Source organism: Sinohyriopsis cumingii, chromosome 5, assembly GCF_028554795.1.
Source record: "Sinohyriopsis cumingii isolate HCF-2022 chromosome 5, ASM2855479v2, whole genome shotgun sequence".
NCBI lineage: Eukaryota > Metazoa > Mollusca > Bivalvia > Unionida > Unionidae > Sinohyriopsis > Sinohyriopsis cumingii.
The window spans coordinates 155,229,510-155,373,688 of NC_142965.1; the positions used below are offsets into that span (position 1 = coordinate 155,229,510).

At 35.1% G+C, this 144,179-nt stretch overlaps 2 protein-coding genes and 1 long non-coding RNA gene across 4 annotated transcripts; 1 reads left to right on the forward strand and 2 right to left on the reverse strand.

The window, feature by feature from the left end:
* Window positions 1-877: 877 nt before the first annotated feature.
* LOC149800506 (uncharacterized) lies at window positions 878-17,027 on the reverse strand. The gene is made up of 2 exons (XM_089960133.1): window positions 9,958-17,027; window positions 878-9,922 (listed from the first exon to the last, which is right to left on the reverse strand). Exon 1 carries the CDS (start codon window positions 12,203-12,205, stop codon window positions 11,600-11,602), a length of 606 nt encoding a protein of 201 aa, XP_089816259.1. The 5' UTR covers window positions 12,206-17,027; the 3' UTR covers window positions 878-9,922; window positions 9,958-11,599.
* A 2,212-nt stretch (window positions 17,028-19,239) lies between these two features.
* LOC149800507 (kelch-like protein 26) lies at window positions 19,240-95,607 on the reverse strand. Of its 2 annotated transcripts, XM_089960134.1 has the most exons (4): window positions 92,298-95,607; window positions 46,655-46,726; window positions 41,680-41,827; window positions 19,240-21,273 (listed from the first exon to the last, which is right to left on the reverse strand). In XM_089960134.1, exons 1-4 carry the CDS (start codon window positions 92,330-92,332, stop codon window positions 19,642-19,644), a joined length of 1,887 nt encoding a protein of 628 aa, XP_089816260.1. In that variant the 5' UTR covers window positions 92,333-95,607; the 3' UTR covers window positions 19,240-19,641. The 2 variants fall into 2 exon arrangements, with proteins under 2 accessions (XP_089816260.1, XP_089816261.1); XM_089960135.1 differs by lacking the exons at window positions 46,655-46,726; window positions 92,298-95,607 and adding an exon at window positions 46,582-46,630.
* Window positions 95,608-96,852: 1,245 nt separating this feature from the next.
* Window positions 96,853-101,741, forward strand: LOC149800508 (uncharacterized). Its single transcript, XR_016421396.1, has 2 exons — window positions 96,853-96,986; window positions 99,821-101,741. It is a non-coding gene; the product is annotated as an uncharacterized LOC149800508 (long non-coding RNA).
* The last annotated feature ends 42,438 nt before the right edge of the window (window positions 101,742-144,179 follow it).

Sequence of the window (144,179 nt, forward strand, 5' to 3'; positions counted from 1 at the left end):
TTTGTGATACAATCTGTATGCACTGCAGATACATCAACAATATTAATTTGTGATACAATCTGTATGCACTTCAGATACATCAACAATATTAATTTGTGATACAATCTGTATGCACTTCAGTTACATCAACAATATTAATTTGTGATACAATCTGTATGCACTGCAGATACATCAACAATATTAATTTGTGATACAATCTGTATGCACTGCAGATATATCAACAATATTAATTTGTGATACAATCTGTATGCACTGCAGATACCTCAACAATATTATCGGCATAATTTCTGGCAAATTACTTAGGTGTAGTACTCACAGCAAAAGGAAATTTTATTTATGTGAAAAGTAATTAGCATATTAAGTTGTCTCGTTAACTTTGCCTAGCTTTTATGACGGTGAATAGTTCGTGATTAGCAATACGTTTTAAACTCCAAATAAACTGCTTGATGGGAAATGAGCAAATTGGTCGTTGCAAAAGGAGAAAATGAATTGGAAATGTCAAGGAAGATAAGCATGTAGAACTTTGGAATACGAAAATGAAAAGGACAAGTCAAGGGAGATAATGATGTAGAACTTTGGAATACGAAAATGAAATGGATAAGTCAAGGGAGATAAGCATGTAGGCCTTCATTATGAACACATCGGTATAACTAATACAAGTTGCACTTGACAAGTTATACAAAATCTGCAGCCCAAGAACACAAACGAATCAGTGAACACCGTCATGCATTCAATAAACATGATGGATCTGACAGAATTTTACATAACATCTTTGGATTATGAAGAGTCATCTGCAAACATTCATGATACATAATCAGGTCGCTGTTTTTCAATAAAATGTCTTTGACACATTTACAATACAGCACAAAAATATGCATCCAGCTTTATGTATTTATTTTGTCAAATGTTTTATGAATGAATAATGAAATGAATTTGATTACAGCTGCATTCCCTCTACAAACATTTTGTAAACTATTTTTAAAAAAGACTTTTCAAAAGCTCCCGTTTCAAATAATATTCTTACCACCAAAATCGACTCAGATGGTCCTATTTAACTTGTTTTGTTTAAAGACATTTGGTACTGTCAATTACTAATACTAATCATACTAAATATGGTGGATTTTGAGAACGAAGCAGAATGTTAATATATATTCCATCTGCCATTCCTTGACACACCACTTAAAATCAGGTACAGTCCATTTTCTACTCTTTGACCCAGGGGCCCCAAGTGGTCGAATGGTCTAAAGCGCTCCCCGTTATGGATCACTGCCATCTCACCTGTGCGTGGGTTCGAGTCTTGGAATCGGCCAATGTGGGTTTGTGACAAAGCTTGCCCGTAGCTTCTCGTGGGTTGGTGGTTATTTCCGGTGAAAAATGGCGTTAAACCTTACAACAACAACTCTTTGACCCACCATATAAAATCATATGCATTCAACCTTTAGTCCCCTGACAAACCATATAAAATCATATAAGTCCAGTCTCTATCCCTGACAACATATATACAATCAGATATTCCATTCTCTATCCCTGACAACCCATATAAAATCAGATACAACCCATTCACCATCCATAACAACCCATATAAAATCAGATAAAGCCCATTCTCTATCCCTGACACCCCATATAAAATCAGATAAAGCACATTCTCTATCCCTGACACCCCATATAAAATCAGATACAGTCCATTCACTGTTCCCTGACAACTTATATAAATCAGATACAGTCCATTCACCATCCCTGACACCCCATATAAAATCAGATACAGTCCATTCACCATCCCTGACACCCCATATAAAATCAGACACAACCCATTCACCATCCCTGACAATCCATATCAAATCAGATAAAGCCCATTTTCTATCCCTGACACCCCATATAAAATCAGATAAAGCCCATTCATCATCCCTGATACAGTCCATTCACCATCCCTGACACCCCATATAAAATCAGATACAGTCCATTCACCATGACTGAAAAACCCATATAAAATCAGATACAGTCCCATTCACCATCCCTGACAACCCATATAAAATCAGATACAGTCCATTCACTGTTCCCCGACAACCCATATAAAATCAGATACAGTTCATTCACTGTTCCCTGACAACCCATATAAATTCAGATACAGTCCATTCTCTATCCATGACAACCCATATAAAATCAGATACAGTCCATTCACCATGACTGACAACCCATATAAAATCAGATACAGTCCATTCTCTATCCCTGACACCCCATATAAAATCAGATACAGTCCATTCTCTATCCCTGACACCCTATATAAAATCAGATACAGTCCATTCTCTATCCCTGACACCCCATATAAAATCAGATACAGTCCATTCACTGTTCCCTGACACCCCATATAAAATCAGATACAGTCCATTTTCTATCCTGGACACCCCATATCAAATCAGATACAGTCCATTCTCTATCCCTCACTAACCATATAAAATTAGATACAGTACATATGCTGTCCCTTGACAAACCATATAAAATCAGAATTTATTCAAATTTTAAAAGTTCAGAAGATTTGACGTATGCTCAGTTGTTAAGTTATTCTTTCATGTTCTCCTCTTGTATATCATTGTACTGTTTTTCAATACCTCTCACTATTGAGGAATTGTCATGCAAACATTACTCATTAAATCAAACAGCAAAAGGATATGTTTGACTGCCACATGATGTCAGCCTGCCTGTCATGCATGGGGTTGTAATAAATGCTTTAATTATTGCACCAATTAACATGTAGTAAACACATTCCTTTATATAAAGCTGGGGAATCCTGATCAATAGGTACTCATTCTGTTTGGCTACTGGAAAGGTGTAATAAATTACAGGCCTAACTATCATAACTTAAAAGTTTAACCATTTCATTAAGGATTATTATTGTCAGAATACAACCTATGTGAATCATGTCACAGCTTCATTTCATGCTGATTATTCCTATTTTACCGTATCCTGATACAATTCTTTTGAAGGTTGAAGCCATGATTAAGTAATGTGCAGTCTCTTGGTCAAATTCATCAAAAGTCTGAAACCCATTTACCAAAATCTGGCAGAAACTGGACGAGAATATAGTTTCTAGATCTACTAAGGTAACAAGCTGAGACAATCAGATCCAGTGTAGCTCATTAATATCTACAGATCTCACTCTGGCATAATCATATCCAAGGTATTTCACTAATATATACAGATCTCACACTGGCATAATCATATCCAAGGTATTTCACTAATATCTACAGATCTCACTCTGGCATAATCATATCCAAGGTATTTCACTAATATCTACAGATCTCACTCTGGCATAATCATATCCAAGGTATTTCACTAATATCTACAGATCTCACTCTGGCATAATCATATCCATGGCATCTTATTAAATTCCACAGATCTCACTTTGAGACAATCAGCTCCAGTGTATCTCACTAATATCTACAGATCTGACATACCATAGAATCTGTCTATAATAATCCCAAGCTTCATTACCAAGGGAGTGCAAATTAAGACTGGAAATTGTCTACAATAATCCCAAGCTTCATTACCAAGGGAGTGCAAATTTAGACTGGATATTGTCTACAATAATCCCAAGCTTCATTACCAAGGGAGTGCAAATTCAGGCTGGAAACTGGTGTGGGTAAAAAGCCCAGCCAATCAGATAAAAATAAAATTACCTAATTCATATGTATAGATCTTGGTCATCATCTGATTAATAAAACATCCTGACAAATAGAAGACAATTTAACAAGTCCAATCTGATCCAAAGTGTAGATGCTATATGACTATTTAATGCTATATGACTATTTAACAAGACTGATTTGAAATGTAGTTGATATTGAGATGACAAGCTCAGCCAATCAGATGAAAGGTCACATCATTAATATGTGTAGATCACATTCATAATTAAACATGTTCTATATATTGGTGATATAAGTTTATTAACCAAGTTTGATGAAGCATAAATCGTATTGACAAGTGTGGCCAGTCAGATGGAAAAGGACATTAATATACACAGATCTTGCTTACAAATGTACTCATCAAAGCTTTGTTGATTTAAGGCTAATTACCAGCTTGTAGCAAAAGTGGATCAGACATAGTCTACATAGTAATACAAGCTCAGTAAATTGGATGAAAGATCATCTCCTTGTAGATCCCACTCATTATTAAAGTTGTCCAAGATCTTTATATAAGCATACATTCCAAGTCTGATCAAAACTGGATCATAAGTATGGCTTCCATAGTGGTACCATCAGATGCAAGATTACTTCATTGATATGCACAGATTTTACTCGACATCAAACTGAACCAAGATCTTGACGATAAAAACCCATATTTCAAATTTTTTAAAATCTGATTAATACTATGGTTTTCAGAGAGCTAAGGTGCTAAAGAAATCCGATCATCTCATTAATAATTAATGTATTAATTAATGTATTTTGCTCATTATCAAAACATCCATGGTCTTGAGGTCATAAGCATATGTTCCATGACTTCCTATATATATATATATATATATATATATATATATATATACAATGCTGTCGGGCTTTTCTGCACACCTAAGGTTTCTGTCACCAATACTGAAGCAAAATGCATACCGAATTTGACCAATTGACGAAAATAAAATACTGCAATGCTTATCATTTGAAAAGAGGCAATTGTCACCAGAAAATTCTGTTAAAAATAATATTAATTTTGGACACACTGGACTCGTGATATGTCGGCCTATCCTGCGTATCGCTTTGAAAAGATGTCATGTTTATTAATCAGGCTATGGAAATGGAATACATTACTTTGGACTGTTTCTGTCAGCATTCCAGAAAAGTAATTAGGTCAGGTTTATGGCTAGTTTTACAAAATTCAATGTAACAATGCCAATAAAAGGCAAGAGATATTAAGCAAACTAAACTGATCATGTAAAAAATTTAGCAAAGTTCAATATTTTATAAAAAAAAAGCTATTATGTTGAAGATAACCAACAACAAATAGGATGTAATGTGTTTACAATGTCTCATTTATGGGAAAACAATTTACTAAAGAATTTAGAAACTGACTATACGCTGGGGAATTTCTTGAGAATCCCTTTCTAGCGGCAAGTTCACATTTTGGATAGCAGACAATTTTGTACATGTGGGACAGCTTCTTGCAAAATTGGAAACTTGGATTAAAATGCAGTATTGTTTTAAGGTATACATTTCCATCTTTTTTACAATGTATTTATTTGTATAATTTTAAAACATACATACTAAGTAGGATTTTCTGGATTACAAGTTCAAGAAGGTCATGGAGTGGGTCTTCATGTTGACATTCAGAAATCAAATTTTCATACGCAATTAGGTTAGAAATGTAGGATATTTTTGTACACTTTATGAATATCACTTCCTTAATAAAAGGACGATCATTCTTTCTTGATACAAACTGGATATTCGACGAAAAACTACACATCATCCAATGATTACAGGAATGTCGTATCATTGCGCAGAATTACCTGAAGCACAGAATTGGCCAATAGGGTGGTATATATTGACTCCAGAATGTGAACAAGACCGACCAAATCAGATGCATTATTACCTCGTTAATATGCATAGATCTCACTAATTATTTAATCCATCCAAAATATTGATATATGCCCATAATTCCAGCCAGATCAAAATCAAACTCAGAAATACTGCCTCTAAAATCTTGATAAAGTCTGCAAATCAAAGGTAAAATCACATCATTAATGTGCATGGACATTATATAACAGAATTCATCCTGACCCTATAAGACTGCATATGACTGATCAAAATCGGATTATGGCTCCAAGAGTGCTAATGAGCTCTGCCAATCAAAGTGCCAATTATGACCTCATTAATATGTGGAATACATCAAAATTCAGTACATGATTAAAATTTACCTGATGTAAGCTTTACAGGTGTGCTGCTGTTTTGGGGTGTTCAATTGTATGGGTGGTCAAGGTTCAGCCTAGATACAGTACTAATATAACTGCTTTGATTTTGAAATGGATCCATTATAGAATTTAGGTAAGACAGGTTTTGAAATGGATACCTTTAAGAATTTAGGTAAGACAGGTTTTGAAATGGATATGTTAAAGAATTTAGGTAAGAGGTTTTGAAATGGATCCATTACACAATTTAGGTAAAACAGGTTTTAAGGTCCAGTACAATAATCATACTACTCATTTCGTACTAATATTGGAATGGCAGAAACACATGCACTATACTTTACTATGGCAATTATTTGTATAATCCTGTGAGGGCAAATTAATTTATAATTGTATGCACTACTTTACTATGGCAATTATTTGTATAATCCTGTGAGGGCAAATTAATTTATAACTGTATGCACTACTTTACCATGGCAATTATTTGTATAATCATGTGAGGGCTAATTAATTTGTAATTATATGCACTACTTGAATCAGCTTGTCAGTTCATTTACATTGCTATTATTGTAAATGATGATATACTGGACTTTGCTTTTTTATATGCAAAAAATTGTCTGCCCAATGATTCCATGAATCTCCTTTTTCTCCTCTGATTTTTGCATGTCACTTTGCATGTCAATTTACATCATTTTACATGTCAATTTATGTCATTTCGCAAAACATTTTACATTATCCTTCATTAAGAGAATGTAAGGATCCAGTGATGACATTATCTCATTTTACTATTAAATGCAAGGGAATGCAGCATTCAAATTTGATAATGATGCAATGAAAACATTAACTGATGCAGTACAATTGCAATGACAATTTTACAAATAACAGCTTTCAATATATTTCGATTATTAAAACATCAATGAGACATCTAATAATAGCCTGTACCTAAAAGTAAAAAAGCACATTTTAGTACCCGAGTTATGTAATGAGGTAAAACTTCAGCAAGAGGCGGCGTGATTTGAAGACACATTTTATACCCTGTTCACATGAAAGCTTTCACAACATGTCGAAACTGGAATAATCCTATCGTAATAATTGTTTCATTATGAGACTACACCATTCTTTATGATACTGTTATTCTGGTTCCAACTGTGACTTTAAACTGTATAGCCAATGAAAATAAAAAATTATTAAAATGTGAACATTGAATCAAATGAAAAGACTCCTACACGAGTCAACAATGTTCCTTTATGCATGCATATTCCATTCTAATAGGACACATGTCATGTGACATTAGTCTATTTCAACATGATTAAGCAGATTCACCCATCAAGTGTTGTGAAAAATATTTCACCAAATTAAAGATGATAACCACAAACCATCACAAGTGTAACTACTCTAGCACGATATGCATTTCAGACAAAAATGAATACATTATGATAGTGCTTAGTAACATCAATAAATGAAAGTGGAAACAACACAAGTGTAACTACTCTAGCATGCTATGCATTTCAGACAAAAATGAATACATTATGACAGTGCTTGGTAACATCATATGACATGTCATGTGACAGTGCTTGGTAACATCATGTGACATGTCATGTGACAGTGCTTGGTAACATCAATAAATGAAATTGGAATTTTGCTTGACATAATGCAATATGCAGGTTATTTCAAGAGCTACAAACTAATGAATTGCAAACAAGGTATGATGTACAGGTATCAAACAAATGCTTACCAAAAAAGCAACATATAAAGTTTGTATAGGGTATGAACAGTAGAAATAAGCCAAATATTAACAACATGCGTCATATACCATAATCCTGAACCTAACAATGATAACATTTTTTGGGAAATGTGACATTACTATTTAATTAAGGTATCTTCAGTAGAACTGGGTGCAGAAAACTTCTTAGTTGGGGTAAGATCATGCCTGACCTTTGACCTACATTGAAAGGTATGCATATACCTAACCTTTGACCTACACTGAAAGGTACGCATATACCTGACCTTTGACCTACATTGAAACATAAAAACATGCCTGACCTTTGACCTACAATGAAAGGAAAGAACATGCATGACCTATGACCTATACAGAAAGGTACGAGTATGCTTGACCTTTGACCTAGACTTAGTTGAGGTAAGAGTTAGCCTGACTTTTGACCAGCACTTAGTTAACAACACAACACATGCTTGACCTCTGATCTACATTTAGTTGGGTAAGTGCATGCCTGTCTTTTGATGAACACTTAGTTGGGGTAAGATCATGAATGACCTTGACCAACAGTGATAGCTAAAAACATTCCTAACCTTTAACTTGCAGTGAATGGTACGAGGACGCCTTACTTATGACCTACAATGAAAGGTAAGAGCATACTCAATCTTGGATGAACACTAGTTGGGGTAAGGGCATGTCTGACCATTGACCAACACTTAATTGGGGTAGGGCTTTTCTGACTATTGACCAACACTTATTTGGGGTAAGAGCATGTCTGACTATTGACCAACACTTAATTGGGGTGAGGGCATGTCTGACCATTGGCCATCACTTAACTGGGGTATGGGCATTTCTGACTATTGATCAACACTTATTTGGGGTAAGGGCATGTCTGACTATTGACCAACACTTAGCTGGGGTAAGGGCATGTCTGACTATTGACCAACACTTAACTGGGGTAAGGGCATGTCTGGCTATTGACCAACACTTAGTTGGGATAAGGGCATGTGCGACTATTGACCAACACTTAGTTGGGGTAAGGGCATGTCTGACCTTTGATCTACATTTAGTTGGGTATGACTATGCCTGATCATAGACCTATACTAAAAGGGTTTCTTTGTTCTATCAAGAGTCACCCATTTGCCAGGTGTGTTGAAAGCGTGATCATTAATGTCTAATATTGAGTATGGAAACCACTGCCTAATATTGAGTATAAAAACCACTGCCTAATACCGAGTATGGAAACCACTGCCTAATACTGAGTATGGACACCACAGCCTAATATTTACTACGGAAGCCATAGCCTAATTCTGAGTATGGAAACCACTGCCTCTTTTTGAAGTCAAAGTAGCCTGGGCCATATAATAATAAGAACAAAATTCTTAAATGTATGTGATGGTAAATATATATTAAACAAAACTGAGGTCATCAGGCAGACAAAAGGATCACACTGACATGTACATAGTGTAACTGCCCAATGCCTTGTGATATCAACATGACCGTAACAATCTAATTACGTTATCCAAATATTTCTTTTCAAGCTGTGAAATTTAGTAAGGGTATGTTGTTGTTATGTAAAATTTCCTTTGATTGCAGTGACCTTGATTTCCGCCTTTATATCTACAGCAAAATTACTATTCAGTCACAGTGACCTTGACTACTGCAGCTCAAAACCAACAGATGTTACTATTCAGTCAGTGACCTTGACTACTGCAGCTCAAAACCAACAGATGTCACTATTCAGTCAAAGTGACCTTGATCATTACAGTTTAAAACCAATACGCTTTTCACTATCCTGTAGAACAATGCATGGCATGAGAAAACATTCTGGTCAAAGAGAAAGAAGAATAACTCAAGCAATTATTAAAAAAGGAATTGTTAATAATGGATGGATGTTTACGGACCATACTGTAATAATATTCCTTACAGCAAACATACAGAAAAATCAATAGATGGTCAATGTCATAGGCTATGGGCAGATATTTTGAATATCGGGTCTTTACAAAAACTGAACTAGAATTTCTAATGTACAAATATATGTCATTACAACAATTTATTACCCCATATTCTCCGAACCTTTGATTACAAAAACAAAACTAAAGCTCAGACCCAGAAATCATATAACATACATGAAATGCTTCTGTCAGTGAAATTTTATATTCAAGAAAAAAATCTTTAAAATATCAAAGTAAAATTTCAAAGTGCCAGATTTGGTAAAGTGCCCAGATTTGGGAATCTGAGTAAAATTACAAAATGCCCAGATCTGGTAAAGTGCCCAGATGTGGGAACTTGAGTAAAATTACAATGTGCCCAGATTTGGGAACCTGAGTAAAATTACAATGTGCCTAGATTTGGGAACCTGGTCTCAAGTTAAGTTTGATATATACTCATACGCTGGGTCTAACTGCAAACAACACTGACTCTGATCAGCCACATCACAAAGTGCCAGCAGATTAGGGTCTATACTGCTTGTTCTACTGATTACTGCTAACAAACTACACAGACCAAGATTGGCTGGCAATTTATGTGATTTGTGTAGTTTGCAGCTGGGCTCAACTTGTAAGTATATACAGTACATAACCAATGTTCATACATTTGTTTAAAAGCTATTCATGTGAACAGGGTATTGGTCTCCAGAGGTATATGGTAGCTTGAGGTCATATTTCATGAGCTTGAGGCACAGTATATTCTTGGACTAGACTCAAATACAATACAAGGAAGAGCACCCTGACAACTTTTGCAAAACATTTAAGTGAAACAATGACTTAAAAGAAATGAACAAAGAAAGTGCTCACCTAGCATATAATTTCAACCACAGTAAGCAAATGTATGTATTTTTTCTTAAACATATATATGATTCTTCAGGGTGGTGTACCCAGATCTCATGGGTATGTTTGCTTGGAAACCTATGTACCCAGATCTCATGGGTATGTTTGCTTGGATACCTATGTACCCAGATCTGATGGGTATGTTTGCTTGGATACCTATGTACCCAGATCTGATGGGTATGTTTGCTTGGATACCTATGTACCCAGATCTCATGGGAATGTTTGCTTAGATACTTATGTACCCAGATCTCATGGGTATGTTTGCTTGGAAACCTATCTTTAAGCTTCTTTTAAATTCTTGCCACCTTACATACTAGCTTCAATGTCATGTCTGACTGCAAACAACATAAACTCTGATCTGCCATCACCTAATGCTCTTATAGATCAGGGTCTATGTTGTTTACTCTACTGATTACTCCAAACAAACTGCATAGACCCTGATTTGCCAGGGCTTTGCGCAATGACAGAGCTGGCTCAGTGCAGTTTGTGTTCTACTTTACATATGAGTTTATATGGTACTAACTACACATCTCTATGCCTTGTTGTGTTTCAAAATCAGAGCAAAATCGAATGGAAAGCACAGCTCACCCACAAGTCTTTTTTACCCCTCATTTATTTACTTTAAACGTTTTTATTTCTGTTCTCACTTTGAGGTAGATTTTCACTGCAGCTATTGCCTGATCTGATCAAACATGAATAAATTCTGAAACATACAAAGGTAAAATAAGTCAAATTACTAGTAAATCCTGGTGAGCATGATCTGACAATACTAGATATCAAAATACAAGTCCTGATACTAATTACCAAAGTACAAGTCTTGATACTAATAACTAAAGTGCAAGTCTTGATACTAATGACCAAAGTACAAGTCTTGATCCTAATAACCAAAGCACAGGTCTTGATACTAGATATCAAAGTACAAGTCTTGATACTAGATATCAAAGTACAAGTCTTGACAAATTTAATCAAAGTACAAGTCTTGATACTAGATATCAAAGTACAAGTCTTGACAATTGTAATCAATGAACATGTCTTGATTGTAATCCATGTACAAGTCCTAATATGTTGGTGGATGCTAAAACTACTGGTCAATTTTAAATTTTGGATTTGTTATTTAAATGTTGGGTGCCAACTCACAACTGTATAAAACTGTTGCACAGCGGAATTTTACAACTAGGGATTTGTCCATCTTTTTAGTGCTGTAATGTATTCCTGGCCATTTAGTGCTGTAATGTATTCCTGGCCATTTAGTGCTGTAATATATTCCCGGCCATTTGGTGCTGTAATGTATTTCTGGCCATTTAGTGCTGTAATGTATTCCTGGCCATTTAGTGCTGTAATGTATTTCTGGCCATTTAGTGCTGTAATGTATTCCTGGCCATTTAGTGCTGTAATATATTCCCGGCCATTTGGTGCTGTAATGTATTTCTGGCCATTTAGTGCTGTAATGTATTCCTGGCCATTTAGTGCTGTAATGTATTTCTGGCCATTTAGTGCTGTAATGTATTCCTGGCCATTTAGTGCTGTAATATATTCCCGACCATTTGGTGCTGTAATGTATTCCTGGCCATTTAGTGCTGTAATGTATTCCTGGCCATTTAGTGCTGTAATGTATTCCTGGCCATTTAGTGCTGTAATGTATTCCTGACCATTTAGTGCTGTAATATATTCCTGGCCATTTAGTGCTGTAATGTATTCCTGGTCATTTAGTGCTGTAATGTATTGCTGGTCATATAGTGCTGTAATGTATTCCTGGTCATTCCTTGTGCTACAATGCATTTTGATGAATCATATCTTTATGAAAGATTACAATAATCATTGTGTGATATATTTGGACATTTTTAAATTTATATTCATTCACTGTGTAATTCATTTGGACTTTTTTTATATTCATGTGCTCTCCAACCTTGTAAATAAAGGACTCCAATGTAGAAGGATCAGTTTTGCTGTAAGCCAATTATCACCATAGTTCTAACACTTCATTAACTGACACAAATTTAAGTACCTTACAAAATGACATTTAAAGGTAATAATAATAAACAAACTTTTGCATCTGTTCACACCATGTGAGCCTTATGGGGACAACTGCTATGCAGTTAAAAAGGTCATCTGCCAGTCATCATTTGCATCTGTTCACACCATGTGAGCCGTTTGTAGACAGCTGTTATACAGTTAAAAATGGTCATCTGCCAGTCATCATTTGCTATTACAAAAACCTGAATAAATTTATTACTTAATTTTTTGAACAGTGTAAAGGTTGTACATTCTGAGAAGTAATCCTAATTTTAGTGGAACCCCAAGAAAATGCATTAGTTATACTTAAATGCAGTATAGAGTTAGATATATAAAAAGGATCCCCAAGAAAATGCTGTATAGTGTTTCCTGAATACACCAGTCTTTCATATCAAAAACACTAATCTAATAACAGCATTAAGTAATGACAAAATGTTTTCACATTGGCCAAAAACAGGTCACCACAAGATATCCAGATGAGATCACTGTACAATATTTAGTTGATTACAAGTCAAATCCAACTGCAAAACTGTGCTGACCCCGATCTACCTTTGCATTTTGCATGTACCCTGAAATACCTTTGCATTATGCATGTACCCTGAAATACCTTGGCATTATGCATAGACCCTGATCTACCTTTGCATTATGCATAGACCCTGATCTACCTTTGCACAACAGAGACCCTAATCAATCTTTGCATTATGCATAGATCCCACTCTACCTTTGCATTATGCATAGACCCCTATCTACCTTTGCACAACACAGAGACTCTAATCTGACTTTGCATTATGCCTAGATCCCATTCTAAATTTGCATTATGCAAAGAGCAAGATTTACCTTTGCAAAATGCCTAGACCAAGATTTACCTTTGCAAAATGCCTAGACCAAGATCTACCTTTGCATAATGCACATATCCTGATCTACCTCTGCTTACTGCATAGACATATATCTACCTTTGCATAATGCATAGACCTAGTTCAAAATTTTTTGCATAATGCAAGGACTAAGATCTGCCTTTGAATACGGCACTTTTAGATCTGGGTCTATCTAGTTTGTACAGACTAATCAGTAGCACAAACAAGAGAGACCCTAATCCGACACTGCATAATGAACCGACAGATCAAGGTCTATGTTACATGTAGTTGGACTCAAGTTGTACAGAGGTAGAGAGGGTACAGTAAGGTGGAGATACCCAATTAAGGACTGACAGACACAAAGTATTTTGCTCCAAATGTGATGCCAGACCTTATAGTTAGTAATATTGGCATTCAAGAAATGTCAGCAAGTAAGAGGTCTTAGAGCGAGTTCCTGAAAACAGATGCCATCAAAATATATCATCTAATATATTACAGCCTTACTGTACTTGTAATTTCTCATACTTAACTATCTAATAGGCATAACCACCATTTTGGACAAAAATCACGTTTTGTGGTCTTTAGTAACTAAAATAATACTTACAGTGTGGTCATATTTTCAAATTCACCTGAAGACGTTACTGGAAAATGAATTATTTCAGAATCTAGAAACACTACATGATAAACTATTTTAGGATACTGTCAAGTAATATATAACTGACCCTCAATGCACATAAAATTAAAAAAAAGGCATGAATCAACATCAACATTAATATGTACAAACTGCCAGTCAGCAGAATTAAAAAGCTGTATCAAGAATTATAAAAGCTTTTATATGAACAATATACAGTCTTTACAATATCTTAGTTCTTAACAATTTCAGCAAATGACGTCTTAAAAACTTTAGTTCAATATCGATTTCAAACCATACCAAAATGTAGATTCTGAAATAGACAAAGACAATGGTGTAAAAATGGTGACATAATATTTTTTTATAAACAAGTAAAAAAGAAAATTGACTGAGATTTCTACTAAATAAGTGAGGAAATTGCTTAACAATAACATGAACTACAATCGTAAAATATATCACAGTCACATTTCATTCTCACTAGCGTCACCATCATTTAATACACATGTATGCTTCAAAAGCTTCATCCTTTAATACACGTGATTGCTTCAAAGAAGAAATGCAAGACCTTTTTACATGAAAGAATCAGCATTAGTTATCTCAACCTGATGGTAGCCTAATGGACTACAAGGGACAGTCTGCCTGGTCGACGAGGCATTACTTTGGAAAAAGTACCAAAAGTTAGCGGCCCAGCCAAACATATATTACAGCATTGCAGTAAAAAACATTACATTTTAAGCCTCCCCTTTTTCATGTATCGTTAATACGTTTTCTGTTTTCTTAAATAGTTTTAGAATTATGTTTTGAAATAACACAAAACAATTTATGATTTCATACAGTTGTCCACAAAGGTTACCTCAATTCAACACATTGTATCCCACATAAAGCATTCAGGTAGTCCATGGGTTCTAGGGACTAGGTTTGTCAGACTCAGCATTCAAATAGTCCACTGACTATGGAATCTAGACTTGTCAGACTTAGCATTCAAACAGTCAGTGGGTTCTGGGGACAAGGCTTGTCAGTCTCAACATTCAAGTAGTCCATGGGCTATGGGGACAAGGCATGTCAGACTCTGCATTCTAGTAGTCCACTAGGGTACCTCAATTCAACACACATAACCCAGACTCAGTAGCCGATGGACTCTGAGGACAAGACTTGTCAGATTCAGCATTCCAGTAGCCCATGGACTCTGCTGACAAGACTTGTCAGACTCAGCATTCCAGTAGCCCATGGACTCTGTTGACAAGACTTGTCAGACTCAGGATTCCAGTAGCCCATGGACTCTGGGGACAAGACTTGTCAGACACTGATCATCATCCATAAATGCACTGATAAAACCTTTACACAATGATATCTATCCTAAACATGAGTTCTTCAACAAATACTCTAACAAATGAGGTAATTTATGAAACAGCAAATCTGTTTTATTTCACTCATTGTTTATCTATCTGTAACAAGAAACGATACTAATTGGTGCTTGTAAAACACACATGCCGCACTGCCGAGTCCACAATGAGCTAAAATAATATTGCGGGGGGGGGGAGCTAAAAGTATAAAATTGTGCTTCAACTAATAACAAATAAACTGTTGTCATAACGACAAAACAAACTAATCAGGTCATCCACATACATGAGCAATAAATGCTAAATTTCATTTTTTTTTTCTAACTACAGTGTGTTTTACTTAATTATGCTAACAAGGATTTGGTCAAAAACTATGTCCAAACAGTTCAAATGTGTAAAATAAACAATAAGCAAACATTTATGTTATAGTAATGCCTAGAAATTTCAACTAGTTCAGTTACTTCTAACCATGATAAATTATGTCAAAAAATTAATTGATATAAGTGAAACAGTTTCTTTTTGACTTTTGTGCTCAAATGTTACATGCAGATCAAGTTTTCTTCAAAATTTTGGGGAAAAAACTCCCTTTCATATTTCCCTTTAATCTTACTTGATAATTAAACTTTCACTTGCCACCTACACAACCCAATTTGTTTAGGATAATAATATCTTCAAAAAACATCATTTTCTGTACATTAGATCAATATGAAGAAATGTATAAGGCTAAACATAAATTCAAAAGTTGTTTGTGCAGGGCAGAATGTGCTGTCTAACCTGACATAATGTAAACCCTACTGTAAATGACCTGCAAAACCTTTAACACCAAACTGTAATGGAAAACCTACTGATAATGACCTGCAAAACCTTGAACACCAAAGTGTAATGGAAAACCTACTGATAATGACCTGCAAAACCTTTAAACCAAACTGTAATGGAAAACCTACTGATAATGACCTGCAAAACCTTTAACACCAAACTGTAATGGAAAACCTACTGTAAATGACCTGCAAAACCTTGAACAGCAAACTATAATGTAAACCCTACTGTAAATGACCTTAACAACCTTGAACATCAAACTATAATTGAAAAGCTCCTGTTAATGACCTGCAAAACCTTGAACACAAAACTATAATGTAAATGCTACTATAAAGGACCTGCAAAACCTTGAACACCAAACTGTAATGGATAACCTACTGGTAATGACCTGCAAGACCTTGAACACCAAAGTGTAATGGAAAAGCTACTGTAAATGACCAGAAAAACTTTGAACACAAAATGTAATCATGTTTTGCTCAGTTTTGATAAATAAGAGTTGCATATCCAGGATAAGACTTCATCTTCTTTGTTTTTTAATTTCTTGAAGACTGAAGTAATAACTACTTTTAAGCTCTTAAACTGATGCATTTTAAGAGAGAACAGACTTGGAAAAACTCACTCAATCAAGCCCAGCTTTTACAAAACTTCTCAATCTTGAGTACATACTCATTATCTGTTTTCATGTCAAATTTCCTACAAAAATAATATGAATAGCCCTGTTTTTTTAAAGCAACTTTCCATAAATTTGCTGGTATCTTATGTAGCAATACCAGTCTGACTTGAGTTGATGAGTAAGTACCAAGCTGAGATGCAAAGTGAGGCCAAGCATATAGCCTTAGATGAGTAAGTACTCCAACTGAGATTTTTTGTTATATTGTGGCCAAGCATATAGCCTTAGATGAGTAAGTACTCCAACTGAGATTTTTTGTTATATTGTGGCCAAGCAAATAGCCTTAGATGAGTAAGTACTCCAACTGAGATTTTTTGTTATATTGTGGCCAAGCAAATAGCTGAGATGAGTAAGTACTCCAACTGAGATTTTTTGTTATATTGTGGCCAAGCATATAGCCTTAGATGAGTAAGTACTCCAACTGAGATTTTTTGTTATATTGTGGCCAAGCAAATAGCTGAGATGAGTAAGTACTCAAACAGAGATTTTTTGTTACATTGTGGCCAAGCAAATAGCTGAGATGAGTAAGTACTCAAACTGAGATTCTTTTAAATATTGGGGCCAAGCATAGAACCTTACACAGATATATTTATATACGTTTCACTGAAGGAAGAAACTAGTTTTGTGAATGCACATCAAATAGTTCTCCTATGCATTCATCATTTTCAAAGGCTGCCACTAGTTATGCAGATACAACAATGGTGGCATTCACTGCAATTAATGGGTCCTTATCTCAATACAATAAATCTATCTCTTTAAGTTTTCTTTTTTCAAGATATCATCCACTCTGGTTTGTTTTTTTTGCTAAAGAGTTACATAGCTTAGTAATCCTGCAACCCTAACAAGACTAATCTAAACAAAATACTTGTTTGAAATTTTGGCTTTGTGGCATCCGATTCGACACAAGCAACCTGCGATAACAGCAGGTGTTTTATGATAACAGCAGGTGTTTTATGATAACAGCGGGTGTTTTATAATAACACCACAACACATATTCAAATTTAAACCGATGACAGGCCACAAATATTTGAAAAGTAAAATTTCAGCATCAAACAAGTCCAATTCCGAACTGAAGAATGTAAGTATCATTGAAAAGGTTTCTGTTGTTTTTAAGACCATTAATATCAATACCCATCAAATTACTACTAACTTATATATCAAGTCCAACTTAAACAGTAAAATGAACAACACAGACCCTAATCTGCCAGTGCATTATGTGACAGAAGATCAAGGTTTATTTTTTTGCAGTTGGTCTTGACCTATAAGTGAGTATATATGGCAGACTTGAAGAGCTGAGATATGGGTAGTCAATTACTTAAAATGTACGTATCAAACTTCTGCTGACATTTCCACACTTGTGATTGGCACTAACATTATTAGAAATGTTCCCATCCCTTTTTCTTATATAAACAATTAAAACTGGAAAAGACATGCAACCAGTCCAGTGCAAACATCTGCTCTAAATCTAGACCTTTGGATGAATATCTGTGCAGAGTTTCACAGAAATTCTTCAAGAAGTTTGGGAGTAGGAATATATGGACTTGTCAGTGCATACAAAATACCCCACGTTTGTCAGTAAGCATGTGCTGTCAGAACCCATGTGCTTATAGTGTACCCTCCATCTGTCAGTAAGCAAGTGCTTATAGTGTACCCTCCATCTATCAGTAATCAAGTGCTTATAGTGTAGCCTGTCTATCAGTAATTTGTGCTTATAGTGTACCCTTCATGTGTCAGTAAGCAAGTGCTTATAGTATACCCTCCATCTGTCAGTAAGTAAGTGCTTATAGTGTACCAACCATCTGTCTGTAATCAAGTGCTTATAGTGTACCCTGCCAGTAATTTGTGCTTATAGTGTACCCTTCATGTGTCAGTAAGCAAGTGCTTATAGTATACCCTCCATCTGCCAGTAAGCAAGAGCTTACAGAGTGCCCTCTGTAAGATATGAAATAATAATAATAATAATAATAATAATAATAATACAAAAAATGGGGAGATAACTCTAAAAATACTAATCTGACAAAGCTGAAACTTAAGACACAAAGCGCTTCCTTGATACCAATGTATACCAAATTTCATATGTAATAAATAACCGGGCATGAGGTTACTTGATGGAAAGATGTATGGATGAGGCATGCATGGACAAAGTTTATAATATGAGCAGGAATAGCTCTTAAAATGCTAATTAGACAGACTCTATTGTTTTAGAGGATATGATGTCTAGTCATGATACAAAAACATATTTCATGAAGATATCTCAAAGGGTTCAGGAGTAAACAAAAGTATAACAGACAGACAGACAAATGGATAAGCAGACTCCAGTACCCTCCACCAAACTTTAGTTTCCTTGATGTAATTATCCACCCACTGAAGAGTTAACTATGTAAAAATATCTGGAGTGGACAGTAGGTCACTGTGATCAACTCTCAGAAGCAGTGGATGTTAAGCCTTAAAGATTCCATTAGGTTCAATACAAATTTGTTAAAAATATCTACACCTTAAAAACTAACAAATATTTATTTCTGTAACTTTCTGAGTATGTGTCAAAATTTTCTTATAACAGACTGTAAATGCATTTATAATGTGTGTTATACAATGTCATATTAAGGAAAGAACAGGGCATCCATACACTGTATGCACATGCTTATAAGTCAAAACTGCAATCGACAAAGACTTTGAGCTACATTCGCACAGTACACAAACAGACCAGGATCTATTTTATTTGTTCTATTGATTATTCCTAACAAAATGCATAAAACCAGATCTGCCAGTGCATTACAAAATGGCAGGTCTTGGTTTATCTTGTCTGCAACTGGCTCAGACTTATAAACAAGCGTATACGGTAAGTAAAAATCTAACAGGATTTATCAAAATCAACAATTTAAATATTTCCCTTACTTGTCCTTCAAAAAGAGCTTGCTAATTTTATCATCGTCAAAGTTAACGTACAGTTTCATACATATTGCCGAGGTCAAGCTCAACCTTTGTGGTGCTTTTGCGTATTTGGTCCATGTGTCTAGTTCAGGATTGTAGACCCAGATCTCATCCTCTGTTGCTCCATGGTATTCGTGGCCTAGTGATAGGATCTGATTATCAAAGTCGATGTAGTGACGCACTGATCTTCCACTCAGAGTTGAAGACAACATGGTCCACTGACTAGTTGAAAAACTGAAACATTCTATCGGAATTTGTCCATGAAGGGGAGTTCCCTGTCGTGGAATTCCACCAAGAACATAAATTTTCCCTTCAAATGTGATCATGTCATGAAGACGTCGGGCATAAAACATTCCTGGTTTCGTCTCATACCTACGTGTACTTGGATGATAACACAGGAATGTGTTCATTGCCTGTCGTTCATTTCCTGTTACCATGACACCACCAGTGAGGTAGATCTTGTCACAATGGGTGACAGCAGCTAACGAGTGGGTGGAAGATGGAAGAGGTGGTGCCTCCTCCCACATGTTGGTTCTGGTATTGTACACTTCCACGGAGTCTAGGATTGCAAACTGTTCTGTTGACCCACCAAACACATACAGATAATGACTGAAGGACAACATAGCAAAATCGAGGCGAAGACGACGCATTGGTCGTAGTTCATGACATACAAGATGACGAGGATCAAACCTGAAAAGCGAGCTCATAAGGGTACCACCCCCAAAATCAACAATCCTACAAATATATGCAAAATTATCCACAGTGGCTGTCCTGCAGTCCCGGCTTCCATTCACATCTGAGAACAAACGATAAAACATCCCTGAATTATTATCGTATGAGGTGATTTGAAATGGCATGTATGATGAGCCGTGATGAACCAGCACGAGACATGGGGAACTTCTGCGTACTGTTGAGGTAGTATCAATGGTCGGATGTCCATCTTTACAGTCCATATGATATTTAAAACCACTAGCCACATACTGAATCGCTCCAGGGCACCGTTTAATTATTTCACTATCTTGTACAGAGGCAAGCTCCAACTGAGACATCAGTGAGAACCGCACATGACGCAAAACACTTGGTCCATCAGCGGTAATTCGACATGGATTGAACCTGAACCACTTTTCTAAATACTGAAAAAGCTTGTACTCTGAGGCAACTCTCAGAGAATTTTGGGACAGGTGCTTGACAAGGATGTTAGAATCCATTTTCAAAAATGTCTGGGTTTGACAGAAATCATGGAAGCTATTTTGTATCATACGATCCCAATGTTCAAGAACATTATCAAGCGAATATGTATCAGCAATACTAAGAAAATCTTCCGAGTTGTCAAAGGTCATCAAGGATTTGATGTACATGCTACAGAGGTCAAGGGCACTTGACACCTGTAAGTGACTGGCAGTGTTGATAATTTCCGTGAGATTGTCGAGATGCAGCGCCATTTCACCACTGTAGATGAAATCGACGATGTGCTGAAGGCCGTCGGCTGTGACACCTTTCAGATCCACCGTGTCTTGCTTACTCTCAGCCATCACCCCACCAAACATAACTCGGAAGTAGTCACTAGTCGCCGCCAAGAGGGCTTTGTGGACCTGTAAAGGAAAAGAACAAAATCTCATTGTCTCTGAAGTCAATTGTGTTGTCAAGTAAAATTATTACAATTTTCATTTCAAGCAAATGTTAAAATTAAAGTAGATTATAATTAAATTATAAGAAAAATCATAATAAAATAAAGTGGCAGTGAACTTGTCAAATTTAAAGGAGACTAGAAATCAAAATTTTCCTTTTACGTATGTAATTCTCTACAGATTTTAATTCGACTGCAATGTTTATAAATTAAATATCATAAGTGGGTAGTGATTATATTGCGTGGAAGATACCACGATTCCGTAAATTGCTGAGTTTTGATGAGACGATAGATCACGTGGTACCGTGACGCTATACTAGCCAGTCCTCGAATACAAACATAAACATTGGCAAGCGAGGCAGACAGGAGAAGACCACATTTGGGTTGCACATTCAAAAGTTGAATCTGCAGTCTGATATAATAGTTTATGTACTGTACTGGTAAGTGCTAAAAGAAATTTGTTAGGCACAGGCCCTGGGCTGGTGACTTAAATAAACTAAAGTCCTGAATTAAATTCCACAAGCCCGGACAGTTCATACCTGTCAACTCTCAAGCCGGGAGATAAACCTCCCGATTTTGGGGGTATTTCCTCATCTACCTCCCAATCTCGTAATATCTCTTAATTTTTTGCAGCGAAGTCCTGATTATTACATTATGTCTGTCAATTTTCATTTGTCAGAAGAAAAAACCCCAACCCCAAACTATTTATAAATAGATATGACGTATGCAATCCATAGTCTAAACTGCCACACTGGAGACATCGTAGCGATACGACTAAAAAATTGTTAAAGCTACATTAAAAATTCAAATCACATGCACACACGTCTAAACCCGGCACTGGACGAAATAATTAATATCATACAACAGTTTTTTTCTTCTTTTTTTCTTCTTCAGTAAATAGAACGTGAAGATTAAACATTATTCAAGTAAATTTCCGATGTTTTTAAACAACTACAACAGTATTATAGTAAAAAAAAAAAAAAAAAAAAATTGTCACCAATTAGCTTAAATTAATGATCACTTTGAAATTTTCTCAGCAAACAAAATTGCATCTCCATTTCCGCCAAAGAAACTCGGCCAGTTAACACCTGACATTCCTCTACCGTATATGAAAAGTTTAATTACCATGATTAAATTACAAGGAATACAACAAAATATACCATGCAGTATATGTGGCCCTAAAGAACTAATTCTGAAAAAATATTTTATTCAGCAAACAGTGTTACATGCATTAAGACTTAAACCTAAGGAAATAAGGTGAGGCATAAAACGTGAGAAATACAGTTGCCACATGTACAGTAACTTGTGACTGCAGATTTGAACTATTAAAATGAAGTCCATGGTATCGTAAGTAACAACAAAATAGGCATCGTTTATTTGGTAATCAATTGCTGGTGCTTGCACATACACACACTGTCGAACATGGTTTCTTTGAAGTATGTCCGAAGGGCAGTCCTTTTCACAAGATCAATGCAAGGATAAGGATTATGTTCATTAGTCATACCGGCTTTATTGTTTGCGTACTTAAATCTCAACTTTAGCTATTTTGCAATTTAGCCAGAACTGACCAGAAAATGCAAAAGGGGCTTGTCATGGGGGAATAATAAGGCGTATCACAAGGAGAAAAGACACGTCAAATGGGCGGTCGCACATTGGGACAAGGGGTGGGGGGTCAATAGTCCCCCCCCCCAAGTTCTATTGTCAGACAGTTAATGTGAAACTTTGACCTCTTTTCTTTTAATCGCTGTTTTTTAAACTGCCCAAGGAATAGTTTTATATCAGTTCCAATTATTACAGATTACCGTTTATGCATACTACATGTATACAATGCATTTTTTTTTTAATTTTTAATTTTTATAAGATTACTGAAAATTGTGTTTTCTTGAAACACGACAGGTTTAGAATCTTATTTTTAGCAAAGCTTCCATTTGATTAAAATCAAATATAAATTTCACCTAGGACAGTGGTGATTTGATTTAGATTGTGCCATGTTAAGGCATGTATGTCAACATCTTGAAAATACATTTACTCATTTCACCAGCGCGATCAAAGTTTCCTCAGGCAAACAATTTTTGTTTCGACAAGCCTGACGGGCATCTCACTTTGAATACAGGATGGGCCGGAACTAAAACCAGAAGCCGCCCAGGGTGTCGGGCTATCAGATTTGTTTTTATCACTGCTGTTTTAGATAAAAGATATGTGGATTGATTGTTGCATTTTGTGGTCACTTACTCGTCCTTCTGCCTATTTTCATAACTCACAGGTTTAACACTTTTCCCAGGATTTAAAATGTCCAAAGGTATGTCTGGAACAGTGCAAGCTTTTAGTCTAGGCCTAGCATTTGCGTATCTTTGAGCTGCCATTTTTTCATGATCCTTCTCGTAACATTCCTTTGGGAAATTTAACGAGCACATAGTGCTGTATGGTGTTGCTTTGAAATCGACTCGTTTGTAATAATGTACCCATTCTTTCATTATGCCTTTATCTTTCGGAAAAGAGTTTTTTTTAATGTCTACAGGCTTTTCTTAATGTTCTATTACACCCGTAAGCAACGCAAAACGGTATTGTCTTTTACTCTGGCAACTTCCACTTGGGCTGCTGGAGTCGCTACTATGACGTCACATCCTGAAAGTAACCGAATAGGCGCAGAAATTTTGCATACGAGGTCACAGAAATTCAGCTCCTATAAGATAGGCCAATATTTAAATATTGGCATTAAGGTCGCAGATGATACTTTAGAATAAGGTTTTCTGCTATAGTACTTTTATTATTATTCTATATTTCCATTGGTTTCTGGTCTCCTGTAAAGGTTTTACAACAGAAATCTCACATTGTTTTGATACAAAAATCTGCAGTCTTATTATATAGTTTTGTTGATGATACTAAAATTGCTTAAACTTTTAAACGTCTCTTGTTCCCAATAATTGAAGTTAACTTCAGACCATGATGAACATTATTCTAATGGTGATTGACTAGTTACTTTTTATTTTTGCATCATTACAGTTTCTATGAAACCCATCTTGTATAAGAAGTTGCGAAGGTTAATGGTGATTTAACTGAATTTCATGCACAGTGAGTAAAAGGGATATTTTGCATCAGTGCATCCACATACTCAAATATAACAATTTTCACCTTCATAACTTCTCAGTGCCACTACATCAAAGAGGGATTCATGACGTATAACTTTTTAGTAGCACTGGGACACCAGGTGGCCAAGCGGTATTAGCAGGGTTCATACTGAACTCTCAATGATAAATTCAAAAACTTTTCCCAAACTTTCAAAGAGCACAAACATAGAGTTCCAAGACCTATTTTCGCTAACATTTTAACAAGCTATGTTATATGAGAAAACAACGAATGCAAAATACTACAATATTGTTTAATGATGAAATTCAAACTATAATTAATTTCCTAAAATTGCTTTATAATGATCTGGAAGATAGGTTAATATTCATTGTTATTTCAGAAATATGTAACTTATGCATCAGAAGGCTGGCAATGTCAGCTTCAAGACAGCCTTTTTGGCTTTAAGTTCTTCCACTTCATCCATGGCTAACTCCCGTTTTTTTCCTTTCTTGATTTTCTGCTCATGCTCCTCCTCTGCTTTTCTCTTGCCTAGATAGGCATGGTACTTATGTCTTGCAGAGGAGTTATATGTCATCATTTCATTGCTAATGATGGTTTCCAAAGGTCCACCTGCTTTTCTCATTTGTCAATGATCAGCCTTTGAGCTCTGAGGTTTCCTCTGCTGAGGTTCTCAAAAGATACCTGTTTCTTGACAGAAAATCCCCTCTATACTGTTCCCTGCCCATGTGACAGCAACAACATTTTCTGTAGAACATTCCAAAGTTCAACTTATTCCTTTCTTTTGGAAAGGACAGAATAAAACACTTCATCAAGGCTGTCATCTGTTCTATTGAAGCATTTCAAGGGATGATTGTCCAACTGAATAACTTCATCCACTAATTTTCCATACTGAGTCAATATTAAATCAATCGGAACACTATTTCTCTTCCTGTATCACACATAATTCTAAGGACCCTACAGAGTTTTACTTCTCCCTTTTCCTTATTTGACAATGTACAAAACATCGTTCATTTACATGTTTTGTCCATTTTTAGCAATTCCTTGTATATCTCTTGTTCAAGCCAGCTATCGGTGAAAGAGCAAAGACCTGGCATTTTTAAACACGAGGTGAAACAAAACTGAAGACGTATATCAACTGAAAAATTTGAATCCTCAAGCATGTGTTACCTTCACGCACTTTCTACATAGAGTGAGCGCTTGTTCAATGTAACCAAAATTCAACTGGTTGAACAGGCTTGTTAAAAAAAATTGTGAATTAGTGTAATGAACATTTTGATAGGATAAAGCTGATGGACTCGTCCAATCAAAATGAATGATTCATCAAAAGAAAGAAGCCAGGAAAACCGACTACATCCAAATCTAACGATCTTAGGCAATTTTATTTGTGATTATAATAATAATAACAATAACAATAATAATAATAATAATGAGGACTTTGTATAGTGCCTATTCTTTAGAAGCTCTAAGTGCTTTACAACATTAGATAACAACTAAAAACACATATAATGATATGATTACAAAAAAACAAACACCGTGAAATTAGAAAACAAAAACCTGCTAAAAATAGTTATGGTGCTGACTTCCTTTTGATGAAGAGTGCATGTGTTCTTTAAGTCGCCAACTTCGGATGGCAAAGCAAATGCTCGTTTGTTATTGCGGTGGCAATGAAACTGAACAGGTCATCACAAAAAAGAAACCAGGAAAACTTGACTATACATCCCTGTTTGTTTGTACCCTGCACCAATTTCAATAACGAAGACGTTTAATGTGATAAAAAAGGCAAAGAACTAAGTCAATTTATCATTGATTTATAATTTATATCTGACTGTGACCAGAATGGCACTAATACTGGCATCCCCTGCACATTTCATGCTTAATGGACTTTCCATACCAACATGGCGCCATATTGCGTACACTATGGACTACTTTATTTCCATCAGACAACATAATGATGTAATTCATCCTATTCGGTAACTGCTGGATTATTCCGTAAATTACCATAATGTTGAGAGTTTGGAATTATATCCATTTGCACACATGAACATAGAAATTAAACCGCTTGTTAAATCCAAGTGAAAGGCAAAGTTGTTGTTGTCATTCTTTTCCTTTGCTTGATCCGACATTGTAAATATCAAAAGCAGACAACATATGTATGTACATCTTTAGTCGTGCACACACCCCTTTGCTGAAAATGGACCAAGAACTGAAAATAGATCTTGAGCATGTCCATCTATTATACTGAAAACTTCCGTTAAACATGAAGTGGCACAGATGATGACGGTGTTAGGGCCACTCTACTCAGAGTCAAGTTAGAAGTTATAAATCAATGAATGAATTGACTAAGTTCCTTGCACTTTTTATCACATTAAAGGTTTCCATTATTGAAATTGTTAGGGGGGTACAAACAAACAGGTTGGTATAGTCAGACTTTACATCCGAATCTAACAACCTTGGTCAATTTTATTTGTGATTTTGGAAAGAAATTAAAAAAATTGAGTTTATTTCAATTTTCAAAGACATTTAAAAACCTCAGGGTATTCTGCTCGATTTTCCCAAACTTTCAAGGCTTTGAAAATGCTACCTCATTTTTCCTAAGCTCTCAAAAACCTTCAAAGACCGTACGAACCCTGATAAGGTGCATACTCGTAAAGATCATTCCCATTTCACACGTCAGCATGGGTTTGGGTCTCTGCTGCTTAGCCAACATGGGTACATGAGAAAGCTTGCTAGTACATGTAGCTTCCCATGGATGAGTGGTTTTTCCAGGAATTTTCCTGGGTGCTTCCTCCACCAAATATACTGACCACCATATGTAGCCTAACATGTGCTGAAAAATGGCATTAAACCCACAAAAACAACCTAAAGCCAAGTGGCACTACATCTACGGGAGTCATGACATCACAAGGATGTCAATATATTCAGCAAAATATCCTGGATTTTATAGCTGTACTTATAGGTTACTGCATGACCTGTGGTAGTGCAGTATCCATCTGAGAAAATGAGTTCAAATTTTCTCATACAAACGCAGTAACCTTTCTATTATATACTCATTTTCTTATTCTACCTAAGACTTACCGGTAATTACAAAAAGTTGCACTACACGAAACAAAGTAACCGAATTTTATGCTGTATTCCAACATAAAAACACAACTGTAGGTTCGTCAATACACAAAAACAACATTAATGCATACATAGCACAGCAATGGCAATCTTTGAACACAGCAACAGCAATCTTTAAAAAAGAATTGTAATTTTAAGTCTACTTCAGATTGAAATTTAGAGTCATATTGTGAATGAATGTGCATGGAGTTTGGTTCTATGTTGATCCAACTCATTTTTGCTTTTCTGATTATGAAGGACTGGATTAATGGGTCAATTCAGGGCAGAAAAGAGAACGAATTTCAGCTGAAAATGAAGGATACTTGAAATTCCAGTACAATTTCGGTGAGTATCAGGTTTTGCTGGACATGTCAGTTGGATCTGAAGAACTAAGCAAGTACATTGTGAGAAAATTCAGGATGCATAAATCTAAGTATATGTATTACAAATCTTATTACCAGCTAAAGAAGACTTATGTTTATTGCCTGTCACTTGCATTTCGCTGTTTGGAGGGCCTCCAGTTTCGACTTTTGTTATACAGTATGTCCTCTATCATGAGCCTAACACTGTATCAAAATAGTTACCAGAGGAAAACTGAAAAGCAGTTATTGTGTGACACTCCATTTACCCAGCTGATAATACTTTTTCGTCATCTTGGAGGTTCCGAAGCTGTTAGTTTCTTACCAAAGCCTTCAGTTGCATTTTTTTCTCGAATCTAGTACTTTGACAGACTTGCAAAACCAAGATATGAATATTCTCCTAAATAACTGTTCAATGATCTGAACAATACTTTCAATTACTGCGTCTCTCATTTTTCTTGCTGACATTGCGAATATCACATTCATTCATTTGCTTGTTTGAAAGTTCGTCCACATTGTATAGTTTATCATCTCCACTTTCAAATGGAGAAATCAGCTGTTTTAGTTCATTTAAAAATGTAATCAACCAAAACCTCAAGAGTCTACTACATGAGTGTACATGGTTTGTTTACAAAGTAGTTCATAATACACTATATTATCTTTATGCACACAGTCGTGCAATATGAAGGTGTTCAGTATCATAAAATACTGCACAATTTTGACAATTCAAAGTTAACAGAGACAAACCTCTTTATTGACTGTGTAATTAATACAACACAATATTTTCAGTACTATGATGCAAAAAAGACGGCTTGGTAGATCCATGTAATATGGTGGTATGTAATATTTTCAGCACTATGATGCAAATAAAGATGGCTTGGTAGATCCATGTATTATGGTGGCATGTAATATTTTCTTCCTCTGCATGACTATAGATATCACAAGAATTGTCTTCCCTGCTCTGCCATGACATAATAAACAAAGCATAAGGTATGTCGCTGTGACCTCTTTTTGCTCATGGTGACAGTATCCATCAGGTTTCTTCATTGTGCATACAAAAGTATCAGATAAACTGAGCTTAAAAAAACAACGCTGTTGAAAAAATATGTACGCATCTGCCTCTTCTTCACACATAAGACAAAAACTGCAAAGAGTAATCTATCCTGACAAAACACTGTTAATATTTTTATCCTTTTTCCAACCAGAAAACTAACCTGACAAAATGCTGTTAATGTTAAACCTTTTTCCAAACAGAAATCGAACCTGACAAAAGGCTGTTCATGTTACCCCTATTATGTAAATCATCATGATTAACCTTTTAATGTGTATATGTATGGGCTCACATTCCCAATGCCTATTTTATTTACATAATTTTCAATCATGTTACTTCAGTGATATGACCATTTTCAATCAAATACCAAGGAATTCCACTATAATGTTAAAGTTGGGGTCCATAACTGTTGACTGCATTATGTACCAACCAAGGTGTAGTGAGAATGAAAATTAAATGAATATGTGTATGTGTGTGCCTGTGTGTTAACAAGTCATCCTGCAAAATCATTTGAGTATTTTTGCCACAACGACATTGACCTTTGACCCTAAATCAGTGGGCCTCTTCCATACCCTAAGTTATCCTGCAAAATCTAATGATTTTTTATATATAGCCATAATGACATTGACATTTGCTCCTAAAATCAATATGCCTCATCCATTTCTTAAGTACAAGATACCACAAACTGTCATCAAGGTCTGTGGCCAAGAACTCGAATAGAGTTTTTCAAGAGAAACCACTTTCTTCTTTCAATCACAAAGTGACCTTGATCTTTGACCTTTTCACTCCAAGTGGACAGGCACCTTCTTTACTCCATGTGCAAGCCATCCAAAGTGTTTGATCCAGGTATGTTGTTGTTATTGTTACAGAGTTTAACAACATTTTTCAGCATGTGATAGGCTATATACGACAGCCAGTAGAAATGGTGTAGGAAGAACCCCTGGAAACCCTGGAAAGAACCAACAACCCATGTGAAACTACTGGGATCCAGGTATGTGATGTGGAACTAATGTTATTAAGCATTTTTCTTTTGGCCAGTAGCTTCTTGTGAGTCAGTGGTTCTTCCCGGGTTCTTCCTCCACCGTTAATACTGGCCGCCATGCATAGCCTATCGTGTGCTGAAAAATGGTGTTAAACCCTACAACAACAACAACATTTTTCTTTTGTCAGTCACAGTGATCTTGATGCTGGACCATGAAACTGAAAGGGTTCTTTATTATCCAAAGTGAAACTATCCAAAAGGTTTGATAACTGTACATACCAGAGAATTTTAGTTATTATGTAAGCTATTTTTGGTCTTTTGGCCACAGTGGCCTTGACATTTGACCCCAGAATTGATAGGATTCTTTCTTAACTCATGTGCAAGCTTTCCACAAAGTTTGTTATCTGAAGGTGGTGTACAACATGAGTTATTATGTAGAAAGCATATCTGTCTTCAGTCAGTGACCTTTGTAAGCCCCGATTAAAAGGATTATTCTTAAACCCAAGTAAAAGCCATCTAGAGAATTTAGAAGTTGTAGGTGGAAGACAGCTCAAGTTATGAAACTTGCTAATTGATGGACAGAAATTATAACATAATAAATTCAGCCTTATCGAGGTGTATACAATTGGAAGTTTTGACGCAACAGTGTTATATAGGCCACTGATTGTAGCTCGACATCCATCGTACAAAACTGTACATCTACTATTTCAGAATGCTTTGCAAAATTTGGTCAAAATCTGTTCATTGATGTTACAAAGCTACAAATTATAGTACTTATAAATCACAAACTTTGAAGAAGATACATTTAATAGTGTCTGGAATATTGGAATTGTATTATGCATTGTATGTATCTATGATAAGTAAAGAGGAATTTGAATATAAATGCTTATCACTCACAGCAAGTAGACCATGACATGTAAAATATCACTCACTTTAAGTAGGTCATGACATGTAATGTATCACTCACAGCAAGTAGGTCATGACTGTAATGTATCACTCACACCAAGTAGGTCATGACTGTAATGTATCAGTCAATGCAAGTAGGTCATGACATGTAATGTATCACTCACAGCAAGTAGGTCATGGCTGTAATGTATCAGTCAATGCAAGTAGGTCATGACATGTAATGTATCACTCACAGCAAGCAGATCATGACTGTAATGTATCAGTCAATGCAAGTAGGTCATGACATGTAGTATATCACTCACAGCAAGTAGGTCATGACATGTAATACATAACTCACAGCAAGCAGATCATGACTGTAATGTATCAGTCAATGCAAGTAGGTCATGACATGTAGTATATCACTCACAGCAAGTAGGTCATGACATGTAATACATCACTCACAGCAAGCAGATCATGACTGTAATGTATCAGTCAATGCAAGTAGGTCATGACATGTAGTATATCACTCACAGCAAGTAGGTCATGACATGTAATACATCACTCACAGCAAGCAGATCATGACTGTAATGTATCAGTCAATGCAAGTAGGTCATGACATGTAGTATATCACTCACAGCAAGTAGGTCATGACATGTAATACATCACTCACAGCAAGCAGATCATGACTGTAATGTATCAGTCAATGTAAGTAGGTCATGACATGTAATACATCACTCACAGCAAGCAGATCATGACTGGAATGTATCAGTCAATGCAACTAGGAAATGATATGTAGTATATCACTCACAGCAAGTAGGTCATCACATGTAATACATCACTCACAGCAAGTAGATCATGACTGTAATGTATCAGTCAATGCAAGTAGGTCATGACATGTAGTATATCACTCACAGCAAGTAGGTCATGACATGTAATACATCACTCACAGCAAGCAGATCATGACTGGAATGTATCAGTCAATGCAAGTAGGTCATGACATGTAATACATCACTCACAGCAAGCAGATCATGACTGGAATGTATCAGTCAATGCAAGTAGGTCATAACATGTAATACATCACTCACAGCAAGCATATCATGACATGTAATACATAACTCACAGCAAGCAGATCATGACTGTAATGTATCAGTCAATGCAAGTAGGTCATGACATGTAGTATATCACTCACAGCAAGTAGGTCATGACATGTAATACATCACTCACAGCAAGCAGATCATGACTGGAATGTATCAGTCAATGCAAGTAGGTCATGACATGTAATACATCACTCACAGCAAGCAGATCATGACTGGAATGTATCAGTCAATGCAAGTAGGTCATAACATGTAATACATCACTCACAGCAAGCATATCATGACATGTAATACATAACTCACAGCAAGCAGATCATGTCTAATGTATCAGTCAATGCAAGTAGGTCATGACATGTAATACATCACTCACAGCAAGCAGACCATGACTAATGTATCAGTCAATGCAAGTAGGTCATGACATGTAATACATCACTCACAGCAAGCAGATCATGACTGGAATGTATCAGTCAATGCAAGTAGGTCATAACATGTAATACATCACTCACAGCAAGCAGATCATGACTGTAATGTATCAGTCAATGCAAGTAGGTCATAACATGTAATACATCACTCACAGCAAGCAGATCATAACTGTAATGTATCAGTCAATGCAAGTAGGTCATGACATGTAATATATCACTCACAGCAAGCAGATCATAACTGTAATGTATCAGTCAATGTAAGTAGGTCATGACATGTAATACATCACTCACAGCAAGTAGGTCATGACTGTAATGTATCAGTCAATTTAAGTAGGTCATAACATGGAATACATCACTCACAGCAAGCAGATCATGACTGTATCAGTCAATGCAAGTAGGTCATGACATGTAATACATCACTCACAGCAAGCAGATCATGACTGTAATGTATCAGTCAATGCAAGTAGGTCATGACATGTAGTATATCACTCACAGCAAGCAGATCATGACTGTAATACATCACTCACAGCAAGCAGATCATGACTGTATCAGTCAATGCAAGCAGGTCATAACATGTAATACATCACTCACAGCAAGCAGATCATGACTGGAATGTATCAGTCAATGCAAGTAGGTCATGACATGTAATATATCACTCACAGCATGCAGATCATGACTGTAATGTATCAGTCAATGCAAGTAGGTCATGACATGTAGTATATCACTCACAGCAAGCAGATCATGACTGTAATACATCACTCACAGCAAGCAGGTCATGACTGTATCAGTCAATGCAAGTAGGTCATAACATGTAATACATCACTCACAGCAAGCAGATCATGACTGTAATGTATCAGTCAATGTAAGTAGGTCATGACATGTAATACATCACTCACAGCAAGCAGATCATGACTGGAATTATCAGTCAATGCAAGTAGGTCATGACATGTACTATATCACTCACAGCAAGCAGATCATGACTGTAATGTATCAGTCAATGTAAGTAGGTCATGACATGTAATACATCACTCACAGCAAGTAGGTCATGACTGTAATGTATCAGTCAATTTAAGTAGGCCATAACATGTAATACATCACTCACAGCAAACAGATCATGACTGTATCAGTCAATGCAAGTAGGTCATGACTGTAATACATCACTCACAGCAAGTAGATCATGACTGTATCAGTCAATGCAAGTAGGTCATAACATGTAATACATCACTCACAGCAAGCAGATCATGACTGTAATGTATCAGTCAATGTAAGTAGGTCATGACATGTAATACATCACTCACAGCAAGCAGATCATGACTGGAATGTATCAGTCAATGCAAGTAGGTCATGACATGTAATATATCACTCACAGCAAGCAGATCATAACTGTAATGTATCAGTCAATGTAAGTAGGTCATGACATGTAATACATCACTCACAGCAAGTAGGTCATGACTGTAATGTATCAGTCAATTTAAGTAGGTCATAACATGTAATACATCACTCACAGCAAGCAGATCATGACTGTATCAGTCAATGCAAGTAGGTCATGACATGTAATACATCACTCACAGCAAGCAGATCATGACTGTATCAGTCAATGTAAGTAGGTCATGACATGTAATACATCACTCACAGCAAGTAGGTCATGACTGTAATGTATCAGTCAATTTAAGTAGGTCATAACATGTAATACATCACTCACAGCAAGCAGATCATGACTGTATCAGTCAATGCAAGTAGGTCATGACATGTAATACATCACTCACAGCAAGCAGATCATAACTGGAATGTATCAGTCAATGCAAGTAGGTCATGACATGTAATATATCACTCACAGCATGCAGATCATGACTGTAATGTATCAGTCAATGCAAGTAAGTCATGACATGTAGTATATCACTCACAGCAAGCAGATCATGACTGTAATACATCACTCACAGCAAGCAGGTCATGACTGTATCAGTCAATGCAAGTAGGTCATAACATGTAATACATCACTCACAGCAAGCAGATCATGACTGTAATGTATCAGTCAATGTAAGTAGGTCATGACATGTAATACATCACTCACAGCAAGCAGATCATGACTGGAATTATCAGTCAATGCAAGTAGGTCATGACATGTACTATATCACTCACAGCAAGCAGATCATGACTGTAATGTATCAGTCAATGTAAGTAGGTCATGACATGTAATACATCACTCACAGCAAGTAGGTCATGACTGTAATGTATCAGTCAATTTAAGTAGGCCATAACATGTAATACATCACTCACAGCAAGCAGATCATGACTGTATCAGTCAATGCAAGTAGGTCATGACTGTAATACATCACTCACAGCAAGTAGATCATGACTGTATCAGTCAATGCAAGTAGGTCATAACATGTAATACATCACTCACAGCAAGCAGATCATGACTGTAATGTATCAGTCAATGTAAGTAGGTCATGACATGTAATACATCACTCACAGCAAGCAGATAATGACTGGAATGTATCAGTCAATGCAAGTAGGTCATGACATGTAATATATCACTCACAGCAAGCAGATCATAACTGTAATGTATCAGTCAATGTAAGTAGGTCATGACATGTAATACATCACTCACAGCAAGTAGGTCATGACTGTAATGTATCAGTCAATTTAAGTAGGTCATAACATGTAATACATCACTCACAGCAAGCAGATCATGACTGTATCAGTCAATGCAAGTAGGTCATGACATGTAATACATCACTCACAGCAAGCAGATCATAACTGGAATGTATCAGTCAATTTAAGTAGGTCATGACATGTAATACATCACTCACAGCAAGCAGATCATGACTGGAATGTATCAGTCAATTTAAGTAGGTCATAACATGTAATACATCATCACAGCAAGCAGATCATGACATGTAATACATCACTCACAGCAAGCAGATCATGACTGGAATGTATCAGTCAATGTAAGTAGGTCATGACATGTAATACATCACTCACAGCAAGCAGATCATGACTGGAATGTATCAGTCAATTTAAGTAGGTCATGACATGTAATACATCACTCACAGCAAGTAGGTCATGACTGTAATGTATCAGTCAATTTAAGTAGGCCATAACATGTAATACATCACTCACAGCAAACAGATCATGACTGTATCAGTCAATGCAAGTAGGTCATGACTGTAATACATCACTCACAGCAAGTAGATCATGACTGTATCAGTCAATGCAAGTAGGTCATAACATGTAATACATCACTCACAGCAAGCAGATCATGACTGTAATGTATCAGTCAATGTAAGTAGGTCATGACATGTAATACATCACTCACAGCAAGCAGATCATGACTGGAATGTATCAGTCAATGCAAGTAGGTCATGACATGTAATATATCACTCACAGCAAGCAGATCATAACTGTAATGTATCAGTCAATGTAAGTAGGTCATGACATGTAATACATCACTCACAGCAAGTAGGTCATGACTGTAATGTATCAGTCAATTTAAGTAGGTCATAACATGTAATACATCACTCACAGCAAGCAGATCATGACTGTATCAGTCAATGCAAGTAGGTCATGACATGTAATACATCACTCACAGCAAGCAGATCATGACTGTATCAGTCAATGTAAGTAGGTCATGACATGTAATACATCACTCACAGCAAGTAGGTCATGACTGTAATGTATCAGTCAATTTAAGTAGGTCATAACATGTAATACATCACTCACAGCAAGCAGATCATGACTGTATCAGTCAATGCAAGTAGGTCATGACATGTAATACATCACTCACAGCAAGCAGATCATAACTGGAATGTATCAGTCAATGCAAGTAGGTCATGACATGTAATATATCACTCACAGCATGCAGATCATGACTGTAATGTATCAGTCAATGCAAGTAAGTCATGACATGTAGTATATCACTCACAGCAAGCAGATCATGACTGTAATACATCACTCACAGCAAGCAGGTCATGACTGTATCAGTCAATGCAAGTAGGTCATAACATGTAATACATCACTCACAGCAAGCAGATCATGACTGTAATGTATCAGTCAATGTAAGTAGGTCATGACATGTAATACATCACTCACAGCAAGCAGATCATGACTGGAATTATCAGTCAATGCAAGTAGGTCATGACATGTACTATATCACTCACAGCAAGCAGATCATGACTGTAATGTATCAGTCAATGTAAGTAGGTCATGACATGTAATACATCACTCACAGCAAGTAGGTCATGACTGTAATGTATCAGTCAATTTAAGTAGGCCATAACATGTAATACATCACTCACAGCAAGCAGATCATGACTGTATCAGTCAATGCAAGTAGGTCATGACTGTAATACATCACTCACAGCAAGTAGATCATGACTGTATCAGTCAATGCAAGTAGGTCATAACATGTAATACATCACTCACAGCAAGCAGATCATGACTGTAATGTATCAGTCAATGTAAGTAGGTCATGACATGTAATACATCACTCACAGCAAGCAGATCATGACTGGAATGTATCAGTCAATGCAAGTAGGTCATGACATGTAATATATCACTCACAGCAAGCAGATCATAACTGTAATGTATCAGTCAATGTAAGTAGGTCATGACATGTAATACATCACTCACAGCAAGTAGGTCATGACTGTAATGTATCAGTCAATTTAAGTAGGTCATAACATGTAATACATCACTCACAGCAAGCAGATCATGACTGTATCAGTCAATGCAAGTAGGTCATGACATGTAATACATCACTCACAGCAAGCAGATCATAACTGGAATGTATCAGTCAATTTAAGTAGGTCATGACATGTAATACATCACTCACAGCAAGCAGATCATGACTGGAATGTATCAGTCAATTTAAGTAGGTCATAACATGTAATACATCACTCACAGCAAGCAGATCATGACATGTAATACATCACTCACAGCAAGCAGATCATGACTGGAATGTATCAGTCAATGTAAGTAGGTCATGACATGTAATACATCACTCACAGCAAGCAGATCATGACTGGAATGTATCAGTCAATTTAAGTAGGTCATAACATGTAATACATCACTCACAGCAAGTAGGTCATGACTATAATGTATCAGTCAATGTAAGTAGGTCATGACATGTAATACATCACTCACAGCAAGCAGATCATGACTGGAATGTATCAGTCAATTTAAGTAGGTCATAACATGTAATATATCACTCACAGCAAGCAGATCATGACTGTATCAGTCAATGCAAGCAGATCAGGGTGCTCACAAAATCAGACAGCCCGATGTGGCCCATCTAATTCAAGTTCGGATCCTTCCTGTATTCAAAGCGAGGTGCCCAGCAGGCTTGTTGAAAAAAAATAGTTTGATCGCGCTATGGAATGAGTAAATGTACTTTTGATGCTGCCATTCATGCCATAACACAGCACAATCCAAATCAGAATACCACTGTCCTACATGAAATTGAGATTGGATTTAAATCAAATGCAAGCTTTGCTAAAATGTGAATTTGTACACCCAAACACCCTGACATGGTCACGTTTCAAGAAAACACAATTTTCAGTAATATCACCCAAAAAAAACCCCAAACCCCCCCAAAAAAACAATTTAAAAAACCACGAAAAAAACTTTCTATGCCTGTTACATGTAGTATGTATAAACGGTAATCTGTAATGACTGGAACTGATATAAAAATATCCCTTGGGCAGTTTAAATAACGACAATCAGAGGAAAAGAGGTCAGGTATAAAATCAAAGTTTCACAAAAAACTGGTTGATAATAGCTAGAGAGTTGTGTTGAAGGTTGCAGTGGGTGAACCCATTGTGCTAATTTGCATAGGTAGGATCAGGAAGTAGAACAACCCATTATATGTAAATCAAAGAGATAATAGATGTGTGTAGAAGAACAAAAGTTATTACATATTATTGCCTTGAATGAGAATGTTTAAGCAGCTATGTATTATATTTTTCACAAGTTTGTGAACAGCGGCAAAGTTTCTTTGAAATCGGATATAAATGAGAATATAGAAAGCAAAGCATGATCATTTCAGTTATGGGAATAGTGTTCAAGTGTAATTCATTTTTATTAAATTTATATTTGAATTGTAGATATTGCAACATTGTGTGACAATATTAAAAGAGGGGAAATTTTCGGCTTGTGGAAATTGGAGTCAGGCATACCTGTCAACTTTTTAAAAGCCAAGTAAGGACAATAACAAATAAAATAGTGAAATTTGCACCTAAAATGGGGAGGTTTTACTCAGCATTTTTTAAGTGCCCATTTCAATAAATATTGACCAATATTCCAGGTCCAATAATAGTGAAATTCTCAAAGGATGTGCCAGCAGAAACTTATTTTGGGGGTGTGTGTGGAACATGTTGTGGTCAGCAATGAAATTTTATGGATGTAGGCCAAAACATGTTTAAAGGTGAAATTGGGGGAGGCGACAATTGCCCCCACCCTTGCCCCAATGGGATGTGCCATTTCTCCCTGTGACATGCTTTATTTTCCCCCAGGACAAGCACCCCACTTCATATTCTGGTCAGCTCTGGCTAAACTGCATAACAGCTAAAGGTTAGATTGAAGTACACAAGCATAAGGCAGTGTAACCAATCAACAGTTAATCCTTATAATTCCATTTATTTTCTGATAAGGAGTGCCCTTCGGACATACTTTAAAGAAACTGTATTCTACAGTGTGTTTATAAGCACCAGCAATTGATTGGCAAATAAACGATGCCCTATTTTGTTGTAACTTACAATGCAAAGGTGACAAGTTACCATACATGTGGCAACTGTTTTTCCCACATTTTATATCCCACCCTATCTCCTTAGGTTTACTGGCCAAGTTTGATTGGTGGAAATGGAGCTGTGAGTTTGTTTGCAGAGAAGATTACACAGCCTTCAAAGTGATCATTCATGGGACTGAAACTAACTGGTGACAATTTTTAAAATTTATGTGAATAAAGTTTAATCTTAATATTCTATTTACTAAAGAAAATAAACTTTGTAGTGTGATATTAATTATTTCGTCACAACAGTATTCACAAGGGATAAAATAGAATATGGCATCTGCGGATTGCATAGGATACCTCTACTAATGTATGTTGTTTTCCTTCTGAAAAATGAAATTGACAGACATAATGTAATAATCAGGCATTCTCTGTGAAAAATTGGGAGATATTATGAGATCGGGAGGTAGATGTGGAAATACCCCCAAAATCGTGAGGTTTTTCTCCCATCTTGAGAGTTGACAGATATCAACTGTCCAGGCTTGTGGAATTTCAGTCAGGCCTCGTGAGTTTATTTAAATCACCAGCCTGGGGCCTGTGCATAAAAAAAATTTCTTTGAGTACAGGATCATGACATGTAATATAACACTCACTGCAAATAGGTCAGGCATGTAATATATTAGCCACTGCAAGCAGGTCATGACATGTAATATATATCACTCACTGTAAGAATATCAAGACATTATGTAAACTCTGTAGACAATGACACAGTTTCTATAATTTAATCTCTGACACAAAAGATTTTCTCTGGAGTCGAGGGAGTCATAATGAATTCCTAGGAAGTCAAACACGATTTCTCTGGAGTCGAGGGAGTCATAATGAATTCCTAGGAAGTCAAACACGATTTCTCTCACTGGTCAAAAATTAGTTTGCTTGAAATGTACAACAAGTATTTCATCTACATGAGGGCAAAACATTGTTTTGGCTTGCAACATATGTTAATGGTCAGTGTCACAGAATAAGGCAAGAAAATAATTCGGTTCTGCATTAAATGATGACAATGTATATTTGACTTTATCGAGGTGTACAATGTTAACTACAGTAGCTTGTTTTTATTACCCTGACATATAGTTACTGAATGAGTACATATCTTTGTAGGTCGCTCGTAGCATGATGCCCGTTTTTCTTGACTTGCACTGTACTTTACCCTTGGATCTTGAATGTCTTGTTTTTTTTTTAAATGTAGTATAAATAGTACAGTTTTACTACAAACGGTACATCTTCGCTTGGATCTTGTCATGAGTGTCGGTTTGGAACCACAAAACTACAGCCATAGGGGTAACTGACAACTGTTAAAATAATTTTGATTCCCTTGTATATTTATGATTTTCAGTGTGTTCGTAACATACTTATTTTATTATTATCATAATACTGATAAAGCTTCAATAGCTAAAACAACCAAGTTTAACAGACAATTCACTGTTAGAATTTATTCCTTTTCATGTGTAGGACTCGGAGTAGAAAGTCACACGTAGAGTGTGGGTTTAATGTATTTTTGTTTGTTTGTATAAACCATTATGGACATTGATATAAGGTAATGGACTATAGGCATTTGTTGAGTGGATATGTATATGTATCCATTTCATATACATATATTTGAGTATATTTTTAGTATTTTGTGTGATAGCATATTTCGTATTTTACGCTATTAGTTTCATCTATTTGTAGCTGAAACTGGTGGAGGAGGAAGTGTAGGTGAACCAGACTGAAACTGGTGGAGGAGGAGTTGTAGTTGAACCACACTGGAACTGGTGGGAGGTGGAGTTGCGCCAGACTGGAACTGGTGGGAGGCATTGTTGCACCAAACAAACTGGTGGGGGGTGTTGTTGCGCCAGACAGGAACTGGTGGTAGGTGTTGTTGCGCCAAACTGAAACTGGTGTTAGGTGTTGTTGAGCCAGACTGAAACTGGTGGAGGGTGTAGTTGAGCCAGACCAAACCTGGTGGAGGGTGAAGTTGAGCCAGTATGAATCTGGGAAGTTGATCCAAAGTGGAAATGTGATATTTTGTGTTTTTCTTATTCAAAGTGGGAAGTTGAACCAGAGTGCACCTGGCATGGGTCGCAACTATTGATATTTTGTTTTGTTTCATTTTATATAGCATATCAGCTATATGAACCGTCGTCATCATTATCATTGGTAATTTCAGCACTGTGTCGTCATCATCTCAATCCTCATCATTATCATTAGATATATATATAGATATTTCATTCTATTGTGAATGTGTGTGTAGGGTGTGTGCGAGAGTAGAGTACTGCATAGATTGTTTCATTTATTGTTTTTGTGCCATCATCTTGTCATACAACACACAAGTCTCGTCATTCACACACATTGTGTTTGTGTTATTCATTTAGTCCAAAGCCCACTCGGTTTCAATTCTGTTATAGTCAGTGTGAAATGAAATTTATTGAAGACCTTTGGGTTGTTAACATATACAACTCTATGCCCTTGGTACAACATTGCGTAAACACAAATCCAACTGGTGCTTCACATCAATGTTGAAGGACTGACATGAAGGACTTTCATAATAGAAAAGTTAATCAAAGCATAGAATCAGTGTACATTTAGAAATTAAATTGTTTATCCATTTAGATGACAGTAATTTTACCTCAAAGACCCTCCCCTCAGCTGAGACTTTAAAATCAGTGAGTTCATTCTTCTGACGGAGTGCATTGAGCTTCTTGATGACGGAATCTCCATAGCCATCAGCCTGCACTCCCTGAGCTTCACTCATTGTCTCATGGCAGTTGCTTGGACTACAAAATAAGATTTAGAATCTAAAATTATAAATCCTAGAGCTTCTGAGAGACCAATTTCTTTTAAACGCCAAAAAGAGAGTCCTTGTCTCTCAAAAACACATGTAAAACTGATTTAACAGGACTTACCAATGTTTGAATATTGCAACACTAATAACAGCAAGTCTCTTTACAACTTGTCAAGCCTCATTATACCCAACTCTTAATTATAAGGTGTTGGGGTGAAGATGGGTGATGTGAAGACAAGAGTCACATGAAGGGACTGATGCTCTACTGGCTGAAAAGAAATCCAGAAATTTAAGATGTTCCTTTGTATGATATTCCAATCAGGAGGAGTAGCAATTACAAGATGGCAGTCTCAATGGATATCAGATTGACTACAATTAATTTTGGACCAACTAGACATCAGAAGAAGTATCTGAGTAAACCACATGTTGATATGACCATCCATTCAAAAGGACTAGCAGAAACAAGATTTCTAAGATGACCAATCTGGCAGCGATATTGGATATCATTTAGGACCAAGAAGAGCATGGAATGAATGTGTAAGTTTCACAGCCATTCTCCTAGTATTTGAGAAAGAGTAAAGATAAACTTGTACTTATGAATGGATGGACAAGAGATGAAGGGCAAGAGACCATCCCATAAGCTCTGGATGTCACTGTTATGGTTTAATTGTTATCGATTCACTGGTATGTCATTGTTATTGATTCATTGTTATTTCACTGTTATGGATTCACTGGTGTGTCATTGTTATGGATTCACTGTTACGGATTCATTGTTGTGCAATGAGACTGGTTAATGAGTATAAAAGAACTGAAATTGGTAATGACATTTTCAGTTTTTAAGTTTGCTATATATGTCTGTGCCAATGTTTGTTCTATAAAAATTAAACACATACTTTATATATTTTAAAGATTTTTTCCATAAATTAACATATATTAATTTAAGCTGGTAATGTATTATTAAAGCCTGTAGTTTTGTGCACACCCAGAGTTCCATTTCATAAAGAATACACATAAAGCATTTTCTTCTGTTAACTGACATGTCTCAATATTGCTACAACTTCGATGTCTTGATATTGCTACAACTTCTATGTCTTCATATTGCTACAACCTGGATGTCTTCATATTGCTACAACTTGAATGTCTCAACAATAATACAACTTGGATGTCCTGAATACTGTATTACCACAACTTGGATATCTCAATATTGCTACAATTTGGATGTCTTGATATTGCTACAATTTGGATGTCTTGATATTGCTACAATTTGGATGTCTTGATATTGCTACAACTTGGATGCCTCAACAATAATACAACTTGGATGTCTTAACATTATTACAATTTGGATGTCTCAATATTAATATAATTTAGATGTCTCAATATTGCTACAACTGACATCTCTTGACATTGCTAAAACTGCATAATATACATTACATAACATGACAAAAAACCATAGCTAACAACTAATCTGTTATAGCAGGGTTTACATGTATTGCCAAATTCATACTCACTGAAGTATTCCACATATACATAATCTTTCATAAATAATACTTTACATGGGGGGGGGGAAATTCTACGAGGGAAGAAATTTGATTTTTTTAAATTTTAGCTGCATATATTGGCTATGTGTCAAGGAAATGAAAGCAAAGTAGCATTCCCAAGGACACACCAAGGTACCAACTGTGGCTCAGCTGTCCTTGGTGGGTACAGAACCAGTGACCTTTAATTATGAGTCATTGACCCTGAATTGCAAGTCAGATACTCCACCAACTGAGTTACGGTGGTTATGATTAGGGAATGAGTCATGCTCCACCAACTGAGCTACAGTGGCTATGATTAGGGAATGAATCATGCTCCACCAACTGAGCTATAGTAGATCTGATTAGGGAATGAGTCATGCTGCACCAACTGAGCTACAGTGGCTATGATTTGGGAATGAGTCATGCTACACCAACTGAGCTACAGTGGCTATGATTAGGGAATGAGTCATGCTCCACCAACTGAGCTACAGTGGCTATGGGTAAGCATTTGGGTAGCGAGCTACAAAAAAAAGAACCTTAAACAAAACAAAAAAACATGCAAGCTAATTTCTTTGAATAGTTTTTGCTGTGTTCTTTTGTGTGGTATACCGCTTTGTAGTTTGTTAATGTGGTTGAGTGAATAAAGTGTGATACCACATCATTTTTTCATTTTATTCGTTATCAGATTAATTAGGATCAAACTAAACTTTCGCTGTTAATGACGGGACCATAATTTGCACTGTTAAGTGAAATGCACAAAATCGGATGAATTCTTGTTATAGAAATGCACCTTTCCTCGGCAGAAATTGACTTCATCTTCTCATGGTAATATTTTATGACTGTGTTTACAATGGCCACTGCTTTGATTCTAAAGAACATCTGCTAAGTCAAGTCTTTATTAGGGAATTGCGTAAACAAACACTGACTATTGATAACTGAAACTTGCTAGCCCATCAGACTATTAACATTATGAAAGTTACTAGTCCGACAGGAAATCTGCTAGCCTCAGGCTAGTGGACTATTGATGATTTTGAGCCCTGTGTACATATGAAATCCAGCTAAAGATAGATAATCACTACAATTTATAGCAATGAAAAAACTTACAAAACTTAGACAAAATCATGTACTAGGAGTTATATATATATATATATATATATATATATATATATATATATATATATATATATATATATATATATAATATATATGTAATTGTACACATGAAAGTTTTGGTTAATTTGTAAACAGAAAATTGTGATCTAAAAATTATATTGTGTAAAACTAGGGAGTATGATGAGTTTTCCAAGCCAGTCATAGTTTTTTTCATTCACATATATTCCATGTATGCAAGCATATCATCAAACATCCTTCTAAATGTTAAAAGCAGGAACCAACAACCCAAAGGCAAAGTGCAGTTTCCAAAGACCCAAAAAGTTATGGATAAACTAGAACATGTGCAGAAAATGTTAGTTTTGCTTTGGTGATAAAAATGCACATACAAGGACCTATGTGTAAGGTTATGCATAAAGCAAACAAAAACAACTGATTAAAGGGTATGCATAAAGGTAACAAAAACGACTGGTTAAAGGGGATGCATAAAGGCAACAAAAATTACTGATTTAAGGGGATGCATAAAGGCAACAAAAACGACTGACTTAAGGGGATGCATAAAGGCAACAAAAACGACTGACTTAAGGGGATGCATAAAGGCAACAAAAATGACTGACCTAAGGGGATGCATAAAGGCAACAAAAACGACTGATTTAAGGGAATGCATAAAGGCAACACAAATGACTGATTTAAGGGGATGCATAAAGGCAACAAAAACGACTGATTTAAGGGGATGCATAAAGGCAACAAAAACGACTGATTTAAAGGAATGCATAAAAGCAACAAAAACAACTGCTTTAAGGGTAGACTAAGGAGCTGATTAATGACATTAATGAGTGTAACTGTGCTAGAGAAGTGTACACTGAAACTGTAAGTCATAGTCCAACTTCCAAACAATGCATAATTTAGGCAGCTTGCAACACATACTTTCAATTATTTTGTACTAACCTTTGTGTCCAGACTGACTGCAAGTCAAATACCTTTTCTATTTATATATTGTCTCAAATCCTTCAAAGAAAAATCCTCCAGTTTGCCTAGCAGCTGTTGAACTTTGATTTGAGCTGCTGACACATGTCAACATTATCCAACAATAAAATGTGCTCTACGACTGCCACTAATGTCACATAATTATGAAGTGGGGAGAAACACTTAGTCTAATTCACCTATTATATTCTCATCTTTATTTCATGAGGGTCTTCTTTGTTTTCTCCATAGTATTAATGTGACTGTCTTTTTTAATAATCGAGTCATGTAGACTTATCTTCATTGTGAGATTATTCATTGTTCTCAAATCTAAACCTGATTCAAAACTTCAACTATTACATCCACATCTTTATCCCATGATTTATCTTTGTCTCCATATTATTAATGTGGCTGTTTAAGTTCATTTTTATAATCGAGTCGTCTAGACTTCTCGTTCTTGTGAGATTATTCATTGTTCTCAAATCTGAACCTGATCTATCTCTGACCTTGATAAAAAAAATGTCTAATTAATATTAACAATACAATTACTGTTTACATTCACATCAGTGCCGTTACAATAAACTGTTTTGAGCAGCTAAAAGCAAAATGATGTTTGCTAAACAAACTAAGTAGTGAAACCGGGACACAGCTCAAATGTGAAGTCTACAAAACAAATTGTGATTTAAAGATATGTGGGTATCAATGCAAGTCCCTCCCTCGATCATGTGGTAAACAAATGACGAAAAGGGAGCTCCAACAAGTGGTTGTGTTGTTGGACAATCACACATGCAGTTTATAAATACGGTTCAGCCAAAAAACAAAGCATTCTTGTTGCAAGACGTGCAAGAGGCGAATTTGACATAAATGAAAATAAATCAATATTGAACCTGTATATAAAATTATTATTCTTTATAGATACGTAGTATTATCGGTCTACTGCCCTACTGCCCTATTTTTCCTTTGCGCACATTGATTTGGCAGTCTGAACCGTGATGTAGGTCAAGCTATTTTAGGTCATTAGAAGGCTGTTATTAAGTCTGTCCGAGCGTATATTCTAAACCGTGTAGCATTTTCTGAGTATAAACATAGTGAATGCACATGACTTAAAAACAAAGTCATGAAGCTGAACTCTTTCTGCATTTTTTTTAGCTCTTACCTTATAAATTACATACAGCCTGATTTGTTTGAGACGGTCATGCTCCGAAATATAGACTATATACTTTTCTTACCTTACTGCAGTAAAGAGCTCCTCTGATCCACTACTCATCCCTGCTGAAGATCTACTTGAGGACGCGGAATCACTGTAGAAAAAAAAAAGCAGTTAAAACATCAATCAATACGAAAAATAAATAAATAAAATTAACTATGTTTAATATTTTCAATACTAGTGCTGATTAATATTGTCAGTCATGCAAGACTAACATTTTTTCGGATATAAGGAACAAATCTTTAAAAAAAATGTTGCAGATACGAGGAAAATCCACATAATCGTCGAGTTTCCCCTCAAATTGTGTTAATCTCCCTCTTTGAAAAATCCCTCACAATTTGGGGAACAATTAGCATGTACAATGGTAGTAAGAATAACTCTGTTATAATTGCTCTCGAAATTTCTTTCTCCCCAGTCACTTGAACTTTGTTTTTCGGGATATATACTACCACTGATAAATTACGGCTGTACCATATGTGGAAACACATCCAATTATAATCTGTCCAGAATTGATAAACTCGAGAAAAGGGCAGCCCGAATAAAACTGAAACTTCCCATTATGTCATCCTCGATATTTTTTGTTTTCCTGTCTGCAATGGCTACCTATACAAAAACGTATTCTTTAATTTAAAGGAATCATGAACTATACGTCTTTAAACGATCTTTCTCCAGATTATGTCGCTACCTAACCAAAAAAGGATCATCAAATACTGAGTGTAATCTCTGATCGACGACTAACAAAGATCTCCAGATTTCGTGGTCGAAAACCAATCATTACAAAAGCTCATTTACTGTATCAACACCTACTGTATGGAATTCCTTACCAATAACGATACGTAATTCAAATTCCCTTGCTTCTTTTAAACTATCATTAAATAAGTTTTTTCTTGACCAGCTCGAATGACATATTAAAAGCTCTGACTAGAAAACTTAAAATTATATCCATAAATAATGTGTACAGATCTTATTCGATATATGTAATACGTACGACTTATGCTGAAATGTATGTACCTGTGTATAGCATATTGTTCATATGTGTATGTTTCCCAGTATAGTCACCCATAGTCATTCGTGTTCAGTATGTATGAATGAGTGTGCCACGATACCTGATTATGTGCATGATCTTGTATTTTTTGTTAAAACAAAATTTGAAACATAGCCAATTACAAAAACTGAGGACCACATGGCAGATAGGTCAGTCAAGACCAAATGTGTTATCCTCGTTAGAGAAAGTTGTTTGTTATTATTATTATTATTATTATTATTATTATGTCCTATAATCCTTGTTTGCTAGATGTAGCTGACTCATAAGATGCATATCTTTACGATTAAATCAAATTTGTATTTTCTATATTTTTATTTGAATGTTTTCAAGGTCGGCGATATTTTTCCAGGTCTTCTTTCCAGACTCCTTCCTTAAACTGGCAACTGAGGATATTGACGCAAATATATTGGTCATCAATGATATAAATGAGGTCATATTGACCATCAATAATATAAGTGAAGTGATAGTGACCATCAATGATATAAATACAGTACATTTTTTTTTTGCGGTAGTCCAGTTCTCTTGTAGAGACTTCTTGAAAATGGCAGTCACTGATATAAATGCAGTCTATATAAATTCGATGTATTTTATATGTTACCTGTTCAGTTGTGCTGTGCCATAGTTGGGAAAATATTCCCTGTCATTTAATTCTCATGTATGTTCACATAAAGTTCACTAATTGCGGTGTATCGTGGAATGAAAACGTAAATGGGAAAGTGTATACTGGCCTAAATAGAATACAATTTTTTTTTCGAAGTCAGAAATTCGCGAAAAATTAAAAATTCGGAAATGTCTCTATAAAGGGTATAATATATCTTTACTGTTAAAAGATTAGTGATAATATTTACTAGTCAGTTGTACTTTATACGCATTGGAATAAATATTCTAATTAGCCATTTAATTATATGCCTTGGAATAAATATTCTTTTAAACACCAGCATGTATTGCTAGCAATAGTAAACTCAGACTACTATCAATATGTATTTGTGGCGTTAATCATATATTTCCAACAAGAAGAAAAGTAAAGAGTGGAATTGTCTCTGTGTACACCCCGTGTTTAACATACTAAAATTCATATTGTTGTTATGGGTTGAACGCCATTTATCAGCAAATGACAGGCCATATATGGTGGCCAGTATAATTGGTGGAGGAAGAACCCGGAAAAAGCCCGGGAGGAACCATCGACCCACGGGAGCTACTGGCAAGCTTCTTACAAATCCACATAGGCCGACCCCAAGACTCGAAACTACCGCGGACAGACGTGAATGATATTAATCGGTAAAGGCGGGCGCATTAAAACACACGGCCACCAGTGGCCACTACAATTAATGGAAAATGCTGACTGAGCCAATTTATTGTTTTAATTCGTCTAGGTCTGAGAGTTCATGGAATAAATAAGATGTCTTATGAAGGTAACCGTTATCATTAAATGGATGGCGGATTAACACAAAGTCAATATGGATTAATGAAATATTGGTTTAAATTTATCGCAGCCAGTCAAGTTTTCCAGTTCTATAATAGACTAAATTAATGCTTTTTATTTTCTTTCACCAAAATGTGTTAATACATTCAATACGCCAATAGAGGATGTGTTAGATACACTGAATCCTCGCAAAATGGCCACCTCTGTTCTGCAATCATCTTTGAAAGACGACCACTTGCTCGTATTATTTCTATCATTTGCTATATATCCGCTTTTTGCACATACATTTTGATTGGCTCTCCCCGTCTACCCCACCGTCCGTTCGTTATTCAGTTATCTTTGTAACTCCATCTTTTGGAAGGAAGGGTTGGCGTGAAAGATCACATTTTCATATTAATGTGGACACTTGTAAACTCCATGTTCAAATGTTTCCAACTAACAGCTGGTCGCTTAAATAAGGTGCCAATTTATTTTCCGCATTCTACGCAATATATATTTAGATAGCTAACAAGAATTCATTTACTAAAGCCAAAATGATATACAAACCATACAAATTACCTTTTAATGGCGACTGAATAATCTCTCTCTCTCTCTCTCTCTCTCTCTCTCTCTCTCTCTCTCTCTCTCTCTCTCTCCCCGTATATACTTTCAAAATTGAACTGCTTCCTATTCTTTATAGGCACATTTTATGTGGGGAACAAATTGGTAAAGACAACCAACGTGCTCATTTAATAGTAATCTCTATTGACCTCTATTGTTACAATGTACGTGTGGTTGTTATTGTTACAATGTATATGTGGTTGTTATTGTTACAACGTACGTGGGGTTGTTATTGTTACAATGTACGTGTGGTTGTTATTGTTACAATGTACGTGGGGTTGTTATTGTTACAATGTACGTGTGGTTGTTATTGTTACAATGTACGTGGATTGTTATTGTTACAATGTACGTGTAGTTGTTATTGTTACAATGTACGTGTGGTTGTTATTGTTACAATGTATATGTGGTTGTTATTGTTACAACGTACGTGGGGTTGTTATTGTTACAATGTACGTGTGGTTGTTATTGTTACAATGTACGTGGGGTTGTTATTGTTACAATGTACGTGTGGTTGTTATTGTTACAATGTACGTGGATTGTTATTGTTACAATGTACGTGTGGTTGTTATTATTACAATGTACGTGTGGTTGTTATTGTTACAATGTATATGTGGTTGTTATTGTTACAACGTACGTGGGGTTGTTATTGTTACAATGTACGTGTGGTTGTTATTGTTACAATGTACGTGGGGTTGTTATTGTTACAACGTACGTGTGGATGTTATTGTTACAACGTACGTGGGGTTGTTATTGTTACAATGTACGTGTGGTTGTTATTGTTACAATGTACGTGTGGTTGTCATTGTTACAATGTACGTGTGGTTGTTATTGTCACAATGTACGTGGGGTTGTTATTGTTACAATGTACGTGTGGTTGTTATTGTCACAATGTACGTGTGGTTGTTATTGTTACAATGTACGTGTGGTTGTTATTGTTGCAATGTACGTGGGGTTGTTATTGTTAAAGTGTACGTGTGGTTGTTATTGTTACAATGTACGTGTGTGTGGTTGTTATTGTTACAATGTACGTGTGGTTGTTATTGTTACAATGTACGTGTGGTTGTTATTGTTACAATGTACGTGTGGTTGTTATTGTTACAATATACGTGTGGTTGTTATTGTTACAATGTACGTGTGGTTGTTATTGTTACAATGTACGTGGGGTTGTTATTGTTTGCTTCTTGATTGAAGCTCTTGTTCAAAAAGGTGTCTCTCTTCCAACCTGATTAAAGTAATCATTTGTAAGTATCATAAAAGGTGTGTCTATTCCTACCTGATTAAAGTTATAGTACTCTCTCTCTCTCTCTCTCTCTCTCTCTCTATCTCTCTCTCTCAGGGCCCCGAGTGGCCGAGTGGTCTAAAGCGCTGTCCGTCACTGATCACTGCCATCTCACCTCTGTCTGCGTGGGTTCGAGTCCAAGGCTCGGCAAAGGTGGATATGTGAGAAAGCTTGCCGGTAGCTTCTCGTGGGTCGGTGGTTCTTTCCGGGGTTTTCCCGGTTCTTCCTCCACCATTAATACTGGCCGCCATGTATAGCCTATCTTGTGCTGAAAAATGGCGTTAAACCCTATAACAACAACAACAACAACTCTCTCTCTCTCTCTCTCTCTCTCTCTCTCTTACTATCTCTCTCTCTCAGGGCCCCGAGTGGCCGAGTGGTCTAAAGTGCTCTCCGTTACGGATCACTGCCATCTCACTTCTGTCTGCGTGGGTTCGAGTCTCGGGTTCAGCCAATGTGGGTATGTGAGAAAGCTTGCCAGTAGCTTCTCGTGGGTCGATGGTTCTTTCAGGGGTTTTCCCGGGTTCTTCCTCCACTATTAATACTGGCCGCCATGTATAGCCTATTGTGTGCTGAAAAATGGCGTTAAACCCCACAACAACAAAATCTCTCTCTCTCTCTCTCTCTCTCTCTCTCTCTCTCTCTCTCTCTCGGATAAAATGTTACAGTTTGAATGATATGACGAACAAACTTTTGGGATAGAAAATGATTATAATTTATAAATTTCGCAACACCATAATTTCTCATTTTGTACACTCAGTTGCTATCAAGAGTCATAGATCGACACCATATGTACGCTGATAATACTCAAATTACAAATAGCTGCCCAACTGATGACGAGGCTATCATTCAAGGCGTACAGATGTGCATTTCTGATGTGAAGTCATGGATGATATCTAAAAAGCTGCAGACGAATGATGATAGAACTGAAACCATTCCGATCACCACGCAAAGACTTTCTCATTCATATAATTTATCTCAGACAATAAGTATCTGCGATACCAACATGAAATTTACACAGTTGGTACGAAAGCTAGATGTCACTTTCGACAGTACGCTCTCATTAGACTGACATGTAATCAACATATGTCAGACATATAGTTGGAACTGAGACGCATCAGCTCCATTCGAAGTTTTCTTTCGGTTGATGCAGTTATACCGAGAGATAATTTCTATTCCACGAGATCATATATCTTAGAATGCAATAAAAATACTTATTTTACGGGAAATATCAAGATTAACATTTCACGTCCGTTTCACTTTTATTATGTCATGCTCTTTTTCGTCGTCACGGTCTCTCTTGATTGATTAGAACATCACTTGGCCATTTTTGTCAGAAGTGGTTGCAGGAATACACGTTAATTTGATAGGTTTGACAGCAAAGACCGACGATATTTCAACTGTTACTTTGCTTCCTTCCGCCGCCATGATCTTCCATGTGAACAATAATATTTCAGACCATAGTTCACAATGTCGACAATTTACTTCCGATGTATCTGTCTCGACTCAACGGAAAGGACCGAGGATATTCTGAGAGTCTCACGATAGCACGGATGTCTAAATACTCGTTCGAGGGTTACATTCCCTCGGTAGGTTAAAAATACAATCATATTACGATAAATTTTGAGGTAAGACGTCACCTGGAGAAGTCTGCTTTCTTTGTCTAACTTTTTGACACATAATCGTTTTGGTTGTTTCTTGTTTTTGTATTTGTCTTTTTGCAAAGCTTGTAGTTTTGTAGATGATGCGTCAGAAAAAGAATGATATTATTTACTTTTATTGATGGAAAACATGTCATAAGGATAAAATCACAAGCATTACGGATATAAACAAAATGCACAAAACATAGAATGTACTTCTGAAGGTGTGTAAATAATGACCTTCCAAAGAAATATGGACGAATGAGAATCCAAATAAAGTGAACAATAGTCATTTAAAGGAATGTAGAATAAGATTCTAAAACTTGACACCAATTACTGAAATAATAGATAATGAACGCTTACACGAACCGTATGATTTTTACTTTAGTTTGGCTCCTTTCCCTTTAGTCTTGATGGTGTAATATAATTGAATTTGAGTAATGAAACTTCAGCGAGCACATAATGATGCAGAATCTGCATTTGTCCAAAGCAGATTACCGTGAACTTGTGTGGTTCAGTGGATTCCATCCCACCCATTTAAAAAAGACCATCTACAAATTTATGTTTTAATTAGAATAAAGACATACGCATATCTAAAGAGCTGAACATTACGTGTTGACTGATAAATACAGACAACCCTGAATCATTCCTGACTCAAACTGACACATACAAATACATAATAAATTGATAAATACAGTCAACACCTTCAGTTACCTGATACAACTGACTCAAACAAATACATAACAAATTAATAAATATAGGTAACACCGTATGATACCAGACACTAGCTGACACATTCAAATACATGAGAAACTAAACGTCACAAATAGTGTAAAACTGATAAATACAGGCAACCCTGTATCCGATGTGTGTACCCATTACTATAAAACAATATTTGGGATATATCAAATACCTTTGAGCAATCGAAGTGCTTTTGGTAATACACACACACACACACACACACACACACACACACACACATATATATATATATATATATATATATATATATATATATATATATATATATATATATATATATATATATCACTGCAGAAGGATGTACAATGTTTGAAGCTCTGACCCATGAGGATGTTATCAACGACACGTGATAATGTGTTTACATGTCTGACCATTTGTTCGCGAATATTTCCATGGACTCCTCTGAATTTGAAATATATTTTTCAACCTTAAAATATCATCTAAAAACTGAAGAAAAAAATTCACAGTTTAAAGATGATTTTAAAAATTGTCATCAATATGCAAATGGTTTTGTTTTAAGAGTACGAAAGTAAATAACGTTTGGAATTTCTAATTCAAATAAAATGGTTTTATTTTAAGAGTACGAAAGTAAATAATTTTTGGAATTCCGGTTTCAATAACATGGTTTTGTTTTATCAGTACGAATGTAAATAACGTTTGGAATTTCTAATTCAAATAAAAAGGTTTTGTTTTAAGAGTACGAAAGTAAATAACATTTGGAATTTCTGTTTCAAACAACATGGTTTTGTTTTAACAGCACGGAAGTAAATAACGTTTGGAATTTCTGTTTCAAATAATATGGTTTTGTTTAAAGAGTACGAAAATAAATAACATTTGGAGTTTCTATTTCAAATAATATGGTTTTGTTTTAACAGTACGAAAGTAAATAACGTTTGGAATTTCTGTTTCCAAAAATATGGTTTTGTTTTAGCAGTACGAATGTAAATACTGTTTGGAATTTCTGTTTCAAAGAACATGGTTTTGTTTTGACAGTACGAAAGTAAATAACGTTTGAAATTTCTATTTCAAATAATATGGTTTTGTTTTAACAGTGCGAAAGTAAATAACGTATGCAGTTTCTGTTTCAAATAATATGGTTTTGTTTAAAGAGTACGAAAGTAAATAAAATTTGGAATTTCTGTTTCAAATAACATGGTTTATTTTAAGAGTACGAATGTAAATAACGTTTGGAATTCCGGTTTCAAATAAGATGGTTTTGTTTTAACAGTAAGAAAGTAAATAACGTTTGGAATTTCTGTTTCAAATAACATGGTTTTGTTTTAACAGTACGAAAGTAAATAACGTTTGGAATATCTATTTCAAATGAAATGGTTTTGTTTTAACAGTACGAAAGTAAATAACGTTTCGAATTTCTGTTTTAAATAATATATATATATTTTTTTTAAGAGTACCAATGTAAATAACGTTTGGAATATCTGTTTCAAATAATATTGTTTTGTTTAAAGAGTACAAAAGTAAACAACGTTTGGAATTTGTGATTCAAATAATATGGTTTTGTCTTAAGAGTATCGAAGTAAATAACGTTTGGAATTACTGTTTCAAATAACATGGTTTTGTTTTAACAGTACGGAAGTAAATAACACTTGGAGTTTCTATTTCAAATAACAATTTTTTGTCTTAAGAGTACGGAAGTAAATAACGTTTGGAATTTCTGTTTCAAATAACTTGGTTTTGTTTTAACGTTACGGAAGCAAATAACGTTTGGAGTTTCTATTTCAAATGACATGGTTTTGTTTTAAGAGTACGGAAGTAAATAACGTTTGGAATTTCTATTTCAGATAATATGGTTCTGTTTCAAGAGTACGAAAGTAAATAACGTATGGAATTTCTGTTTGAAAATAACATGGTTTTGTTTTAACAGTACGAATGTAAATAACCTTTGGAACTTCTGTTTCAAATACTAAGGTTTTGTTTTAAGAGTACGAATGTAAATAACGTTTGGAATTTCTGTATCAAATAATACGGTCTTGTTTTAAGAGTACAAATGTAAATAGCGTTTGGAATTTCTGTTTCAAAAAATATGGTTTTGTTTTAGCAGTACGAATGTAAATACTGTTTGGAGTTTCTGTTTCAAAAATTATGGTTTTGTTTTAACAGTACGAAAGTAAATAACGTTTGCAATTTCTATTTCAAATAATATGGTTTTGTTTTAACAGTACGAAAGTAAATAACGTTTGGAAATTGTGATTCGAATAACATGGTTTTATTTTAAGTGTACGAAAGTAAATAAGGTTTGGAATTCCGGTTTCAAATAAGATGGTTTTGTTTAAACAGCACGAAAGTAAATAAAGTTTGGAATTTCTGTTTCAAATAACATGGTTTTGTTTTAACAGTACGAAAGCAAATAACGTTTGGTATTTCTATTTGAAATAATATGGTTTTGTTTTAACAGTACGAAAGTAAATAACGTTTGCAGTTTCTGTTTCAAATAATATGGTTTTGTTTTAAGAGTACGAAAGTAAATAAAGTTTGGAATTTCTGTTTTAAATAACACGGTTTTGTTTAACGAGTACGACAGTAAATAACGCTTGGAATTTCTGTTTCAAATAAAATGGTTTTTTCTTAAAAGTACGGAAGTAAATAACGTTTGGCGTTTTTATTTCAAATATCATGGTTTTGTCTTAAGTGTACGGAAGTAAGTAACGTTTGGAATTTCTGTTTCAAATAACAAGGTTTTGTTTTAACAGTACGGAAGTAAATAACGTTTGTAATTCCGGTTTCAAATGACATGGTTTTGTTAGAAGGTTACGAAAGTAAATAACGTTTGGATTTTCTGTTTCAAATAATATGGTTTTGTTTTGGCAGTACGAATATCAATACTGTTTGGAATTTCTATTTCAAATACTATGGTTTTGTTTTAAGAGTACGAAAGTAAATAACGTTTGGAATTTCGGTTTAAAAAAAATATGGTTTTGTTTTAGCAGTACGAATGTAAATACTGTTTAAAATTTCTGTTTCAAATAATATGGTTTTGTTTTAAGAGTACGGAAGTAAATAACGTTTGGAATTCAGGTTTCAGATAACATGGTTTTGTTTTAAGTGTACGGAAGTAAATAACGTTTGGAATTTCTGTTTCAAATAATATGGTTTTGTTTTAACAGTACGAATTTAAATAGCGTTTGGAATTTCTGTTTCAAATAACATGGTTTTGTTTTAAGGGTACGAAAGTAAATAACGTTTGTAGTTTCTGTTTCAAATAATATGGTTTTGTTTTAAGAGTACGAAAGTAAATAACGTTTGGAATTTCTGTTTCAAATAATATTGTTTTGTTATAAGAGTACGAAAGTAAATAACGTTTGGAATTTCTGTTTCAAGTAATATGGTTTTGTTATAAGGGTATGAAAGTAAATAACGTTTGGAATTTCTGTTTCAAATAATATGGTTTTGTTTTAAGAGTACGAAAGTAAATAACATTTGGAGTTTGTCTTTCAAATAATATTGTTTTGTTTAAAGAGTTCGAAAGTAAAGAACGTTTGGAATTTCTGTTTCAAATATTATCGTTTTGTTTAAAGATTACGAAAGTAAATAACGTTTGGAATGTCTGTTTGAAATAATATTGTTTTGTTTTAAGAGTTCGAAAGCAAATGACGTTTGGAGTTTCTGTTTCAAATAATATGGTTTTGTTTTAACAGGACGAAAGTAAATAACGTTGGTAATTTCTGTTTCAAATAATATGGTTTTGTTTTAAGAGTACGAATGTAAATAACGTTTGGAATTTCTGTTTCAAATAACATGGTTTTCTTTAAAGAGTACGAAAGTAAACAACGTTTGTAATTTCTGTTTCAAATAACATGGATTTGTTTTAACAGTGCGAATGTAAATAACGTTTGGAATTTCTGTTTCAAATAATATGGTTTTGTTTTAAGAGTACGAAAGTAAATAACGTTTGGAATTTCTGTTTCAAATGACATGGTTTTGTTTTAACAGTACGAATGTAAATACTGTTTAAAATTTCTGTTTCAAATAATATGGTTTTGTTTTAAGAGTACGGAAGTAAATAACGTTTGGAATTCAGGTTTCAAATAATATGGTTTTGTTTGTAGAGTACGAAAGTAAATAGTGTTTGGAATTTCTGTTTCAAATAATATGGTTTTGTTTTAACAGTAAGAAAGTAAATAACGTTTGGAGTTTCTGTATCAAATAATATGGTTTTGTTTTAAGAGTACGAAAGGAAATAAAAAATTGGAATTTCGGTTTCAAATAAGATGGTTTTGTTTAAACAGTACGAAGGTAAATAACGATTGGAATTTCTGTTTCAAATAATATGGTTTTGTTTTAACAGTAAGAAAGTAAATAAAGTTTGGAATTTCTGTTTCAAATAACATGGTTTTGTTTTAACAGTACGAAAGTAAATAACGTCTGGAATTTCTATCTGAAATAATATGGTTTTGTTTTAACAGTACGAAAGTAAATAACGTTTGGAGTTTCTGTTTCAAATAATATGGTTTTGTTTTAAGAGTACGAAAGTAAGTAACGTTCGGAATTTCTGTTTTAAATAACATGGTTTTGTTTAAAGAGTACGAATGTAAATAACGTTTGGAATATCTGTTTCAAATAATATGGTTTTATTTAAAAAGTACGAAAGTAAATAACGCTTGGAATTTCTGTTATAAATAATATGGTTTTTTTCTTAAAAGTACGGAAGTAAATAACGTTTGGAATTTCTGTTTCAAATAACATGGTTTTGTCTTAAGAGTACGGAAGTAAATAACGTTTGGAATTTCTCTTTCAAATAACATGGTTTTGTTTTAACAGCACCCAAGAAAATAACGTTTGGAATTCCGATTTCAAATGACATGGTTTTGTTTTAGCAGTACGAATATCAATACTGTTTGGAATTTCTGTTTCAAATACTATGGTTTTGTTTTAAGAGTACGAAAGTAAATAACGTTCGGAATTTCGGTTTAAAAAAATATGGTTTTGTTTTAGCAGTACGAATGTAAATACTGTTTAAAATTTCTGTTTCAAATAATATGGTTTTGTTTTAAGAGTACGGAAGTAAATAACGTGTGGAATTCCGGTTTCAAATAATATGGTTTTATTTTAAGAGTACGGAAGTAAACAACGTTTGGAATTTCTGTTTCAAATAAATGAATCTGTTTTAACAGTACGAATGTAAAGAGCGTTTGGAATTTCTGTTTCAAACAACATTGTTTTGTTTTAAGGGTACGAATGTAAATAACGTTTGCAGTTTCTGTTTCAAATAATTTTGTTTTGTTTTAAGAGTACGAAAGTAAATAACGTTTGGAATTTCTGTTTCAAGTAATAGGTTTTGTTTAAAGAGTACGAAAGTATATTTTGGTCTGGAATGTCTGTTTGAAAATAATATTGTTTTGTTTAAAGACTTCGAAAATAAATGACGTTTGGAGTTTCTGTTTCAAATGATATGTTTTTTTGTTATCAGGACGAAAGTAAATAACGTTGGGAATTTCTGTTTCAAATAATATGGTTTTGTTTTAAGAGTACGAATGTAAATAGCGGTTGGAATTTCTGTTTCAAAAAATATGGTTTTGTTTTAGCACTACGAATGTAAATACTGTTTGGAATTTCTGTTTCAAATATCATGGTTTTGTTTTAACAGTACGAAAGTAAATAACGTTTGAAATTTCTATTTCAAATAATATGGTTTTGTTTTAACAGTACGAAACTAAATAACGTTTGGAATTTGTGATCCAAATAACATGGTTTTGTTTTAAGAGTACGAAAGTAAAAAACGTTTGTAATTCCGGTTTCAAATAAGATGGTTTTGTTTTAACAGTACCAAAGTAAATAACGTTTGCAATTTCTGTTTCAAATAACATGGTTTTGTTTAAAGAGTACGAAAGTAAATAACGTTTGGAATTTCTGTTTCAAATAACATGGTTTTGTTTTAACGGTACGAAAGTAAAGAAAGTTTTTAATTTCAGTTTCAAATAATATGGTTTTGTTTTAACAGTACGAAAGTAACTAATGTTCGGAATTTCTGTTTTAAATAATATGGTTTTGGTTTAAGAGTACGAAAGGAAATAACGTTTGGAATTTCGGTTTAAAAAAATATGGTGTTGTTTTAGCAGTACGAATGTAAATACTGTTTGGAATTTCTGTTTCAAATAATATGGTTTTGTTTCAAGTGTACGGAAGCAAATAACTTTGGAATTCAGGTTTCAAATAATATGGTTTTGTTTTTAGAGTACGAAAGTAAATACTGTTTGGAATTTCTGTTTCAAATAATATGGTTTTGTTTTAACAGTAGGATTGTAAATAGCGTTTGGAATTTCTGTTTTAAATAACATGGTTTTGTTTTTAGGGTACGAATGCAAATAACATTTGGAGTTTCTGTTTCAAATAATATGGTTTTCTTTTAAGATTACGAAAGTAAATAACGTTTGGAATTCCGGTTTCAAATAATATCGTTTTGTTTTAATAGTACGAAAGTAAATAACGTTTAGCATTTCTATTTCAAATAATATGATTTTGTTTAAAGAGTACGAATGTAAATAACGTTTGGAATTTCTGTTTCAAATAATATGGTTTTTTAACAGTGCGAAAGTAAATAACGTTTGGAATTTCTACTTCAAATAAAATGGGTTTTTTTAAAGAGTACGTAAGTAAATAACGTTTGGAATTTTTGTTTCAAATAATATGGTTTTGTTTTAACAGTACGAAAGTAAATAATGTTTGGAATTTCTCTTTCAAATAATATGGTTTTGTTTAAAGTGTACGAAAGTAAATAACGTTTGGAATTTCTGTTTCAAATAATATGGTTTTGTTTTAACAGTACGAAAGGAAATAACGTTTGGAATTTCTGTTTCAAATAATATGGTTTTGTTTTAAGAGTACGAAAGTAAATAACGTTTATAGTTTCTGTTTCAAATAGTATGGTTTTGTTTTAACAGTACGAATGTAGATAACGTTTGGAATTTCGGTTTAAAAAATATGATTTTGTTTTAGCAGTACGAATGTAAATACTGTTTGGAATTTCTGTTTGAAATAATATGGTTTTGTTTTAAGAGTACAATTGTAAATAGCGTTTAGAATTTCAGTTTAAAAAATATGGTTTTGTCAAATATCTTATGAATATTAATTTTATTTGATTATAACGTAATCCATAAATGATTTACATTTCTAGATTCAAATAATAAACAATTTATTTTTGGTGATTCAATATTAAATCGGATAAAACTAGTGTAAGGTAGTTAATTCGTTCATATTGCAAAGTGGAAATGTGTCAGTATTTTGTACCGTAGACAAACATATCCTATTGTAAAGTGGAAATGTGTCAGTATTTTGTACCGTAGACAAACATATCCTATTGCAAAGTGGAAATGTGTCAGTATTTTGTACCGTAAACAAACATATCCTATTGTAAAGTGGAAATGTGTCAGTATTTTGTGCTGTAGACAAACATATCCTATTGCAAAGTGGAAATGTGTCAGTATTTTGTACCGTAGACAAACATATCCTATTGCAAAGTGGAAATGTGTCAGTATTTTGTACCGTAGACAAACATATCCTATTGTAAAGTGGAAATGTGTCAGTATTTTGTACCGTAGACAAACATATCCTATTGTAAAGTGGAAATGTGTCAGTATTTTGTACCGTAGACAAACATATCCTATTGTAAAGTGGAAATGTGTCAGTATTTTGTACCGTAGACAAACATATCCTATTGCAAAGTGGAAATGTGTCAGTATTTTGTACTGTAGACAAACATATCCTATTGTAAAGTGGAAATGTGTCAGTATTTTGTACTGTAGACAAACATATCCTATTGCAAAGTGGAAATGTGTCAGTATTTTGTACTGTAGACAAACATATCCTATTTGTCCTTACGTATTTATTTCGTGTCTTGAGTTTCTTGTGAAAATGATAGGAAGCAAAGCAACTAAAGGAAATGGTAATAATAGTGAAAAAATGAAGTGAATGTACTGATACTACTTAGATATATAGTTGAAATGGCAGTTAAATATCTCTACGAGTTACACATTAGGAGTGCTATAAAAATGTTATAGACCGTCGGGACAAAAAAATCAATGTAGACCTATTATTCAAATGTTAGAGACCGTCAGGTCTAAAACTCGATGTTGACGTAAGATACAAAATGTTATAGACCGTCGGGGCAAAGATCAATGTATATGTGTTATACAAATATTAGAGACCGTCAGTTCTAAAACTCAATGTACGTATATCATAAAAATGTTATAGACCGCCAGGTCAAGAAAAATTCAATGTAGTAAAGACAAGGGCAGTTTGTATTGGGGGATTATCGAAACCAAATATAACATTACGAAGAGTTTAGATTGTGATCAAGACCCTTTAAAAATTTTAGGCGAAATTTTCCACATTTAATATGTGATATTTTGGATTTAAATTCGCATGAGAAAACGAAAACATTAGAAGCAACATTTAGTAGACGGCAAAGGAAAAAAAATAACTCTGCATGGAAAAATTTCTAGAATTAAGTCTCTAGCTTTGTCTAAATCTATACATCTATTTCAATCTTTGCCTGATCCACCATAACCTTTCACAGAAAAATTTGGTTAACTGTTTTTTAAAAAAAAATTTATTTGGGATTCAGGGCCAGATCGTAATTAAAGACACGCGATTTTTTCAGGTTGCAAGCGTGGAGGTCTGAACATAGTTAACATTAAAGATTTTATTACAGCATTGAATAGATCATTACCGAGAAAAGCTATTGAAACAAAAGTATTTAAAAAAGTCCTTATCATGCATAGATTAAAAAAAAATATATTTACTTTTGGATCATATGTTAATTACTTACTGTTTCAAACTCTTACCAACGATTTCTGGAAATACGTGCTTGTAGCATTGCAAGAATTTACTAAGAAGATGAAAATTTATATAAAAAGTTTTAATTTTCACCGTTATGGTGTAATTTAAGCATGTTCGGGTCACAACAGTTTTTCATTAACGATTGACACGAAAGTGGCATCTATAATATATTAGACATAGTTACCTTGACACGAAAGTGGCATCCACGATATATTCGACATAGTTGCCTTGACACGAAAGTGGCATCCATGATATATTAGACATAGTTGCCTTGACACGAAAGTGGCATCCATGATATATTAGACATAGTTGCCTCGACACGAAAGTGGCATCCGTGATATATTAGACATAGTTGCCTTGACACGAAAGTGGCATCCATGATATATTAGACATAGTTGCCTTGACACGAAAGTGGCATCCATGATATATTAGACATAGTTGCATTGGCACGAAAATGGCATCCATGATATATTAGACATAGTTGCCTTGACTGTTCCTTCTATGATGGTATAAAAACATTCATGGACTGAAAACATCATTTTTGGATCATATATCAGTGATAAGGTAAATTCACCCATATTGAAAAGATTTAATTGGAAATCAAAAGGTGACAATTCAAGTATATAAGAAACATTCTGCAGTACTTTGATGAGGTGGAAACTGATGAGAAAGAAAAAGCAATTCTACACAAGAAATGGAATAGAGAGGTTGATATACATTCCGATAGAATAATTCATTATTTTAACCTGCTCGATCACATTGATGATATGAAATTGAAGGATTCTCATTTTTAAATATTGCATACGAATTCATTTTTACACCAAGCTCGAATAATGAATGACAATAACAACACTTGTTTTGTGAATAGGATGAGGAGTCAATTAACATTGATTCTATGAATCATTTCATGGAAGTTCACAGTTTTCTTTGTTGTTGTTTTCTTAAATAAAACTTATGTATCTAAACATTTTGACTTTTTATTATGATCAACATTGTCATTATCATAGCCATCATAATTTTCTCCTTCACCTTCAGTAAGATTAGTTATTTGTCCTACTGTGAGGATGAGGTAGCTGGGAGGGTGTGTAATTACACTTGCACGCACATATAATGTGAGAGGTCATGTCTGTTAAACGTGTAGCGTAGTTGGAAACTCGTTTTCGACGACTAAAGGAAGCCATCTGGAAGTATGAAAAGGGTTTGGTGACAACTGGAGTGTCAGCAAAGACTAGGGGTAGACCATGCGTTCTACAGCTGAGCTGGCCATTTGCTGGCAAGGTTTGGGTGAAGGAAGCAAAGAACACTACTAGGTTGGACTGAATCGAACTGTGGGAGGGGCTACAGTATTTCTGGCATTGTTATTTCGATGATACCCGTAAGTTCATTTTACCGTTCATATATACATACACATTTCTTGTCGGTGAACAAGTGGTTCGTCGAGTACAACACTATCGAATGAATCTGAATGTGCACTTCTAGACTCGCTTTAACCCATCTATATTTTTTTATGCTGTATTTGTATTTGGCAGCCGACGTGCAGTCCCACCTTATTGATTATTATTGTGCAATTGTCTGTTATCTGCAAATCATGTATGCATTAAGGGATTTCCTCACAGGACTCGGTGGGTGTTTAGAACCTTGACACACTATGCCACGCCAACGTACTACAACTTCTAATCTAGACGTCCATGGAGGATATATTTGGATTTATGTTTCCAATAGACAGCCATGCTTATGACAGAACATGTTTCCGGTTTCATTCGTCATTGAAATTCAGATACTCTAGCGGTACATTCTAGAATGGATATATTTGTCAGTCTAATGTGTCTCTGGAGTTGAAAAGAACCAACAAGAAGGAAAAAAATATGACATGATCAGCTCTATGATTTCTTAAAGAAAGGCAATGAAAGGAATGGACAAAACATAGTAACCATCGGAGCCTAAGGTGCCTTAGTGGTGGTGGGGACGCTGTCCAACAATGGACTTCATTTATACGAGGAATCCTCCATTGATATGGCATGATGTAGCTCGTAGATAATATATCTGCAGAGGAAACTGAAGAAAAAAACAATTTGGATATACCGCTTGAATTTGTTCTTAAATATCATTTGTAGTTACAATCACCTTTATTTTGTGCATCGTTGTACGTATAATTTACGTCACTTTAACATATATTGAAATCTTTTGAGAACATTATTTTTGTTCATTTTTATCAACTATATTACATTTTTCCAATTATTATTTTTTTCTAAGATATTTATCCATTATGATAAATTTTTCCTTTAATGTTTACCCTGAAGGATAAAATATTATCTTTATAAGCTTATTATCCCATTGTATTTCTTTGCTCAAAAGTGACCTTGCTCTCGTGTATTTTACAGGACGGGAAGTGCTTTATTTATGGTCACTTCAAATAATAATAATAATAATAATAATAATAAAAAGCATAATGCAATGAAAGGCTGCAGATACAGGGGGCGCTTGTTTAGATCAAACAGCATAATGCATTCCTAGACTGCACATGTATACGGTTTTTGTTCAAAATATAACACAGTCGTAAGGTGCAGATGTACGAGGTGTCAGATCAAAACATAATACAGTCGTAAGGTGCAGATGTACGAGATGTTAGATCAAAACCTAATACAGTCGCAAGGTGCAGATGTACGGGGTGTTAGATCAAAACCTAATACAGTCGTAAGGTGCATATGTAGGGTGTTAGATCAAAACATCATACGGTCATAGGATGAATACGTACGAGGTGTTAGATCTTCGCAGAGACGTTTTCAATTTTATTCTCCACATCAGATCCATTGCTAACGTATCCCCGTGTTTACACAGAGAGGTGAGAGTTATTTAGGTTATCTAGTTCCCTTGAGTCAACTGTATACAGTATTCATTTTCCTTGATAAGCGTGTCTTTTCATTGTTTAGTGTGTATATTCTTTGATAAGTGTGTCTATTTCTTTAAAAGTGTGCCTATTCCTTGTTCGGTGTGTCTGTTCCTTGTTAAGTGTGCGTATTTCTCTATAGCTGTGTATATTCCTTGATAAGTGTGCCTATTCCTTGTTTGGTGTGTCTATTCCTTGCTAGGTGTGTCTATTCCTTGTAAAGTGTGTCTATTCCATGATAAGTGTGCGTATTCCTCGTTAAGTGTGTCTATTCTTTGATAAGTGTGCCTATTCCTTGTTAGGTGTGTCTATTCCTTGTAAAGTGTGTCTATTACTTGATACATGTGTGCATCCCTTAATAAGTGTACGTATCCTCGTTAAGTGTGTCTATTCCTTGATAAGTGTGCATATTCCTTGTTCGGTGTGTCTATTCTTTGTTAGATGTGTCTATTCTTTGATACGTGTGTGTATTCCTTAATAAGTGTACGTATTCCTCGTTAAGTGTGTCTTTTCCTTGATAAGTGTGCCTATTCTTTGTTCAGTGTGTCTATTCCTTGTTAGATGTGTCTATTCCTTGATACGTATGTCTATTCCTTGTTAAATATGGCTATTCCTTGATGAGTGTGGAAGTTCCTTGTTAAGTTTGGCTATTCCTTGATGAGTGTGAAAGTTCCTTGATAAGTGTGGCTGTTCCTTGGTAAGTGTGGCTATTACTTGACGAGTATGGAATTTCCTTGTTACGTGCGGATATTCCTTGATGAATGTGGCTGTTTCTTGATAAATGTGGTTATTCTTTGATACATGTGGCTATTACGTTGTTCTAGTTAACTTGGTCTAATTTTCTTTCAGGTCCGTGCTGATAATATCTTCATGAAATACCAAGAATGGCCATTTGCATTCACATTGTTTCGTTGCTCCATTATATTCAGTGTGGTTATTTGTGGACACATATCCAATAAAAGCATATATCTATATCATGTGTATTCATTTTCTTGATTGTGGATTGTGAGGGTCATTTACTAATGAACATATTAAATATCAACATTCTTAACAATTGTCAGTCTGTCAGATAACGTCAATCTTTAACATTTTACGTAGTTTCAAGTTAGTGAGCTGTATTTTTATTCCAGGTAAATATCATATAATTTGACACGAGTTCTTGATATTGACAAGATGACCTAATTCCTGATTGGTTGGCTGCTGGAAATTTTATCAAGAACCCGACATTGTTTACAACTTAATGATTTCGAAATGATTTATTCCAGCCTCATTCTGTATTTTGTCTTAGTTTTTTATATAAGCGATAATTGGCGAAAATTTTTTTTATTCCATCAATCTTAGGATAAACATTTAGTTGTGAACATTTGAGAGGATTTAATATATTTATTTTAATTATCCACTGGAATGGATCGTTTCGACCTGTCAATCAAACTGGACACATTGACCAGTCGAAGGTAGGTATCGATTGCATTGCGTAGTTACGCGTTGCTAGCCACCATATTTGCTCACAAACATGAGACCACCATGGTTACTCTCGTATTACATTGCAAAGGAAAGTGAAATATAACGCAGAATATCACATAAATTTTTTCACAGAAATGGTTTGCAGTTGTACTTGGGGCACATAAGATGCTGACTACCATTATAATGAAAGGATTCAAGAGGGATTATTGTGTTAAAAAATCTAAAACCAAACACTAACATGGAAAAAATGTCTGCATTGAAAGTGATGCCTTATTTATAATCATATTTCATAAATAAATACACAAAACTGTTTTCAAATAATTATAGTACAGTATTTCTTGTGCTTTTTATTGGAGCCATAACATTACATGAAATAGTGAAACTTTGTGTATATGTGTTGTTTAAGTTTGTACTTTTATTACCTTAATTTGCTTTCTTTTAACAGTTAAATTTGGAATATTGGAATCCTGCGTCATGCTTCGTTAGTGCTGAGTTTATTAAAATGTTCAAATTCAAACTTGATCATTGGCTGGTAACTGGTGTCCAGTTAACAAAACACCACCCTAAACTTAAAATTCTGGATTGTCCGTTATCCTATTAACACACACACACACACACACACACACATGCATACAATTATAAAGTTAGATTTTGACATCAATTATTTAAAAATTTAAATTTAGTTGTTTTAAATACTGTTTTTGTTATAGAAAGGTTTTCAATTTTTGTTTTAAATTTAAGAAGAAGTGAGACTGTAGTAAAATATCTTTTTTGTTTATATTAGGCTTGGGACTGTAAACCAGGTATACCTTGCCGTTCATATATATTGACTTCAGATAGCACTAACGTCTTATAAATTGCATATTTTATAACACCTGCAAAACGTTTTAACATCAATACAGTAAATTAAACTGAGTCACAATACTTAGCGAACAAAGGTCAAAGCGGATGCAAATATATCCCGTCAAATTGCATGTTGTTGCTCATTTTTATGTGCCATTATTATTCCTTCTTTTTTAAAACATTGTAATAAATGATTGTTCTAAATGTATCTGATACAATTAAAAATTAACTGGTTTATCAATGATACCCTTAAATGTATCTGATACAATTTAAATTGATTGGTTTATCAATGATACCATTATGAAATGTATCATCCGTCCAACTGAGGAGACATGTTACCGCGGCGTAAAGAACGTACAACATTTCCTTCAATCACACAGGCAATTTGATATAAAGTGTTTGTTTATTTATTTATTTATTTATGTATTTAACTTTTATATCTGTTTAAATAAACATAATGAAATTATTAATTGTAGATATAAAATACTTGTTTCATTCTTATATGCCAACTATACATCACAAAATCAATGTAACGGGTACATAACGAAAGCTTTTTTTAATATGTTTTTGAAACGCACCGAAGCCATACTAGAAAATCTGATAATTAATAAGTATGCATACCTTCGCAAGAACAGAAAGATTTTGTTAGTTTGTCCTATTCTAGCGAAATGGTATCTTCTAGTTTGCAAGGATGGTCTTTATTCCACATAGATCGCCAGCAACATATTGTAACTCGCCATCGAAAGTACTCATTTCATGAATATATCATTGTGCGAACATTATTAATGCGTACATAACTCCGCCCAGATAAATTTGAACTTAGTTGCGCGCTCGACATAACTTTCGAAAGAAAATGGCTTGTCTAGTTAAAATTGCAGTCATATTGTGAATGAATGCGCATTGCAACAACTTGTCCGTTTGATCTGGAATGAATAGATAATTGTATTTTGTTTCGATTCTACGAAAGTTTGTGATTTTGGACTGGATTCATATGTGCAAATTGTACATGAAACACATCGGGTTGAAACAGCGCGGGTGAAGCATGTTTACATCTGCAAGTTTGTTCTGTCATTGACTATTTGAAATCATAATTTGGGGAAAATATGAAGAGTTTCAATTGCTATTATCAAAAAGATGCCATTGAATTTAATGTTTATTTCATTTTGAGTGCAGAAAGGAAGATGTAATTGCGCTTGGAATATAGTCGAAATTACAGTACAGTTTCGAAATGTGTAATCAAGCTTGAGTACTCATGACATGGCTTATGTAATTCGGATTTGCAGAACCAAGAAAGTACATTTTGAGGATATTCTGGATGTAAAACTGTAAGTATATTTTTTTTTGCCATTTTTATTGCCAGCTAAAGGAGACAGTTTATTCCTTTATAGCTTGCATGTCATTTGTAGGTACCAAGCAGTTTTATGAAATCTGGTGTCTATCGCAAAATAAACAATGTATCAAAAAGTTAACGTGGAATGTAGCAAAGCAGTTGGTTTGTTGCAGTCCACGAAACATCTGCTTTCGTTTTTCAGAAACAAATTTAATCAACCAAAACGTATTGCGCCTACTATGCGAATGTATATGATTTGTTTACAAAGTAGTTCCTATGAAGGTGTACAATATCGTAAAATATTGAACGATTCTGATAATGTAAAGTTAACGGAGAAAAAATGAGCATATACTAATATTGTCTTTATAATTATTTTGATGTCAGGGAGAATGATGCATGATCCTGTATTGAAATATGTATCTCTGCACCATATTTTAGGGATGTTCGCTGGTTGTAAGTCATGAATCAATATTTAATACTCATAATTATAACCTAATCATCATACAAGTAAGTAAATTTTACGAATTTAACACCTTAATAAATATTAGCTCCATGAACTATTAGACAGATAAAAGTAAGATGTATCATTGCAATCTGTTTTTCTTTTCAAGTACTAAGATAAATATAAGTACACACACACACAGATATATATATATATATATATATATATATATATATATATATATATATATATATATATATATATATATATATATATATATATATATATATATATATATATATATATATGCGGTACTTAGTCTTATCAAAAGATATGGTAGCCGCACAGAAAGTGTACCACAGAGGAAAAAACATAAATGACTTCACTGTATGTTCTTTTCTCTAAGTATTTCATATGAGTCAACCAGTGTTAAATTTCTGAGTTAATTAGTATGAATTTGAAATCAGAAGTAAGAATGAACTTAATATGAGAGTTAATCAGCATACATTTTATATGATAGTTAATCAGTATGAATTTGATATGAGAGTTAATTAGTATGAATATGATATGAAGTATCCACAAGGGTCAGCCTGTATAAATTTGATTTGATTTTATGAATCAATGATAGTTAACCCGTATGAATTTGATATGAGAGTCAACGAGTGTAAATTTGAAATGAGGAATCTAGGAGAATCAACCAGTGTGAATTAGATACGAGGAATCTATCATAGTCATCCAGTGTGAATTTGATACAAGGAAAATATGATAATCAACCAGTGTGAATTTGATATGTGAGCCAAACAGTGTCACACTGATGTGAAATCTACGAGAGTCAGCCTGTGTGAATTTGAGATGTGGAACATATGAGAATCAGCAAGTGTAAACTTGAAATAAGAAATATATGAAAGCCAAACAGTGAGTATTTGATATGAGAATTTTACAGGTGGCTAATATTAAAGTTGTACTTCCAGCCAGCATGGATTAATTTAAAGGGTATCTAGCTGTAAGGCTATATTTTCAACAGGATGGATTAATTTGCATGTGTCTAATCGTAAAGATGTATTTCAACAGCAAGGATCACTTTACAGGTGTCTAACCTTAAAGATGTATTTTCAACAGCAAGGATTATTTTACAAGTGTCCAAACATAAATCTGTATTTTCAGCAGTATGGATTACTTTACAGGTGTCGAATCTTAAATCTGCATTTTCAACAACAAGAATTACTTTACAGGTGTCTAACCTTCAATCTGTATTTTCAACAGCAAGGATTACGTTACAGGTATCAAACCTTAAAGATGTATTTTCAACAGCAAGGATTACAGGTGTCTAACCTTACAAATGTATTTTCAGCGGCAAAGATTACTTTATAGGTGTCTAACCTTAACACAAAGAAAATGCGATCCATAGCGTAAAACCACCCACCATGTAATTGTGAGTTGGATCATATTTTTTTGTAAACAATTGGGGTGGTGGGGTGAAATCTTATGTTATATGTCAGATTGTGAACATCACTAATGTATTTAGTTAAAGTGGGGACCTTTTGAAGTTCAAGATGAATGAGAAAAAATAACTTAGATTCTCACAACCGCTTTTCAATTTTTCCATTATTTATACTACCATTGAATCTAGACAATTGCTTTGAAAATCCGCAAACTGTGTCTTAATGTTAACCAAAATTAAAATGGTAAACATAACATTTTGTGAAAGTCAAAGTTCTTAAAAACGTTGAATATGAGGTGCTTACAGCAAAGGAAAAATAGTCTTTGACAGCGCGTGAAAGCCTAACTTGTACATTTTGAAAGGAAAAATAGTCTTTGACAACGCGTGAAAGCCTAACTTGTACATTTTGAAAGGAAAAATAGTCTTTGACAACGCGTGAAAGCCTAACTTGTACATTTTGAAAGGAAAAAATAGTCATTGACAACGCGTGAAAGCCTAACTTGTACATTTTGAAAGGAAAAAATAGTCATTGACAACGCGTGAAAGCCTAACTTGTACATTTTGAAAGGAAAAATAGTCTTTGACGACGCGTGAAAGCCTAACTTGTACATTTTGAAAGGAAAAAATAGTCATTGACAACGCGTGAAAGCCTAACTTGTACATTTTGAAAGGAAAAAATAGTCTTTGACAACGCGTGAAAGCCTAACTTGTACATTTTGAAAGGAAAAAATAGTCATTGACAACGCGTGAAAGCCTAACTTGTACATTTTGAAAGGAAAAAATAGTCATTGACAACGCGTGAAAGCCTAACTTGTACATTTTGAAAGGAAAAATAGTCTTTGACGACGCGTGAAAGCCTAACTTGTACATTTTGAAAGGAAAAAATAGTCATTGACAACGCGTGAAAGCCTAACTTGTACATTTTGAAAGGAAAAAATAGTCTTTGACAACGCGTGAAAGCCTAACTTGTACATTTTGAAAGGAAAAATAGTCTTTGACAACGCGTGAAAGCCTAACTTGTACATTTTGAAAGGAAAAATAGTCATTGACAACACGTGAAAGCCTAACTTGTACATTTTGAAAGGAAAAAATAGTCACTGACAACGCGTGAAAGCCTAACTTGTACCTTTTGAAAGGAAAAATAGTCTTTGACAACGCGTGAAAGCCTAACTTGTACATTTTGAAATGAAAAAATGGTCATTGACAACACGTGAAAGCCTAACTTGTACATTTTGAAAGGAAAAATAGTCATTGACAATGCATGAAAGTCTAACTTGTACATTTTGAAAGGAAAATTGGCCAGTTCCATTAGTGGTAATTATATGAAAATAAAAACATGATTTGTACATGCACAACATTTTTACTAAAAATATTTGTTTATAAGAGAGATAACTAAAGGAATATAGCAGGGAGGTGTTGAAAAGGACAATATTGTACGTTTCCATTGTATACAACTCTATTTTGATCTAGAAATTTGAGGCCTGTAATGCATCGTTGTGTTTAGCAATATTAATTGCTGTCACATTATGTTCAAATATGATCGTTATCTTTGCTAAATCATCTAAACCAAAGTATTAACAAAGGTGGATACCACTTTTTCAGAGACTTGCGGGAAGCATGACAAACCCTATACCTAAGCATACGTCCACCATAGTTTTAATAGTGGTTATAAAATTATACTATTTTTCTGATGCATGGTCGGTGTTTATTTTGTATTCTTTACTCATTCACAATGCGTACACAATGGTCAATGCATACAAAATGGGAATCAACAATTATAAACAGCGATTAAAAGGTAATGCTTTTCATTTGATAATAAATGGTAAAAATATACTGTAATAATTAAGTTTTCAAAGAAGGCAATCTATGTCGAGTAAAAGTCTAATTTATTTAACAATACAAAGAGACTTAATAAGAAATATATTAATTTTTTTAATTTAAGAAAGTAAAAGTTTGATTAAAAAATAATGTCAAATATTTCCCAAAATTTACGAAGAGAATTATATAGTGACAAAATCTTACAGAAAAGAGATTCTTTCCGTTAAAACGTTTTGCATTTTATTTGTACAAATCGTCTATAATTTATACATTTATTTGTTCCTTATAAAATAATAAAAATAAAAACATTCTAATGACGATATGTTTATAAAATCTGTGTCTTACAGGGCTGTATAATGCTTTTTTCAATCTTTACAGATATCAATCACTGCGGTTTAAGTGTAAAATCGCTATGGTTTCAATGTAAAATCGTTACGGCGTCAGTGTAAAATCGCTATGGTTTAAGCATTAAAATCGCTATGGTCTAAGTGTATATTCGCTATGGTTTAAGTATTAATATCGCTTTGGTTTAAGTGTGAACTCGCTATGGTTTAAGTATTAAAATCGCTTTGGTTTAAGTGTGAACTCGCTATGGTTTAAGTATTAAAATCGCTTTGGTTTAAGTGTGAACTCGCTATGGTTTAAGTATTAAAATCGCTTTGGTTTAAGTGTGAACTCGCTATGGTTTAAGTATTAAAATCGCTTTGGTTTAAGTGTGAACTCGCTATGGTTTAAGTATTAAAATCGCTTTGGTTTAAGTGTGAACTCGCTATGGTTTAAGTATTAAAATCGCTTTGGTTTAAGTGTGAACTCGCTATGGTTTAAGTATTAAAATCGCTTTGGTTTAAGTGTGAACTCGCTATGGTTTAAGTATTAAAATCGCTTTGGTTTAAGTGTGAACTCGCTATGGTTTAAGTATTAAAATCGCTTTGGTTTAAGTGTGAACTCGCTATGGTTTAAGTATTAAAATCGCTCTGGTTTAAGCGTTAAAATTGCTATGGTTTCAGCGTAACATCGCAATATTTTAAGTATTAAAATCGTTTTGATTTAAGTGAAAAATCGCGGTGGTTTCAGTGTAAAATCTTTTTGATTTAAGTGCAAAAATCTCGCTATGGTTTTAGTGTAAAACTCGAGGGACAAATCACATGAATGTTGAGAAAAAGTTAACCTTGATGCATTTCTCAAACGACGTAACATTGATGAATTATTTAAAGGAATACAAGAGAAGTCAGTCGGTGGTACACAATTGCTGTTCGGAAATGTGTAACACGTTTAATTTCTGTCTTAGTCAGATGTTTATGCGACTTGAATAAGAACGGAATTTAGAAAACAAATATTCGTACGTAAAGATTGGTTAGTTGAACTAATATGACATCTTAGTCCGACTTTGATTTCTTCACATCTTGACATTAGCATAAACATGATGTCATTTTGTCTATCAAAGTGAAATCATGTCGGATTACACATCGTGTTGAAAGTCACTTTAGTCTTTGAGGTCGAGTTGCCTTCTATAGAGTTATTTAAAATGCTTCGAACTAATCGTCCAAGGTTTGCCTTCTACAGAGGTATTTACAGTTTCAAATTAATCGTCCAAGGGTTGCATTTATAGAGTTGTTTAAAATGCTTCGCATTAATCATCCAAGGTTTGCCTTCTATAAAGATTTTTTTAATACTATGTTTCAAATTAATCGTCCAAGGTTTGCCTTCTATAGAGCTATTTGCAATGTTTCAGATTAACCGTCCAAGGTTTGCCTTCTATACAGTTATTTACAATGTTTCAAATTAATCGTCCAAGGTGTGCCTTCTATACAGTTATTTACAATGTTTCAGATTAATCGTCCAAGGTTTGCCTTCAGTAGTGTTTTATACAATGTTTCAGATTAATCGTCCAAGGTTTGCCTTCTATACAGTTATTTGCAATGTTTCAGATTAATCGTCCAAGGTTTGCCTTCTATGCAGTTATTTACAATGTTTCAAATTAATCGTCCAAGGTTTTCCTTCTATAGAGTTATTTACAATGTTTCAGATTAATCGTCCAAGGTTTGCCTTCTATACAGTTATTTACAATGTTTCAGATTAATCGTCCAAGGTTTGCCTTCTATATAGTTATTTACAATGTTAATTGTCCAAGGTTTGCCTTCTATAGTTATTTACAATGTTAATCGTCCAATGTTTGCCTTCTATACAGTTATTTACAATGTTAATCGTCCAAGGTTTGCCTTATATTGTTATTTACAATGTTTCAGATTAATCGTTCAAGGTTTGCATTTATACAGTTATTTACAATGTTTCAAATTAATCGTCCAAGGTTTGCCTTAATAGCGTTATTTACAATGTTTCAGATTAATTGTCCAAGGTTTGCCTTCTATACAGTTATTTACAATGTTTCAGATTAATCGTTCAAGGTTTGCATTTATACAGTTATTTACAATGTTTCAAATTAATCGTCCAAGGTTTGCCTTAATAGCGTTATTTACAATGTTTCAGATTAATCGTCCAAGGTTTGCCTTCTATAGTTATTTACAATGTTTCAGATTCATCGTCCAAGGTTTGCCTTCTGTAGAGTTATTTACAATGTAAATCGTCCAAGGTTTGACTTCTATAGAGTTATTTACAATGTTTCAGATTTATCGTGCAAGATTTGCCTTCTATAGAGTTATGAACAATGTTTCAAATTAATCTTCCAAGGTTTGCCTTCTATACAGTTATTTACAATGTTAATCGTCCAAGGTTTGACTTCTATAAAGTTATTTACAATGTTTCAGATTAATCGTTCAAGGTTTGCATTTATACAGTTATTTACAATGTTACAAATTAATCGTCCAAGGTTTGCTAATTCAGCCAGCAATTAGCGCTAGTTTGTAATTCCTTTTTAAATTTTATATAATCAGCCATTTTGATTCATTGCAATTAAATGGCTATTACGAATCCTAATTTAATGTCCCGGTTACTACTCATGCATCAACATTTCTCTAAATTTACCTTTGAACTAAAATAGTCAAACACTTAGCTAAATACTTTGAAGAAATGCTTATATTGTTGAACTCGCAAGAGTGTAATTATCACACGTATATTTTTGAACTCCCATGAGTGTATTTCTCATATCTGTATTGATGAACTCTCATGTGTGTATTTCTAATACCTTTGAACTGCCATGAGTGTATTTCTCATATTTGTATTATTGAATTCCCATGCGTGTATTTCCTCATAGTTATGTTGTTGAACTCCTATGGGTATATTTCTCATACTTAAATTTTTGAACTCCCGTGGGAGTATTTCTAATATTTTTGAACACCCATGAGTGTATTTCTCATACATATACTTTGGAACCCCTAACATTATAATTTCCATAAAATATTGGATATTTACAACTAAATACGATTCTAATGAAAAGAAAATTATACTTGTATAATCTCGTACAGAAGTTTTCTGGAATGAATTAGGTAGAAATAAAAACTTTATTAAGGTTTTTGTAATCAGAACAGGAAATATTAACTGAGAGGCAAAATAAACTGATCTCACTTTGATAATGAAGCATATCGTTTTAGAGTAAGAAACAAAAGAAGGAAAAAATAAGCATAATCATACTTCTAAGTTTTTATCAACGGGAATGAAGCAGACACATACAAGACTTGATGATAATATTTCTACGTTCCTCCCTGGTATCCCACGAACTTACATCAGATCACCTCTGCATTATATGCCATCTTGACGTATCAGTCCCTAACCCTCCACCTTTATTTGCTACTAAGAGAAACTTCCGTATGATAAATAGAACCAAACTAATGAATGTCATCCAAGCAAACCTAACAACTTGCTTACCTCCTACAGCAGAACAAATCGATAACTGCCTGCGTTCATTGCTTGATAAACATGCCCCAGCCACCAAGTGCAGAGTATCAATTCAAAAGTGTTCTCCATGGTATAACAGAGTTAGGGACCAGCTTCGCACTGCTAAAAGAGACCGCCGTAAAGCTGAGAGGCTTTGGCTTTCCACCAGACTCACTATTCATAAGCAAATCTATGAAGCCGCTAAGAAGAAAGTCACATAGTCCATGCAGCAAAATCAGCCCACTACAGTACTAAGATCATGGAAAGTTCCAGCTGCAAAGAGCTCTTCGAGATTACTAACAAGTTAATGTCAAGGAACAAATGTACACCACTTCCAACTACCTTCTCTCTAGTTGACCTTCCGGACCTGTTTGCAAATTTCTTCTGTGACAAAGTACAAACCATTAGACATAAGCTTGACAACACAATTTCAATTGACTCGTCGTCACCATACAGTTGGGATAGATAATTTCAGCGGCAACCATTAGCAGCATTTGAACCTGTCTCTGTGGATTTAGTACGTACAATCGTGATGAAGAGTGCACCAAGGTCATGTGAACTTGATCCAGTTCCAACATCACTGCTGCTTGAGTGCTTAGATCCAGTATTGCCTTCACTAACTGATGTTCCCATCATTGTTCAAAACTGCCATTGTAAAGCCTCTGCTGAAGAAACCAACACTCGACCATAATGATGTAAAGAAATACCGCACAGTTTCTCATGTCCCATTCATTTCAAAATATCTTAGAAAAGGTTGTTGTATCCCAGCTTGTTTCTCATCTGAATTCAAACAGTCGTTTTAGCCATGTACAATCTGCACATCGCATTTGCCACAATACTGAAACTACTCTTCTAAAAGTAGTTAATGACATTCTCTCTGCTTGGATATCGGAACGATTACAGTCCTCACCCTCCTTGATTTGTCTGCAGCATTTGACACAATAGATCATGATATGTTACTTCACCGTCTCCAGCATGTATTTGGCATTCATGATACAGCTTTACTGTGTTCAAGTCCTACTTAATCAACAGGACACAAATTGTGCCTGCAAATGGAATACACTCCAGCCCAGTTAGTCTATGTTGTGGTGTTCCACATGGGTCTGTTCTTGGACCTGTTCTTTTCATTCTATACACTCAGCAGCTCTCAAGTGTCATAGATCATCATCCAGTGTCTCACCAATTGTACGCTGAGGACACACAAATATACAAATCTAGCCACCCAACTGAAGTTGATGCTACCATCCAAGGTGTAGAGAGGTGCATTTCTGATGTGAAATCATGGATGAAATGTAACAAGCTGCAGATGAATGATGATAAAACTGAGGCCATTCTGATCACAACACAAAGGCTTTCTCAGTCACATCCTTTGCCTCAAACAATAAATATCAGTAACACCAACATTAAATTCACACAGTCAGTACGAAACCTAGGTGTTACTCTGGACAGTACTCTCACATTGCACCAACATGTCATGAACATATGCAAGGCTGCATATCTTGAGCTGAGACGCATCAGCTCCTTTCGCAAAATATATTTCAGTTGATGCCACTAAAACACTTGTGTGTTCATTAGTACTTTCAAGACTGGACTATCGTAACTCAGTTCTGTCTGGTTCATCTCAACATCTACTCCAGAAACTTCAAAAAGTTAAAAACTCAGCTCCTCGAATCATACTTAGAGTACCACAATCAGAGCACACCTCCCTGCTGTTCTGTACCCTACACTGGCTATCCATTTGGTCCAGAATCAAACACAGAATTTGTTCTCTGTGCTACATTTTACTGACGGACTCCAGTCCAACATACCTATCCGACCTCACCCATGTGTACACACCAGCAAGATACTTACGGTTATCTTCTGACAATCGTATACTCATTATTCCCACTATGAAAACAAAATCATATGGACAACGTTCTTTTGCATACCAGGGCCCAGCAATTTGGAATGAATCGCCCACTGAACTTAGACACAACGACACAGTTATCACATTCAAGAGTGCTCTCAAAACTCACTTATTTCGACCGCAAGACCAAACTTAAAGACCTAATAATATTCCCTACCTTAAATATTTTTAGCATGTTTTTTGCTTTTTAATTTCATGGTGTTTGTTTTTTGTAGTAATATCATTCTATATGTTTTTTTTTATGTTATAGGTGTTGTCCAATGTTTTAAAGCGATTAGAGCTTCTAAAGATTAGGCTCTATACAAAGTCATTATTATTATTATTATTATTATACGTAAACACAAGTAGATGCATAGGAAGACACATAAGTAGACATATACGTAGATACATACGTATATACACATACATACGTAGACACATACGTATATACACATACATACGTAGACACATACGCAGATACGTACGTTGACTAATACGTAGACATACGTAGACACATACGTAGACGCATACGTAGACATACGTTGATACATACTTAGATACATACGTAGACGTACATATATACATACGTAGACACATACGTAGACATACGTTGATACATACGTAGATACATACGTAGACGTACATATATACATACGTAGACACATACACAGATAAATCCTAAGATGCATACGTAGACAAATCCTAAGATACATGCGTAGATACATGAACAGAGTGTACAATAAAAGAGTTTAGAAAATGTATATTTATCATAAAAGTATAGTGTATTTAAAAATAATTTTTAAAATGTTGATCTCATTTCAAAATATACAAAATACTCATTTCAAAATAAAAAAAAATACTCCATGTAAATTTAAATTAATTCAAGTACAATTTTGTTTAAACCGTAACCTATTTATGTAAACAAAACAGTAGAGAAATACAAACTATCAAGCATTTTATCGCTATTATTAAAAGGATGGGGGTTAAATATGCTTAAAAGACGTTTATAGTGATGATAATAGCGTCTTTTTCCAGGTATTTGTATTTGTTTATACACATGAAAATATTTATAATATCTTACAATTGGTTCATCATGTGAAGTTTCCGCCACAAAATTAAATAAAATGTAATTCCGATTGTTCTAAAATATTTTCAATGTAACAAACAAATTTTATGACACTTATTCAATATAAAATGTATTTGAAAGACAATACTTATTAAATATAATTTTGGAATAGTTATGTAAAGTCCTCACCTATTTACCAATGACTACATTCTTATCAATACTAATTGAAATATTATACGAAATAATCTTAGTATTTGGGAGATAATCTATTGCATTTCAGCACAATGAAACAAGTATTGAGTTTATCATTAATATCGATATCGCACTTTCATTACGCGTTCCATTTCTAAATTGGACATACTAGCGAAATCCTCTTAAGCTGTTCTGTCGACAGTAGACATCAAAGAACCATCTTGATATAGTCTTTGGAGGAAGTTGTTTTTCTTATTCGTGTTTCCGAAATAATAAAAACATCTTTTAATGTATGCAAATTAAGAATATAAATATATAAAAATGAACGAGAAGGGTAAAATTAAATGTATTTTTATGAGCATACATGTGAGATATCACCTTCTTTTCATTCTTGTTAGTATCCTGAACATAAAAAATAATATTTTATTATGGCACATGTTTGCGTAATGAAATGAACCATGTATAATTTAAATATTCAGTAATAGGTTACAACTTAGCTGCATTAAAATGTGATTGTTTTTTCCATAAAAAGAATCTAGTTTTGGAGTAATTAAATAAGATTTTCCACGATTGTTTCAAGTCAGGTTATACGGGGAATCCACGAGAACAATTCCATCCCCGATAGTCTCAAATCAGGCTATACGCGGAACCCGCGAGAACCATTCCATTCCCGATAGTCTCAATCATGCTGTAAAGGGAAACTGCGAGAACCAATCAAATTTGTAATAATAATATAGTATAGCACTTTGTGGAAATAAAGTTCTTTTTACTTCATAAAACTTCACAAAACTCGTGAAATTCCAGAAACTATGAAATTATATTACAGTCAAATAACTTTAAAAGAAGTGTGAACCATGATGAGATTTGTCTTCATTTTCGTACACGATACTGTATATTTAATAATGAGCCCTTAAGATCAAATATGTAAACTAAACACAAAAGAAAAAGAATTAATTAAATAGAGCAATAAAGTTTATATTTATAATCAATATCACCTTATTTTCATTTCTATTTTTTAATGATATTCTCTCTCTCTCTCTCTCTCTCTCTCTCTCTCTCTCTCTCTCTCTATATATATATTCTTCTTTTGATTGAAGCAATATAATTACGGTGTCACATATTTGCATCCTGATGGTTCGAGTATATCCAAAAAGAACTAAAGGCTACATTTCCATAACAATAAATGTTTTAAAGATTTTAAACTATTGTATTTTAACGTGTAATTAGTACAGTCCAAATCTGCAAGCAATACTTTTACTCTGGAAACAACATTTGTATTAAAATATATAAATAATCCCAGTGCTTAATAATGCACATTATCTCAGCATAATTAATTTATAGTTTATCCTTGATGTCAAAAATATGTTTTAGATTTCTAAATTTTACTTATTACTGATATTGTCAGGAGCTGATGTGTCAAGCATAGACGTTAAGAAACCATTTTGTTGTAATCTCAGAAAGAAGGCGTTTTTTATCAGTATGTTTACTTTAACAGAGATGTACCTGTTTATTTTAGCAACCTGTAAACTAAGAACATAATTTTTTTAAAAATGAAAAAGAACGGCAAAGTTAAATCAATTATTAAGGAGCTTTATAATTTATACGTCACCTTGATTTCATTGTCATGTTGGGATACATTCATGCGATCAACATATAAACCAATAATAAATTATGACACGAGTATGCAACACACTGCTATGGAATAATTTAGATATTCGCAAGCAGTCTATAACTTAGCTACAGAGGAATTTAATGTTTATTTTCCTTGACAAGAATATGTTTTTGGAGTAATTGAAATAGATTTTCATCGACAGCCGCAACTCATTCTATATGGTGAACTGAAAGAAACGAGAGGACAGCGTAGTGCTATGTGGAAATAGGGTACATTGTATCCATAAAAACTGGAACAATTTCATGAAACTGTAAAAGCCATGCAAATATATAATGGTTTAAATGATTTTAAACGGGGTTTCGTGGTGAGATTTATTTGTTTCCATTTTTAAGATTATATACCGGATATAAAAGTTTTAAATAATCTCACCGCACATTATTACGTCATGAACTACGTCATCAACAGACGGAGACAATAACTAAAGTAAAATGATCCCAATCAGAAACGTACACACATATTTACTATTGATAGCTAATCAAGGGAGTATTGGCGACTGGAATAGTTACAAACTGAGTTTACTATTGATAGCCAGTCAAGGGAGTATTGGTGACTGGAATAGTTACAAACTGAGTTTACTATTGATAGCCAGTCAAGGGAGTATTGGTGACTGGAATAGTTACAAACTGAGTTTACTATTGATAGCCAGTCAAGGGAGTATTGGTGACTGGAATAGTTACAAACTGAGCATATCTACCAGCTCAATGAAAGTTTCATTATTATAACAAAAATATTGCTGTAATGAAAATAACAATGTTGCAAAGAATTTAGCATTATTTATTTTCATTTTAAATGGAGGTTTTGCCTAAAACTTAACATATCTGTTCAACGAAGTAGTGCAAAATACCCCAAAAAAGTTATAGCTATGGATAATGGACAAGTTTAGAAATAATAATAGCAGCAATAAAAAAAACATCTTCCTATAAATTTACAAATGAGCTTAAATTTTAAAACATCTTAAAAATCTTCTTAGTGATAATGTTGTTGTCTTTGCCCAAATAATCTATAATTCGAATAATGACGTATCTGTTGTCTCGTTGATTTATCTTGAAATGTTTCCGCAATAAACAAAACCCCTTTGATTGATGGACTATAATTTAGGTCTCATATTTTATCCTGACGGTTCAAATAAAAGCCCAAAAGAGAAACAAGACAAAAGATACGTATTAATAAATAAAAATATGTTAGAAATATTAAATTTAAACTAATGTATTTAACTGTGATAAGTAGTGTTTAAGCTTAAAAGCGCTCACTAATTTTGAAAGAACATCTGATTAAAATATCATACAAATAAATCAAGTACTTGAGAGACAACGGATATATTCTCAGCTTAATTAAGTTTTTGTTTATCCTTCATGTCAAAAATAGTTTAGACGAAATTTGATTAATTTGACTAACTTGACTAAATTTGACTAATTAGTTAAATTTTCACAAGCTGCTCTGTCACGCGCAGACGTTAATGAACGATGCTGATGTAAACACTGAAATTAAGGTATTTTTTCGACAAAATTCATTAATCTCACTCATACGTTCAAATACGTAAGCTGAGAACATATTTTGAGAATTTAAGATTCCTTTTGTCATTAAAGGAATATGTTTTTGGAGTAATTAACTAAGATTACTCCTCATGGTGTCAAATAAGGCCACAGAGTGGTAATTAAGATTTTTCCCGATCATCTCAAAGCAGTTTGAACATGGAAACTGCGAGAGGTATTCCAATGTGTACGAATAATACAAATAACATTTTGTGAAAACGTTTAAAAGTAAAACAAACTTAGCAATATATGAAAATGTATAAGAATAATAAAAAAAAATATGTGGAAATGAGTATTAATAATGAAAATAACTGTCGAAATGTGTAAGAGTAAAAAAAAAATAAACCTCTGTCGAAATGTGTAAGAGTAAAAAAAAAATAAACCTCTATGGAAATGTGTCAGAATAATTAAAAATACAGTGTGAAAATGTGAAAGAATAATACAAAATAGCAATATGTGGAAATATGTATGATTAATACAAAAACAAATCCATGCGGAAATATGTAAGAACAATGATAAAAGAGTACTATGTCGAATTTGCAAGAATAATGAAAAACACTATTTGGATATATATAAGATTAATGAAAAATAACACTACGTAGAAATATGTAAGAATGATGAAAAATAACATTATGTGGAAATGTGTAAAGAATCCTGAAAATAATACTATATGAAAACGTGTAAGAGTAAAGAAAAATAACACTATGTGGAATTGTGAGACAATAATAAAAAAAAATACTAAGTAGAAATGGGTAATAATAATAAAAACTTTACACTACGTAGAAATGTGTAAGTTTTATGACTCCCTGCTATGTAGAAATTTGTAAGAATAATAAAAAAATAACACGATGTAAAAATGTGTAAGAATAATAAAAAATAACACGATGTAAAAATGTGTAAGAATAATTAAAAAAATAACAATTAAAAAAATAACACGATGTAAAAAATATGTAAGAATAATAAAAAACACGATGTAAAAATATGTAAGAATAATAAAAAAATAACACGATGTAAAAATGTGTAAGAATAATAAAAAATAACACAATGTAAAAATGTGTAAGAATATTATTAAAAAACACGATGCAAAAATGTGTAAGAATAATAAAAAAAGTAACACGATGTAAAAATGTGTAAGAATAATAAAAAATAACTCGATGTTAAAATGTAAGAATAATACAAATATAAACACGATGTAAAAATGTGTAAGAATAATAAAAAATAACACGATGTAAAAATGTGTAAGAATAATATTTATAAAAAAACACGATGTAAAAATGTGTAAGAACAATATAAAAAATAACACTATGTAAAAATGTGCAAGAATAATAAAAAAATAACATGATGTAAAAATGTGTAAGAATAAAAAAAATAACTCGATGTAAAAATGTATAAGAATAATAAAGAAATAACACTGTAAAAATGTGTAAGAATGATAAAAAAAAATAACACGATGTAAAAATGTGTAAGAATAATAAAAAATAACTGTGAAAATGAGATGAGCATTACTCCATACAACTTGTAAAAGTTTCATAAAATTGTGTCAACTATGCAGGGATATTACAATCTATTTTTTATTTATCATAAGATCTTTTTGTACTAATCATGAGACTTATTTTTACTCATCATGAGATTTATTATTACTCATCATGAGACTTATTTTTACTCATCATGAGATTTATTATTACTCATCATGAGACTTATTTTTACTCATCATGAGATTTATTGGCACCCGTCAAGAGATTTATTTGTAATCATCAAGAGATTTAATTGGCACCCGTCAAGAGATTTATTTGTAATCATCAAGAGATTTAATTGTTCTCGTCGAGAGATTTATTTGCACTCATTGTGAGATTTATGTTTTACTCATCATGATTTTTTTGCACTCATCGGAAGATTTATTTTTTACTCATCGTGATTTTTATATGCACTCATCGGGAGATTTATTTTTTACTCATCATGAGATTTATTTGCACTCATCAAGAAATTTATTTTTACTCATCAAGTGGTTTATTTCTTCTCATCGTCAGATTTATTTTTACTCATCAAGAGATTTCATTCTTCTCATCGTAAGATTTATTTTTACTCATCGTGAGATTTATTTATTTTACTCATCAAGATAATTATTTGTATTCATCAAGAAGGTTTTTTGTACTCATCAATAAATTTATGTTTACTCATCGTGAGATTTATTTTTTACTCATCATGAGATTTATTTGTACTCATCAATATATTTATTTGTACGCAAGAAGAGATTTATTTTTATTTAGCATGAGATCATGTGATTTATCTGTACTTATAACTGTAATACAGAATACAAAAGTTCTCAATTAATTCATCGTTCTTTTGTATGTAATTATCTCCAATCTGAACAGAAGGATACAGGCTAAAATATCACGATCCCGTATATAAACAGACACAAATGTAATAATTCCAATCAGAAACAGACATATAACGATCCCCATCAGAGACGGACAAAAATATAATGATCACCTTAAGACACAGAGTAAAATATAATGACCCCCCCCCCATCAGAAATAGGCACAAATGTAATTATCCCCATCAGAAATAAACACAAATATAATGATCCCCATAGAGTAAAATATAATGACCTCCGTCAGAAATAGACACAAATATAATGATCCCCATCAGAAATAGACACAAATATAATGATCCCCATCAAAAACATACATAGAGTAAAATATAATGACCTCCGTCAGAAATAGACACCAATATAATGATCTCCATCAGAAATAGACACAAATGTAACGATCCCCATCAAAAACAGACACAAGTATAATGATCCCCAAAATGAACAGAAAAAATATAATGATCCCCGTCAGAAATAGACAAAAAAATATAATGATCCCCAAAAGAAACAGACAAAATATAATGATACCCATCAGACAGACTAAAATAAAACGACCCCCATCAGAATAAGCCAAAACTATAATGATCGACATCAGAAACAAACATATATAATGGTCCCCATCAGAAACTGAAACAAGGATAATGGATAATGCTCTCCACCATGAATAGAAAACAAATATGATCCCTATCAGAAACTGACATAAAAATATAATGATCACCATCAGAAACTGACATAAATATAATGATCACCATCAGAAACTGACATAAATATAATGATCACCATCAGAAACTAACACAAATATAATGATCACCATCAGAAACTGACACAAATATAATGATCCCCATCAGAAACTGACATAAATATAATGATCACCATCAGAAACTGACATAAATATAATGATCACCATCAGAAACTGACATAAATATAATGATCACCATCAGAAACTGACATAAATATAATGATCACCATCAGAAACTAACACAAATATAATGATCCCCATCAGAAACTGACATAAATATAATGATCACCATCAGAAGCAGACAGACATAAGGACAAATAAAATGAGAGAGAAATGTTCAGCTAAATGATTTGTCATGGAAAGGTGTCAACAGCAATTGATAAAGACCGAAATGAGAGAAAGAAGAGGAACATAGACTAATATAACAATGGATTGTTTAATGAGGAATCATACTGAATCATATTTACTAAGTAGCAAACAGCCTTTCATTTCATGATTGAAATGATTGGTTAGTTTTTAAACGTGCCTTAGTTTATGATTGAAATGATTGGTCAGTTTGTACACTTGCCTAAGTTTATGATTGAAATGATTGGTCAGTGTGTACACTTGCCTTAGTTTATGATTGAGATGACTGGTTAGCTTTCACCTATACTTTAGTACTTCCAAATGTTAGGTTGTATGTTTTGCAAATGTCTGAGAAGAAGACGTTATTCATCGTCAGAGAGGGAACTACAATGATGGACGGTGATGTGGTTAGATTTGCCAGTTAAACTTAGCAGCAACAATCATTCTCTAAACCCTAAACCCTCATCCTAAAATATATCTACCAAACACTGAAAAGGCTATATCTTGGAACAAAGTATGCATATTTCGGTATTGTCGATAAACTCCAAATATAGTTAGTGATTAACTGCAAAACACCAACCCACATATACGTATGATACACATGTAGCTTACTATGGAACAAAAGAGGGTCATATTTAGTACAAAAACTATCAATAATTAAATATAAAGAGACGAATACATACCTTGGAAAGTATATTTACCTTTCGTTCTCAGAGTTACATCTGCATTATTCTGAACAAAGAAATTGCAAACTCTAAAAACTACCACGTGTCCGGCAGTGCTCGTTTCTTATTGGTTGAAATTAAAATTGTTTTGCGCCATCTGAAATGCCGCTCCCTAATAACTGACATGGTAAAATACGGTGATTCGATTTCGTATTGGAAGATATGTACCTTGTTAAATGTTTGTTCACTTCTCTTCAGTAGTTAGCAATGGATTGTTGTAATTGTGTTGTTATGGATTGTTGTAATTGTATTGTTACTATTTTTGCCATTTAAAACACCAGACAAGGTAACGTTATCTTTTATGCGAGTGTCTAGCAGTTATTGTTTATCAAGTGTTTTAAAAAGGGATGTTCACAGTTAATGGTAAGTCTATTAGCAAATGGAAAGACGTGGGACTACTTTTTTGTAATGAAATAATAATTATAGTATCGTAGCAAGAAATGCTCCAAGCCCAACGAAAGTAATTCTTTGGCCATTTCCAATAATGATAATAATAACAACAACAACAACAACAACAACAACAATAATAATAATAATAACAATAATAATAATTACAGTAATAATAATATTAATAATAACAACAATAATAATAATAATAATAATAATAATAATAATAATAAAATTGAACAAACCAATAATAATAATAATAGTAATAATGCTAATAATAAGTAGTAGTAGTAGTAGTAGCAGTAGTAGTAGTAGTTAATTGGATATGTTTACAGTTGAAATTGGGACTTGTATTGACAACATTGATGTACATTTTCTAATGCCACCAAATGTTTACATTATACCGCTGTGCATCATGACTCTCTTCACATTATCAGTAATTCTGCACCTGGTGTTTACATCAACTGTGAACTATCTGTTCATGTATATATAATAACTTTAAGCAAGGGTTTCTTGTGGAAAGAATACTAAGTTTCTTTCAGCTAGATTATGAAGTCTGTACACGTATGTTTAATTTAGTTAGATAATAAAGATTAAGGACTGCACACTTTTTGTGATTTTGTCAAACAATACAGCCTGCACACGTAAGTTTGATTTAGTATGTACAATAAAAATTGTACAGGTAAGTTTGGTTAAGTCAGGCAATAAAGACTTTGCACGTAAGTGTGATTTAGTCAGACCATAAAATTGTACACGAAAGTTTGATTTAGTCAGACAATAAAACTATACACGTAAGTTTGATTTAGACAATAAAACTGTACACAAAAGTATGGTTTGGACAATAAAAGTACACGTAAGTTTGATTTAGTCAGACAATACAAACTGTACATGTAAGTTTGATTTAGTCAGAAAATAAAAACTGTACACATAAGTTTGATTTAGAAAATAAAACTGTACACGTATGTTTGATTTAGACATTAAAACTGTACACGTAAGTTTGATTTAGACAATAAAACTTCAAGTTTGATTTTGTCAGAAAATAAAAACTGTAGTCGTAAGTTTGATTTAGACAATAAAACTATACATGTAAGTTTGATTTAGACAATAAAAGTACACGTAAGTTTGATTTTGTCAGACAATAAAATCTGTACATGTAAGTTTGATTTAGTCAGACAATACAAACTGTACATGTAAGTTTGATTTAGTCAGAAAATAAAAACTGTACACATAAGTTTGATTTAGAAAATAAAACTGTACACGTATGTTTGATTTAGACATTAAAACTGTACACGTAAGTTTGATTTAGACAATAAAACTTCAAGTTTGATTTTGTCAGAAAATAAAAACTGTAGTCGTAAGTTTGATTTAGACAATAAAACTATACATGTAAGTTTGATTTAGACAATAAAAGTACACGTAAGTTTGATTTTGTCAGACAATAAAATCTGTTGTCGTAAGTTTCATTTAGACAATAAAACTTAACACGTAAGTTTGATTTAGTCAGATAATACAAACTGTACACGTAAGTTTGATTTAGACAATACTACGCGTATGTTTGACTTAGACAATAAAACTGTACACGTAAGTTTGATTTAGTCAGACAATAAAATTGTACACATAAGTCTGATTTAGCCAGACAGTATAGACTTTACACATATGTTTGATCTAGTCCAAGATAAAGACGTGACAAGAATGATTGATGCAGTCAGATAATAAAGACAGTACATGTAAGTTTGATTTATTGAAACAATAAAGACTGTAGACCTGAGCGTGATTTAGTTAGACAAGACTGTAGACATAAGCGTGATTTAGTTAGACAAGACGGTAGACATAAGCATGATTTAGTTAAAGACTGTAGACCTAAGCATGATTTTGTTAAAGACTGTAGACCTAAGCATGATTAAGTTAAAGACGGTAGACCTAAGCGTGACTTAGTTAGACAAGAATGTAGATCTAAGCGTGATTTAGTTAGACAAGACTTTACATGCAAGTTTGATTTAGTCAGAAAATAAAAACTGTACATGTAAGTTTGATTTAGTCAGAAAATAAAAGCTGTACATGTAAGTTTGATTAAGACAAGATATAGGCTACAAATGTAACATTAGCAGTTTTTCATGTAACAGGAACTTTGTTATTACAAATATAATAGTTAACTAACGTGTATATTTACGTATACGATAACCCCATGCTAGATAATGGTTTTAGCAAAACATATTATTCATATAAGACAGTAACTATTATTAGAATTATTATTACCATTGCAATTATTATTATTATTATTATTATTATTATTATCATTATTGATCTCTTCATGTAAAATCAACCAAGAAGAAACACATATAAATATTTGCCATGATCGATGAAAGACAACAGAATCTATCTGGAATTAAATTGTCTATTTTTTCAGTTCAATTTTGGCACCTCTTAAAATCATAGATGTCATTTTGGCACATGAAAAGGACATTGTTACGTACCTCATGAAAGAATGCGACATTGAAACAAACTTACTAATCATTTTTTTTAAAGATCCCATTTCAAAATTTATCTTTCTCTACTGGTCAACGCTGTTATTGCAGAAAGTTATTAAAAAAAGTCAAAACATCCTGTCCATTGTAATAGAGATTATTAAATTAAAATTAAAATAGTCATTTTCGTACTTGAAACAAATATAGGGAAATATAAATCATTTATAAAAAGGGAAACATTTGAATATCACAAAAATATAAAATTATTTACATCTGGAAAAAGAACACGAACATAATGTTACGAGTAATAATAATAATAATAATAATAATAATAATAACAATAATAATAATCACACTACTACTACTACTACTAGGAGATTCATTTCCCATTTGGATTGTTTACTTGACATGACGCAAAACATTAACCAAATACAAAGAAACGTTAGCAACAAGTTGTATTTCACACTAATACCGTATCTTTTGCGCAATGTTCACCGACTGTTTCTGATTTTCAATAACTGCTTTTGATGTTTAATGCCCATCGCCCATTTCTGATTTTCAAAAACTGTTTTTGTTACCTAATGTCCATCGCCTATTTCCAACGTACACTAATTATTTTTTGTGTTAAATCTTGGTGTACAACTAAGCGCCTTCTGCATTTGCTTGCATTTCATTTCATTAGTTAATAACAAATACATACTACTACTACTAAATACATAAATAAATAAATTAACAAAATGAAATAAATAAATATACAATTAGCTAAATATGACGAATATTGAAAGGTGAATAAGTTAATTGATCAATCAGCGTTATATTTATATGCGGTTAATACATTAGATACATCTCTCATTTAGTGCACTATGTATCGATATTGTTGGTTTAATACAAGTGCGATTTCTTTTTATTGACCTGTAAAGGGAATTGCAACATATAAAAAATCATATAATCAATAAAGAATACATCAATTTTTTTCCACGTTATTCACGAAAGAATCAATGTATTCTTATGTTTAGACGCATTATGGTTTATTAGTCGGTCAGTCAGTGTGTGTGCGTGCGTGCGTGCTTGTGTATGTATGTATGTATGGATGGATGGATGGATTGATGGATGGATGGATGGATGGATGGGTGGATGGATGGGTGGATGGATGGATGGATGCATGCATGCATGCATGCATGTAGTTATGTATGTATGTATGTATGTATGTATGTACGTATGGATGGATGGATGTATGTATTGATGGATGTATGTATGTATGTATGTATGTATGTATGTATGTATGTATGTATGTACGTATGTATGTATGTATGTATGTATGTATGTATGTATGTATGTATGTATGTATGTATGTGTGTGTGTATGTGTGTGTGTGTATGTATGTATGTATGAATGTATGTATGTATAGATGGATGGATGGATGTATGGATGGATGTATGTATGGATGGATGGATGGATGGACAGATGGCTGCATATATACAGTGACCTTAGAGCCTGCTCAGGTCTTGGTTTCTAAAATGATTTCATATCACATATAACATGTTAGTGAGTTAGATTATGTTAGATTAGATATCAAACGGGCTACTTAAAACCAGTTTTTTTTTTATTTATCAAACGGGCTACTTAAAACCAGTGTTGTTTTTTTTTTATCAACCGGGCTACTTAAAACCAGTGTTGTTGTTTTTTGTAATTAAATTTAAAAGGATATTTTTGTTATTATTTTTTTTTTATAAAAACAACAGAAGTCACGATATGAAGACAATTAAGTTATGCGCGTAGGATATGCAATAAAGAAAGATGGCTCCTTTCACAGCACTCAAATGCAAGTGTGTAAAACAAACTGAGTGAACCTAAATGTTTGCAGTTGTTTCTTCGTATGCACGTTTTCTACAGTTGGTACATAGTTACTGAAACAACATCAGATGAAGAATCCCTAAAATCACAAAGATATTGAATGTAGTTGTTGATACAATCAAAAATATCAATATGGACAACCTCAGTACATGAATCATCGCACGCGGGTTTGGTCTAATTGAAGCCATTGTTATGTTCTGTGTCAAGAAAAAATTAAAATTAAATTATTATACACGTCTTTATTTGTCGGAAAAATAGGATCAAAAATCCAAAAACAAAACAAAGCAAAATCCCAAAAAGAATTTAAAGATGGACTTTAGAAAACAATATAGCGTTTATACTCTTTCGATAACAATAAAAATAATATGGCGTTTACACTCGTTCCACGGCAATTATAAAGCAACACTGATTAATTTTTTAATTCGCTTCCATGCGTCTTTCTAAATATAAAATTCAAACGTGATATAAGTATCTTTAACGGTATTTCACTATTTGGTCAGAAGACGAGACGGTGTGCAAAAAATGAAGACAATTATAGCTGATCGATTAAATAAATACTTCGTGATGAAAAGAGGTAGTGACTAATGTACAGTATGTATAAATAATTTCACATCTGTTCGTCTATTAATATCATTGAAGGAAGTGAATTTAGGACATTTCTTTAGTCAATTTAATGTTAATAAAGGCTTACACTTTCCTTCCTGGGTCCTTCGAATTGCCTGAATTACACAAGGGCCATGATGTAAACTTATTGTAATGACGATGACACTATTCTTTTAAATTAGAATAAAAATTTAGACAAACAGATGAAATCTATATAGAAAATATTTAACTTACCTTTCAAGAATAACAGAATCTTTGTGGGACGCCATTGACAAATGGACGGTATTACGTTTGCAAATTTGCTGCCTGTGAGAGCATTCAAATCTTGTTTTAACCGACAGGGAGCAGCATGTTTCAAATGCCTCAGTGAATTATGGGAAACTACAAGAGGCGTTGCGTACGGTATGCCCGACTTCTTAAGATACGAAATCAAGGGAAAAAGGCGAATGTAACCAATGCTTTCTTTTATGAATGGAGACTGAATTCATTCACAAACTAGTCTTGCGTGGGTGGGAAAGCACCATATGCGAGTAGGTATTGAAATGGAAATAGATCAGTTTAGTCATTTTTATTGTACCATAACATTTTGTTCAATAATATAATAATAATAATAATAATAATAATAATAATATCAATAATAATAAAAATACTACTAATAATAGTAAATGGACAAATGTAATAAAATATATTTGTCATATATATATATATATATATATATATATATATATATATATATATATATATATATATATATATATATATATATATATATATGACCATAGTCTGAAAATGTATTATAAATACTTATGGAAATATTTTGAAAGCCTCATATATTGTATGAATTTCTGAAATCGCATACTATCATTAGGGCATAAAGACATATTTTTACGTATTTTTATCACACTAATCAAGCGAACATGGCATGTAACCCAAATTCAAATACAACTTTCTAAACAAGATATCGAACCTAAATTCAACATAAAACAAGACAGCTACCCCAAATTCAAATACAACTTTCTAAACAAAATACCGAACCTAAATTCAACATAAAACAAGACAGCTACCCCAAATTCAAATACAACTTTCTAAACAAAATACCGAACCTAAATTCAACATAAAACAAGACAGCTACCCCAAATTCAAATACAACTTTCTAAACAAAATACCGAACCTAAATTCAACATAAAACAAGACAGCTACCCCAAATTCAAATACAACTTTCTAAACAAAATACCGAACCTAAATTCAACATAAAACAAGACAGCTACCCCAAATTCAAATACAACGTTCTAAACAAGATATCGAACCTAAATTCAACATAAAACAAGACAGCTACTCCAAATTCAAATACAACTTTCTAAACAAAATACCGAACCTAAATTCAACATAAAACAAGACAGCTACCCCAAATTCAAATACAACTTTCTAAACAAAATACCGAACCTAAATTCAACATAAAACAAGACAGCTACCCCAAATTCAAATACAACTTTCTAAACAAAATACCGAACCTAAATTCAACATAAAACAAGACAGCTACCCCAAATTCAAATACAACTTTCTAAACAAAATACCGAACCTAAATTCAACATAAAACAAGACAGCTACCCCAAATTCAAATACAACTTTCTAAACAAAATACCGAACCTAAATTCAACATAAAACAAGACAGCTACCCCAAATTCAAATACAACTTTCTAAACAAGATATCGAACCTAAATTCAACATAAAACAAGACAGCTACCCCAAATTCAAATACAAATTTCTAAACAAGATATCGAACCTAAATTCAACATAAAACAAGACAGCTACCCCAAATTCAAATACAAATTTCTAAACAAGATATCGAACCTAAATTCAACATAAAACAAGACAGCTACCCCAAATTCAAATACAACTTTCTAAACAAGATATCGAACCTAAATTCAACATAAAACAAGACAGCTACCCCAAATTCAAATACAAATTTCTAAACAAGATATCGAACCTAAATTCAACATAAAACAAGACAGCTACCCCAAATTCAAATACAAATTTCTAAACAAGATATCGAACCTAAATTCAACATAAAACAAGACAGCTACCCCAAATTCAAATACAAATTTCTAAACAAGATATCGAACCTAAATTCAACATAAAACAAGACAGCTACCCCAAATTCAAATACAAATTTCTAAACAAGATATCGAACCTAAATTCAACATAAAACAAGACAGCTACCCCAAATTCAAATACAAATTTCTAAACAAGATATCGAACCTAAATTCAACATAAAACAAGACAGCTACCCCAAATTCAAATACAACGTTCTAAACAAGATATCGAACCTAAATTCAACATAAAACAAGACAGCTACCCCAAATTCAAATACAAATTTCTAAACAAGATATCGAACCTAAATTCAACATAAAACAAGACAGCTACCCCAAATTCAAATACAACTTTCTAAACAAGATATCGAACCTAAATTCAACATAAAACAAGACAGCTACCCCAAATTCAAATACAACTTTCTAAACAAGATATCGAACCTAAATTCAACATAAAACAAGACAGCTACCCCAAATTCAAATACAACTTTCTAAACAAGATATCGAACCTAAATTCAACATAAAACAAGACAGCTACCCCAAATTCAAATACAACTTTCTAAACAAGATATCGAACCTAAATTCAACATAAAACAAGACAGCTACCCCAAATTCAAATACAACTTTCTAAACAAGATATCGAACCTAAATTCAACATAAAACAAGACAGCTACCCCAAATTCAAATGCAAATCTTCAAACAAGGCATCTAACAAAAATTCAAATACAAGTGATTTTAGTATGAAAGTTGTAGATTATTTAGTACCTGTATGAAATAAGAATAGAGCAATATGTCCAGACACATGGAAGCTGAGAGAATATTGAACCACATTAACTTTGCTCAGTATAAATATGAAATGGTACCATTATCTTTCGACAGGAGAAATTTTATTTGGCGTAGCTGTCTTTGTACAGTATAAATATGAAATGGCGTCGTTCTCTTTGAGAATGTCACCAATTAATGAACAAATCGTTATACTAATTCGTTCCTCACTCCCCCCCCCCCCATCTATCATGGAGTAAATAAACATGGAGACCTTTGTTAATATTAGACAATTAAAAGATAAAAATATGTGCCTCAAGTATGAAAGCCTGAGTAAAATCTCATTTGATAACTCAAGTATGAAAAGTTCAGTAAAATCTCACTTAATGCCTTGAATATGAAATACTGAGTAAAATCTCAGTTAATGCCTCAAGTATGAAATCCTGAGTAAAATCTCAGTTAATACCTGGAGTATGAAATCCTGAGTAATATCTCATTTAACGCCTCAAGTATGAAATCCTGAGTAAAATCTCAGTTAATATCTCGAGTATGAAATCCTGAATAAAATCTCAGTTAATGCCGCAAGTATGAAAACATGAGAAAAATCTCAGTTAAAGCCTCAAGCATGAAAGCCTGAGATAATCTCATTTAATATCTCGGGGCCCCGAGTGGCCGAGTGGTCTAAAGCGTTACGGATCACTGCCATCTCACCCCTGTCTGCGTATGTTCGAGTCCAGGATTCGGCCAATGTGGGTATGTGAGAAAGCTTGCCAGTAGCTTCTCGAGGGTCGGAGGTTCTTTCATTTCCCGGGTTCTTCCTCCACCATTAATACTGACCACCATGTATAGCTTATCGTGTGCTGAAAATGGCGTTAAACCCTACAACAACAACAACAGCAATTTAATATCTCGAGTATGAAATCTTGAGTAAAATCTTAGTTAAAACCTCAAATATGATAGCCTAAGTAAAATAACAATACCTCATTTATAAAACGCTGAGTAAAATGTAAATTAAAAAATCGAATCGTGGCGTACCAATAAAAAAATTCATCCTTTTTAACAACCACATACGAAAGAGACTCCTAAATTAGCTCATGTGAGACATGATTGGATACTTCGTGAACAGGATTTTAGTTTGAAAGGTTCAGTAAAGTCTCAGTTAATGCCATCGCATAAACAAGATGTGTACACAGCCGACTAATAGATGTCTATTTAGATGCACATTCACTTGCACAGTTCCGTTAATCGTCCTTTAATATCCGTTCTCTGCTTGTAACACATTCTAAACTAAATTCAAGAGATAATACGGCAGAGCCTACCTTAACAATTTACTCATAATGTCAGGGCAGTCTGCAGTGTTGACACAAAGATAGCCTTCCAGTCAACGAACCCGGAAGATTCACGTCATGCAGTCTATTTTTTTGTATCTGAGAGTTCACTATCATAAATCACTGATACAAGACTGAAAACAAGAAAGAGCCCTGACATGCAGACTGTTTTTTATTTTTGTAGACCTGATAATCTGAGTGTTCACGATCACACATCACTACAAGACTGAAAACCTTTCTTGCAACTGACATCCTAACAGCTAAAGAAGTCTAACCAACTACGGTGTGTGTGTGTGTGTGTGTGTGTGTGTGGTTTGGATTTTAATGTAGCTTAAACAATTTTTCATTCATATCACTACGATGTCTGCAGTGTGGCAGTTTATAGTGATATCTAGAACTGGGCCATCATGCCGAAGACTAGTCCGATTTATTCCCCCCCTCCCCAATCTGTGTTGATTCTGATGGACGACATATGGGTCTGATGCCACCTGTTCATTAAAATGTGCAGTTTTGATGCATGCAAATCTTTCCGGAAGATTCCTGCGTACCCTTTAGACACATACCGGTAATTGGTAACATCCATATCTTGCGCAAAATTTCAAAATGGCCACAGGACAGATGGTTGTACTACTCCACGTGGATTTACATGTCACCTAACATAGAATTTGCTCCAAAAATGTTATGTACATGTCACCAAAAGAACCTTTCAGCCGACGGTAGCTCCACATCCACGAGAAATACCGGTAAGTGTATAAAATGTAAACCAATGTGTGCAGACAAAAGTGGCTGCGAATAATTGCAGCTTTCAATGAATAGGAGATATCAGCCCCTAACCAGAAAATCAACATCATCGCGGGTGAGGGGCTGATGTCACAGCCAGTCACATTATCATAAAACCAGGCCGACCAGTCCTAACACTAACCTCTTAATGCTAAGCGCCTATCGAGGCAGCAGTTAGTAACATTTTTATAAGTCTTTGGTATGACTTGGCCAGGGTTCGAACACGCGACCTCTCGCACCAGAGGTGGAGGCTCTAACAACTAGCTCACTGTAGCGGTCCTAACCTATGACAGAGAAAGGAAAACAAAATTAGAAATGGAAATAAACTTAATAGCACATTCGAAGAGAAAAATAAAGGTCATTAGAATAGAATCGATGTCACTGAAAATACAAGTATAACAAAACAAACCTTTTAGTAATAAAGACAAGGAAATATTTGGAAAATAACTTTCCAAATAAATAAATACAATAAAAATAAGATCAATTAATGCTGACTTGGCATCTTTTAAAATATATTTGTAAGGGCACAACCAGAGGGACACTGCACATTTGGTAAGTAAAAGATTTCAAATAAGTTTGATAACTTTTTATTTTCAGATATATATCAAGTTTATGAGAATAGTTTTATCAGCTCGAAGCAAGAATCATTTTCTGAATATCTTTTAAGTTCATGAGAGAGAGAGAGAGAGAGAGAGAGGGAGATCTACTTTTTTTTTCCACCTAGTTTCAATGAATTGAATCTTTCTAAATGCTGCTTGCAGAGGAATAACATTTATAGCATGCACATCACAGAATAAATATTAGTACAATTCACACGGCCTCCAATATTTGTACAATTCACACGGCGTCCAATATTTGTACAATTCACACGACGTCCAATATTTGTACAATTTACACGACGTCCAATAATTGTACAATTCACACGGCGTCCAATATTTGTACAATTGATACGGTATCCAATATTTGTACATTTTACACGGCGTCTAATATTCGTACAATTCATACGGAATCCAAACACTTTATTGGAGATCAGAATTAAAATATACTCTAATAAAAATCCTCGATGGAAATCCATAATTTCTCAGCAGAAGGTGTAAGATTCCAACAAGAAAAAAAACATGCCACACGTCATTTTCCATGCCACAGATTACCAAAAATTTTCTCCTCTCAGGACATACGTCATTTTCCATGCCATATATTTGCTATAATTTTTCTCCTCTCACCACACACGTCATTTTCCATGCGATAGACTTGCACAATTTTTGACCTCTCAGAACACACATAATTTTTTTATTCCATAAATATGCACAATTTTCCTCATGACATTAACATTACTCTTGTTTGCTGGAACAAGTTTGGGACCTGGAACAAGTTTACTCGTATCAACTCGTAGGACAGCAAACTTCAAAACGCTGACTTGGGTTACTGTAGTACATTGTTTACACAATTCTTCGTACCGGCTGACGGGACAGCCCTGTTTTGGGTTTTATTGCTGAGTATGTTTTACATATTTGTATTATTTAATCTCAATTAATAAAACAACTACTGTCATATAAATCATGTATTCATTGTAGAATGTGATACTGCCTCGACTGATTTCAACATGTTCAGTTAGCACTATACGCAATACAACAGCCAAACTTGGATATGCTCCTCTGTGATAAATCCGGTGTGGATGTTTAACTTGTCTTCATTCATTTGTTTTTTTTTTAAATATGGATAATGGCAGATTTCAAATATCAGTGTGACTTTCACAAGCAGTTGCTTGGGACAGCGCTTTCAGTAAGGAACACATCCACCAGTCGTTTTCTGTAATAGTCGGTGTCGTCATTTGCGAGATGATGTACATATCTCGACTATAGTTCTGATCATGTGATTACGTACCGACCTGTATTCGTATTAATTTTTTCTTTTGTCCCTTATTATCGTAAACCACATTGCTCTCATAAAGTTGCTTTCTGTATCTCTTCATAATAATCCATTTTGGAATGCATCAGATGTATGGACTTCACGGTCAGTAAAACAATTACATGCATACCGATGAGAGTCCTCATTATTCTGTACCATAGCTTCCAAAACTGAGTCCATCCTGGCAAGATTCGTTTTACAGTCCTCATCATTCTGTACCATAGCTTCCAAAACTGAGTTCATCCTAGCAAGATTCGTTTTACAGTCCTCATCATTCTGTACCATAGCTTCCAAAACTGAGTCCATCCTGGCAAGATTCGTTACTTGGATGATTTTTAAAAGATTTCTAGAGATATATGCCATCCGGTAAAAGTCTAAATTGTACACCTCAAGGAAAATGTGCTCTGCACATAAAATACATTACGTTTTGAAAATGTCTTCACTGATGTATAACGATACAAATTAAGCAGTGTAAATATGCTGCACGCCGACACTTCGCCTTGAAATCCTAACTGCGCAATATCTGACGTTTGACCTAGATTTTAATTTAAATTTGTTTACAACAGAATGGCTCCTTAGCTATAACTCAATACGTGTAACTAAACAAAAAGTATATAGGCTAACTGGAGTTTAATTTACAAAATCTTTAAAAGGTAAAGAGAAATAAAACGCAGTCACTCGTAGTAAACACACCCCTCCCCATTATGGAACGTTGCTTCATGTACCTACTACCACAACCACTTCAACCCATCACCTGTTGTTAGATTTCATGTGATAATAAAAGCAAACGAAATAGAAGGGCTACATTAAAACAAGATGCAATTAAAATATAAGACCTTACACTGGCTAATATGATTAAACATGTTAATGACTTGTATTTCGTTTATAGCAGGACGAGAACCTGCTATGCGAGCAAGGACACTCATCACCAATCTCCCGTGCACCAGAGTTCTGATCTACTTGGTCGTGCGTTCATCCCCTAAAAAGTATCGAACAAGGTGAAAAGAAAGAGCTACAGGTACACGAGAACCATCCTGTTAGACAGGCCGACATCATCATTCTGCTCAATGCACAAATCCACTGGATTTCTATTTAGAAATGCAGGATGAAGCTATAATTACGTGTTGACACCTACATCCCAAACAATCGATTTTTATTTAGAAATGAAAGATAAAAACATGAAATTATAATTCCAAATTGATACCTACGCACCAAACATTGGATTTCTATTTAGAAATACAAGATAAATACATGAAATTATAATTACAAATTGTTACCTACGTACCAAACACTGGATTTCTATTTAGACATGCAAGCTAAATACATGAAATTATGATTACAAACTGATACAAACACTGGATTTCTATTTAGAAATGCAAGACAAATACATGAAATTATTATTACAAACTGATAAAAACACTGGATTTTTATTTAAAAATGCAAGAAAAATACATAAAATTATAATTACAAACTGATACAAACACTGGATTTCTATTTAGAAATGCAAGACAAATACATGAAATTATGATTACAAACTGATACAAACACTGGATTTCTATTTAGAAATGCAAGACAAATACATGAAATTATGATTACAAACTGATACAAACACTGGATTTCTATTTAGAAATGCAAGATAAATACATGAAATTATAATTGTACATACGTACCAAACACTGGATTTCTATTTAGAAATGCAAGACAAATGCATGAAATTATGATTACAAATTGACACCTCTGTACCAAAGGTAAAATATCCGGGTTTCACATTGTATGTATAGATACATGATTATGTTAAAGAAGTTTATATAAAATGACACCATCTGAATGAAACACTTGACTGCGTATATTCACTTCGATGTCACCGGATGCTATCACTTTCCAAAGTATTTAACGCTTTAGCGAAAAAGACGTTACGGGACTTCGTTGCACCGGCATTGGCGTTGCCTCCCTTTCGTAATAATTTAAAGTATTTTTGTTGCATATATATGAGGGAAAATGAATGACAATTCTGAAAGGGAGGCAACATCAATGATTAATTTCAAATTTACTTCTCGTTAAAACAGGGGATTTTGATAATTATGAACTGAAATAACATATATGGGTATGTTGTCACAATTTTAAACTATTTATTTATATGTAATCTTTAATGTCAGTAATAGGACAAATACAGTCGACTATTAAAAATCTAGCATACTAAATGGGTAATAAAGTTTGTGTATTTACAAGATTACCACAGAAGTAACATTGCTTCAAAGTGTGGGGATTCAGAGGACTTTCACTGTAGAACTAACATTACGACAAAGGTGGTGGGATTCAGAGGACTTTCACTGCAGAACTAACTTTACGACAAAGGTGTTGGGATTCAGAGGACTTTCATTGCAGAACTAACTTTACGACAAAGGTGTTGGGATTCAGAGGACTTTCACTGCAGAACTAACTTTACGACAAAGGTGTTGGGATTCAGAGGACTTTCACCACAAAAGTGACATTACGTCAAAGGTATCGAAATTCAGAGGATGTCACGTGCCTCCTACGGTATTATTTCTAACACCAGAGAAGGTAGATAATTAAAATTTAAATAGCTCCGAGCCACCAATCAGTAACACCGACGGTAAAAGGTGTATAAATAACTCAAGGTGAAAGTTATAACAATTTAATAAAATATATCAAATGTATTCAACTATTTCATCGAAAAATTTCTCAACCGCAATTTCTTTCGAACAAATACAAACAATGACTTATTCAGATTTGCCAATTACCATTTCATCATATCAATTTAAAGTCTTAAATGAGAATGTTTTCCATCAGTAATGTCTCTGTTACTCATCTGTCCGCCTCTTGTTTCTCTTTTGGTACTTCTGGTAACCTTGATTACGTGTTCTCCAGGCATGTCTGGATCCATCCTTCTGACACTTCTGGTAATCTCTTCCATGTTTCCTTTCGGCACTGCGCCTCCACACGAACTGATGACGTCACAATAGACCTCCAATGTGCTCTCAACGTGTCTTCCGTCTCTCCAATCCTAGGGTGTTGCCTCTTACACCGTCAAGAAGCCTTGGTCCGCAGATCTAAACTAGAATTTCCCTAAAATTCCTTTCCGTCGTTTAATGAGCGCACAACTTCGGCTACCCGGAGTACAGTCTAATGCCTCCCAATTTATCTATGACCCACATCTGGCGACATTCGCACATGTACTGATGGGAAAATAAGCGAAGTCTGGACAAATTGCTAATTGGGACTCCGCCCTAGATTTGAATTTCTCAGTTTCGATTGGATACGGTCTGGTCTCTTTGAAAATTGCACAGGGGTCATTTTATACTTCCCTGTTACTCAATGGTTTCCGGTCCCCAAATGTCCGAACTTGCTCCAAACCGATCTTGACATCACTGACTGAGTGCAAAACAAACAATGGCGTCTTTACCTGGTCGTATAATTCCCTTTGAATTTAACCTTGAACGGGTTGTTGCATAATAGTTAAACAACAAACAGGCAGTTTCTTGTGTCCAGAAACGGGTCTATAGTCGTAATCTTACATAATACGTATTGGCAGTATCCCAGGTGATCTTAACTACGAATTAACTATAAGAAAATATGTGTATACATGAAGAATGAAGCATCGGCAAATTTTCCCTACAACGTGACAGAGGACTTTCACCACAGAAGCAACATTACGTCAAATGTTGGGATTCAGAGGACTTTCATCACAGAAGTAGGGGCCCCGAGTGGCCGAGTTGTCTAAAGCGCTCTCCGTTACGGATCATTGCCATCTCACCTCTGTCTGCGTGGGTTCGAGTCTCGGATTCGGCCAATGTGGGTATGTGAGAAAGCTTGCCAGTAGCTTCTCGTGGGTCGGTGGTTCTTTCTGGGGTTTTCCTGGGTTCATCCTCCACCATTAACACTGGCCGCCATGTATAGCCTATCATGTGCTGAAAAATGGCGTTAAACCACACAACACCAACACCACAGAAGTAACATTACACAAAGAAGTGATAGGATTCAGAGGACTTTCACCACAGAACTGACATTGCGTTGTTGGATTCACAATACTTTCTAGCAGATCTAACATTAAGTCAAAGGATTTAGAATTATCCGTTTTCTTTAAGGGAAAAAGAAAAAGAAAACGCAAACAAGAAAATAGAGACAGTGTGAGATAAAAAAAAAAACAAACATGAAACACTCGAACATTGTCGTTGTAACCGGAGGAAAATATATTTGATGGAACACACACACACACACACACACACACACGCGCACACACACACACTCTCTCTCTCTCTCTCTGTCTGTCTGTCTGTCTCTCTCTCTGAATAGAAATAATGAGATAATATAATATTTGGTTTCAAATAAAATAATTAAGAAAACACACTGGCGAACCACCACCTTATGCTTCCCAGTATTAGAAATAGATAGATGACGGCAAAAGATTGTTACTGACCTATTTTGTCTAACTATGTGTCTGACCTCTTTACCAGGCATTTACCAAACTAAGTTAATTTAGCTCCATTCAAGTTGTTTACTTCGTCGAAATACTATAAACAGATCTTTTTAGGCCAAGGTCGCTACGAAATAAACTCCAGGGAAAAGACAGCGCAGCACACTATCTGAAAAAGTAAAATGTATTCGGGAATACGTTTGAGAAACGTATGAACGTATATATGTGTGTATGCGTGTCTGTCTGTCTGTCTGCATGTGAAACTGATTGAGCGGACAAATATAAAGAAAACTTATGAATTCACAAAACAGTGTTAAAAATACATGCATAATCATATGTATTACATATTTGACTTAGACATAAAGGGCACCCCCCAACATTTAATCTAATGAGTGTCGTTTATAGACAAGTATACATGTATATATGTAAATATCATAGTGTATGTATGTATGTATGCGTACGTACGTACGTACGTACGTACGTGTATGTATGTATGTATGCATGTATGTATGTATGTATGTATGTATGCATGTATGTATGTATATATGTGTACGTACGTACGTGTATGTATGTATGTATGTATGTGTGTATGTATGCATGCATGCATGCATGTATATATGTATGTATGTATGTGTGTAAAACCCGACTCAGCGGACGCGGTCAAATAAGGGAAATCTGTTCATTTGGATAATGTTAAAAAAATCTTAACATAAATGGCACTTGTCTGGAAAACAAAACGAAACGAAACAATATCACCCCACGCCACCCCCAACCCTCCTCTCCCAAACAAACAAACAACTCCCAACACATTTTGGTGTACGGGTGTCCTATTTAGACTTATGTATGTGTACGTACGTACGATAAAAAGCGTCCTATTTAGACGTATATATATTTCTGTACGTACGATGAATATAGTGTTATATTTAGACTTATTTATATGTATCAACGTACGATGAACAGTGTCATATCTAGACGTATATGTGTGTGTGTGTGTACGTACGATGAATACAGTGTCATATTTAAACGTATATATGTATATGTACGTACTATGAATATAGTGTCCTATTTAGAAGTATATATGTGTATGTACGTACGATGAATATGGTATCCTATTTAGACGTATATATGTATATGTACGTATACTGAATATAGTGTTCTATTTAAACGTATATATGTGTATGTACGTGCGATGAACAGTGGCATATATATATATATATATATATATATATATATATATATATATATATATATATATATATATATATATATATATGTATGTATGTGTATGTGTGTGTGTGTGTGTAAAAATATATAGTTACGTAGGATGAATAGAGTGTTTTAATATTCCAATCTTTGTGAATTGCAGTATTTTAGAGTGAATTCAATAACATTTAAGGGGGTTGGGGGGTTGGATGACATTTTTGTTTTCACCAGGATCATCCCGATAATGACACATTCAATCTCTTACTCGAAACATTGCGCTCATCGACATTTTGTGTATTATTTTAACATCCCTCATTGTCGGTAGCGAGTTTTGTTACTTGCGGTTTTCTAATGATATCTCGGTATGATTTATGTTTTCAAAGACCTTAATGCTTACTTTTGTTGCAATTAATATACGTTGTATCCTTCTTACGCATGCGCATCATAAGCTGTCATAGAGAACAATATTATATTATCAATCTGACAAGGACAAAATCACGTATTCCTTTGCATCTAAGAGAAATAACTATGCTGGAACTAAACAGGTGTAAGAGTTATCTAGTCACAAAAAAATGCTTTTATTTTTAAAAAAAGTAAAAAATAAAAAACTCATAAAAATACCAAGTATGATTTAGATACAATTTAACGCAATCTCACACTTTGGTAAGAATCTGAATTTTATTAAAATTTTAATTTTTTTTTAAAGCCTGATAGAAACTACGCATTTTACATCATACGCCAATTAGAGCCAGTTTTGATGTTTATTTCTGAATAAAATGCTCATACATACTGGGCTCCGCCTACGTGGGGTTGTGCAATTTGTACCGTTGTATAAAACTAAGAGCTACCCTGTCAAAAAACTTGCATTTTCATTGATGTGCATCACATTTTTTAAAAACGTCATACAAACTTCAGCACATAAATCTAGGTATGAGCATAATCTCACGTGTAACTACGAGACTCAAATTTTTAAGCATGACAGAACGACAACCCTTACATAACACACCAATCACAACTAACTTTATGTTTGATTGCAATGTTCCCTACATTTAGCTCCGCCCCACCTCTCCCCCTCAGTCTCTAGCTTGTACAGTCGGAGCCGGTATAACTATATACAATCTTAATTTTTTTTTGAAAATTGTTAATATCTCTACAGACAGTCTAAGTAAAAGTGTACTTTGTCTCATTTGTGAAAAAAGTTTTATGTCATTCTAAGAAATTTCCTATCTTAATGTGTATGGAAATGTCATTGAGCTGTTTAAACTCTTGCTTTCATTCTTGTGCGTTACTAGTAGAATCATTTTTGTGAATAAAATGAATGGTTTTAATTATAAGTTGTGCTTTATTCATATCCTTTCTTACTAAGCTTCCCATTTGTTATGTGGAATAAATCACATTATGTCAAAGTATGTAATAACCAGGTCAAAAGTCAACGTCCTAAGTGGTATTCATCACTTCTTTTTCGACGAAGATATTTCATCTATAATAAAGACCTTTATATCTTGTAGAATACTCAGTATTTAACATCGAAGACAGGTGGACATGACATAGTCTTATTATAAAGTATAAACTTTCAACACCTTACTTTGACTGCAGCTACATGACGTCACTAACCCATAGTCCCTGCACGCAAGTCTTCCACCCACAACCTATCCAAAAGCTGAATACACAACTTTTCTCCATTGTGTAGTGAATGCAATTCCAACAGTGAGTCACTATGTCATCAAACATAGTATATCACAGCTTCTAAGCATTTATTTTGGATTCTGTGTGATTGTTTTGGATTACAACAACAACAACAACAACAAAAATGCCAAGGAAAACAACGCGTATTGCAATTCAAATGGAGTTAAAACATGAGGAAAGTGTGCATCACAAAAGGACATGCAGATAATATTAAAGGAAGCAAAAGAGGCAACAACATAGAAGATAAAATTAAGAGAAAGTTTTATCACCTTACTTTAGACAAATATGTGGAGGTCATGCCCAATGGTCCAAAAACTAACCCAAGTTCCCTTGGTATACTACACCCATTACAACACCATGACTTCAGGTGAATATGTATGCGTTCCGATTTGAAATAAAAGGGTATATACTTAACTTATACAGATGAATATAATTTATATTGGTCAAATGCACGAAATTAAAAATAATTAGCTTGAGTTAGAAACGAAAAAATAAAAAAAATAAAAAAAAATTTAAAAAAAATAAAACATTTAATCTTTGTCTTGAGAGATAAATTGTGCTTAAATTTGCATAATAATTTAGAGCTAACAAAATATTTTACGCTAATTTTATCATAGCATTAGTTTCATTTGCATCATGGCTTAGGGTTAATAATATATTTCACACTAAATCCATTCATCATTTTCTTAAACAAATGCTGACAATGTGAGGATTTCTTCTTGAAATAACATGCATAGTGCACGGGAGATAACTCAATGAAATGCATACACTCATTGTAATTTTCTTTTCTTTACCGCACAATCCATTTAATACAAAATCATAGAGTGGATAAACTTGTATGCCACTAAATTATACACAATCCATTTAATACAAAATCATAAAGTGGATAAACTTGTATGCCACTAAATTATACACAATCCATTTAATACAAAATCATAAAGTGGATAAACTTGTATGCCACTAAATTATACACAATCCATTTAATACAAATTCATAAAGTGGATAAATTTGTATGCCACTAAATTATACACAATCCATTTAATACAAAATCATAAAGTGGATAAACTTGTATGCCACTAAACTTGTATGCCACTGTTTGTATGCACAATCCATTTAATACAAAATCATAAAGTGGATAAATTTGTATGCCACTAAATTATACACAATCCATTTAATACAAAATCATAGAATGGATAAACTTGTATGCCACTAAATTATACACGAACAAAACATTGGTAAAGTAAGAGCGGAAAGTTCATGCATTCGTACATAACATAATACTTCAGGGTATGATTTAGTTTTATTCTGAGAAAAGAGTGCCAAAGCGTATTATTGAATTTTATTCTGAGAGCAGAGAGCCATAGTGTATGATTTAATTTTATTCTGAGAATACAGTGCCATAGTGCATGATTTAAGTTTATTCTGACAGCAGAGTGCCATAGTGTTTGATTTAATTTTATTCTGAAAGCAGAGTGCCATAGTGCATGATTTAATTTTATTCTGAGAGCAGAGTGTCATTGTGCATGATTTGATTTTATTCTGAGAGCAGAGTGCCATATTGTATGATTCAATTTTATTCTGAGAATAGAGTGCCATAGCGTATGATTTAATTTTATTCTGAGAGCAGAGTGCCATAAGGCATGATTTAATTTTATTCTGAGAATACAGTGCCATAGTGCATGATTTAATTTTATTCTGAGAACAGAGTGCCATAGTGTATGATTTAATTTTGTTTTGCGAGCAGAGTGCTATAGTGTATGATTTAATTTTTTTCTGATAGCTGAGTGATATAGTGTATGATTTAATTTTATTCTGAGAGCAGAGTCCTATAGTGTATAATTTAACTTTATTCTGAGAGCAGAGTGCTATAGTGTATGATTTAATTTTATTCTGAAAGCATAGTGCTATAGTGTATGATTTAATTTTATTCTGAGAGAAGAGTGCTATATTGTATGATTTAATTTTATTCTAAGAGCAGAGTGTTATAGTGTATCATTTAATTTTATTCTGAGAGCAGAGTGTCATTGTGTATGATTTAATTTTGTTTTGAGAACAGAATGCCATAGTGTATGATTTAATTTTATTCTGAGAGCAGAATGCTATAGTGTATGATTTAATTTTATTCTGAGAGCAGAGTGATATAGTGTATGATTTAATTTTATTCTGACAGCAGAGTGCCATAGTGTATGATTTAATTTTATTCTGACAGCAGAGTGCCATAGTGTATGATTTAAATTTATTCTAAGAGATGAAGTGGATGCCAGTTATTATCAGAGTGAAGTAGTTGTAAGGCAACTATCCGTTATGTTCACCAGAGTGAAGTATTCAGAAGGCAACTCTCCATTCATATTCACCAGAGTGAAGTATTCGGAAGGCAACTATCCTTTTATGATCACCAGAGTGTAGTAGTTGGAAGGCAACTATCCGTTTATGTTCACCAGAGTGTAGTAGTAGGAAGGCAACTATCCGTTTATGTTCACCAGAGTGTAGTAGTAGGAAGGCAACTATCCGTTTATGTTCACCAGAATGTAGTAGTAGGAAGGCAACTCTCCATTCATATTCACCAGAGTGAAGTAGTTGGAAGGCGACTATCTGTGAACATGCTGATATGACTCCATTCTGTTCTGGATTACTGCGATGGGACCCAAAATTTGAATAACAGAGTGTGCTTATAGGAGGAATGGCCAAAATGTGACCAATGTAGTTAGAACTCAGAACTGTCTGGCTTTATATGAGGAAATTCCTGAAGTAAGAGGTGGACAAAAACTGACAATAACCAATAGAGGATTGTATATGACCTTACTCAAGTGTCAATGGATTGTACACGACCTTACTCAAGTGTCAATGGATTGTACACGACCTTACTCATGTGTCAATGGAAAAAAATGACTTGAAGAAATTGCCTTTGTCTCATTGTATTTCTCATATTTCGATAAAAAGCAATGCAAACTAACTCATCATTATAAACAGTGTGAAGCGCAAGAAAAGATTACCAAAAGGAGCATTATTGCGTAACATTAAACAGAAAAAGGGGAAGGAAGACCATATCAATAACATCTTATCTAATTCGCTCATATCAGCGTATTCTGTGTAACATAAAGTGATCTACATCAAGTGGAGAGCCCAGCTTGAGCAATGTAGTGGTTTATGACATGCTTGTCTAGACGTTTATACTTTTACTCACGAATTATTATTATATATATGTGAAATATGGAATAGGTGACGTAAACCAGCCACTCGTTGTGACATTTTGTTTAAATAATGCATTATTTTGCATGTATGACAATGCATGTGTTGAATCGCATGATAAATGAACCATCAGACCATACAACTCTGTGTGCCATAGCTGTGGATATCGACCGCTCCCATCCTAAGCCAACCTGTGTAATTCGCCTGAGAGGTTTATGCTTTATCTCATTAAACCTCTTTCAGTATCTGAACAAAAAATACTTAATGTCATTTTTTATATATAAATAAATCGCATTTTACAGGTATAAACTAGCGCCTTTGTGTATACGTTTCTATGGATACATTGCGAGCTTCTGTTGCCTATATTCGTCACAGTACATACTGTTTTTCCAAATACCTCAGAGTTAACATCTGACAAAATATCTTCAACTCTACGTTAGCAAGCATGTCCAAAGTCATATAGTACAGTCTTAGATAGTTTGACGTGGACAGAGCCTTGAACTCGGTGCCATACATGCGAGCTAACCATGCCGGAGTAAGAAATTGGCAAGACTCGTCCTATCACACCACATACAATTTCACAGATATGTATCACATTTTTCAAAAGCATAAAAATACAAAACATTATCTAAATACAAGTGAACATAACATAACATGTAGCCAAGAGACTCAACATTTTAAGTCTGGCATAAACTGCAAATTTTATAAAATAAAAAAGCCTCAATCACAGCTGACATTCTTGTTTATTTCTAAATCAATATTCCGCATATATTTAGTTCCGCCCCTCCTTGACTTGCGCAATTGGTACCGTTATACCATAACAGTACAGTACACTTGGATAAACTTGTACGGCTTAACAACTGTATCATGCTCAGGTATGATTACATTTTCTGTGATTTGTCCTATTAAATTTCTTTCATGCAAAATGTGAATATTTTGTGTAATACGTACAAGGAATGTCAAGAATTCTTCACTTTCAGTGATAGAGCACAAGGTCGAACATGTTCGAAGGTAGTATGTGAGCTGACGTCATAGTATGCAACTGACATCACAATGAAGTACATCTGTTTCGTCATACGAAACATAGATGGAAAGTCGAAGGCTTGTGGAAATAAAAGACGCAAGACATGCCAATACGTGAAGGAAGGTAACACATCCAGAAGGGTCACAAGTGAAAAGTTAAATATTCACAACCATGGTATAGGAGTCTACACATAAAACGCTATGTACCTCATTGCGTACAAATATTTTGGAGAAATGCAGAAATTAAATATTAGAATAACTCTTCACAGATCAGAGTAGCAAACCTATCAAGTGAAAAGAAGCCCAGTGGCGGAAGATTTCTCTTCCCAATGCGATGGTTTCAGTGATGGAACTCTCATAGGAATAGCCCAGAACTCAAAATGTAACACAGAAAATAGAAAATCAAAATCAACCAATTGGATTCGTCGGCTTTGAACACTCAATCAAACGAATTAAGTCAAGAAGAATACAAACGGGCATTTCTCCCACCATAGGTATCAAGGAATTTCCAAGTTACCAGAATCATATTTTCGATACTATTTATTCACTTTCTGAAACCCATGGACCAAACTACCTTTCTTCCATAAAGCAAATGCCGTGTTATAAAAACGCATATAAATTTATTATTAAAATGTTTAAAATTTAAAATTGAATTAGAAATTTAAAATAAATTAAAAATGTTATTTAAACTGTTAATTCTAACTCTTCTGTGCAATACTACTTAACAAAGCTTCAACAAATTTTACGAAACTACGAATTCAACAAAATTTTAGATCTGGGATTAAAAATATAGTTTTTTTTTTTGTCTTAGGGTCAACGCCGTTTTCAGCGCGTGATAGGCTATACATGGCGGAAAATGGTGGAGGAAGAACCCAGGGAAATCTCGGTAAGAGTCAACGACCAATAGGAAGCTGCTTGGCAAGCTTTATCATATAGCCACACTGGTTGAGCCCTAGACTCGAACCCGCTTGAACAGAGGTTAGATGGCAGTGATACGTAAAGGCGAGATATTTAGATCGCTCGGGCATTCGGGCATTCGGGCTCCTTGGACAATTAAAGATGTCACTAAGCTTTTATTATTGACCCACATGTTTACATCTTCAACTCGAGTGTTTCTTAGCAACCTAGAAACATTAGATCAGGATGAATCTTAAAACAGTAGCAGCATGCCACCACGTTCAGCCTTGCTCCTTTTCATTTGTTATTTCACATGGTATTGTTTATATAAATATATGCAGCAAACATCGTTTAGATTCTGCTTATTAATTACGTTTCAGTGTTTATTTTTGCTTCATCTGTGTAATCGACTTTTGTGGATTTGTGGCCTTGAAAAAAGAATTGGTAGCTCTTCTCTGTGACTATAAAATGTATGATAAGGAAGGTAAGCAAGTTGGTGACAAATGTTTCTTAAGGTTAACACATTTTAAAAATAAGAATTAAATACATGAATTTGAGTTTATTTTGATAATATAATAACTCTGTTGTACAAATGTCACATTAGAATTATTATCAAATCTCAGTACTAACGTCAAGAGTAATCTTACATTCCTTTGTTGTCTTTTATTTTATGTAAAGAGGTTTCTCAAGAAATGAAAGTTCAGGGACGGTCCAAATAACATAACAGTATATAAATAACACTATTCAAGTCTTTCTGTATGAAGCTGAAGGCAGTGAATTAAATATGTCACACTTTCCGCGGCATGCAGATTCAAGAATATAGGCGACCGAGGCATCCAACATACCAGAGGCATTCAGTATCCAACATAACCGTAACTGAGGCATTCAGTATCCAAAATGCACATAACTGAATCATTTAGTATCCAACATACACGTTACTGACGTATTCAGTATCGAAAATACACGTAACTGAGGCTTTCAGTATTCAACATAAACGTAATTGAGGCATTCAGTATCCAAACTACACATAATTTAATCATTTAGTATCCAACACACACGTTACTGAGGTATTCAGTATCCAACATACACGTAACTCAGGCATTTAGAATACGGATACCCGAGGCATTCAGTTTCCAAAATACAGGTACGCGTGGCGTTCAGTATCCGGAATAAAGGCAGCCGAGGCATTCATTGTCTAGCACAATGACTGTTTGTTGGAATCTTATATAATTCTGAGTGAGTTCATTGTTAATTATAGATACCCGAAACGTTAATTGCTTCTCAGTGAGTTCATACAGATACCCAAGAAGTTCAATAGTTCTGATTACGTTCATACAGGTACCCGAAGCGTTCAATATTTCTTATTTTGAATTTATACAGAGATACTCGGCGCATTCAATATTTATAGGATACTGAATTTGTATGGGAAAATATGACGGAATTTTTCAAAAATAATACTGCTCGATCATACAATACACTATGCAAAGCAATTTAATTTATGCTCTATTCCAAAAATAATACACAACCGTGGATTCGTCAGTCCACTGTAACACTGTTAATGCGCATATAGCACCGTCCAGTGACCTTTGAACGTCTTCGCGTGCTCGACATTAGTTTAAAAATTCTTATTTTGGTCTACTCAAAATTGAAGGTTAGAGTCATATTATGAAGGGATGTGCATTAAAAGAACTTTTCCAGCTGGTCTGGAATGGATGAAATTTGTTTTTCTGTTGATCCAACTCAATTGTGCCTTTCTGCTGATGATGGACTGTATTATTTGTATAGCTGGGTCAATTCCGTACGATGTACATGTGATTTGATCAGTGGACTTACACTGAATCAACCGCACCTGTTTCTGTTCAACCATTGACTGTTTGGAATCATAATGTGCGAAGCATATATATACTTGTAATCGAAATTATGAAAAATACGCCATGGATTATCATTTCACACACTATTACAAAATACACATTAACAAAAGACAGTATCATTATTAGAGGATGGCATATAATGGTCTTTGCAGTCTATATATTACTTGAACTGGATATAATCTGAATTGATCGTAATTTAATAAAGTGTCTGCCCTATCTTTAGTCGGAATGAATCGCAATTAACGGATTTGGTTACAGACTAAGTTTCAACACATGGATGAAGAATAATGGACGTAGCGGATGACAATTACCGATAATCTGTGATTTTTAAAAATACTAGATCAAATTTACTTCGAGTGTGATAAGAACTAAACTGACTACAACTAAGAGCAATACCAGAGAACAGAAGGAGTCATTATTTCACCCAACTGAAAAATAAAATAAAATCAGAGACCTGTAACTTGAAACCATAAAAGATCTACAATTTTGATTAAAATGGCATCCAGTTTGTTCATATTCAAGAAGTTGTAATTTTCAGAAGTTAAATCTTACAACACATTCCGGAGTTTCAAATTTCACTAATGAAGCAACAATTTCCCATGATAATATGGTTCGCATAATTTCATTACCAGGGTTATAGATGTTGAAAGGTGAGAAGAAAAGATAAGGGCGTTTCAAAAAGCGGTAATAAATTATACAAATGCGACACGTGTAACGTGTAATTCTGGTTGGTTAGATGTTCCATTCCCTGATATTAGCATGGGCCAGTGTGTGTGTGTGTGTGTGTGTGTGTGTGTGTGTGTGTGACATCATTTGCTTACTTTGGTATGGGCAATTATAGCGGGATAAAACCAGGTGTTATTGATCTAGCGAAAACACTAACACATATGATATGTTTATTTCTAAAACAAACGAATCTCTGATACCCTAGCTCACACTCTTACGTCCACCTCTCATAAACTAAAGTAACTATATAAACTATGAACCACACTCTACCCATGCCATGCCACAAGTTAGGCAAATGCTATACCGAAATGGTATCGTTCAAATCATGGATTTAAAATGCGTTTCACAAATGATATCATTTTTCAAGAAATATGACAACTGCGTGGATTTTACCAACATGTATGACTGCAATGTAGATTTATCGACATATATGATCAATGTTTATAATTACGAAATGTCATCTCCGCATGGAATTTTCAAGAAATATGATCAATCGATGTTATTGTTCGTCAACAGGTATGAAGGTGAACTACACATAATAACAATGACTTCCGTTTAAAGAATATCCTTATATCGCAGACCTGTTGGTCCAGATGCTTTGGTCCTTCGGACTGACCATAGAACCAACGTCACTGCAGTATCAGCGTTACCCCCCCCCCCCCCCCCCGCCCCCATTCGACGACTTCCTATAACAGCTAAAAAGTAGAATGGCAGCGCCATCTACTACATGATACACGTTTAGGTGCAAAAACAGTGATATTCATTACGCATGCGGAAACCCGTAACTGATTTCCTGACACATTCGATTTATAACATTATTAAAAATCTATGGTCTTAAACAAGGTAATAGAAAAGAGCTAAAACCAACAAAGTTTGTGAAATTCAACAAATAATTTTTTATTTCCCTAGATTACAAAGTGGAAATTTTAAAAGAACTTACAGAAATGCGAATTAAATCCCAAAATAGTCCAAAAAGTTCTATCACCAATCCTAATGACTACAGTTTTAATTAAATTCCACTGGTGTCGGAAATCAGATCCAGCGCTGAAGGTGATGATGCCCCAATAGTGGCCTCTGACGTGGTGATATCCCAACGGATATAATCCAAGATGTCCTTGTTTGAATTTACTATAATTCCCAGTTAACGTTTCTGTCCGAGAATGATGTTTAAGCGCACTTTGTATTTTCAGTGATAAATAATTTGAATAAGTAATTTTACCTAAATGACAAACTCCACATAGCAATACAAATAATTCTGCCTCAAGACCTTACAGTAAGAATAAATAATTTTAGATAAACAAGACTATAAAATAAAACTATGATACTAAATAAGAGCCAGGATGTAGGACAAAGGCTGATTTCTAGAACAATCTGTTACTAAAATTATAATATAGAATGTAGTAAACATCAGGTAGGCGAAGTATTTTTATGCGAATTCCAATAACCATGAACCAGCCACTAATAAATATGTTTACTTTTATTGAATATTTAACACATATTTATGTGAAAATGTATGCAGTATTTATTTACCAAAGTTCGCTTTGAACAGACGATATTTCATCCGATAGCATGACGTTATGTGACTTATTTGATAATCAGAATAAATTCTGAAAGAATCAAAAACAATTTCGTCGCATGTACAGGATAGTAAGAACGAAAAAAAAAAAAACCTCCTCAACTTCCCGACAAGATTCGTGTATAGGGAGACGATACAGACATAATTAGCACCATAAACGTTCACAGAACTCAGACTACGCCCATACCCCACTGATGGTACTTTGTGCGTGCTGGCGCGTGAACATATGTCATTATTTTGAAATCTTGAGAGCTAAAAGTCATACACTTCTGGAAACACAGTATGTGGCAACAAAACGCATCTACGTTTTTTGTTCATATTAGGTACTTTAGTATTTTTGTTCATATAAAGTACAATAGTATTTTTGTTCATGTAAAGTACAATAGTATATATGTTCATATAAAATTTAACGGTATTTTTGTTCATATAAAGTACAATATTATTTTTGTTCATATAATGTAATATATTATTTTTGTTTATATACAGTACACTAGTATTTTTGTTTATATAAAGTGCAATAGTATTTTTGTTCATATAAAGTACTATAGTATTTTTGTTCACATAAAGTACTAAAGTTTATATTTTTCATATAAATTAAAATAGTATGTTTGTGCAGACAATTCTTTGACACCAATGACAGTAGTAAATGGGGTGAGATTAGCGACAATGGGAATTAGCATTACAGAGACCCCTGGGTCAGATTAGCGACAAGGGAAATTTAACATGGCGAAAAATCGTGGGTCAGATTAGCGACAAGGGAAATTAACATGGAGAAAAACGCTGGGCCACTTTAGGGACAATGGGAATTTAACATAGAGTTTGGGTCTGTCTAGGGACAAGGGAAATTAACATGGGGAATAGAGTTTGGGCTTTTGGGATTTTTTTTTTTTTAAAGTTTTTTAAATTTAAATTTAAATTTAAATTTAAATTTAAAAAAAAGGGGGTAGGCAATGGAAAGGCTATCTCTTTTCGAGAAATATGGCTGGCCCTGAAAAGGGCCTTTGGGTTTTCTTCTGCTTCTAGTTTCTTCTTTTTCTCCACCAAGTTCTTATTTTATCTCCAACACTCTTTCTCTTCTTTTCTTTCTTTTTTTCTCTCCTGCTCTTCTTTCTTCTTCTTCTCTTCTTCCTCTTCTTTCTTCCTCTTCTCATTTTCTTCTTCTTTTTCAATCTTTTCGTTCCATTTGCTTATTCTTATTCTTTCCTCTTCATCCTCCTTCTCCTCCTTTATCTCTTTCATGACACCACTAATCTTGTCCTTTACCTTTTTTAAGTTATTAATTTCCATCTTTACACGATGGGGACTATAGGAATAATGGTCTTCAACCAGTCTTATCAACATCTGCTCCATCATTCCTAAGTTGTCTAAAACGTCTTGTAATGTTTGTATTTTGTCCATTTGGTTAGAAGCCATCTTCTTTTTTTATTCTTTGCAGAATGGTTTGAACGACGAATACTGTGGGTTCTTATACTTAAAGCGCGTACGTGAAGGAAAACATCCCCCTAAAACGTAAAATTGATCTTACCTAGATCATGACCAAACAACGCGCGGACGTGAAGGAAAACATCTACTTTTTCATTTCATATAATAAAACCCAAACTATACTCTCCACATACGCTAAGAAACAATAAACAAATCCATAATCTACTATCCACACAATCGTACGTGAGCGGGTACAAACACAAACACACAAACACAAACACACAAACACATACGCTAAGAAACAATAAACAAAATCCATAATCTACTATCCTCACAATCGTACGTGAGCGCTTACAAAACCCAAACTATACTCTTCACATACGCTAAGAAACAATAAACAAATCCATAATCTACTATCCACACAATCGTACGTGAGCGGGTACAAACACAAACACACAAACACAAACACACAAACACATACGCTAAGAAACAATAAACAAATCCATAATCTACTATCCACACAATCGTACGTGAGCGCTTACAAAACCCAAACTATACTCTCCACATACGCTAAGAAACAATAAACAAAATCCATAATCTACTATCCACACAATCGTACGTGAGCGGTTACAAAACCCAAACTATACTCTCCACATACGCTAAGAAACAATAAAGAAACCCATAATCTACTATTCACACAAACATACCTTAGCTCTTACAAGCACCAACACACAAACACATACCCTCACACTATCTTAGAAAAGAGTTAGTGTTTATATTCACACTACTCTACCTACACATTGGCAAATTGATGGTTATTTCTTTTCTAGAGTATTGGGTAGCCCTGAAAAGGGCTGTTTTTTTGGAACTTCATGGACACCTGGTTAATGGTGGCACCTTCCAGGCCTGGCGCCACATACACATCTTATCCCCCAGTTACTTTTTACTTTTTTGGGGGAGAGAGCAGAGGCAGGATATGTCGCTTCAGAATCCCAATTTTCGCTCTCTGGGATTCTGAAATTTATTCTTCTTCTCTTCTTTTCCTTCTCCTCCTCCTCTTCTTTGTTTCTTCTCTCCTCCTCTTTGTATCTTCTTTCCTCTTCTTCTTCTTCTTTATATCTTCTCTCCTCCTCTTCTTTTTTTCTTCTTTCCTCCTCCTCTCTTATCCTTCCCTCCTCCACAATGGCTTCCGCGGCCAGTTCATTCAACAGGCGCCTGGCATATTCCAGATGCACATGAAGTTCCAACAGTTTAGACAGTCTCGTGTTCATTTTTGGTGTTGATCAATCAACAAAGGTAGCTAGACTGCCCAGCGAGTTTCAATTTATAATGAAAGCGCGGACGTGAAGGAAAACATCCCCCTAAAAAGCATAAAATTGATGTTACCTACATCATGACCAAAAACAACAACGAGCGGACCAAAAGAAACACTCACTCACTTTTTTATGCTACCCATCACTATTTTAAAATTTTTTATAAATCACTTCATTAGACTATCCACATACGCAAAGCAATCCAATCTAACTCCAAATATACACCTCAAACACCAAAAAAACATGATTTTAATCTACTATTCATACCAACTTACTTAAGCACTTACTAACACACAAACACATACCCTCACATTTTTTAAAAAAGAGTTAGTGTTTATATTCACACTACTCTACCTACACACATTGGCAAATCGATCGTTATTTCTTTTCTAGAGTATTGGGGTAGCCCTGAAAAGGGCTGGGTTTTTTTTTTGTTTGCTATGGCATTCGTTTTTTAGGTTTCTAAGAATGCGATGTCCTCTGAGGATAGACTTTCTGGCGATAGGTCTGCTTCTTCGGAAAGAAAAGAAGAACTCTTTGGTGTCGATACGGCAATCGACAAAGCCTCTGTCAGGTTCAGGTTGCTGCTGCTGTTGCTCTTGTTGTTGTTGTTGCTGCTGTCTCTGAAGTCTGTACTTCTCTGTCCATTCTTCTTTTTCCCTGTTCATTTCTTCTCTGAAGAGCTCTTCTATCAGGTCTTCAGTGATTTTTAACATTCTCACATTCTCTATTTCTTCTGGCTTCGGTATCAGACTGTGTCTGACCCTATGCAAATTCACGTAGGCTTCGTTGAGTTTAGCTAGTTTGGAGCACATCTTCTTAGGATGATGAGTCGACAATGGATGGTTAGACTGGAAACAACCCGGTTCTTAAAGTTAAAGCGCGGACGTGAAGGAAAACATCCCCCACACGGTTTTTGAGTCGCAACGTTTAGTGAGTGTCATGAGAGGGATAGTAAGAAATGAAAGAGCATCAATCCAACATTCTTATAGCTAAACAAAAGACAAAGGCATTTTTTTTCAAAACACAACATTTTTTATTCAAAAATCACTTAACACTAAACAACAAGAACTCTAACATTTTTTAACAATAATCCAAAACTAAAAGTTTCTCCACTAGGTAAAGAGGGATAACAGTCTTCCATGGTTTCTAGTAATCTAGGATGACTTCTCTCAAACTGTTGATTTCTATGGTATTATCGAATTCTGCATACAGGATGACGTTCACCGTTTCATCAGGGTCTCGGTCTTTAAACTGAATTTCCACACGAATCTGGTCGGATTTTATAGGGTGGAAATGTCCCTCGTCGCTGCCTTGGTCTGGAGTGAAATCGAAAGCCCACAAAGCGTAGCCTCCTGCATAATCCTCGTACGTAATACCGTGACTGGTATTGGTTCCTAACTGTCCGGTGGCTTCGTACAGGGACAAGTACGATCTCAAGTAATTCTTCTTGGTAAAGTCAGGTTCGAAAGGTCGGGTACACAAGGCCTTGCCATCGCGACTGACTTCGATTTTGGACACGCCAAAGTGTTGAAAGTAGAAAGGATTTTTTTCGGCAGCTCCGTTGAAGGCTGTATTCTCGACGATACCAACGATCAAACATTTGGGTAACTGTCCTTGGAACAGATGATCTTCGATCATGGATCGCTGTCCCTTGGGAATGGTGAAGGTTTTCACTTCCACGCGTCGTATGGGATACTTGGCGTTCGTTCTACTCAACGTCTGACTGATGTCGTTTCCCACTTTAGGTAACACTTCCACACGGCGTACGTAGAGTCTGGCTTCTAGGATTTTGGTTTTGTAACCGTCACTATCAGCCATCAAATGGAAAGCGGCACTGCTACGATTCAGTCTCAGGCGGACATCCACCCCGTTCAGCAAATACTTTTCTTGCAACCACATGTCCAAATGCAAACGATCCATCAGTTCTAAACTTGTGTCGGCTCCCGTGATTCTCTTTCTTCGTTCTACAAATCCATCATTGTTGTCTTTCTTTTCATCAGTTTCCAATATTTCAAACTTGGTAGGTTCGTCAGCTTCCCATACCACACAGGCATTGAGATGAGTGTTCTTGGCATCTATTCCGTACGTCAAGAGATTTTCCAGGTAGGCACGATAAGGGTAAGTATCCATGCTGCTACTGACCAGTTTGTTATTCAAGTACAAGTCCACTCCACTGAACAAGGAATGCATGAAATTGTTGACGGGAGCTACTGCTTCATCGTCTATAGCACCTCCAGTCTTATCTAGAATTTTGATTTTCAGGTACAAGTAACTGCTATTCAGATCGATGTAATCTTCGGGCTGTCCTTTGATTTCAAACTCGATGGGAGCGGAATCGGTCAGTGAGGAGACGGGGTGAAATTCCACCCACTGGGATTCTTGCATGGTCATCATGGTAGGGGGCATGGCAAACAGATCCAGTTCCGTCTTGGAACAGGCGCAAGATTCTCGGTGCATCATTTTTTTGTCTCTTTTCTCAATAATCGAAAACGTCTAAGTCTCGAACGGTTCTTCTTTTCTTGGCCTTTCTCGCTTGAAGTCTGGTGAAAGGGTGTTTTCTTCGTCGTCTCTTTCTGCCTTGTCCTTGCTGAATGCCTGACTCGGTAGCGTGCAGGGCATTTATAGGTGTTTCTCGTTGGCCTAAAATGTCTTTGCCCGTTTGCAGCAAGACATTTTTGCCTGCCCTCATGAAGGCTTCTTTAGGGTTTTGTTTGTCGATGATGACATTTTGGAGAAATTCTTTGCCTTGCGTCAGTGCCGCATCTTTCAAGGCGTGCAATCCGCGTGTCACCATCGGTTTCAACACCGGGGCCACCGAACGAAAGGCCGATTTTAACATATCTCCTAAACCGTGTCCTCGCTGTCGAGCAACCCCTCGGTACACTGGATACATGACTTACTTACGAGTCGTGAGAGAACCGTTTTCGAAAATGGAGTTTCACCGTGACTTTTCCTTTGGTGAATGGAATATTTTGTCCCAGATCTCCTTTTATAGCAATGTTGACCGTGTCCAAATACGACTTACTGACAGGCAAATAGTGAGGATGGACAAATTCGCGGTGGACGTGGTAAGTGTTTCCACCTTCCTCGTCAGCGTTCGTGGCAGAATCTACTTTGAAAGGAATGACACGCAGTAACGGTACGGAGGTGTGTCCCACCACGTTGTACTCCACCACATCGGAATACACGAACATCAAATTCAGTCCTTGGTTCAGTTCTACCGGGGCACGAAATAACTTGCTAAAAGACTCGTTGTCGTAAACGATGGGTAATTCTTTTTTCTTGAGCATGGCCTTTCTCATGTCCATGTCTCCGCCCAACATGTCAAACAATTCAGGACAAAATAAAATGGACACGATTTTACTTCGTTCAAATTTCATCAAGAAGCGACGTGCTGTTTTGTGGTACTCCATGGTGACACTTTTGTTGACATGCTCCAAAGCTTTCAGAAACACGACATTAAACCTGGAGGCTATGGTGCTGACCAAATGTTGACCACTAAAATAATAGCCTGGGGGAATGAACAAGTGATAGGTAGTGTACTTTTGTGTACGGGTTTTCTTGTCATATTTTACATTGCTATCCATCCACTGTTGCATTTGCTGGTCATGAACTTCCACATCAAAAAAATTTTGATTGGGAAGGACATTGAGGACTTGGGTCGGGTGAATCATTTCTACTAAAGCCACTTCCCAATGGGCTTCGTGATCTAACTGGATGGCTTGAGGTAATTTGGCCGTGTAACAGCACAACGTGTTCTTGGGAAACACCTCCATGGAACTGTCACTGGGTAAAGTTAAGTAAAATTGGTTTTGCTGACTCATAATTCCAGAGTTCTGTGGCTGTCCTAGGGGATATTACTGGACGTCAGAGGCGTGTCTCCGTCTAAAATGGGGTTCTGATTGTGGTTGAAGTGGTGACTGGCACTGGCACTGGACACAAGGTTCCCGGGGTTCCCCTTCGAGGAGAATTTCAGGGAGGGATTAGGAAGCAGGTAACCGATGCAACTGCTCAATAAAATGGTCCACAATTGTTTGTCTCCTTGTTGCAAACTCAAATTGGCAATGGCTGCCCCGATGACACAATACACCACGAAGATTTGGCAGAAAAAGACGATTTGCATTTTAGGCACACGTTCTCCACACCACACCCACAAGGGTTGTTTTTGTAAATCTTGCACAGAAGAACTAGGTGAAGGAGGAGTGGTCGACGTAGCTGCGTCTGCTGTGTGAAAGGGCATGATGGTCACTTCTTTTTATAGTCGATGACTTGCGAAGCGTCGATCCAAGAATCAAAACTGGGTGGATATCCTTTCCAACGTACTTTGACTCCTTTGACACGTCGTTTGCCCACTTTACGGGTTCTGCGTTCGAGAATGCTTTCGATGTCTTCTTTTTGGTGACACGTTGTAACTCGGGTAAATAAAACGTTCCTTTGAGCACTTCTCCGTTCATGTCTTCCAATTTATAGACGGCAGGATGACGGCCATGCACTCGTCCAGTGACGCGAAACAATTCGGTCGTCCAGTTAGGTAAGTAACCTTTGTCGAAAGTGCGTTTGGTTTTGCCAATGCGCACCCAATCTCCTACGGAAAACATTCCACTTTTCTCGGGGACAGCCCTCGTCGGGGACGTACCAAACAGACGCTCAAACACCAGCACTTCGTTGTCGGGAGTCACGTCTTGCGGGGCACGTCCGATGCTTCGATGGTAAGATTGGTTGTACGCTTGCACCAGGTGCGGTAAGATGTCGATGTACTTCAGAGTGTGGTGATGCGTAAAATATTTCCACATGCGTTCTTTCAAAGTGCGTTGAAAACGTTCCACGATGCTGGCTTTGGTTTCGGGATTCTCGGTGGTAAAAAAATGAATGTCACGTTTCTTTAATTCTTTTTGGAAAGCTTGGTTCAGAAATTCGGTGCCTTTGTCCGTTTGCCATCGAAGAGGGTGACGACCGCTTTGTTTCAACACCCGTTGCAGGGCTCGCACTAACTCGCTGCTCGATTTGGAAGTCAAGGGCACGACCCAGGCAAATTTGGAAAAGACGTCGATGACACAAAACAAATATTTGTAGCCACGATTGTAGCTGGCCAAATGAGAGACATCGGCTAAATCGGCTTGCCATTGATGATCGATGCCTTCCACTCGGGTGCGACTTCTGGCAAACTTGCGTCGAATGGGTTTGTGTAAAGTGTAGGTAGCTTGTTCTTGTAACCATCGTTGCACTTGAGGTAAACGGAGACTTTTCAGTCGCGTTTTGGCAGCACGATACAATTTTTGAACTCCTGCGTAACCTGCAGGATGGGAGGGATCGTAGTAAATGCTGGCTAAGACTTTTTCCATTTTTTTTGTGTTGGTTGGTGTGTTAATAAGACACCCACTCTTGGAGGATGCTACTCTTTTTCTCTTGGGGTATTTTCTTGGATTGCAATGCTTTGCGTGTGCGGCCAGCAATAGGTGTCGAAGAGGAGAAGGATGTCTGAGCGGGGGATATCGGTTCTTGTTTCACTTCTGTCTTCACTTCTGTCTTCACTTTCTTTTTCTCTTGTGAGGAAGAAGGGGTGGCCATCATCTTTTTAATCCATCCAATTCTGGAGGTAGGTGGTGTTGTTAACTTGCGTACTTTTTCTGGTGGAGTTTGAAACCCTTGCTCTTCTTCTCCTTTTTCTGTCTTGGTCACGGGTACTGGTGGTACTGGTACTGGTACTGGTACTGGTGATGGTGCTGAACTTTTCATCAAGGTCTTAAAATCTTTCAGAGTGGGTAGAGCTGTTTCGTCTAAAGCTTTCTGGTGAAAGAGTTGCAGTCGTTGCAAGAGTTGACCGTACTTTTGCGATTTTTCTGTTTCGGACAAATCTTGTCGATCCATCAAGGACTGCAATTCGTGTTGTAACTGGGACATCTCGCTCAAATGGGGATTGGGAGGTAAATGCGGGGTGCGTTGTTCTTGCCACCGATGGTATTCCATCCATCGTTTGTAAGGCACTAAAGCTAGTTTTCGTCCTTCCATGGGGTTGTCAGGGGTCGATTCTGAGATCTTGGGACTTCCGAAGGCCTTTTTATCTTGCTCCCACCAGTCCTCCCAACATGGTTCCCAAGACTCCTTTCAGTATGGGGCCTAACAAGAGAGGTAAAATACCTCCACGTTGCACTAACATTTTCTTTTTTTGACGAATGGGAATTTTCTTTCGAACCATTTGGCGATGAACTTGACGATGTTTGCTTAAGCATTGTTTCTGGTGTTTGGACAAAGGGATCGTGCCTTTCAAAACGTTCAAACAACATTCGCACACGGTATCGATGACCTCTTTGGAGGCCGTTTGAATGAGTTTTTTTTCGTAGGGGTGGAGAAGCTTTGGACAGGACAGATAACATGTCCCCATGTTTGGCTAAACGTGGTGGCAATCCTTTCCTTTTCTTTCCTTGGGGTTTTCTGGAGGGTGACATCTTTGAGTCTTCAGGAGCACCGAAAAAACACTGATACCCTACTTGGTCACAGGCCTTTTTTATACTGGAACGCGTCGCCACTGATTGTCTTTACGTCGTATCAGTTTGAGGACAGGCATGACACGTCGTGCAGGGGTACGCAACGGACTAAATCGAGCCAGTTCTTGCTTGGACAAATCCAGTAAACTTTGTAACATGCCCGATCTTTCTTGAACTTTGATTTTGGGAGAAGGTACTTTGTGAACAGCAGCCACTGCCACTAAATTGGAAGGTCCTGCCACTGGGGAAGTTCTTTTGGGGGTCATCAACGGAGAAGTTCTTGGTGTGATCAACGTCTCCAAGTACTCTTCAGTTCTGAGTGTCATTAACGGAGAAGTGGACAAACGTGAAGCTGCCGGAGACGCAGTCACCTCCGTGGCAGGTCGGGGTTTGCGAGTGTAAGGTTGCGTCCTGGCCGAAGTGCCTCTCTTGCGACTAGTTTTCTGTGGACTTTTCTTTTTCTGGGGGCTTCTTTTCTTTTTCCGGGGTGGTGTCTGGTCAGAGGAGGGTCCTGCCACTGGAGAAGTTCTCCTTGGGGACCTGGTCTTTTTCTTCTTGGGGCTTCGTTGGACTTTTGTCTTGGGTATAACTTTGGGGGCATTAGGATCCCATCTTAAGAGTGAGCGAATGATAACCCCTTCTAGAGTACCGCTCCCTCCAGGTTTCAAAATGATTTGTTTTTTGGTTTGAGTGTCGATGCGGGGATCGGCCAGTTGGACCAAAGCGACTTTGTTTCGATCGAAAAAGCGTTTGGTTTGATGAGGAATCTGAATGATTCCTTGGAGTAATTGACGTGCCGTCACCGTGAACCATCGTAAGACTTCTTTGAGACTAGCTTCTAAGACACGAGCTCGTGTTTGTGGATCTTTTTCTCGACTGATGCCATACAAGGCACGAATCAATTTGACGGGAAGATGCGACTGAAGGGACGTCATGTTCGCACTGAGAGTGAGACAGACGAAAAAGGGTCTGAGGTTTTTATAGATTTTTTTTATGGGGAGTGAAATGAAGTCGAGGACGGAGACGTGTACAGGACAGGCCCTCCGTCTTGGCACCAGTGGTGAAACAAGTGGGTACGAAATCGCAAATCCTCGGGAGTCGTAGGTTTCAAATCGACGAGTAAATAGGCGTGTGGAGTTTGAGTGGCATCGTCGTACGCCTGAGTCAGCCAAGGCGTTCCTAACTGTTTGGCTAAGACTTGCACTTGCGATTTATCTCGAGGGCTTTTAAACAAGACCACGTAATGCGCATTGAGACTGATGGTGCGATGGGCTTTACTTTGTTGAAACAAATTTTGGGTGATGTAAACGACACTGGCATTACGGTGATGCCCTTTGCGCGTGAACCACAGTTTAATTTCTTCTTCGTCTTCTCCTAACATGTCGTCGAAAATGACCAAATGGGTTAGACGGGAGTCAGAGACGATGCCATCGTCTTCTTTAGGAATGCCTTCCACAAACACGATGGAATCGCCTTGACGTTCTCGCAAGAGGCTGTACGCCGATTGCCACTCTTTGTAACACCACACGATTCGTTGAGGGGGCCGATCGATCAAATGATGTTTATGTTCGATCAAACGTTTGACGAATTCGGTTTTGCCTGAACCGCTAGGTCCAGCAATGAGCATGTTAAAGGGATGGCGAAGATACAAAGCCTCCCAACTGGCACGATCTAAGTGTTCGTCGATGACTTTGACAGTAGAGGAAGAGGGAGCAGAGACAGCAGAGGTAGCCATGGTGTGAGAAATGTCACTTGTGACAGGAAAAACAAACAAGACAAGAGTTTATATACTTTTTCAGAACACGTTTATTGAATGTTTAAACATGAATACGAAAGACAAAAATGCATAAAAGCCAAAGGCTTAAGTACAAGAATAAAAGGCACATGATAACCATGAACGTGGAATAAACACAAGTGTCTGTACAACATGTTTTGGGTAAAGTTCTAACCAGTTCTATAGTAGGGGTAAGGTCACACAAGTGTCCTCCCGAAAGGGTCTTTCAGGCCTGTCCACGACAGTCCTGTCCTGGGTGACGGGTTATTCTGGCACCGTCACTAACACAGGTTGAAAAGTAACTTTTTTCCTTGAATAACTCTCGTGCATACTGGGCCACCTCTTGTGTCCAAGCCTCAAAACCCTGGTCTCGGTGATGTTCAACATTTGACTCCTAACCAATTTGGTTTCTTCTTCGTCAACGACATGGTAAGTTACTTCAATGAACAATGAACTATCGATCTTGCCTAGGGTTCCTTTTCATATACAGGCCAATACCGACGTGACCGTACGGTAAGGTGAAGTGATTGGGAAGTCGCACTCGCTTCTGGTATACAATTTGATAGACTTTTTCCAAGGGTCGACTGACGATGTGGTGAGTGGGTAAACGTACAATCTTGTTCGGTTGATAGGTGGTCACTTTAAAGTTTCCATCCTCTCCCGATTGCAAGGCTTCTTTCAATACCCCAAAGTTGACCACTCGACTGGTACGATGATTCAGAGTCAGTCCTTTCACTTTGCACGTCGTGTGCACTTCTCCTTGTTTGTCCCGGTATTCGTAGCCGTAACTTTTGGGACCACCACTGACGAAACTTAGAATCTTGTCGTCGGGATGCTCGTCTGTCCAGGCTCCTAAACGGTCTCCTTCGATGTCAGGGTGCTGTTGAATCGGGTGATGGATGTAAATGCAACTGTCCGTGTCAAAGTACAGGACGCGTTCTTCTAACAGTTCTAAAGCTTCGTACAATTTTAAGCGAGCATGAGCTGTCACGTAAGCCGCAATGATGACATTTCCAAAAGGGTCGTCGTGTACAAAGTCCAGATCTTCTTCGTAATTGACCAAGATCAAATCCTCTCGAACGACGTCCACGTGTTTCATGTATTTGGTTTTGTCGTGAATCATCTGGAAGTAGCGGGAAGGTTCTGTCAAATATTCCGTCTTGGGTAAACACGGTCGTTGTGCCATTTTACCCCACAAGCAATTTAACATCACTTTGGCAAACGATCGCCTGCCTTCGTTTTTTTCGATGTGGTCTAAAGAGATGCCTTCTTGTGCATAGTATTTATCTTTGAATTGTATTTGGTCTTCGGGAGTGTGACATCAGGAAGGATAGCCGCTGGCTTCTTGTTTCAGTTTCAAAAAGGCATCCACGTAGTCGGCGAAAATGCCTTTCTGAGTAGGGTCACCCTTGTGGTACTGTTGTGTCTTGGGAAAGTGGCAAATTTCGTACACTTCTAACAGTTGGTATCCCATGTCCAGAGCTTTGAACAATTCCACGCTGACCCAGGTTCCCGTCAAGGCACGTTCTTCCTGGCTGTGATGGCAAGGTTGGTCCTGGTTGCACGTTTCGGCACAAGTACGGCACAAGGGAAACATCAGTTTGCCTTGACAATGGTGAGGTAAGACGGGATGGTATAGGTTCGTGGGAGGCAAATCTTTACACTTGATCAAGCCTTCGTATTGTCGAATGTTTTTCAGGTCGATGTGTTCCGTCAGCAATTGTGGGTGCCCTACAGGAAAGCGACAATATTTGCACACGTAGGGATACAGCGAACACACGTCCAAGTATTTGATTTCTTCTCCTTTCTCTTCGTCCGCTTGGTACAGCAAACAGGTGGCATTGGTCCTTCCTCCGTACAAACTATCCCTCGGGTTCAGCGGGTCCATGAACTGGTAACTTTCCACGAGGCGTTTAAACTCGGGATCGGTTTTCAAACGGTGATCGTACTCGTGTTCCCACATTTCCACCACTTGGTATCATTGCTGTTCCAACTTTAGGCGTCGCTGACAAGTGTCCTGGTACAAATCTTCCATGGTTCGTTGCAAAAACTGATTTTTAGTGTCACGGTCAGGGTAGCAGACGGGACATCCGTGAAATAAGCAACCGTTAAACTCGTACACGATCTTGGGGTTTTCTAAGTGCCAGCCATCGACCGAATACGTTCCGATGGTCTTTTCGCCTCCTCCGTTGCGGGCATGCTGAATCCATTTGTCTTCCTTGTCGCACAAGTAATGTAACCAACGTAGGGCTTTGACCGAGTATTGACGCTTGACATAGTGGGTCGTTTGAGGACTGATGACAGCCACGGTGTTTTCAGGCATGAATCGTTGGCGGTACACTAAGGAACACGCTTTGGCAATGGTGCAAGCTTCTTTCAAAGGATCGACCCCTCCGTGTTCCATGAACAGTTCTCGAAATTTTCCACAGCAACGCCGTAAAATGTCCACGTCGGAACGACAATACTTTAACATTTCTTCCTGAAAGTCGAAAGGGTCCGAGGCGTGAGCCTGGTACCAAGCGTAGAAAGCTTCTCGTTGTTCGGTACGCATGTTGTCGGGGTCGTAATAGTGAGCCTAAGGCAAATGGGGTAGAACGGCATGTTGATTGGCTTCCGTATTGAAAAAGTGTGGAAAGTACCCTTTAGCCATTTCTGTCATTCCAAACGTTTTAGGCATTCGGCTCAAAGGCATGGCCAAGTAACTCATCGAATCTTTAAACTGTACTTGTCCCACTTGCATGAAAATGATTTTGGCTCCGTTCAAAGTGACTTTAGGACGTTCGGTGCCATGTTCCGTATAGTATCTGAGAAGAAACTGTCCATCGTATCCGGAGAAATTGTGAGCCATCACCGTGGCATGACGATGACAATCTCCGTAACGTTCGATGTCCTCTTGGCTCACGTCTTGTCGATGGGGTCTAAGACCCATTGGGCAAAATCGGCTAACGTGTTTGGTCCCCGAAAGATTTTTTCACGTCCTCCAGGAATCTTGCTGCAGCGAGGGCAATGACTGAAGATAGGTTCTTGAATGCACTTCTCGCACGCTCGATGAGCCACGCAGAAATTAGGAATGTGAATGCCAGTCTCTTGCATGCATTCGAAATCGAAAAAGATGAAATTGCCTTTCTTCTTGTGACCGTCCTCTTTCTCTGGTGGGGGTTGGTATTTTTGCACGTAGCATTGGTGTTCCAAGTCCACGATGTGATGACAAATGTGACATTTTTTTTTTCCTGAACATACGTGTGCCTTGGTACTATTGGTACGTATGCCTTGTCTACACGTAGGGCACAATCTCAAGAGTTGACAAGCACATTTCTGCTGTGAACCTTGCGTCTTCAGATGTTGCTGGTAACAGGTAGGACTGACAAACGTGCGCAAACAAGTGGAACAAGGCACTGGTCCTTCGCTCAGACAGGGTGGAGAGGCCAAACATCCTGGGCATTTCATTCCACAATGCTTGTGTTGCTCTCGATTGTTATAACCATAGTCACATTTCTCACAATAATAACTGTATCCCAGGAATCCAGTGATACTGGTAATGGTATTGAAATGGTCATCGTGATGATAGACATGAATGTATTTTCCGTCCTTAAAATCTTGGCCTCGAAACAACAGAGTTCCACGCATTTCTTGAGGGTGCACTTTCAAGGTGTAGCGTGGAGCTAGGGCATCTTGCAATTTTTGCATCTCAGGAATGCCACAGGGTGTGTCTTTGGACAGTCCTGCTTGTTGCAACAGGAGTTCTGCTTCATTTCGTTGTTTGGCTCGATCGCATCGTTGAATAGTTTTCCAGGTTCTTTTCCATTCTACCGTGTCGTTCTTGTTGGCATAGGTTCGTCCCACCACGATGGCACGGGCTAAACACATCTGGTCTTGAGGGTTGTTAATTCGGACGAGACTCTTTTTGTTGTTGCGAAGGTCGTCCACCAATAACATCTTTTTGCATCCAGTTCCTTGAGGAGGAGAGACGTGGACCATTTTCAGTGTGGCTTTACCATCGGTGATGTCAAACTGGTCATTAGATTGTTGCACCTGTTGTATCTTGTCCATGACTTTGGAAGGGGTCAGTTCTGCGGGTCTGCTAAACTCGATCCAAACAGGGGATTTCAAACCGTCGTGATCTATGGATAGTATCAAGCGATCGTCTTCTTTGGCTTGACATTGTCGCTTGAGTGCGGTGAGCAAAGAATCCCACATCTCGGTGATAAACCCTTCTTCTTTCTCCAAGGGTACGTCGGCCTTGAAATCTTTAAACTTCACCGTGTAGGTGTAAGCCGTGGTTCTAAATTTTCTAGAGGAGCGCTTTTCCGTCTCTCGAATGGAATAGTACTTTTCAGGGTTGACTAAGGGTGGTGAACTTGGTTTAGAGGGTTCGGATTCTGGTTCACTCATGTCCTCTTCAAAATCACTGGCATGAATTTGTGCCAAGATTTCGGCCCTGGTACGAGGCGATAGATCACGTTTCTGCCTCTTACTTTCTTCTTCTTCTTCTTTCTTCTCGAATGAATGCGATCGTTTCATCTTGAGTGCAAAACGTCAAATGACTCAAGTTTAAACACCACAGACTAATTTATAGTCTTGGCAAACCAGCGTATATAAAAAGGGTGTGTCTTGTCCTTTCACTATTCATTTCACTCTCAAACCGAGGAGAACGATGGAAGAGACTACCCAGATGGAACGTTTCGTCAGAGCTTTGCGAGGGGTCATTAGAAAATTCTCTTCAGACCAGCCGACGGACTACTCTCCTTCCTTTCGAGATAAGAGTCGGGATACTTGCTATATCTGTCAGAAGAAAGGGCATTGGTCTTCAGAGTGTCCAGACCGTCAAAAAAGAACAAAAACAGGGGCTAAAAAAGACAAAAGTCAAGATACCTGTTATTATTGTAAAGAAAAAGGACATTGGTCTCCAGATTGCCCAAAAAAGAAACAAGAGGAGTCAGAAGAAAAGAAGGATTCTTCAGAAGAAGAGAGGGATTCTTCGGAAGAAGAGAGGGATTCTTCGAAAGAAGAGATGGATTCTTCAGAGGAAGAAGAGGAAGAAAGAAGACAATTCTATTTAAAAGAAGCAAAGAAACAGGAGAAGAAAAGAAGAAGGGAAGAAAATGAGGAAAAAACGGTGAAGAAATTCAAAAAAACAGAGAGACTAAACAAGGAGAAAGAAGAAGTCAATGAACTTTTAATTAAAGTGTTCTGTGGTGAATTGTGAATTGGATTGTAAAAAATGGATAAAAGAATACATGAATGATATAAGGTAAGTGTCTTTGAGTTTTGATTTTAAAATAAGAAGCTACACTCACGCACTCATACACAGACACGTACTATAAGGGTAAAATGGGTGGGGTTTATTTTTGAGTTATTGGCAAATTGAAATTGTATTTCTTTTCGAGAAATGTGGGTGGCCCTGAAAAGGGCCTTTTTATTTTGGTGTAGGGGTGAGTTTAACCAAACAACTTTAACTGCCTTAAGCCTTTGCCACGGCCAAGGCCTACTTCTGATGATTGGGTTGAAATCACTAAGGGTGGTACGATAGGCTTAGTCACAGGGTTGGCGTGTTTAGCTCGGGAAGGTCGTATTCTCTTCGGTCGTGATAAAGAGGTCTGATACATTTGTTTCAGACTTCTTAACTCCGCTAAAATGTCCAACAGTACCGTAGCCGTTTGATTTTCACCCTCTTGTTTCTTTGCTGCTACTTCTTCTTGCTGTTGTTGCTGTTGTTTTTTTCTTACTTCTTCTTGTTGCTGTTGCTGTTGCTGTAGGAGAAAAGCTTGTTCCGCTTCCTTTTGTCGTTGCATAAATTTCTCCAATTCTTCTTTCTGTCTCTGTCTAAAATTCTTCACTTGCGGTAATGAAGAAGGTAACGAAGGTTCCGGAACAAATTCTTGCGAGGTAAGAAAATCCACAAAATCCCAATGTACCTCTTCTGAAAGTAAGTCCGGGTTCCCTTGGGCGGTCTCCCCTGCTGGTGCACCCCAATGGATCGTTTTCTGAGTTTCCGTCATGTTGAATCACTGTCGCATAGATTGACTGCACACAAGCGCTAGCGAATCTATATAGACCAATTGACGTCACAGACTACTCTCTTCGGATTGGATGCGGGCTGACTGAATTTTGTAACGCGTGTTTGGATTGGTGAATGAACTCAATCCGTTTCAATCCTGCCTCTACCTATAAATAAGCGCAGTTCAGTGCATTGATTCACTTGTTCTCGTCGCTTCAAGATGTGGACCGATGTGCAATCTTCTACGCTTGTGTCTTCCATGATGTTCCGGACGGACATACCCATGTATGTCCGATCCAAGTGGACCGTTGTCCACAGGACAAACACCAGCCTGTGGATACGTAGGATCTACGTAGAAAGACAAGGATGCCTGAAAAGAGTGCTGATTTACGGACCAACAGTGAGACGTAGCCTAAGGACAAGAAGAAGACCAATGCGGTACCATTTATGTTAATGAATACATTAACATAAACCCAAAGGCCCTTTTCAGGGCCAGCCATATTTCTCGAAAAGAGATAGCCTTTCCATTGCCTACCCCCTTTTTTTTAAATTTAAATTTAAATTTAAATTTAAATTTAAAAAACTTTAAAAAAAAAAAAAAATCCCAAAAGCCCAAACTCTATTCCCCATGTTAATTTCCCTTGTCCCTAGACAGACCCAAACTCTATGTTAAATTCCCATTGTCCCTAAAGTGGCCCAGCGTTTTTCTCCATGTTAATTTCCCTTGTCGCTAATCTGACCCACGATTTTTCGCCATGTTAAATTTCCCTTGTCGCTAATCTGACCCAGGGGTCTCTGTAATGCTAATTCCCATTGTCGCTAATCTCACCCCATTTACTACTAATGACTGTAGGGTTTTGCATGTACTAAATTTATTTGTTTCTTCGCCATAGTCAAAGTAAACAAGGCCATATCCATTTTGTGGCTTCATCTCACTGTCAAATGCAATTTAGTCTTTTAATGACGTATATTTTTTCCCAGATTTATTTTTACTTAACCAAGGTTTATGCAACTGCCGCAAGGCTCAATAACAGAGTTAGATCATCACAAAAAACTAATCTGTGATTGGAATGCACATACAAATCTATGAACGTAATTGCTTCCATTAGAAAAAAATGAATTAGTCGCTTTCGTGTCTATCAAGAGGATCAGAAATGTGTCATTCACCCAAAGAAACTTTTATTTATGCCAATAAATCCCGGAACTATGACAAAAATGTTTGATTAGCCGTTGTAAGAAAATAAAAGAATAGGTTGGAACATAATGTTTATAACGGTAACAATTGTTTGAATGATTCGATTACGTGTAATATAAACTTAAGCAATAGTTTGAGGCTGTTGAAACCAAACGTGTTTGCTTGTCTGTTTGATTTTATTTTCAATTGTTGTAATGAAAAGTTGCATAAATGACATTTAAATTCGAAGTCGGGTACGCCAATTATCGTTGAAACGTTAAAATGTCTTATTTAAAACACGTATATTTTTCAGGTGGATCCTAGCCGGATGTGCGTTCGCCAAAAATTTACGAAACTGGAAAACATCACAACGATTACCCCCGATTTTCCATCTGAGAATCCAAGTTATTCGACTCGAATCGGAAAGACAAGAGGATGTTTCCATTGGTCAAATGTTGTTATGACATATAATATTCCGATTGGTCAATTATGATATGACATCTCCTACTTCTATTGGTCAATTTTTTATGACATCTATAATTCCGATTTGTCAAATGTTGGCATGACATCTAATATTCTGATTGCTCAAATGACGTCATGACATCTTAATATTCAGATTGGTCAAACGTTGTTACGACATTTAATATTTCGATTGATCAAAGGTTGTTACGACATCTAATATTCCGATTGGCCAAACGTTGTTATGACATATAATATTCCGATTGGTCTAACGTTGTTACGACGTCTAATATTCCAATTGGTCAAACGTTGTTATGACATCTAATATTCCGATTGGTCAAATGTTGCTATGACATCTAATATTCTGATTGGTCAAACTTTGTTATGACATCTAATTATTGTTGATAAAAACTTCAATCTTCTTAAATTTTAAAGACCTTCCCGGCCCCGAGACATGAGAGAGAGAGACAGAGAGAGAGAGAGAGGTCTCTCAATCATTACTTGACATAGTGAAATAGAGAATGATAAACGACAAAAAAGCAAGTTTACTCGGTGGCATGAAGTTTAATCATCGGACGACCGTGGAAGCATTTTTCTGTATGATATATTTTTATTCCCGCACTTTTCATGCATTGTGTGCACGTTATGACGCGTAACGACTCGTACAATATTCAAGTTAAAGACTTAAAACGTTGCAAAATGATTGAAAATATTGTATAAATAAACACACGGTTTGAGAATTGTTATTCATCATCTAGGGGTTGGAGTGTGAATGTGGAGTGATGTTAAAATAACTCATCTCTGAAAAATGGCGTGTGTGATGATTGACTCATTTAGTAATTTAACAATTATAAATATCATTGAGAACAAACCTCATGCCCCAGAAGTATAAAAGTTATGCCGCTGTGTGATAATTTTGGAAACGATTAAAATCTCCACACTGAAACTACAAACATACAGCAAATAAAAAGGCGAATTCAGATATGAAATATGCTATGATACTATCCCTAAGATCTGTCCAAATATACGACACCACCACTCACACGTCTATATCCCACTCCTTTCACCCAAGCCTGCGGAGGGATTTAACATTACGTGAAGGCCTGGAGACTGCTGGCAATCATATATATATATATATATATATATATATATATATATATATATATATATATATATATATATATATATATATATATATATATATATATATATATATATATATAATATATATTAAGGATCAACAAGTCAATGTTCTGTGGCAGGAGCCTGTCATCTTTTCTTTGATTCCGTCTGTCAATGACTGAAACTTATCTTGTTTTGATTTATAGAAATATATTAATTTCTATATTCATAATATTATCAGGAAAACATATTAATTATCTTGAGATAAAATAAAATAAAATATTTCAGCTCAAAAAACGAACCCCTTCCCCCGGTAATTAAATTGCCAGTACCTTATTGCAGACGAACTATGTATGTGTTAATTGTTGTGTAAGTGTAACGGAATTGTATAAATCCTTTTATTTATTAAGACATGTACTCGGGTTTCGTTTCTTTGTGTAAAACGATACCCGAGGGTGATTTATGTATATTGTACAATATTTCGAAACAGTGAGTGCTTTCCAGCGCACAGATGATGTATGGCTGCATCGTCTGTGTATAAATGCTTCACTGTAAGACTAAATCTTCACATTACGGAACGTCTTGTCAGTGATAAGTCTACTTAAGGACTTGCACATCTTCAGTTGAAGAGGTATGTGAGTTATTTATTAATTTCTTGTGTATAAGTTATAGCTACTGTACTACCACGTTTATTTTTGTTTATTTTCTATGTTGCTTCGGCTTACGTAGTATAATGCAAATAATTTCTATTCTTGTTTGTGACTTAGCAAGAGATTTATATTAGCAATAAAACTGCATTTTTTTAAAGAAACGTTTAGTACCGTAGGATTCTTATCGGACACGGGTAGGTGTTTATTGCTTTGTAATCATTGTGCCGATAATGTAGTCTGTATAGCTTACCATATATAACGTCATTACATTTATCGTATATGCCCGTGTCATGCATAGTACACGGTGTTAGATGAATTTTCAGCTGCTCGAAGTCGACGTGGTACCAGCTGTAGAGAAAACCATAGAAGTTGACCATAGCAGCTGTAAAGATGAACCATAGCAGCCGTAGAGCTGAGTGAACAGTGTTGCTGGTCGAGTAGCAGGTGATCGGGCGTTGCTGACCGATTGGTGGGCGCCGATTGCTTGATTGACCAAGGAACTGAATGGTGGTCGGTGACTACCTGGAATACTGACTGCTTGATTGACCAGTGTGACTGGTAGTCAAGTGTGCTGGTGAAGGAGTGTAATACTTCATGCGTGTAATCTTTAAGCCGTGGGCTAATTTTGGGGTTTGTAATACCCAGTGTTTTGGGATTGTAAAGCTATTTTGTATGATATCTGTCCCTTTGTTTTCATCATTTTAGTTTTTGAGTAAATACCTAATTTTTCACTATTTGAGTAAATTTATTTTTACTATTTGAGTAAAACACATCATTCTTTTCTTCGTATGAAATTACTGTGAATCATTCATCTTTGTCCTTGTATTGTGTAAGGTCATTTATTTGCATTTACGTTTATTGTATTATTAGGTTCGTGTGGATTATGTTAATTTGTCCAATATTTGGATCTTATACACGCACGTATTAATCATAATTCTTTTTTCATTCAAGGCATTCGTCATAAACATTGTATTTGTATCACCATCAAAAGTGTTCTGTTATAAATACGAAATCCAATCCAGTTATTTTGTTACATAAAGTTGCAATCTTTAAATACAGTTGGATAATTAAGCTTCCACTATAGTTGCTACTGTGAAAGACATTGTGCTGGCCTATTGATTAAAATATGAAGCATTAATACTGAAGCCTACAAATTTTCTAGCTACATGATGGATATAATAGGCAGGGAAACGTGTGTGGGATGCCAATATCCAGCCAATATATCTATCATAGAAGGCAAGTAAAAATTAAACATACTTACTGAACAAAATAAGAAAATAGTGAGAAACTGCGGATGCGCAAGAGGCAGAAAACAAGATTGTAAATCGTAAGATGATTGGCAGTCATACACAGGAATTACATAAACTTAACACATTCATATTGGCAGTCATACAAAGGAATTACATATACTTAACACATTCACATTGGCAGTCATACAAAGGAATTACATATACTTAACACATTCACATTGGCAGTCATACAAAGGAATTACATAAACTGAACACATTCACATTGGCAGTCATACAAAGGAATTACATATACTTAACACATTCACATTGGCAGTCATACAAAGGAATTACATAAACTTAACACATTCACATTGGCAGTCATACAAAGGAATTACATATACTTAACACATTCACATTGGCAGTCATACAAAGGAATTACATAAACTTAACACATTCACATTGGCAGTCATACAAAGGAATTACATATACTTAACACATTCACATTGGCAGTCATACAAAGGAATTACATATGCTTAACACATTCACATTGGCAGTCATACAAAGGAATTACATATACTTAACACATTCACATTGGCAGTCATACAAAGGAATTACATATACTTAACACATTCACATTGGCAGTCATACAAAGGAATTACATATACTTAACACATTCACATTGGCAGTCATACAAAGGAATTACATATGCTTAACACATTCACATTGGCAGTCATACAAAGGAATTACATATACTTAACACATTCACATTCGCAGTCATACAAAGGAATTACATATACTTAACACATTCACATTCGCTAGTAAATAACAACATATAACTCCCCGTTTGTTGGTACCCCCCCCCCCCACCGATATGAAAAACGAAAACCATAAATGAGATTTTATAAAATGAACATGACTTAGTCAGTTCATTCATTGATTTATAATTTCAAACCTGATTATGACCGGGGGTGGGGGTGGGGGTGGACTAACACTGCTATTGTCTGCGCGTTTCATACCAAACGGAAATATATATATTCAAATGGGTAATGATTTAATATTAAACCATAATCCATCCGAGATTCTGTTTAACACATAGTTTTTATTGTAATAGAAATATAAACAAGAAGAAATAATTTCGTTTATTCCGTCTCAGGTGCTGTACTTTTCATTTGTTGAGCCTAGAAATAGTCCCAAACTCTTATCGATTATTTTTGGCAGTTTTATGACCAATACAATTTTAAAAAAGATTTTCTTTTACAAATTCTAATTTAAAAGAACAGTTGTCCTTCAGGATAAATGGAACAAGTGACTAAGATAACATCGTTTTGCAAAACCAAATGTGTACAAGTTCCGTGTGATGTCATTTAATTTGATTCATTGAGGTTATGCGATCAATGTAACAATGTTGATACCTAAGGCATGTCACTTTCAGTTCTGGAAGTTGTTGGATATTCATGTGAAAGAATTATTACTGGATGTAGAAATTCCATATTTACTGTAATGTACTGTAATGTATTTGTGACCGGATATTTGTGTTAGTTGATTTGGAACAGGAGACAGTCTGAATTGCATCCCATCAGACATATTAGATCGGTTGAGCTATTTTACCGGGTAAAATACCGTGGTTTGATAGGACTAACATTCTGTCACATGAGAGACCACTTTATATCTACATTCTTCTATGAATGGCATCACGACCCCCTGTGTGGTATATTTCGCTATTTCTAGAAAGACGTAACATTTTCTCTCTGTTCCCTTTGGTGCAGTCGATTTAAACAATGGCGACCAAATTTGTGATAGTATTAGTAAAGACTCAAAGTTTTTTTATGAGCTTTATCAAATAGTAAATTAGGTCATCGTAATCTTCATATGTGAATCTTCTTCAGATGTAAGATATAATAAGGAATAGATGAAACTGAAGTTAAAGATCAGCTCTGATAATGATATGTTTTGCTTTCTTTCTTTTCTTTTGTTGCTTTATATGTTTTGGAGGCGATCTATTCCACACTTGCGTCAAATACATGCATATATTCCACTCTCGTAAGTAATAATAGTGCTTTCTTGATGTTTCTGATATCGGGAATTGTAGTATTTTGCAACTGTCTAAATTAAATATTGATGTTTTGAAAGATATTTTTGATATTAATCATCATACAATTTTCATGTCAATTCGGATCAGTTAGAATATCGTATAACAGATGTCAAAAGACTAAGGGAAATTAAAGATAATTTTTACAGAACTTATAGGTGACTCGGACCGTCATTCAACCCTTAGTAGATATGAAACAGCGATAGATGGTCCAACTGTAAAGGATAATCGTTGCTCTTCAGAGGGTCTGGAATACATCTCTTATATGTTTTGCAGGCTAATGAATCCTATGTTAATAGCTTGCACAGCACGTTTAGGAGCACTTTCGTACCTTCAATAACCTCTTGAATATTTCAAGCGTTTATAATGTAGTTAGAACTATAGCTTATATCAGTGCTGTTCAACCAGCCCGCGCGGGCTGATTTTAAATGGCCCGCCAGAGCTCGACCAATTTTTTGTGCATTTATGTAAAAAAGTCAATGGCCTACTTTCATAGTATATCTTCTTAACCAGGTAAACAATTGTGAATCATTTTTATATTCGTTGCTTTTAAGTTTTCTGCTGCAGCCCTGACGCTCCAGTAGAGAACAATTAAATCATTTATGATATTATAAATGTCGTACAGTCACGTTAATGTCACCTTGACTTCTGGTCAGGTAAAACAATTACAATCAAAACTTACAAGTACATGCGGAACAAAAATAACATTGAAGAACAACCAACTAATGTTGAAACCGGTATCATTAATCTTGACAATAGTTCTGGTCCACGTACTCATTGGGTTGCATACGCGATTGATCCACGTGGAATTATTTATTTTGATTCGTATGGGCTGGCACCACCAAAAGAATTTTTAAAATAGCTCGGTGGACTTCAAACTCTAACTTGGTATTCAACATCACCAACACAGACAATGACAGACGCTATATCAGAATCTACCAAACCACCCCATAAAGCTGTACATGAATGAATACACATTAAACAAGTATTAAAAAGTATAATGATAGATATTTACGGAAGATCTTCCTCTAAATAAAAACACACAACTGACGGAATATCACACGAAAATGTAAATGAAATCATTAGTGATGAAATATTAGAATTATTAAATCCTGCAAATGTAGATCCAAACGAAGTGGTTGTATTTCAAAATAAGCAAGGAAAATTATAAACAAGTAATCTTTCATTACAAGATATTATCGACAGAATTAATGGAATAACCAAAAACAGCATATTTGTGTTTGATAGTAATGGAAACACTAAGCCTGGTGTTGTTATGTCAACGATAATATATAATTCTCGCAATCGAATACAAAAATCCGGTGATACAGTATCCGGTATAATTAATATGCCTAATAATAAAATTGCTAGTCTTGGAGAACCAGAATCAAGCAATAACGCTGCAACGACGAAATACGTCGATGATAAAAACCTCCCAATGACGAACTCGTTCACAGCAATCAATAGTGAAGTAATCAATCTTAGATCTGATTAAACAGCTCACATAAACACGTTCTTGAGGTTTCGTAGAAACATAAATATAAACATCAATGAATTTTTGGGAAGTCCAGCAGTTGTTGTTATAAAGCTCTCTGACATAAAAGAGATCACCGACAACGTAGTATATACGGTAGTCTGGACAAGCATTATATCACCACCTAATAAATTCGTCAAACATCGCGCTGAGGTTACCGGTATATACAGGTTCTCCGTACTCGGCGTTACAGTATTTACGATATCTACTACAATACAACGGCGTTATCCACTAACAGGATCGTCTGGATCTATGTTAGTGATGTTGGAGCAAAACGACGAAGTAACATTTGAATTGAAACCTGAAGAAAGAAAAAAAAAAAAACTCGGCTTGATTTATCATTAATGTCTTGAATTAGTCACTAAACTACCACCTGCTTAATATAATGAGCTACCCAAAAACGTGCAACAGTACAGATACAATCAAGTACGTGATCGGCAAAATAAACAAAAAATATCGTTGATGATTATACAGCAAAAGTAAAAAATATCACAGACGTGAAGTTGTCGTTGATGTAATTGTAGATTCGGCGTTCGCTGTTATCGCTGGAACCGACGTATTGCTATCAACAATAACAATGACATCACCAGCAGTTGCAAAAATTTGTGTTTCAGCTGCTGATATTCTTAATTGCTGATATTCTTAATATCATCTCAAAAAATATCTACATGTACGAAAATAAACTACAAGAGTATATAATAACGTTGCATACAGCGACGCTAGCATACTCTAAATTATCTTCGGTGATATCATCAGTTCTTAGTGATGGAATAATATCAGATACTGAGTTCACAGAAATGATCAAGATTTACGACGAGGCGATGACTGTATCAGAATCTACGTCTGACTTGGAAAATAATAATAATAATAATAATACTAATAATAATAATAATAACAACAATAATAATAATACTAATAATAATAATAATAATAATAATAATAATAATAATAATAATAATAATGTCATCATCGCAAGAACTACCGAAACAGATCGTCGTTAATACAACTCCATCAAAAACAACGATGATATCAGCAAGATCGACCAATCCTGAATTTAGCGTCAACTTTCCAACTGTAATTCCAGTGAAAGAAATTGTGCTTGCTAAACTTCGAGTTTATTATAGTTGGCCAAATATTAAATCAAAATCATTCGGTGTGTTGCAGTCGAATAACTCACTTGTCTCTGCAAAAAAAAAAAACAACAACAACAAAAAAAAAAAACAAAAAAGCAAACAAACAAACAAACAAAAAAAAAAACCAAACAAACCAAACAGATGGAATCCCTGAATAGCAGGCTGCTGCTATTCCAACAAGTACTTATCAGATCGAACAAATGAACGATGCATTTCAACGCATAATTAAATCTATTATAAAAAAGGAATAAAAAAATATCTGTTACTGTTCATGTACCAACATTATCATCTGCGATAGAAATAAACTGTCCAAATTATGTTGTAGATATACACCAATCATCAATTCGATCAGTGTTAGGATGGCCAGAGATACCACCAAAATATCAAGGACTAACAACCAAAACGCGATGATTTTACAACGAACAATAACATATTTATTAAACTTCCAGAATATCGAACATATTATCTTTGGAAATTTTATGGCAATCAGGAATAGTTTATTGCATCGGATGGAATGAGACTTGCTAAGCTAAAAAATACTGTATATAGTTTTGATGATGAAGGAAAACAAGTAATCATTAATGAAAGATATATTAACACTACTTTATATATATATATATATTAAGTCTAAACACTCTTAATCACTTACAAATCTGCAAAATTTGTTTTCTTCCTTATCTCAACGTTATAATGATGATATAAATCAACAGATTATTGAAACAGTACATCTAAACCAAGTTAGATCAGATTTCGAATTTATTAATAAAATTATCTTTGAATCAGTACTTGCTAGTGACGATGAAGATATTAGTCTGGGACGTTCATATAATATTATTTCTAGACCGATAACATTAAAACAATTATTTACCAAACATTATAAAATAACAGAATCAGACATACCACATTTTTTTTACTACCAATAGCTAATGTCGACCAACTAATAATATCAATTAATGGTATTATCAATAAATATTTTCCACAAATCGTTGAGTCATGGAGAAAAATAATTCTCAAACATAACAATGATCCATACGGTGGAGGTCGTCATATTTCACCAGCAATTGTTAATATCACATTGTATGTGATGTAATTGATGGCAAGGAAATGTTGAAGAATCAAATCAAAGATATATTCTTTATACATTTACACCTCAAGTACCTCCTGGATATTTGATTGTACAATAACCCATTAATCCGGTTTATCTACGATGTCATAATCCGTTATTATCAAAAATACATTTCAAACTTACTGACCAGAGCGGACACCTGCTTGATTTGCAACATGAAGTTTTGTCAATAAATCTCAATGTAAAATCTTAAGGATTTTTGATCATAAAGAGTGGAAGTTGGCGATTTCAAATAATTTTTTTCAGATTAATGGGGTAAATACTAAAATAATAAAATCCTACTGAAAAATAGAAAGAAAAAAAAAAACAGAAAATATATTATTATTATTATTATTATTATTATTATTATTATTATTATTATTAGAATAAATATGATTTTTTACGAAGTCAAGACACAAATTATTCATCACTTTCACTACTTTTATTTGTGACAGTGTTTTCGTTTTCACGATCTGATATAATCTTTTTCAGTTGTCTTACACGTGTATTGATAATCTATTTGTTTCGGATTCGTGAGATAATTTTGATCTAATTCTTTCGATCGAGAGTGAAAACAAGTCGAATTTTTCAACGTCTGCATCTTTAACTGTTGCCAAAGATTGTAGGATAACTTGTTGGATAATCTTAATCAATCCAAAATTCGGCTGGTAGTGTGTATCCACAAATATCATTAACATGTTACATTTGTCCCTGATTACTTTGGACACGTGTGAGTATCGTTGTGTGACATGGATCACATCCGTGTTTATGTGTAGAGTACGATAACCTTTTCTTCATGTCGTCAATTGTAGGAGCGTCATCAATTGTTGAAAATAATTCAATGTTGGAAGATTTGCTTCTTGGCGCCAACTGGATCGCTACCATAAAATCCACGAGTTCGTCATAACACGGTTGATCTTCCGCTGATGGAGCAATCATGTATAACTAATCCACGTTGACCATCTTAAAGTCATGTTCAACGAGAGTCATGTTTTTCCATGAGAATTAGTGGATTTTCACTCTTATTCCCAAAAATTTGTTCCGGTACCAGTACCTTCACCACCTTCTCCTTCCTTACCACAAGTTGATGATTTTAAACAGACACAGAAAAAAGAATTGGAGAAATTTTTACAGCAACAGAGAGAAGCAGAA

Coding starts and splice junctions, on each gene's coding strand:
- LOC149800507 (XM_089960134.1), bottom strand. CDS start 92,332: ATGGCGTCCCACAAAGATTCTGTTATTCTTGAAAG. Junction 46,727..92,297: donor GATTCTGTTATTCTTGAAAG/GTAAGTTAAATA, acceptor TTTTTTCTACAG/TGATTCCGCGTCCTCAAGTA. Junction 41,828..46,654: donor GAGCTCTTTACTGCAGTAAG/GTAAGAAAAGTA, acceptor CTTATTTTGTAG/TCCAAGCAACTGCCATGAGA.
- LOC149800506 (XM_089960133.1), bottom strand. CDS start 12,205: ATGCATTGTAGCACAAGGAATGACCAGGAATACATTACAGCACTATAT.